The sequence below is a fragment of the Saccopteryx bilineata genome, chromosome 6, assembly GCF_036850765.1.
Source record: "Saccopteryx bilineata isolate mSacBil1 chromosome 6, mSacBil1_pri_phased_curated, whole genome shotgun sequence".
NCBI classification, from domain to species: Eukaryota; Metazoa; Chordata; class Mammalia; order Chiroptera; family Emballonuridae; genus Saccopteryx; species Saccopteryx bilineata.
This window is the reverse complement of record NC_089495.1, coordinates 184,518,034-184,623,211: the sequence shown is the minus strand read 5'-3', so window position 1 is coordinate 184,623,211 and position 105,178 is coordinate 184,518,034. Positions and strand designations below refer to the sequence as shown.

Genomic DNA, 105,178 nt, shown 5'->3' with positions numbered 1-105,178 from the left:
ATTTTGTTTGACCATACACGAGGAAAACAATGAATGATTTAGAAAATAATTTTATGGTATTTATCCAAATGACATTTCATAGTATAATAAAGTTGAAAATGCTATTAAAGCAAACTAAATGTGTACTTATTTTTATAAAGTAATCTTGCAAATTACTACAATGAATAGAAGCTTGACAAGTACTTGTCAAAACAGCCTGCTATTAATTAAGAAGTCTACCTAGAATTAAAATATAGACAACATAGTAACTGTTTCAGGCTATTTAGTACCTTCTAATACATTGGAGCTATAATTCACTATATATACCCTCCTACAGTGTGCTAAAAGTACCAATTCACACTTGACATATTTAAAATCAAAGACTTCTCAGAGTGGCTTAATTTTTATTACTTATAAACTGAACTAGTAAACATATTTTAATAGTATTTTGTGGTTCAGTACAAACTATTCATTTAAAATACTTTTTGTATAATGAATTAGTTTATTAAACTAGCTTTTATAAATATAATTTAGTTAACTGCCTAATATTTGTCTAATGTAAATACTACTATAAAAACAAACCAATTCCTTTTTGGTTCACCAAAACTTTCTCTCTAAAAACAACTGGTATTATATAGAGAAGTTCTGGGGGCTTAGCGTCATATTATAATGGTCTTTTCGTCTATAATACATTTCCTTGAATTCAGAAGTCAAAGGTACTCTTGCCTGGGTGAGGTGTATTTTTTCTTTGTAGAGGCTACTCTAGTACTTCCTCAGTTACATACAAAAAGGAATTGAGTAAAACAACTAGATATCCACATTAACATCTGTTTCATGAGCCATGAATAATGACAGCAGTCCTCTGCGTACATTAAGAAGTTCTTCTTTATGCTGTGGTCGAGAAAAAGAAAATTACATTTTAAATTATCATTGTCAAACTATCACGTAAAATAGAAAAAAAATCAAGCTATTATTTGGGAGTCATTTAAAAACAACACCTTTCATAAAGCTGTAGTGCTCATTTATCTAATCCCCCAGGGTCTGTTCCTAGATATCTAAACTCTATGATCATCTAGAACAGTGGTAGTCAACCTGGTCCCTACCGCCCACTAGTGGGCATTCCAGCTTTCATGGTGGGCGGTAGTAAAGCAATCAAAGTATAAATAAAAAGATTTAACTATAGTAAGTTATTTTGTAAAGATTTATTCTGCCAAACTTAGCAAAAATCTGACATAAAGTACTTGGTGAGTAATTATTATTATATGCTTTAACTTGCTGTAACTCTGCTTTATAAATTTTATAAAGTAAAGTTACTTCCCTACTTTATAACTCACCATTACTGAGGAACCAGTGGGCAGTTAGAAAATTTTACTACTAACAGATACAAAAGTGGGCGATAGGTATAAAAAGGTTGACTACCCCTGATCTAGAAGAGACCTTCAGTCTTTTCAATCCCAAACCAATGAAATTTAGATTTAATATTTAAAGGAAGAGAATAAACTAAGTAGGTCCAGGAAACAATTTCAACAAGGATCAATCTAGTTAGCTTGTCTGCTTCAAGCAAAACATCCTGATCTTCAACTATTTTAGCATGCCGAGCTATTAAAATTAAGTACATTAATATACCCTGTATACATAAAAATTCCCACCCTCTTTGAGAAAACACCAAAGACACATTCACTTGGAGCAGGGCCTCTAGACCCCACACAAATGTACTTTTCCCCCCAGAACCAGCTGCTGGTCTGCTAGGCCTTTGGAAAAGTCAACTAATTTTATTCCCAAATCTATCAAGTCTTGTTGTCCAAGTGGACAGTAACTCTTCTTGGATGTCCTGACCTCCTTCTTGAGAAGGAAGAGTTCTGTCCTGCACAGTGCTCAGACACAGAACAAAGACATCATTCTTATAGAGAATTGTTCTATCAGCAAATTGATGTTTTTTTTCTTTAGGAGGGACTCTAAATCATGCCTATTATTTTATTATAAATTAATAACAAAGTCACTGAGTTAAAACCATCTCCTCTCAATTCAAAAAGAAAACCTGTGAAAGAATTTCCATTAAAAGAAAGAAAGCACCAATGATTATTCCATGTTAAAAACCCAAACTAAGACAGCTGTCTTACCATTTCCTTAAGAAACCTGTCTTGCAGCATTTTCATGCTTTCTTTCATGAAACACATCTGTAAAATAAACTTTATTTACTATAAAAAATTCACAGCAAAAAGACCAGCCAATACTGAAATTTTAAAAATATGAAATTTATACCTCAGATGTACAAATAGTTTCTTCCTGATCAGTGTTGTAGAAGACATTTTTGGTCAGCGAAGTTTTCAAAAGGCGAAGCCTTTATTAAGTAAATTAATGAAAAGTTACCTTTGTATTTATCAAGAATTCAAATTAAATTGCTATAGTACAGTATATATATATATATATAAGTAATAAAAAGTTACTAACTTAAAACCTAATATTATAGATTCCAGTCATAAAAAAATGTCATACTAACCTCTCCTGTTCACTTTTTTGATAGGCACTAAACTTCTGAATTGTCTTTTCCCAGAAGTCCTAAATTATAATACAAAAACTAGTTATACTTTAATATGATTAAAAATTCAAACTTGACAGAATTTACTGTATTTCTAATTTAAATAAGTCGGCTATATGCTAATAATCCAGATGTTATAAACTTTCAGATAAAAAAAAATCTTTCATAATTTCTCCCTTATTGTAATAATACATATTCATCAAACTTTCAATGTGTAATTTAAGTGTGTTTATATGAAACTGACTAAAAATCTTTATGGTGGCTCTTAAAGCAAAAGGTCAATAGAGGTTTTAAATTTTAAAATTCTTAAAAACACAAACCGCAAATTCCTTTTCCAAATCTTTTAAAGACTGTGAATCTTTTTCAAAATTCTCCAACTCTTCTATGATGTTGAACTGGAATTTATCAAGCTTTTTTATTCTATTAAAGGAACAAAATATTATTTTAAAAAACTATAGCATTCAAAACATAAGTGTTTAGAAGAGATTTTTTACTACACACCTATATTCCTGAATATGATGGTTCATTGTTTTCAGATGTTGCTGAGCTGTTTTCCAAGACTGCTTAGTAAAATAATCCATCAATTTGGAGTGGATCTGAAAAATATTCAGTTTACAAAATAATAATCAAAACTACATTAAGAACAAAACCTTTCCCATGAAATGTAAATGACTAAGAACTTAGATGTGAAAATTTTAAAATTCAGTGATTTCAACTGAAGAGTTAATAAGTAAATAAATAACATCAGTAAGCAGTGTCTGGTTCCATTAGAAAGATTTTGACTAAGGGCTGAATTGGTAACTAATTATTTTCATAAAAGAACTAAATTTTTTTTTAAATGCTAGTGGTTACAATTCTCTTTAGGAACACAGCCTCAAAGTCATAGTCAGAATTATTAATTACCATTTTTCACAAAAACATATTCACATCTAGCCACAGATGTATTAATAATACAGGGTGGGGCAAAAGTAGGTTTACAGTTGTTCCTATAGAAAATAATACAAGAATAAACTGTGTTTCGCACTCACAACTGTAAGCCTACTTTTTCCCCACCATGTATATAAATCAGGGCTTCTCTCTGTTTAGACTAGGTCAACCTTAAATAAATCAAAACAGACCACACTGCAGCCTCAATAATTACGGATACTAGGTACAGAGCAGGTCAAACAAAGTACAGTGGGATTTCTCTAGCTGAGGCTGCTCATCCTTTAGTACCCTCATTAGCAGTCAGCTTTATGAGATAAAGAAAAATTACAGAAGAGTCAAAATGTTAAAGTAAAAAGGGAAATAGGACAAAGACAGAAAGGATAGAGATAATGCACAGATTTTAGATTTTCACCTAGGAATCGTTCCAATTTTTCACCAGTACATGAGGAAAGCTGAGTTCATGAACGGGTGTATTGTTGCCAAAAGATCAAACAAGTAGATAGTCTAGAAAGGGTGGCATATTATCACATTATTAGATATAATTTAAATAACTCACATTAAATTTTCTCTTAAATTCTGTATTGAACTGCTGACACATCATAAATTTTGTATTGAACTGCTTACACATCATGCTTCCATCTCTTTCATCTGAAATTTCAGTTCCCCAGTCCTTCCCAGGATTGGAAAAGTAATTTGCTGATAACATAGATGTACTTTCAGACACTGAAAAATGAATATAATCAGCCAAAGTTAAAATATGCATTTTTACAAATTTAGCCTTGTCATAAGGCTGAGAACAAAATCTTATTTTCAAATTCTATGTATAAATTTAAGGATTATGACATAAAAGGCAGACATTGTTATATTTATATTTTTTAATTTAAAAATAGTTGATTTAGAAAAAACCTTTTGGCATGGGTGTTAAAGCAGTACATTAAAATGGAACAGTTTTAATTTTTTTTTACTGTGTTTAGCTATTTCCATGTTATTAACCAAAGCATTTAGTAAGTTCAAACTGTACTACAACTTGTATGAGGTAATCAGTGAAAGAGGAATATTTATGAGTAAAAAAGACCCTTACTACATTATTCTCATCAAGTAAACTTTGTGATTAAAGCATCATCATTCTTGGATTTGTTTTGTCGAGATCTAAGATACTACCTTCCCAAATAACTGGATTTTGACACATGTATTTGATCTACCTACTTTTGTGAACGTGATGATCTGCATCTTCGATTTTAGACAGTTTTTGGGGAAGGAAGTTTGCTCTCTCTTCCTCTTCCAATCCTATTTCTTCGGAATTAATTAGATTATCTTCTATGTACATTCGTTTGCGACTAAGAGGGTGTGTAGGGCCTTAGGAACAGTTAAATAATTAATAGAGCTACAATCGTGATTAAAATAACTAATATGTTCTTGATAAAAGCATTTTTTCCAGTTCATTATTTACAGTATATCATTTTAGGCAACTGTGCATTCTGACATTAACAAATAATTTAGCATGACTTAAAATATATTAATTCCTTTAGATAAAATTTCACAGCATTTCAGTAATTAATGTAAAAAATAAAAAGCAAGGCTATGAGTACAAACCTGATACATGAGTAGAGTCACAAGGCACACTGCATCCTTTTTTCTCTGCTCCTTCACTAGACATGGATAATGAAGATGCTAAATGACTCTCCTAAAATATATAGCAAAGATTGAAAAGAAAAAAACTTTAAGTACTCTTGGACTCACCTTTGACCATCTTTCTCAAACCCTAAAGCCAGTAAATTGCAGATTTTTTTTCTCTCTCCCTTTTCATCTTTGACATCTATGTATTAACCTAAATTCTTCAGTGAACCTTAATCTTAAATTATATGTAGTAATAATTTTGAGCTGGCTTTTGTGACTACACGTGATTTTCAATTCTTTCTTATCAGGATTTCTGACTCAAATGTCAGAAAATAACTATAAAACATGAAAGTCTACACTTTTCTTTCAAGCTATATCTTTAAGACATCTTTTTCATCTAACCTTATGTTTTACTGTTTCAAAAACAAGTTTCTTTCTTCCCATCAAATTAGTTTTTTCCTATTTCATGAAAGTGTGTGTCCACATCTAGTTCCCTTCCTTTATTTAGATCACTGTTCTTTCTCCACTTAGCCTATAAGTACCCACCCTTCCACTTAGGTCTAGGTCTAGGTCAAATGCAAGCCCTCTCTCCGCTGTAAATTCTGTCTTAACTTTCTGTATTTTACACATTATTAAAATATTTTTGTTGATGGATCAATGGACTTCTATAGTGACAAAAACTCAACTAAATTCCTGAAGCCAGAAAGTCCTACTTATAAATACATGATGGGCCCTGGCCGGTTGGCTCAGCGGTAGAGCGTCAGCCTGGCGTGCGGGGGACCCAGGTTCAATTCCCAGCCAGGGCACATAGGAGAAGCGCCCATTTGCTTCTCCACCCCCACCCCCTCCTTCCTCTCTGTCTCTCTCTTCCCCTCCTGCAGCCAAGGCTCCATTGGAGCAAAGATGGCCCGGGCGCTGGGGATGGCTCCTTGGCCTCTGCCCCAGGTGCTAGAGTGGCTCTGGTCGCAGTAGAGCGACGCCCCGGAGGGGCAGAGCATCGCCCCTGGTGGGCGTGCCGGGTGGATCCCAGTTGGGCGCATGCGGGAGTCTGTCTGACTGTCTCTCCCCGTTTCCAGCTTCAGAAAAATACAAAAAATAAATAAATATATGATGAGTCAGTGGTTCAGCAGCTATATTCTCACTACTTCTCATTTTATAAATTTCAATCTTCTATGATCAAACTGTCCTACATGTAATATTTTAATCATATTTACAAATGACAGTTGAAAATATTAAAATATTATAATTATTAAAAGCCAGTATCTAATCAGATTCTTATCAGACCACCTTAGTTTAAGTAAAGTTTGATAGCTATAATACCATATATAATTCCCTTCTGCTTTGTATATGTTTTTCATTGATATTTGGAGGCTCAATTTCCATAAGCTGTTTTTTTCTGGATTCTTAATTCCCTTCATCTGAATAGCTATTGTAATTTTGTGCTTCTTGCTTAAGTACCATGGAAGTGACATGATTTTCTCTCCACAGTAGTAGTAGTCTTAATAGGAGTATGCCTGGGCTATGAATGAAGACATATAGAAACCCAAAGAAAGTAAAAAAGTATTTAAAGCCAAAGTAAGTTAAACTAGTGAAGTTTTGAGGGAATAATTCATTTGCTACTAAAATTCAACACCCATTCAAAATTAAAAGGAAAAGGAAAAGCCCTTAAACAACTAGAACATTATTTTGTTAACAAGTGTCTAACAAAAACTATGGATAAGCATGCCTGCTGGTATGGTATCAATTTAACATTGCTCCAGAGGTCATAGTCACCTGAACAACAAAAAGACAAGAAGTATAAAGAGTGGAACAGAATGCAAAATTATCATGAATAACTATATTCAAAATCCAAGAGAATTTAGGCAGGCAATTCTCATAGACCTATGAGAGCTAGAAAATATCAATAGTGTTTCTATATATACAAAAGCAAAATCAATAGTGTTTCTATATATACAAAAGCAAAAAGTTAAACCAGAAAACTTTTTTAAAGTTTTTTTTTTCAATACAGTAGAAAGGAAACCCATTAAACATTTTGGAATTAATCTAACAAGTAGTATAATTTTCTCTGTAGAAGAATTGGTACAACTTTGTTGGAAAGAAGACCCAAAAGTAGAGGAAAAAATGAAATATGTGGATGAGAAAGCTCAATATCAATATTGGGAAATGGGAATTAATCCCTTAAAGCAAACTAAATCTAAAATTTATATGGACAGGTAAAAGACAGAGAATTTAAAGTAAAAGGGTAAGACCAGATGGGATGGGGAGACACTGTGTAAGTGTAAAACTACATTAATTAAAGTGATGTGGTAGTATTAGTGCAGAAATAAGACTGGCCAGTAAAACAGAATAGTGCCTAACAGCTGACCCAGTAGTTGCCAAGGCTATGACCAAATTAGCATTACAAATGATGGAGAAAGGAGGGTATCCCAAGCCAGATGTTGCACTAATTCACTAACTACATGCAAAGAGAAAGCCCAGAAAGTTTGAAAACATATATGTTAAAATCAAAACTAACATTTTTACACGAAAACAAAAATATTTGGGGGACAATAGCTGAAGGATTTTATAATATGAAAGACTGATAACTTTCATTACATCATATTATCATACTGATATTTTCATTTAATTGAAAAGACAAGATAAATATTGGGAAAAGAATGTTTGCATTGAATATAACCAATAAAGAATTAATGTCCAGAATATATTAAGAACTACAAATTTGTAAGAAAAATCAAACAATGCAATTTAAAAATTAGGGAAAAATAGGCAATCACAAAGTGGCCAAAAACATGAAAATACTTCATGCTGAATTAAAGTGAAACATCTCAACACTCTTTACGTTGGTAAAAACAGAAACACCTGTTAACACTCAGTTAATGAAAACTGAGAAATGGGCACTGATGTGAAGGTAGTGTAAGCTGGTACAACTAATTGACAGCAAATTTCCAATACCTAATTAAAAGTACACAGTCAATGGGAAACAAAATGTCTCATGTGAATGTCAAGCCAATAAATAGGTAACAATTAAAATTCTATCTAGCACAGAGTAGCACCAAAGAACGTAGGTGGTAATTACCTAGGTTTTAGGATTTGAAGGATGGGGTACGGAAAGGATACAGGATTCAGGGAAAGTAAGGCTGATAGAACAATACTGACAAAAGACCATAGGATGATAGTCTAGGCCAGGGGTCCCCAAACTTTTTACACAGGGGGCCAGTTCACTGTCCCTCAGACCATTGGAGGGCCAGACTATAAAAAAAAAAACTATGAACAAATCCCTTTGCACACTGCACATATCTTATTTTAAAGTAAAAAAAACAGGAACAAATACAATATTTAAAGTAAAGAACAAGTAAATTTAAATCAATAAACTGACCAGTATTTCAATGGGAACTACGGGCCTGCTTTTGGCTAATGAGATGGTCAATGTCTGGTTCCATATTTGTCTCTGCCAGATGTAACAAGTGATGTGACATACTTCCGGAACCATGAGGCGTGCATCCCACGTCACTGGAAGTAGTACAGTATGTGAGCGATGCCATGCTTTGCGTCTCTCACTGACCACCAATGAAAGAGGTACCCCTTCTGGAAGTGCAGCGGGGCCGGATAAATGGCCTCAGGGGGCCACATGTGGCCCGTGGGCCGTAGTTTGGAGGCCCCTGGTCTAGGCAGTGGTCAGCAAACTCATTAGTCAACAGAGCCAAATATAAACAGTACAACGATTGAAATTTCTTTTGAGAGCCAAATTTTTTAAACTTAAATTATATAGGTAGGTACATTCCTTATCAAAGTAGTGCCCACACGTGGTATTTGGTGGAAGAGCCGCACTCAAGGGGCCAGAAAGCTACATGTGACTCACAAGCCGCAGTTCGCCAACCAGGGATCTAGTGGGAAACTTTTTCATGGCCTGCAGAAATTGAGAGCCCTGCAAAGGTCCTGTGGGGTTATGGGAGGCGAGCTGAGGAGGCTAGGATTTAGATTATCTATCTGCTCTAAACAGTATAGTTCCATTTTTATCTGCTTGGGACATTGGAGGTTTCATGTAAAATGTAGTTTGAAAAATATGGTGCGTCAAAACTACTAGTTAAACAGAATAAAAGAATATAAATAGAAACCTTCAGGAATAAAAACATTCAGTTTAAAGTAGTAGGACAGAAGGTTGTTATTAGAGGTTTTAGATCTTGGCTATATAGATGTTCTGAACTGTCAATTCCCTCTTTGTATATAGAGGTTAATACATATCAGAATAACTTACTATGTAAATATTTGAGTTTTACAATGTATCAGGTATTATGCTTATATAATCAGCCTATTTAATGTTCACAGCCCCATTTTACAGATGAGAAAACTGAAGTGCAGAAGGAATCACCAACTTGTAAAATGTTACATAGGCAACATATAGTGGAGCCAGGATTTAAAGGCAATTCTGACTCAAAACACTCAACTGTACCGAGTTATAGTGAACTACATTATCTTGGCTATCAGTTCTATAACTTTTCTACTTCAAAATTCTCCAAATTAAGCCATCAATACAACCCAAGCTAAAATGTAGGTTGGGGAGTTATAAACTGGTACCAAAGTATCCACAACTTAAAAAAAAAAAAAGCATAACTCAAAATACAAATCTACTCCTCGTAAACATTGCATTTTTAACTATCTCACTTTAACCTATAATTGATTCCTATTTGTAATGTCTTTTTAAAAGACTTTAGAGCATACTTACATAACACAAGAGGAATTTTTCAATATATTATTTGTTATTATCATTTACCTACTAGTTTTAAAGTTCCTTTCAAAACTCTAAAGCAAATGCTGTAGTCATACTGTTTTCAACTACAATTCTCATCTATTTGCTTTGTGAACTTGTGACTTAGTAACTAAAGGTTACAGACTTTGAGTTAGGGTAAGATTTGAGTTAGGGTAAGATATGAAAGAAGTGTCAGTATTACAGGATTAAGCCCATTCAAATCTAGAAAATAAATTATGTAGTTTTGATGTGTAGACAAATAGGCATGCAGCACATCTTTGGAAATGAACACTCTTTATCACATTACTCTCCCAGTACTCTGTACTTCTCATACCACCACCTTCCTCCTGTACAGCAGTTATAATCAGCCTATTAGGTTCACGGAAGCTATTTTACTTATCACTAGGTTCCTCATTTTCCCCAGACAAGAAACAAAACCTTAAGCTAAGTAGATAAGCAAAGCATTATTTGATTAGAAGAAAATGATCTACCCACTTCTGATTAAGGAAAAATATTATATATATAATCTTACCAAAGAAAATGATTTTGGAAGTGGTGAGCAACTTTCTCTTGCACATAATACATTTTTCTTACTGATTTTTGGTGACTTTTTTGGACCTCCAACTCCACATACACTGTTTAAGGATTCAGATGATGAAGTTTTTGCATTGGGTGATTTGGATTTTGTTATACAGTCATGATCCTTAGTAAAATCCCATTCTGTTCTTTTCTCTGTACCTATATTGCCTCACAAAACACAAACAAAAACAGATGGTAGGTGTTACTGATGTCTGCTTTAGAAATAGTATGATTACTTTAAACTCTAAGAGTACAGTAATTCATCAAATCCTTAAGTCTTAGCTGTAGTTAACCCATTTATGCCTTGTGTTCTATTACTGGAAAGGTATTGGCAGTTACTTATATCCTACTGCTCAAGGTCATCACCAGACTTGATTTTTCACACGTCTGCCTACTGAAGGTACATGTTATCACATGGTGCACAGAGTTAGTCCTGCTGCAGATACTGACACACTGGGAGCTTGTCAAAAACTGATGTGAGGCCCTGGCCGGCTGGCTCAGTGGTACAGCGTCGGCCTGGCGTGCAAAAGTCCCGGGTTCGATTCCCGGCCAGGGCACACAGAAGAAGCGCCCAATTGCTTCTCTACCCCTCCCCCTCTCCTTCCTCTCTGTCTCTCTCTTCCCCTCCCACAGCCGAGGCTCCATTGGAGTAAAGATGACCCGGGCGCTGGGGATGGCTCCTTGGCCTCTGCCCCAGGCGCTGGAATGGCTCTGGTCGCAACAGAGCGACGCCCTGGAGGGGCAGAGCGTCGCACCTGGTGGGCGTGCGGGGTGGATCCCGGTCGGGCGCATGCGGGAGTCTGTCTGTCTCTCCCCATTTCCAGCTTCAGAAAAATACAAAAAAAAAAAAAAAAAACTGATGTGAATTTTTGGGAAATTTTTGAAGAACTGAATTTCAAAAATTTCAACCTCAAGCATAAATGAGTTAAAAAGGATAAGCTTTCACTAAGACCAAATTATGTTTAAAATGTAAGACTGAAAAAAATGGCTGCATTTAAAATGTAATCATAAGAACATTCAAAACATTTTCCAAACAAAATTATCTATAGTATGGCCTCACTTTAATGAGCAACCTGAGTGTTTTGACATCATAGCCAATACTGTTACATAATAAAGTCACAGAATTTTATGGTTGGAAGAGCTAGGGAAATTATTTGGCCTCAATCCTACATATGAGGAAATTGATGACTTAAATAAATCTTAATATATATGAATTCTCAGTTTTCAGAATAAATCTTGGCATGTGCATCTGTCTTCCAAGGATGTGCTTATCTGAAATGAGTGTGGTCCCAAGCATAATGAAAATATTCTAAAAAAGAACAATACTCTGGCCAGTTGGCTCAATGATATAGCATCAGCCCAGTGTGTGGGTGTCCCGGGTTCAATTTCCGGTCAGGGCACAGAGAAGTGACCATCTGCTTTTCCACCTCTCCTATTTCTCTTTCTTTTCCTCCTGCAGCCATGGCTCTATTAGTTCAAGTACATCAGCAATAGGCACTGAGGAGAGCTCTGTAGAGTCTCAGGTGCTAAAAATAGTTTGGTTGCAAGCATGGCTCCAGATGGGGGTCGCCAGGTGGATCCTGGTTGGGGCACATGAGGGAGAGGGAGTCTTTCTATCTCCCCTCCTCCCACTTGGGAAAAAAAGTCTAACATTTAACTGAAGTTATGGACACTGAGAAATGCTTTAAAACAGTGTTTTTCAACTGTCAGTCCCCAAACTGGTTCTGGTTCATGAAAGAGGTAACCAACCACCTGGCTGTTATATGAAGATTATACACCCAATGATCTTAGTCGAATCTGCTCGTGCTCAGGGTAATTTCTGCCTTAGCAGTCCCCCAAATAATTCTATTTTCACTGGTCCCCAACTGTAAAAAAGTTGAAAACCACTGTTTTAAAACAGAATTTAAAGGAACTGAAAGCTATAAAAAGTACAAACATGAACAACTTGAGTGTCATAGTAGAATTGTCCCTAAGTCTACTTAGCAAAGACAAGTTCTGAGCATTAATTAGTTTAAAAAAAAAAAATCTGACTACCTATAACTTAATATACCCCTCAAAATTACTCTTCAAATTATGTTTCCATATAATTAGAGTTATAATAAAAGTTATTAAATATTAGCCTGACCAGGCAGTGGCAGTGTCGGACTGGGACGCAGAGGACCCAGGTTTGAAAGCCCAAGGTCACTGGCTTGAGCGTGGGATCATAAACATGACCCCATGGTCACTGCCTTGAGCAAGGGGTCACTCGCTCTGCTGTAGCCCCCTGGTCAAGGCACATATGAGAAAGCAATCAATGAACAACTAAGGTGCCACAATAAAGAACTGATGCTTCTCATCTCTCTCCCTTCCCGTCTATCTGTCCCTCTGTCTCTCTCATACACACAAAAGAAGTATTAAATATTTAACTAAAAAAAAGATACTGACCTCTCATTACTTTTATAGATGATGAACTCCCAGATAAAGATACAGGAGATGAGTCAAGGCTATTATCTCTTATTGTATTTTTTAGCAGAGATGAGTTTGCCCATTCTTTTGATAGATCCTTTTGTGTCTTGGCAGAGAAGGAATTCTGTGCTTTCTTTGGCAGCTTCACGGTTTTACTTTTGGACTGTATATTCTCCTCCTAAATATATTGATAACTTTCAAATTATACTAGAATACAAGTAATTTATACTATTTGGGCACATGAGACTAAATTACATTGGCATATTTATTAAATATCTTGTATTACTACAAATGAACATAGCAGGAGTCATAATGTAAGCGGTAAAAGACTAATACTAGAAGACATGACAAATTCACAAGAAAATATAATACATACACTATAATAAATATCATAAGAAATACAAATAAGCCTGACCAGGCGGTGATGCAGTGGATAGAGCATCGGACTGGGATGCAGAGGACCCAGGTTCGAGACCCCGATATCGCCAGCTGGAGTGTGGGCTTATCTGGTTTGAACAAAAGCTCACCAGCTTGGACTCAAGGTCGCTGACTCGAGCAAGGGGTTACTTGGTCTGCTGAAGGCCCTCAGTCAAGGCACATATGAGAAAGCAATCAATGAACAACTAAGGTGTTGCAACTCGCAATGAAAAACTAATGATTGATACTTCTCATCTCTCGGTTCCTGTCTGTCTGTCCCTATCTATCCCTCTCTCTGACTCTGTCTCTGTAAAAAATAAAAAAATAAAATAAAATAAAACACCCTAAGGGTTCAAAGGAGATTATATTCAGTTTAGGGAAAGCAGAGAGAGTTCCTGGATTCCACAGCTCAGGAATCTGTACAGGAAGATACCAAGAGAGGCACACTGAGAGGACAAGGACTGCTGACACCGTAGGGAAGCACAAGGTTATTCTGATTGTTACAGCACTGGGGAGGAAGGGAAATAGTTTAGAAAGGTATTTTGATGCTTGGAATGTCTGACAACATGGTGATAGATATTCAGGGTTTTTCTTTAAAGACGGTGAGAGGGTGAGCTGGAAAGACTTACCTGACTGTATGTATAGTAAATTAAAGTAGGAAGTGATAGAAAATATCAAGATAAACTATACATACAAAAGTCATTAATGTTTTCCTGGTAAGAGATAACAAGGTTATCAACAAGGGGATATGGTGGTTTAAGGACTTAAAATCAGAACAGCAGGATGGCAAGAGAACTACCTCTAATGACAGACTCTAAATTCAAATCTTTGTTTTACTACTTCCTGCTGTGCTGGTGCTAGGCAAGTTCCTTCATCTCTTTGAGCCTCAATTTTCTCATTTGTAAAATGAGACAATAATAGTACTTACTAGTCACCTACAGTACTTATGAAATTTTTTTCTTCTTTTCCAAGTGAGAAGAGGGGAGATACAGACTCCCACATGCACCCCGACTGGGCTCCACCCAGCAACTCCTGTCTGGGGCCATGCTCACAACAGATCTATTTTTTAGCACCTGAGGCAGAGGCTCGATGGAGCCATCCTCAGTACCTGGGGCTAATGCACTTAAACCAATCCTGCCATGGCTGTGGGAGGGGAAGAGAGAGAGAAAAGGAGGAGGGGAAGGGGTAGAAAAGCAGCTGGTCACTTCTCCTGTGTGCCCTGACCTGGAATCAAACCCAGGACATCCACACACTGGGTCAACACTCTACCATGGAGCCAAACAGCCAGGGAAAGTACTTACAAGATTTTAAGAAGTCAAATCTATAAAGTACAGATGCTTCTCAATTTACAATGGAGCATGCCCCAATAAACCCATTGTAAGCAGAAAATATGGTTAAGTCAAAAGTGCATTTACTACATCTAACTTGCAGAACTGCATTAGTCTAGTCCAGGGGTCGGGAACCTATGCTCGCAAGCCAGATGTGGCTCTTTTGATGGCTGCATCTCGCTCGCAGACAAATCTTTAATTAAAAAAATAACATTAAAAATATAAAACATTCTCGGCCCTGGCCTGTTGGCTCAGTGGTAGAGCGTCGGCCTGGCGTGCGGGAGTCCCGGGTTCAATTCCCGGCCAGGGCACACAGGAGAAGCGCCCATCTGCTTCTCCACCCCTCCCCCTCTCCTTCCTCTCTGTCTCTCTCTTGGCCCCTCCCGCAGCCAAGGTTCCACTGGAGCAGTTTGCCCGGGCACTGAGGAAGACTCTGTGGCCTCTGCCTCAGGTGCTAGAATGGCTCTGATTGTGGCAGAGCGACGCCCCAAGATGGGCAGAGCATCGCCCCCTGGTGGGTGTGCCAGGTGGATCCCGGTCAGGTGCATGCGGGAGTCTGACTGCCTCCCTGTTTCCAACTTCAGAAAAGGAAAAAAAAATAAAATAAAATATATATATATATATATATATATATATATATATATATATATATATATATATATATATAAAACATTCTCATGTATTACAATCCATTTCCTACCACTCATGTTCATGGTTGCGGGTAGCTGGAGCCAATCACAGCTGTCCTCCGGGACACCACCAAATTTTTATTGGATAATGCATAATGTACATGGGTCATTGTATGGCTCTCATGGAATTACATTTTAAAATATGTGGCATTCATGGCTTTTCCAGCCAAAAAGATTCCCGACCCCTGGTCTAGTCTAACTTAACTGTGCTCAGAACACAATATCCAAAAAATGCTGGCGCAACAGTGCACTCAGAGTGTTGGTTGCTGACCCTGGTGATTCTCATACAGGGCTGAATCTTAGAGTGAACAGATAACTTTGACATTTTTACAAAAATGTCATTTTACCAAAATATATTCTATATTTAGTATCTAAGAGGCTTTTAGAAATTAGTAATCTGAATTTTTTCTATTTACCTTTACTAGAAATTTCTCTTTCAGGAATTGTGAAACTTCTTGTTCACATTCTGATTCTGAATTTGAGAGATCTTTATAATTTTTTTTAGTGTTTGCTGCTCTTCGTGGAAGTCTGGTTCTTCCATCTGGAATGGTTTCATCTACCTTTTTGGTGATGTTTTTCTTGGGTGTCTTTGGGAGAAAAATTCCTAAATATTATATCAATATTTGAGTTATAAGAAATATAAGTTATTTGCTATAAAATTAAAAATGTGATACACCTACATAAAATATCTCTAGAAATAGATTCCTGATTAACATTTTTACATGACTAGAGAGAATTAAAAAAAGACTAGAATACACTAGAATATTACTTAGCCATAAAAAACAAAAGAACTCAAATCTTGCTATTTGCAACAACATGAGTGAACCTAGAGAGTATTAAGTGAAATAAATTGGACAAGGAAAAACAAACACCATATGATTTCAATTATCCATGTAATCTCAAAAACAAAACAGAATGAAACAGAAACCAACTCATACAGAGAATAAACTGATGGTTGCGAAAGGGGCAAGGGTGGGAGGTAGGACAAAGGGAATGGGAATTAAGAAGCACAAACTTCCAGTTAAACATATTTAAAAAGACTGGACTTTACATTTCCATTCCAAGTATCTTCTCTACCACTTTTTTTATCCCTGTCATTAAAGTGTTGAGAAGCCTGATTTATATTACCTAACTTAAATAAAAAAGAGAAAGAAAAAGCTATCAAAAAATATCACATAATAAAATAGAACTAAAATACGATAACATGATTCAAAAAGGCAGAAGATAGGAGTAAGGGTGCAAAGACAAACTATAGAAAACAAGTAACAACAAGGATAAAATCATGAGATGGCAAGTGAACATTTTTCATGACAAGGAGAAAAATGATTTTAAAGGGTTGAACACAAACTTGAGTTTTACCATTTTAGAAGTTGGTAGTTCTCTTTCCAAAGATGATCCTGCAATTCAAGAAAATAAGATTAAAATTTTCAAATGGATAAAAACTGGCATTAAAGCTTGTTAGAGTATTTCTGCATATAAGTTAAATATACATCTTTAAACTCAAACTTTAAATTTTAAGGTGATTTAAGGCTAAATTAACATTGGTAACTTTATAGTATTAATATGATAGGAATTACAAACTTCTTTTATATTATAAAACTTTTTAAATATACAAGAGAATATGTAACATAAATTATGAAGTTAATATCCAGGAGAGTCTACCATTAAGTTTAAGAACTAGATTGTGAAAAATGTTGAATCTATTTGTGTGTACTTGCTTATGTGATCCTCCATATCCCCTCTGCTGAAAGTAATCACTATCCTGAAATGGTTCTCATGCACTTGATCTCAAAAAAATTTTTCATTCACAGATATATATCCCTAAATAATATAATGAACTTTTATAAAACAGAGCCATGTCATATGTAAAAATCTATGACTTACTTTATTTGTCTAAAATTAATCCATAGTCTTGAGAGTAGCTTTAAGTCCCTATTTACCCTTTTATGCCTTTCAAGCACAATTTCAACTTCCTAAATATTCCCTGAAGCCTAAGAAATAGAATTGTCTAAGCAAAGAAAGCAATGAAATTCTGGAAGAAAGATTCTTCCCAATCTTGGCAATAAGACAGCTCAGACCTATAGATTTGTTGTCATTCAGCCACTTAACCAAAACAGTTCACTCAGAAGTTCAACTTTAAAAGTATTTACTGGAGATGACGTCAGAGTAATGGCGGGGTAGGAAGCGATACCGATAAATCTCCCCCAAAACTCAACAAGATCTTCAACCAGAAACAGAAAAACCTATACTTGGAGCCTCCAGATGCTTCGCAATACACCCGAAGGTATGGTCGAGTGAAAAATTGGCTAAATAGCCTGACCAGGCGGTGGCGCAGTGGATAGAGCGTCGGACTGGGATGCGGAAGTACCCAGGTTCGAGACTCCGAGGTCGCGCGTGGGCTCATCTGGCTTGAGCAAAGAGCTCGCCAGCTTGGACCCAAGGTCGCTGGCTCCAGCAAGGGGTTACTCGGTCTGCTGAAGGCCCACGGTCAAGGCACATGTGAGAAAGCAATCAATGAACAACTAAGAAGTCGCAACGCGCAACGAGAAACTGATGATTGATGCTTCTCATCTCTCTCTGTTCCTGTCTGTCTGTCCCTGTCTATCTCTGCCTCTGTAAAAAAAAATAAATAAAAAAAAATAAAATAAAAAATAAAAATAAAAAAAAATTGGCTAAATATATAACCAAACCCCGAAGGAAATAGGGAGTAAGAAATGCTCCGCCTTCCTCACTAACCTAAACAGGGCGGCTTTCTCTGGTAACTGTGAATATAGAAACTGAGGTGGGCAAAGGGGGTGAATAGATCCAGGCCGCGGCACAAACGGCCAAACCAGGCTGTGGCATGGAGATCCAAGCCGAGGAAAAACTGATCCTGTGGCAACCCGGGCAATACAAGCTAACACTCGCACCAAACCCAAACAAAGAAAGACAAGCGGGGCAGCCATTTTACCCGATCTCCTGGTCGGTGCGCAGTTAGTGGGCAAGAGATTTCTTCCTAAGCCCCGGGAGTGGGTGCCCATGTTACCCCACAGAGAGGCAGAGTCAGAGGCCTTTCTGTGGGCCGAAAGCAGAATCTCTAGACAGCCCCAGTGCCCTGGGAAAGCCGCGCACAGGAGGGAGCGAGAACTAATTCCAACGGTGGAAATTTTCCATGCTGGTGGGGGTTTCACTCAGAGGGAAACGCGGCCAGCCTCATATCCTGGTCTGCGCGCGCAGATAGGGAGTGAGAGATTCCTCCGAGTGCCTCGGCAGTGCGCACCCGTGTTATCGCACAAAGGGGCAGAGTCAGGGGCCTTTGTGTGGGCCAAAGCAGAATCTCGGGCTGCCCCAGCACCTTGCAAAAGTCGCGCACGGGGACGGAGCGAGAGCCAATTCCAACGCTGCAACTTTTCCATGCGGTTGGGGGTTTCACTCAGAGCGTGAGACTGCTGGCCGGATATCCTGGTCTGCGCGCGCAGACAGTGAGTGAGAGTTTCCTCCAAGAGCCCGGAAGTGGGCGCCCGCCTGTGTTACCAGACAGAGTGGCAGAGCCAGAGGTCTTTGAGTGGGCGGAAACCCTGCCTAATTATGCTAGCAGCTCTAGAAGAGAGTAGACCGCAATATTTAAAGTCCTGAAAGAGAGGAACTTTCAGCCACGAATACTATACCCATCAAAGCTATCCTTCAAATATGAAGGAGAAATAAAAACATTCACAGATACAGTAAAGATGAGGGAATTTATCATCAGAAAACCCCCACTCCAGGAATTACTAAAGGGGGTTCTCCAATCAGATACAAAGAACAAAAAAAAACAGAGCCACAAGTAAAAGCTCCAAGAAGAACACAATAAAACCAAATTTAAACTGTGACGACAACAAAAACAAAGGGGGGGAGAAGATGGAGATTAACAGTAGCAAAGGACAATGGAGTGCAAAAGTACTCACAAAATAGTTCGCTACAATGAACAGGGTAGGGACCCTTTTCATTACTCAAAGATAACCACCATTGAAAAAACCACCACAGAGGCACATGAGATAAAAGAGATAGCAACAGAGGAAAGGTGTATGGAATACAACCAAATAAAAACAAAAGATAGAAAAATGAAAGAAGGATCAAACAAGACACAAAACTAACAGAAAGCAAGATATAAAATGGCAATAGGGAACTCACAAGTGTCAATAATTACACTAAATGTAAACAGATTAAACTCACCAATAAAAAGGCACAGAGTAGCAGAATGGATTAAAAAAGAAAATCCAACTGTATGCTGCCTACAGGAAACTCATCTAAGTAACAAGGATAAAAACAAATTCAAAGTGAAAGGCTGGAAAACAATACTCCAAGCAAATAACATCCAAAAAAAAGCAGGTGTAGCAATACTCATATCGGATAATGCTGACTACAAGACAGGAAAAGTACTCAGAGACAAAAATGGCCATTTCATAATGGCTAAGGGGACACTGAAGAAGACATAACAATTCTTAATATATATGCACCAAACCAAGGAGCACCAAAATATATAAGACAGCTACTTATTGATCTTAAAACAAAAACTGACAAAAATACAATCATACTTGGAGACCTCAATACACTGCTGACGGCTCTAGATCGGTCATCCAAACAGAGAATCAACAAAGACATAGTGGCCTTAAACAAAACACTAGAGGCACCTGGATATGATAGACATCTACAGGATATTTCATCGCAAAGTGACTGAGTATACATTTTTCTCCAGTGAACATGGATCATTCTCAAGAATTGACCATATGTTGGGCCACAAAAAGAACATCAGCAAATTCAGAAAAACTGAAGTTGTACCAAGCATATTTTCTGATCATAAAGCCTTGAAATTAGAATTCAACTGCAAAAAAGAGGAAAAAAATCCCACAAAAATGTGGAAACTAAACAACATACTTTTAAAAAATGAATGGGTCAAAGAAGAAATAAGTGCAGAGATCAAAAGATATATACAGACTAATGAAAATGACAATACGACATATCAGAATCTATGGGATGCAGCAAAAGCAGTGATAAGAGGGAAGTTCATATCACTTCAGGCATATATGAACAAACAAGAGAGAGCCCAAGTGAACCACTTAACTTCCCACCTTAAGGAACTAGAAAAAGAAGAACAAAGACAACCCAAAACCAGCCGAAGAAAGGAGATAATAAAAATCAGAGCAGAAATAAATGAATTAGAGAACAGAAAAACTATAGAAAAAATTAATAGAACAAGGAGCTGGTTCTTTGAAAAGATCAACAAAATTGACAAACCCTTGGCAAGACTTACCAAGGAAAAAAGAGAAAGAACTCATATAAACAAAATCCAAAATGAAAGAGGAGAAATCACCACGGACACCGTAGATATACAAAGAATTATTGTAGAATACTATGAAAAACTTTATGCCACTAAATTCAACAACCTAGAAGAAATGGATAAATTCCTAGAAAAATACAACCTTCCTAGACTGAGTCAAGAAGAAGCAGAAAGCCTAAACAGACCTATCAGTAGGGAAGAAATAGAAAAAACCATTAAAAACCTCCCCAAAAATAAAAGTCCAGGCCCTGACGGCTATACCAGCGAATTTTATCAAACATTCAAAGAAGACTTGGTTCCTACTCTACTCAAAGTCTTCCAAAAAATTGAAGAAGAAGCAATACTTCCGAACACATTTTATGAGGCCAACATAACCCTCATACCAAAACCAGGCAAGGATGGCACAAAAAAAGAAAACTACAGACCAATATCTCTAATGAATACAGATGCTAAAATACTAAACAAAATACTAGCAAATCGAATACAACAACATATTAAAAAAAATACATCATGATCAAGTGGGATTCATCCCAGAATCTCAAGGATGGTTCAACATACGTAAAACGGTTAACGTAATACACCATATCAACAAAACAAAGAACAAAAACCACATGATCTTATCAATAGACGCAGAAAAGGCTTTTGATAAAATACAACACAATTTTATGTTTAAGACTCTCAACAAAATGGGTATAGAAGGAAAATATCTCAACATGATAAAGGCCATATATGATAAACCATCAGCTAACATCATATTAAATGGCACTACACTGAAGGCTTTCCCCCTTAAATCGGGAACAAGACAGGGTTGTCCACTCTCTCCACTCTTATTTAATGTGGTACTAGAGGTTCTAGCCAGAGCAATCAGACAAGACAAAGAAATAAAAGGCATCCATATCGGAAAAGAAGAAGTAAAGGTATCACTTTTTGCAGATGATATGATCCTATACATCGAAAACCCCAAAGAATCCACAAAAAGACTACTAGAAACAATAAGCCAATACAGTAAGGTCGCAGGATACAAAATTAACATACAGAAGTCAATAGCCTTTCTATATGCCAACAATGAAACAATTGAGAACGAACTCAAAAGAATAATCCCCTTCACGATTGCAACAAAAAAAATAAAATACTTAGGAATAAACATAACAAAGAATGTAAAGGACTTATATAATGAAAACTATAAACCATTGTTAAGGGAAATCGAAAAAGATATAATGAGATGGAAGAATATACCTTGTTCTTGGCTAGGAAGAATAAATATAATCAAGATGGCTATATTACCCAAAGCAATATACAAATTTAATGCAATTCCCATCAAACTTCCAATGACGTTTTTTAAAGAAATAGAGCAAAAAATCATCAGATTTATATGGAACTATAAAAAACCCCGAATAGCCAAAGCAATCCTAAAGAAAAAGAATGAAGCTGGGGGCATTACAATACCTGACTTCAAACTATATTATAGGGCCACGACAATCAAAACAGCATGGTATTGGCAGAAAAATAGACACTCAGACCAATGGAACAGAATAGAAAGTCCAGAAATAAAACCACATATATATAGTCAAATAATTTTTGATAAAGGGGCCAACAACACACAATGGAGAAAAGAAAGCCTCTTCAATAAATGGTGCTGGGAAAACTGGAAAGCCACATGCAAAAGAATGAAACTGGACTACAGTCTCTCCCCCTGTACAAAAATTAACTCAAAATGGATCAAAGATCTAAACATAAGACCTGAAACAATTAAGTACATAGAAGAAGACATAGGTACTCAACTCATGGACCTGGGTTTTAAAGAGCATTTTATGAATTTGACTCCACAGGCAAGAGAAGTGAAGGCAAAAATTAATGAATGGGACTACATCAGACTAAGAAGTTTTTGCTCAGCAAGAGAAACTGATAGCAAAATAAACAAAGCCAACTAAATGGGAAATGATATTTTCAAACAACAGCTCAGATAAGGGCCTAATATCCAAAATATACAAAGAACTCATAAAACTCAACAACAAACAAACAAACAATCCAATAAAAAAATGGGAAGAGGATATGAACAGACACTTCTCCCAGGAAGAAATACAAATGGCCAACAGATATATGAAAAGATGCTCATCTTCTTTAGCTATTAGAGAAATGCAAATCAAAACGGCAATGAGATACCACCTCACACCTGTTCGATTAGCTATTATTAGCAAGACAGGTAATAGCAAATGTTGGAGAGGCTGTGGAGAAAAAGGAACCCTCATACACTGTTGGTGGGAATGTAAAGTAGTACAACCATTATGGAAGAAAGTATGGTGGTTCCTCAAAAAACTGAAAATAGAACTACCTTATGACCCAGCAATCCCTCTACTGGGTATATATCCCAAAAAACTCAGAAACATTGATACGTAAAGACACATGCAGCCCCATGTTTATTGCAGCATTGTTCACAGTGGCCAGGACATGGAAACAACCAAAAAGCCCATCAATAGATGACTGGATAAAGAAGATGTGGCACATATACACTATGGAATACTACTCAGCCATAAGAAATGATGACATCGGAACATTTACAGCAAAATGGTGGGATCTTGATAACATGATACGAAGCGAAATAAGTAAATCAGAAAAAAACAGGAACTGCATTATTCCATACGTAGGTGGGACATAAAAGTGAAACTAAGAGACATTGATAAGAGTGTGGTGGTTACGGGGAGGGAGGGGGGAATGGGAGAGGGAAAGGGGGAGGGGGAGGGGCACAAAGAAAACAAGATAGAAGGTGACAGAGGACAATCTGACTTTGGGTGATGGGTATGTAACATAATTGAACGACAAGATAACCTGGACTTGTTATCTTTGAATATATGTATCCTGATTTATTGATGTCACTCCATTAAAAAAAATTAAAAAAAAACAGAAAATAAAATAAAAGTATTTACTAATTATATAATATTCTAACTTTTCTTGTCTCTCCAAGATGTCTAATCTTCTACTTTGTTATAAATGTCTTTATTTATACATTTTCCCACTAAACTGTAAGCTCCCTGAAAGCATGTGAATCTTATGTTTATCCAGTGTGTCAAAGTCCACTCACTATATGACTAGATCTAGGTGCATCTTTGAACATTTTCCCACAAGTTTGATCAACATTTAATTACTGCTATACTGTGTTCTGTGAGCACACTATGCTATTTCATACTTCTCTTTTATTTATGATAATCTTGCTGCTTCTTTTCCATATACATATTGATTGACCTCATCTGTTTTCAAGATTCAGCATCATTTCTAAACACATGCCAAAATTCATTTCCATATCTCTATTTTTACTTCTTCTTTTTATTTATTTATTTATTTATTTTTCATTTTTCTGAAGCTGGAAACGGGGAGAGGCAGTCAGACAGACTCCCGCATGCGCCCGACCGGGATCCACCCGGCACACCCACCATGGGGCTACGCTCTGCCCACCAGGGGGCGATGCTCTGCCCATCCTGGGCGTCGCCATGTTGCGACCAGAGCCACTCTAGCGCCTGAGGCAGAGGCCACAGAGCCATCCCCAGCGCCCAGGCCATCTTTGCTCCAATGGAGCCTTGGCTGCGGGAGGGGAAGAGAGAGACAGAAAGGAAAGCAAGGCGGAGGGGTGGAGAAGCAAATGGGCACTTCTCCTGTGTGCCCTGGCCAGGAATCAAACCCAGGATTTTTTTACTTCTTCTTAAAGTTTTACCCACCCTCCCCTACCTTCACAGGTTGCCACTGGTTATTTTTATCCTGAAATAAAAGCAATTTTCAGATAAAAGAATTTAAAAAATAAAGATAGTGTAAGGAGCCTCTGGGACAACTTTAAGATTACCAACATTTGCATCATGGGGGGTGATGTAAGAAGAAGAGAGAGAGCAAGAAATTGAAAACGTATTTGAAAAAATAATTACAAAAACTTCCCTAACCTGGTAAAAGAAATAGACATACAAGTCCAGGAAGCATAGAGAATCCCAAACAAAATGAACCCAAAGTAGCCTACAGTAAGACACATCGTAATTAAAGTGTCAAAGGTTAAAGGTAAGCTTAAAAGCAACAAAAACAAAGTTTAGTTACCTACAAGGGAGCTTCCATAAGACTGTCAGCTGATTTCTCAACAGAAATTTTGCAAGCCAGAAGGGACTGGCATGAAATATTCATAGTGATATAAAGCAAGGACCTACAACCAAGATTATCCAGCAAAACTATCATTTAGAATTGAAGGACATATCATGAGCTTCCCAGACCAGACAAGTAAAAGCTAAAGGATTTCATCATCACCAAACCAGTTTTACATAAAATTTTAAGGGGTCTTCTTTAAGAAAATAAGATTTAAAATATTAATAAAATGGCAATAAATATATATATATCAATAAATGAATCTAAAAAAGCAACAAACAAGGAAGCAGAACAGAAACAGACTGACACAGGGAACATTTTGATGGTTGCCAGATTGAGGGGGGAGGAAATGGGTGAAAAAGGTAAAGGGATTAAGACATACAAATTTATTGTTACAGAATAGTCATGGGACGTAAAGTACAACATAGGGAATATGGTCAATAATTTCTAATAACTATGTATGGTGTCAGATGGGTACAAGATTTATCAGGATGATCACTCAGTTATATAATTTCTAATCGGTGGAGTGTACACCTAAAACTAATATATCAACAAATTTAAAAATACAAAATGATTTAAATTTTTAAAAAACCTGATTCCCTGAAAACAAATTGTTTTAGTAAACATTGAAATTGATGTTAACTGATGTAAAAATGGTCATTAATTCTACTCCAAAAAACCCATACCTCAAACTCATATCCAACTACTTAAAGAGATTTGCTAGATAAAGCAGAAGCTATATGCTAGAAAAAACATTTTGTGAAAGATTTAGGCAAAAATATTTCTGCAAGAAAATTATTTTCCTTTCAATACATTTTTATTGCATCTATATGAATTTCTAAAAAGTATGTGTGTTGAGTATGGCGGGGAAGGAGAATGTTATCCAAGCTTTGATTTTGTTTATGGTGTTGGATTCATGAGTACTTAATACATTATTCACAATAAATACCTAATATCTGAATAATAGGCCATGAATAGAAAAATGATGAAAGTATGTCATGAACCAAAGATTAAAATAAATTATTTTGTGTACCTGAGATCCCACTTTTAAAAAACAATTTAAATATAACCACATTACCAACCTTAGCCAGTCTGCTCAGTGGATAGAGTGTCGGTCTGACATGTGGATGTCTCAGGTTCAATCCCCAATCAGAGCACACATGAGATGCAACCATCTGTTTCTCTTCCCCTCCCTCTCTCTCTTCCCCTCTCATAACCAATGGCTCGATTGGTTCAAGCATCAGCCCTGGGCGCTTAGGATAGCTCAGTTGATCTAAGCATTGGCCTCAGGCATTGATAAGTTCCATTGATTCTAACATTGGCCCCAGACAGAAGTTCCTGGGTGGATCTTGGTCTGAGTGCATGATGGAATCTGTCTCACTATCTCCCCTCCTTTCACTTAAAATTTTTTTTTCATATATATATATATATATATATATATATATATATATATGACCATATTACCAAAAATAATAAAACAAAAAGCAAAAATGCTATAGTGTTTGTATATTGCTTTCACTCTTTTTCTATTCATAAGGCTATATGATAAAAATACTATCAACATACAAAAATATACTTATCAACCAGCAAAGCATTTTATATATAGTTTAGTTGAAATAGTAAAATCATTTGCAACATTTTTTTATAAAGTGATTTCTTACTTGATTTCCCACTTTTCTGTTTCTTCTTCACACTTTTATTTCTGCTATATTTTATGAGCTGTGGTTTTGATTTTGATTCTCTTAGCCAGCTAATATCGGTCTTGACATCATCATCACATCTGTATTCTGTGTCAGTATCACTAAAGAGGTTTTTATTTTTATGACTTGTTATAATCTATTTAAAAAGAGAGAGAATCCTTGAAATAAATGAAGAAATGTGTCTTTTACGTTATGCAAAGTAAGTTAAACCAAACAAAAAAACCCACAAAAAACAGGAAGATTAATTTCTTCATCTTATTATTAGCAATACTAATCTACCTGGTATTAAAACCTGTCCACGAAAGTCACTTGGAAATCCACATCAGAGATCAAGATTTGTATTTTGTTGTCAATGTTAATTAAAAGTTAAAACAGCAAAACAGCTTACTTCCATAGAGACATAACCTATCACAATCAAAGGAAAGTAAAGTCACATCTATTACTAGATGATTACAATAGCTCAGAAGACATTAAGAAGAGTCAATAATGGGAGCATGGATAATCTCTGAGGAAACAAATTATTCAGTTATTTCTGTTTTCTTGTTCTGTATAATCTTTATTGAAAAATTATTAAAAAGAAATACTGGGTTTTTTTTGTTTTGTTTTGTTTGTTTGTTTTTTTCATTTTTCTGAAGCTGGAAACAGGGAGAGACAGACAGACTCCCCGCACGCGCCCGACCGGGATCCACCCGGCACGCCCACCAGGGGGGACGCTCTGCCCACCAGGAGGCGATGCTCTGCCCATCCTGGGCGTCGCCATGTTGCGACCAGAGCCACTCTAGCGCCTGAGGCAGAGGCCACAGAGCCATCCCCAGCGCCCAGGCCATCTTTGCTCCAATGGAGCCCTGGCTGCAGGAGGGGAAGAGAGAGACAGAGAGGAAAGCGCGGCGGAGGGGTGGAGAAGCAAATGGGCGCTTCTCCTGTGTGCCCTGGCCGGGAATCGAACCTGGGTCCTCCGCATGCTAGGCCGACGCTCTACCGCTGAGCCAACCGGCCAGGACCTAAAAAGAAATACTGGTTTTAATAGACATACTGGGATATTATAACTTACTCTTTTATCTTTTGTTTTGAAAGATGGTTCAAGTTCATCATGATTCCTTAAACAAAAAATATGCATTAATTTTAATTACTTGTTTTCTTAAGGCAGCATGCACTGAGCAGTTAGACCTGGATTTAGCCTTTCTCTTTACTAATGCACTATATAATTCTGGCCAAGGACTTGTCCTCTCTGACTTCAGTTAATTATACAATTACAAGGTTAGATGAAAGTACTACTAAGTCCTTTCAGCATTATCATGTAAGATATACAACTAATATTAAAAGTGCACAGAATCTACATTATTAATTTTAGAAGTACAATTGATCGTTAAACAGGTTTTAACTGTGCAGGTTCACTTAAACAGATTATTTTCAATAAATACTGCAAATGTATTTTCTCTTCCTTATGATTTTCTTAACATTTTCTTTTCTCTAGCTAACTTTACTGTAAGAATACAGCATATTGTACATATACAAAATATGTGTTTATTAAATGTTTGTTACTGGTAAGACTTCTGGGTCAACAGTAGGGTATTATAATGTGTTTAACTTTTGGAGGAGTAAAAAGTTATACACAATTTTTTTTTTTACAGAGACAGAGAGAGAGTCAGAGTGAGGGATAGACAGGGACAGACAGACAGGAATGGAGAGATGAGAAGCATCAATCATTCGTTTTTTGTTGCACATTGTGACACCTTAGTTGTTCATTGATTGCTTTCTCATATGTGCCTTGAACACAGGCCTTCAGCAGACTGAGTAACCCCTTGCTTGAGCCAGCGACCTTGGGTCCAAGCTGGTGAGCTTTTTGCTCAAATTAGATGACCCCACGCTCAAGCTGGCGACCTCAGGGTCTCGAACCTGGGTCCTCAGCATCCCAGTCCGATGCTCTATCCACTGCATGACCGCCTGGTCAGGCTATAGACAAACTTTTAATTGCACAGGGAGTCAGTAACCCTAATCCTCGTGTTATTCAAATGTCAACTATAAATGCTGAAATAATAGAATAATGGGAATAATCATAACAGTAGCATTTTTATTCATACTTTTCATACATAGAAAACTCTCAGATAAACTGGGGAAAATATTTAAGGAAAAGAACAATTGAAACAAGTATATTTTGGAGCAAGGCATTGCTGAGTCACTTGAAGGAGCCAGGTCAAAAAGCTAATTAAAGGGTGAACCTTAAGAGTAGTTTTGGGAGCGGCAAGATGGCGATGGAGTAGGTGGATGTTCTAACTTCCACTTCCCAGAACCAAAGTGGTTTACAACTTAATTTTAAGAACAATCATCTGGAAAAACCAACTTTGGGCTAAACCAAGAGGAATCTATAACCAAAGATCACCAAAGAAGCCACACAGACTGGTAGGAAAAGCGGAAACGCAGAGAGGGCTGCCCAGCTCCTGGGAATGAGTAGCAGCCTGGAGGGACTTGTGTGGCAGGAGGGGAGTTTTCTGAACAGGGGAGGGTCCTGGGCCCCAGGACCGGAGCCCTAGCCTGAAGCCCAGGAGCCTAGAAGAGGTATACAAACAGTATTTAGCTGCGAAACAAGTGAGGATACTGTTTGCAAGAAAGAGACAGATTCCTCAGACCCAGGATTCGTCTTAAAAGGACCGTGCAGAAAACCTCTTTCACAACCACTCACCCGGGACTCTGGGGGATGGGGAGAGCTGAGAAGACCAGAGTAGCAGGAAGAGAGTGTAATCTAGGAGACACAGGGAGAAACACTTTGAGGGACAGCCACTCTAATCCCTGGGATGAATCACTACCCAAATCTAAAGTATTTTTCCTGGAACCAGCAGTACCAACAAAGAGAAGCAGGTCACCAGCCAAACAAGCTCTCTTGCTACAATCAGAGCAGAGTTGCTTAGAAGCAGAGAGCCTGTCGGGGATAGAGTATTGAGTGCTGAGGTCTGAGCTACAACACCACACCCACACTGCTGAATGCTCACCGACGGGCTGTTGGCGGCGGGAGGCAGGAGCATGTCCCCATGTCCCATCAGCGGGGGCATAAGGCGGAAGCCAGCAGTGGCTGTGGCCCAAGTACGTGAATGCAGTCCTGCCCCCATGGGGCCAAGGCTTGCAGACCAGGAACACAAATGCAGTCCCACCCATGGAGGCAAGGCGGAAGCTGTAGCAACTGCAGCAGTGGGCCGGCACTGGCAACACCCATGCCTGAATGCCCAAGGCAGCAGCAGCAGTGGTAGCGGGCCTGCAGATAGAGCATACCTCAGGAACACAAAGGCCACACCCTTCTGAGGGCTGAAAATAAAGAAAAATATAAAATAAAATAATAAAATAGGTTGGATAGAATGACACCTGAGGCTAAGGGGCAAGCCACATCCAATACCTTACCTAACTCCTGACTTATAGTACTAAGCCCAACAAGTAGCCACCAATAAGAGGCGGCAGAAAGCAGATCTCAGGGGAACCTGAACATTTAAATGAACATCCTCCAGGCCAAAAGTAGATAAAAGCCAGCCTAAGTAGATATTAACAATGACACCTGGGCTCAGCAGAGACAGCCACAGGATATGGATTGCCTATTGCTCTAAAAAGGTATATAAGGGCCAGTCATAGGCAGTGACACCCTCTGTTCTGAGCCAGGTTTCGGCCAAGAAGATACAGGGAGGGCATATCCAGAGGCCAGATACCAAGAGTATCACTTCAGGACCTAACAACCCTTGTTTGAGTGACCTTTTAAGGAAAGGCTCCTCACACATGACCCAATTAAGATATAGAAAACAGAAAAGCAGCTCTACTAATTAAGGAGACCACAACTCGAACAAGCCTACAAACCACTAACAGAAACAATGGGAAGACAGAGGAACGTAAGCCATATGAATGAATCAACAGGTAAAATCTCCAGAAAAAGATCTAGATGAAATTGAAGTAATCAAATTACCAGATGCAGAGTTTAAAATAATGATTGTTAGGATGCTTAAGGATCTCAAAACTACAATGGATGGACTTAATGAGCACCTAAATAAGGAAACTGTAAGCATCGAAAAGGACACTGAAATCATAAAAAAAAAACCAGACAGAAATGACAAACACAATATCAGAAATAAAAACTACACCAGCCTGACCAGGTGGTGGCGCAGTGGATAGAACGTCAGACTGGGATGCAGAGGACCCAAGTTCGAGACCCCGAGGCCACCAGCTTGACCGTGGGCTCACTGGCTTGAGCAAAAAGCTCACCAGCTTGGACCCAAAGTCACTAGCTTGAGCAAGGGGTTACTCGGTCTGCTGAGGGCCCACAGTCAAAGACACATATGAGAAAGCAATCAATGAACAACTAAGGTGTCGCAACAAAAAACTGATGATTGATGCTTCTCATCTCTCTCCGTTCCTGACTGTCTGTCCCTATCTATTCCTCTCTCTGACTCTCTCTCTCTGTCCCTGTAAAAACAAAAAACAAACAAAAAGAAAAAAAACTACACCAGAAGGAATGAAAAGCAGGCAGGAAAAAGCAGAGGATCGAATCAGCGACTTAGAAGACAAGATAAGTGAAAGCACAGAAGCAGAACAGCAGAAAGAAAACAGGATCAAAAAGTCTGAGGAAACTTTAAGAGAGCTCTGTGACAACATGAAGAGAAACAATATCCGCATAATAGGGGTTCCTGAAGGAGAAGAGAAAGAACAAGGGTTAGAGAACCCGACTGAAAATATTATAGCTGAAAATTTCCCTAAATTGAATGCAGGAAAGACTCATACAGGTTCAAGAAGCAGAGAACCGCATTAAAAAAGAACCAAAAGATACCTACACCAAGACAAATCATAATCAAAATACCAAAGCTAAGAGATAAAGAATATTAAAAGCTGCAAGAGAAAAACAGTCAATCACCTACAAATGAGCCCCCATAAGGATGACATCGACTTTTCAACAGAAACACTTGAAACTAGAAAAAAATGGCAAGAAATATTCAAAGTAATGCAGAACAAGAACCTACAACCAAGACTTCTTTATCCAGCAAGGCTATCATTTAAAATTGAAGAAAAAATAAAAAACTTCCCAGACCAAAACAAAAGAAAAAATTCAAGGAATTAATTCATCACAACCAAACCAATGCTGCAAGAAATGTTAAGGGGCCTGGTATAGATAGAACAAAGCAGGAAAAAAATCTAGCAAAAGAGGAATGTAGATTTAAAGAATAAAATGGCAATAAACAACTATATATCAATAATGACCTTAAATGTAAGTGGATTAAATGCTCCAATCAAAAGACATAGGATAGTTGCATGGATAAGAAAACAGGACCCATACAATATGCTGTCTACAAGAGACCCATCTCAAAACAAAAGATACACATCGACTAAAAGTAAGGAGATGAAAAAAAATATTTCGTGCAAATGGAAATGAAAAAAAAGCTGGGGTATCAATAGTTATATCTGACAAAATAGACTTTAAAACAAATACTATACAGTAAGGGATAAAGAAGGCCACTACATAATGATAAAGGGAGCAATCCAACAGGAAGAGATAACCATTATAAATATCTATGCACCTAATATGACAGCACCTATATATATAAAGCAGATTTTGATGGACGTAAAGGTCAAGATCAACAGCAATAGTATAATAGTAGGGGATTTCAATACCCCACTAACATCACTGGATAGATCCTTTAGAAAGAAAATTAATAAAGAAACAGCAGACTTAAAAGACACACTAGATCAACTGGATTTAATAGATATCTTCAGAACCTTTCACCCTAAAGCAGCAGAATATATATTCTTTTCAAGTGCTCATGGTACATTCTCTAGGATAGACCATATGTTAGGACATGAAACGAGTCTCGATAAATTTAAGACGATTGAAATCATATCAAGCATCTTCTCAGATCACAATGGCATGAAACTAGAAATCAACTACAATAGAAAAACTGAAAAACACTCAAACACTTGGACACTAAATAGCATGTTATTAAATAATGAATGGGTCAACATGAAATCAAGAGAGAAATAAAATATTTCCTTGAAACAAGTGAAAATCAGCATACAACAGCTCAAAATTTATGGGACACAGCAAAAGCAGTCCTAAAAGGGAAGTTCATAGCATTACAGGTATACCTTAAGAAGCTAGAAAAAGCCTGACCAGGTGGTGGCGCAGTGGATAGAGCGTCGGACTGGGATGCGGAGGGACCCAGGTTCGAGACCCCGAGGTCGCCAGCTTGAGCGCGGGCTCATCTGGATTGAGAAAAGAGCCCACCAGTTTGGACCCAAGGTCGCTGGCTCCAGCGGGGGGTTACTCGGTCTGCTGAATGCCCACGGTCAAGGCACATGTGAGAGAGCAATCAATGAACAACTAGGAAGTCGCAATGCGCAACGAGAAACTGATGATTGATGCTTCTCATCTCTCTCCTTTCCTGTCTGTCTGTCCCTGTCTATCTCTGCCTCTGTTAAAAATAAATAAATAAATAAAGTTTAAAAAAAAAAAAAAAAAAAGAAGCTAGAAAAAGCTCAAATAAACAACTTAACCCTGCATCTAAAAGAACTAGAAAAAGAACAGCAAGTAAAGCCCAGAAGAAGTAGAAGGAAGGAAATAATAAAGATCAGAGTGGAAATAAATGACATAGAGGCTAAAAAATAAATACAGAGAATCAATGAAGCCAAGAGCTGGTTCTTTGAAAAGGTAAACAAGATAGATGAACCTTTAACCAGACTCACCAAGAAAAAAAGAGAGATTTGCCCTGGCCGATTGGTAGAGCAATGGTAGAGCATGGTAGAGCGTCGACCTGGCGTTTTGGAGTCCCGGGTTCGATTCCCGGCCAGGGCACACAGGAGAAGCGTCCATCTGCTTTTCCACCCCTCCCCCTCTCCTTCCTCTCTCTCTCTTCCCCTCCCGCAGCCGAGGCTCCACTGGAGCAAAGTTGGCCCGGGCGCTGGGGACGGCTCCGTGGCCTCTGCCTCAGGCGCTAGAATGGCTCTGGTTACAACAGAGTGATGCCCCAGATGGGCAGAGCGTCACCCCCTGGTGGGCATGCCGGGTGGATCCCGGTCGGGCGCAGGCGGGTGTCTGTCTGACTGCCTCCCCGTTTCCAACTACAGAAAAATACAAAAAAAAAAAAAAAAGAGAGGACTCAAATAAAATTAGAAATGAAAGTGGAGAAGTAACAACTGACACAGCAGAAATACAAAGGATTATAAGAAAATACTATGAAGAACTGTATGCCAAAAAATTAGACAACCGCCCTGGCCGGTTGGCTCAGTGGTAGAGCGTCGGCCTGGTGTGCGGGGGACCCGGGTTCGATTCCTGGCCAGGGCACATAGGAGAAGCACCCATTTGCTTCTCCACCCCCCCCCTCCTTTCTGTCTCTCTTTTCCCCTCCCGCAGCCAAGGCTCCATTGGAGAAAAGATGGCCCGGGCGCTGGGGATAGCTCCTTGGCCTCTGCCCCAGGCGCTAGAGTGGCTCTGGTCGCGGCAGAGCGACGCCCCGGAGGGGCAGAGCATCGCCCCCTGGTGGGCAGAGCTTCGACCCTGGTGGGCGTGCCAGGTGGATCCTAAGCAGGCGCATGTGGGAGTCTGTCTGACTCTCTCTCCCCGTTTCCAGCTTCAGAAAAATACACACACAAAAAAAATTAGACAACCTAGGTGAAATAGACAAATTCCTTGAAAAATATAATTTCTCAATATTCTATATGGAAGAATCAGAAAACCTAAATTGACCAATTACAACAAATGAGATCAAAACAGTTATCAAAAAACTCCCAACAAACAAAAGCCCTGGGCCAGGTGGCTTCACTGGCAAATTCTACAAAACATTCAAAGAATTAACTCCTATTCTTCTGAAGCCATTTCAAAAAATCCAAGAGGATGGAAGACTTCCAAGCTCCTTTTATGAGGCAAGCATAATTCTGATTCCAAAACCAGGCAAATACAACACAAAGAAAGAAAACTATAGGCCAATTTCTTTGATGAATTTAGATGCTAAAATTCTCAACAAAATATTAGCAAACCAGATCCAGCAATACATGAAAAAAATCATACATCATGATCAAGTGGGGTTTACTCTGGGAAGGCAAGGCTGGTATAATATTTGCAAATCAAATCAATGTGATTCATCACATAAACAAAAGGACAAAAACCACATGATAATATCAGTAGATGCAGAAAAACCATTTGATAAAATCCAGCACCCATTTATGATCAAAACTCTCAGCAAAGTGGGAATACAGGGAACATACCACAACATACTAAAGGCCATCTATGACAGACCCACAGCAACATCATACTCAATGGACAAAAGTTAAAAGCAATCCCCTTAAGACCAGGAACAAGGCAAGGGTGCCCCCTTTAACCACTCTTATTCAACATAGTTCTGGAAGTCCTAGCCACAGCAATCAGACAAGAAGAAGAAATAAAAGGCATCCAAACTAGAAAAGAAGTAAAACTATCATTATTTGCTGATGATATGATACAGTACATAGAAAACCCTAAAGGTGCAGTCAAAAAACTACTAAAGACCTAATAAATGAATTCAGCAAGGTGTCAGGATATAAAATTAACACTCAGAAATCAGAGGCATTTTTATACACCAACAATGATCTGTCTGAAAGAGAAATTAAGAAAACAATCCCCTTCACTACTGCAACAAAAAAAAATAAAGTACCTAGAAGTAAATTTAACCAAGGAGTTTAAAGATTTGTACTCAGAAAATTATAAAACATTGATAAAAGAAATCAAGGACGACACAAACAAGTGGAAGCATATACTGTGTTCATGGTTAGGAAGAATAAACATCATTAAAATGTCTATATTACCCAAAGCATTTATAAATTCAATGCGATTTCTATTAAAATACCAATGACGAGTGGTGACGTCACGGAAATGGCGCCGTGAGCAGCGCGTCCAACAGATCTCACCAAAATCTCAACAAATTTATCAACTAGAAACAGAAAAATTTATCCTCGGAGCATTCCGGAGTTCCACACACACACTGAAAGCGAAAGGACTATTGCCGAGGAGGGAGTACGCCTGTGGTGAGTCAACCCACGTGTGCAACTGCCCGCCCACACTCGGGGAGTGGCAGCCTGGGCACTGGCGGCCTCCGGCGTGCCCTGAGAAACCGCACGCGCACCCCATGCCACGATCCGGAGAGTCCCCGGCCACAGGCGTACCCCGAGAAACCGCGCGCACACCCCGTGCCGCAGTCCGGAGAGTCCCCGGCTACCGGCGTGCCCCGAGAAACCGCGTGCGTGCCCCGTGCCGCGGTCCGGAGAGTCCCCGGCCACCGGCGTGCCCCAAGAAACCGCGTGCACACCCCGTGCCGTGGTCCGGAGAGCCCTTGGCCACCGGTGTGCACTGAGAAACCGCGCACACGCCCCGTGCCGTGGTGGGGGGGGGGGGCGCCAAGCCTCTCTTTCCTAGTCGGGAGATTCTCTCCGTGGGCGGGGCACCTCACCCAGCCATTCAAGCTAACAATCAAGCGTTGGGGGAGGGGCAGGGGCACGCAGGCAGCCTGAAATACTTTCTGGAGCACAGCTGCGGATCCAATCACTGAAATTAGCTTAACCCACGAAATCTGCGCACCCACGGGGCTCTAATTGATAAGATCTCTCCCAGTTCAGCATCCAAGACAAGAGGCGTGATATTTTTCAGTGCCTTTCGCTAAAGGGGCGGGGGCAACTTCTGATTGACAGAGCCTCCATATTCAGGGATATACCTAACAAGAGGGACTTGGCAGATATTAAGATCTATACAGCAAGCAGCGACTAGTGCCTCTTCTTCCCAGCCAAAACAGGCTACAAAGTGTGGAAAGCCTGGGTTGAGTGGTCCAACTGAATGGTAGGCGCTGAACAGTCACCTTGACAACAATTGACTCCCAGCCCCACCTGATTACGCTGGAGGCTCTGACTGCCAGAGCCTTACCCAGAGCCTTGCGCTGAGTGAGGATAGAGTGGGGATTTCCCAGCTCTTTGAGCCTCTTACTCCCCAGACAGAAGCAGTGGCAGCCTCATAGCTGGATCACCAGGCTGCTAATTCAGGAAGGGGAGACTAGGAGAGAGACTCCAGGAAAGCAAACTCTCTCATTGTTGGACTCTGCAAACGCCAACAAGCCTTGACTACCAGCAAGACTAAAGCCAATTATATGACATTGCCATAGAATCCCATCAACTGCAAATCCCTACCTAAGTGTGACACAGGGGCAGAACCTGGGGTACAGAGTCACCGACCAGGAAGAGGGAGAGAAAAGAAAAAGGAAGAAGTTAACCTCTCAAAATCAAGAAAAATCCACAGACTTTATAACTTGTTCCACTAATTCTTTGTTGTTGTTGTTTCTTTCTTCTTTCTTATTGCCTTTATTATTATTTGTATTTCCTCCACCTCGGTCCTTTTATTCTCTGCCCATCTTATGCTAACCTTTTTTTGAACTACACTATCCATGAGTGTTACATTTTATTTCTTTTCTTCATCCTTACTCTCCTTTAGGGTTACACTCCAAAACCCTTAACTCTCACTCTCTCCTCTTTTGTTTTTTTTGTTTTTTTTTTTCCTTTCCTTTTTTTTCTTCCTTCGTTTCTTTTTCTTATTTTTTCCTTTCTATTCATTTCTTCTTTTCTCCTTTTACATTTCCTCCCATTCAATCCTCAATCATGAACAAATTATTTATTTTGGGACTCAAGTTTTTTTGGGTTTTTTTTTTGTTTTTTTTTTCTGCTTTTGTTCTTGGTTTCCCTTTATTTGTTTGTTTTTGTGGCATTTTGGGTACTTTTTACATTGCTTTTTAACTCACTAGCATTCCTCCCAACCCAAAGTCTCCATTGTATTTAGTCTTCGCTCCACTTAATGCAACAGACTTTTACTTATTATTTTTATTTTTATTTTTTTCTTCTTTAAATATTATTTTTTCTCTCCTTTTTTCTGTTTCCCTCTTATCCCTCTCATTATATCTCTTAGTCAACCATCACTTACAAGCAAATCATTTTATGCTTGTCTAAGATTTTTTTTTTTTTTTTGCATTTAGTAGGTCCCTACTCCCTTTTTTGCCCCTTGAACTCTTCACCCCAAATCAGGCCCTCCATTATAGGCAGTTTTTGTTCCATTTAGCATAATATAATTCACAGGTCATCACGATATTTCCCTAAGGAGGTGAGAGGAGGGGAAGAGAAGAAGGAAAAAAGGGGGAAATAATAAATTATTACTTTTTTTTTGTGGAGTGTTTCCTTTTTTTTTCTTTTTATTCTTTATTAATTCTAATTAACACTATCAACAAGACCACCTTCAGATGCCAATAAGAAAAAGGAAATAGAATATTATGGATACAAAAGATAGAGAGGTAACACAAATAGATGTGGAAAAATCTATGGAGAAAAGATTTAACATATTGGAAGCCTTGGAGCCAAATGACAGAGAATTTAAAATAGAAATCTTAAAAATACTCAGAGATATACAAGAAAACACAGAAAGGCAATTTAGGGAAATCAGAAAACAACTCAACGATCACAAAGAATATATTACCAAGGAAATTGAAACTATAAAAACAAATCAAACAGAAATGAAAACCTCAATTCACGAGCTGAAAAACGAGGTAACAAGCTTAGCTAATAGAACAGCCCAGATAGAAGATAGGATTAGTGAAATAGAAGACAAGCAACTTGAGGCACAACAGAGAGAAGAAGAAAGAGACTCAAAAATAATAAAAAACGAGAAAGCCCTACAGGAATTGTCTGACTCCATCAGAAAGAATAACATAAGAATAATAGGTATATCAGAGGGAGAAGAGAAAGAAAATGGAATGGAGAATATACTCAAACAAATAATAGATGAAAACTTCCCAAGCCTGTGGAAAGAACTAAAGCATCAAATTCAAGAAGCAAACAGAACACCGAGTTTTCTTAACCCCAACAAACCCACTCCAAGGCACATCATAATGAAGATGACACAAACCAATGACAAAGAAAAAATTCTCAAGGCAGCCAGGGAAAAGAAGAATACAACATATAAAGGAAGGCCTATTAGATTATCATCAGATTTCTCAGCAGAAACTCTACAAGCTAGAAGAGAGTGGACCCCAATATTTAAAGCCCTGAAAGAGAGGAACTTTCAGCCAAGAATACTATACCCATCAAAGCTATCCTTCAAGTACAAAGGAGATATAAAAACATTCACAAATACAGAAAAGATGAGAGAATTTATCATCAGAAAGCCCCCACTCCAGGAAATACTAAAGGGGGTTTTCCAACCAGATTCAAAGAACAAAAAAAAACAAAACCACAAGTAACAGCTCCACCAAGAAAACAATAAAACCAAACTTAAACTGTGACAACAAAAGAAAAAAAAGGGGAGAAAGGATGAAGATTAACAGTAGCAAAGGACGATGAAACGCAGAAATACTCATAAGAAAGGGTACTACAATGAATATGGTAGGTACCCTTTTCATTACTTAATGGTAACCACCCTTGAAAAAACCACCACAAAAACACTTGACTTAAAAAAGGTAGCAACAGAGGAAAGAAGTATGAAATACAAACAAACAAAAACAAACAATAGAAAAACAAAAGAGAAGAATCAAACAAGATACAAAACTAACAGAAAGCAATTTATAAAATGGCAAAAGGGAACCCACAAGTGTCAATAATTACACTAAATGTAAATGGATTAAACTTACCAATAAAAAGACACAGAGTAGCAGAATGGATTAAAAAAGAAAATCCAACTGTATGCTGCCTACAAGAAACTCATCTAAGCAACAAGGATAAAAACAAATTCAAAGTGAAAGGCTGGAAAACAATACTCCAAGCAAACAACACCCAAAAAAAAGCAGGTGTTGCAATACTCATATCTGATAATGCTGACTACAAGACAGAAAAAGTACTCAGAGACAAAAATGGTCATTTCATAATGATTAAGGGAACACTGAATCAAGAAGACATAACAATCCTTAATATATGTGCACCAAACCAAGGAGCACCAAAATATATAAGACAGCTACTTATTGGCCTTAAAACAAAAACTGACAAAAATACAATCATACTTGGAGACCTCAATACACCACTGATGGCTCTAGATTGGTCATCCAAACAGAGAATCAATAAAGATATAGTGGCCTTAAACGAAATACTAGAACACCTGGATATGATAGACATCTACAGGACACTTCATCCCAAAGCGACAGAGTATACATTTTTCTCTAGTGTACATGGAACATTCTCAAGAATTGACCATATGTTGGGCCACAAAGACAATATCAGCAAATTTAGAAAAATTGAAATTGTACCAAGCATATTCTCTGATCATAAAGCCTTGAAACCAGAATTCAACTGTAAAAAAGAGGGGGAAAACCCCACAAAATTGTGGAAACTAAACAACATACTTCTAAAAAATGAATGGGTCAAAGAAGAAATAAGCGCAGAGATCAAAAGATATATACAGACTAATGAAAATGAAAATACGACATATCAGAATCTCTGGGATGCAGCAAAAGCAGTAATAAGAGGAAAGTTCATATCACTTCAGGCCTATATGAACAAACAAGAGAGAGCCGAAATAAACCACTTAACTTCACACCTTAAGGAACTAGAAAAAGAAGAACAAAGACAACCCAAAACCAGCTGAAGAAAGGAGATAATAAAAATCAGAGCAGAAATAAACGAAATAGAGAACAGAAAAACTATAGAAAAAATCAATAAAACAAGGAGCTGGTTCTTTGAAAAAGATCAACAAAATCGACAAACCCTTGGCAAGACTCACCAAGGAAAAAAGACACAGGACTCAAATAAATAAAATCCAAAATGAAAGAGGAGAGATCACCACAGACATCATAGATATACAAAGAATTATTGTAGAATACTATGAAAAACTATATGCCACCAAATACAACAATCTAGAAGAAATGGATAAATTCCTAGAACAATACAACCTTCCTAAACTGAGTCATGAAGAAGCAGAAAGCCTAAACAGACCAATCAGCAGGGAGGAAATAGAAAAAACTATTAAAAACCTCCCCAAAAATAAAAGTCCAGGCCCAGACGGTTATACTAGTGAATTCTATCAAACATTCAAAGAAGACTTGGTTCCTATTCTACTCAAAGTCTTCCAAAAAATTGAAGAAGAAGCAATACTTCCAAACACATTTTATGAGGCCAACATAACCCTCATACCAAAACCTGGCAAGGATGGCACAAAGAAAGAAAACTACAGACCAATATCTCTAATAAATACAGATGCTAAAATACTAAACAAAATACTGGCAAATCGAATACAACAACATATTAAAAAAATAATACATCATGATCAAGTGGGATTCATCCCAGAATCTCAAGGATGGTTCAACATACGTAAAATGGTTAACGTAATACACCATTATCAACAAAACAAAGAACAAAAACCACATGATCTTATCAATAGACGCAGAAAAGGCTTTTGATAAAATACAACACAATTTTATGTTTAAGACTCTCAACAAAATGGGTATAGAAGGAAAATATCTCAACATGATAAAGGCCATATATGATAAACCATCAGCCAACATCATATTAAATGGCGTAAAACTGAGGACTTTCCACCTTAAATCAGGAACACGACAGGGTTGTCCACTCTCTCTACTCTTATTTAACGTGGTGCTAGAAGTTCTGGCCAGAGCAATCAGAGAAGACAAAGAAATAAAAGGCATCCATATCAGAAAAGAAGAAGTAAAGGTATCACTTTTTGCTAATGATATGATCCTATACATCAAAAACCCAAAGGACTATACAAAATGATTACTAGAAACAATAAACCAATACAGTAAGGTCGCAGGATACAAAATTAACATACAAAAGTCCATAGCCTTTCTATATGCCAACAATGAAATATTAGAAAACGAACTCAAAAAAATAATCCCCTTCACGATTGCGACAAAAAAAATAAAATACCTAGGAATAAACATAACAAAGAATGTAAAGGACCTATATAAAGAAAACTACAAGGCATTGCTAAGAGAAATAGAAAAAGACACAATGAGATGGAAAAATATTCCTTGTTCTTGGATAGGAAGAATAAATATAATTAAAATGGCCATATTACCCAAAGTAATATATAAATTTAATGCAATTCCCATCAAAATTCCTATGACATTTTTTAAAGAAATGGAACAAAAAATCATAAGATTTATATGGAACTATAAAAAACCCCAAATAGCCAAAGCAATCCTAAGGAAAAAGAATGAAGCTGGGGGCATTACAATACCTGACTTTAAACTATATTATAGGGCCACAATAATCAAAACTGCATGGTATTGGCAGAAAAATAGACACTCAGACCAATGGAACAGAATAGAAAGCCCAGAAATAAAATCACATATATATGGTCAAATAATCTTTGATAAAGGGGCCAACAACACACAATGGAGAAAAGAAAGCCTCTTCAACAAATGGTGTTGGGAAAACTGGAAAGCCACATGTAAAACAATGAAACTTGACTATAGCCTGTCCCCGTGTACTAAAATTAATTCAAAATGGATCAAAGACCTAAATATAAGATCTGAAACAATAAAGTACATAGAAGAAGACATAGGTACTAAACTCAGGGACCTGGGTTTTAAAGAACATTTTATGAACTTGACTCCACTGGCAAGAGAAGTGAAGGCAAAGATAAATGTATGGGACTACATCAGAATAAAAAGTTTTTGCTCAGCAAGAGAAACTGATATCAAAATAAACAGACAGCCAACTAAATGGGAACTGATATTTTCAAACAACAGCTCAGATAAGGGCCTAATATCCAAAATTTACAAAGAACTCATAAAACTCAACAACAAACAAACAAACAATCCAATAAAAAAATGGGAAGAGGACATGAACAGACACTTCTCCCAGGAAGAAATACAAATGGCCAACAGATATATGAAAAGATGCTCAGCTTCATTAGTTATTAGAGAAATGCAAATCAAAACTGCAATGAGATACCACCTCGCCCCTGTTAGATTAGCTATTATCAACAAGACAGGTAATAGCAAATGTTGGAGAGGCTGTGGAGAAAAAGGAACCCTCATACACTGTTGGTGGGAATGTAAAGTAGTACAACCATTATGGAAGAAAGTATGGTGGTTCCTCAAAAAACTGAAAATAGAACTATCTTAGGACCCAGCAATTCCTCTACTGTGTATATACCCCAAAAACTAAAAAACATTGATACGTAAAGACACATGTAGCCCCATGTTCATTGCAGCACTGTTCACAGTGGCCAAGACATGGAAACAACCAAAAAGCCCTTCAATAGAAGACTGGATAAAGAAGATGTGGCACATATACACTATGGAATACTACTCAGCCATAAGAAATTATTACACCAATCATTTACAGCAAAATGGTGGGATCTTTTTTTTTTTTTTTTTTTTTTTTTTTTTTTTCTGAAGCTGGAAACAGGGAGAGACAGTCAGACAGACTCCCGCATGCGCCCGACCGGGATCCACCCGGCACGCCCACCAGGGGCGACGCTCTGCCCACCAGGGGGCGATGCTCTGCCCATCCTGGGCGTCGCCATGTTGCGACCAGAGCCACTCTAGCGCCTGAGGCAGAGGCCACAGAGCCATCCCCAGCGCCCGGGCCATCTTTGCTCCAATGGAGCCTTGGCTGCGGGAGGGGAAGAGAGAGACAGAGAGGAAAGCGCGGCGGAGGGGTGGAGAAGCAAATGGGCGCTTCTCCTGTGTGCCCTGGCCGGGAATCGAACCCGGGTCCTCCGCACGCTAGGCCGACGCTCTACCGCTGAGCCAACTGGCCAGGGCAAAACGGTGGGATCTTGATAACATTATACGGAGTGAAATAAGTAAATCAGAAAAAAACAAGAACTACGTGATTCCATACATTGGTGGAACATAAAAACGAGACTAAGAGACATGGACAAGAGTGTGGTGGTTACCAGGGGTGGGGGGAGGGAGGACCCAGGAGGGAGGGAGGGAGTGAGTGGGAGAGGGAGGGGCACAGAGAAAACTAGATAGAGGGTGACGGAGGACAATCTGACTCTGGGCAAGGGGTATGCAACATAATTTAATGACAAGATAACCTAGACATGTTTTCTTTGAATATATGTACCCTGAATTATTAATGTCATCCCATTAACATTAATAAAAATTTATAAAAAAGAAAAAAAAATACCAATGACATACTTCAAAGATATAGAATATTCCAAAAAATCATATGGAACCAAAAAAGAACATGAACAGCCTCAGCAGTCTTGAAAAAGAATAATAAAGTGGGTGGTATCACACTTCCTGATATCAAGTTATACACTACAGTGCCACTGTACTCAAAACAGCTTGGTACTGGCATAAGAACAAGCATATAGATCAATGGACCAGAACTGAGAACCCAGAAATAAACCTGTACCTTTATGGAAAATTGATATTTGACAAAGGACGTAATAGCATACAATGGAGTAAAGACAGTCTCTTTAACAAATATTGGGAAAATTGGACAGGTACTTGCAAAAAAATGAAACTAGACCACCAACTTACACCAAGTCACAAAAATAAACTCAAAATGGATGAAAGACTTAAATGTTAAGTTGTGAAACCATAAGCATCCTAGAAGAAAACATAGGCAATAAGCTCTCCAACATCACTCGTAGCAATGTATTTGCTGATTTATCTCCACAGGCAAGGGAAATAAACAACAGAATAAACTAATGGAACTATATCAAACTAAAAAGCTTTTGCACATCTAAAGACAATATGAACAAAATAAAAAGACAAACTACACAATGGGAGAACATATTCGACAATACGTCTGATAAGGGGTTAATAACCAAAATTAATAAAGAACCTGTAAAACTCAACACCAGGAAGATAAACAAGCCAACCAAAAAATGGCAAAAGAAATGAATAGACACTTCTCCAAAGAGGACATACAGATGGCCAAGAGGCAGATAAAAAAAATGTTCAACATCACTCATCCTTAGAGAAATGCAAATTAAAACCACAATGAGATATCACCTCACACCAGTCAGAATGGCGCTCATCAACAAAACAACACAGAATAAGTGCTGGCGAGGATGTGGAAAAAAGGGAACCCTCCTGCACTGCTGGTGGGAATGCAGACTGGTGCAGCCACTGTGGAAAACAGTATGGAGATTCCTCAAAAAATTAAAAATGGAACTGCCTTTTGACCCAGCCATCCCACTTTTAGGAATATATACCAAGAACACCACATCAATGATTCTAAAGAAATGCACCCCCATATTTATGGCAGCATTGTTTACAATAGCCAAGATATGGAAACCGCCCAAGTGCCCATCAGTGGACGAGTGGATTAAAAAGCTATGATACATGTACACAATGGAATACTATGGGGCCATGAAAAAGAAGGAAATCTTACCTTTTGCAACAACATGGATGGACCTGGAAACTATTGTATTATGTTAAGTGAAATAAGCCAGGCAGAGAAAGAAAAATAACATATGACCTCACTCATTTGAGGAATCCCATGAACAATATGAACTGAGGAATGGAATATAGACAGAGGCAGGATCAATGAGTCCAGAGGGAAAGCAGACAGAGGAAAAGGTGATGATAGGATGGTACATTATACACACATAACACAACGTTAAAGAGAGCAGAAAAGCTAATCCTGGAGGGAAAGGGGGAGGGTGTTGTGGGGAGGCAGGAAAGGGGGATGTTGTGGGGAATACGGGGGAGGGGGATGCATTTGGGGGGATACTAGAATCTATGTAAACACAATTAATTAAAAATTTTAAAAATAAGTAGCCTGACCAGGCAGTGGCGCAGTGGATGGAGCGTAGGACTGGGATGCGGAAGGACCCAGATTCGAGACCCCGGGGTCGCCAGCTTGAGCGCGGGCTCATCTGGCTTGAGCAAAAAGCTCACCAGCTTGGACCCAAGGTCGCTGGCTCCAGCAAGGAGTTACTTGGTCTGCTGAAGGCCCCCCATCAAGGCACATATGAGAAAGCAATCAATAAACAACTAGGGTGTCACAACGAAAAACTGATGATTGATGCTTCTCATCTCTCTCCATTCCTGTCTGTCTGTCCCTGTCTATCTCTCTCTCTGATTCTCTCTCTGTCCCTGTAAAAAAAAAAAAAAAAAAAAAGTATATTTTAATGTGATCCAAGTAATTATAATAAAGCACTTACAATTTTTTTGGATTATCTATACAGGCTTCTCTAGTTGTAGCTGGAAATTCCTGGATCTATATTGTAAACAAATATTAAAATTTTTCTCTTAGTGTCAAAATAAGGTAAACAAAAACTAAAAGAAATAAACTATTTTAATCACTTCCTATAGTTATGTGAAAATAAAATTAAACTTACTAAAATGGTTTCATATTTAAGAAATGTACTGTAAAACATACTAAAAATAAAGAGTATTTTTTTTAATTTTTAAACAGTTTTTAAAATTATAAATTGTATCTATAAGAAAAGTGATTTTTATTTTCAAAATTTATTTTTACATATGATTATAGAACTATATACCTGAAATGAATAATTTTATTAATGAATGTTACCCCAATAAGTCCAACTAAAATAAAAAGTGATTTTCTTGATGAAGCAGTCTGGAATTACATGTCCCAATTACTCATTTTTCTCTACTTCAGTCCAAGAATTTGAAAGGAAATAATACCTAGCTTGGTACTATATTTGAACATATTTTAAAATGTATGAAAGGGTGGTGAGCACACAATGGCATATACAGATGTATTACAAAGTTGTACACCTGAAATTCATGTTATTTACCGATGTTACTCCAATAAGTTAATAAAAATTAGTATATTTTAATATATTTTAAAGTATATCTATAATAGGATGGAAATATACATGCTAATAACTGCATGATAAATACAAAGTAAACTCCAAATAACTAAATACAAAACACAGATTTCTAGCTTACTCCAAGTTTTATAATAGGCTCATCAGCTCCATTCAAATTAAAATTGTAAACATCATCCCTGTAAAAATGAAGAGAAATATTAACTCATTATACAATATACAATACATTATCTTCAAATATGAAGAAAAGTATAAAATTTATAAAATATTACTTACAATGGGTATTCAGAAGTAACATTAACAAAAGTAGTCTTCAGTTGCCTGTAACTTTTTTTCTGTGCCTTTTCCTAAATACAAAAGAAGTTTTACATATAACCATTCAAACTTGTATATTACCACACTTGGCAAATATAACATATACAATTAAACTTTCATATACTTTCTAGTGTGTTTCCACTAATATAAGTTTTATATTTGTAACAGTTTCCTTAATGGGAATTAAAGTATTTATATTAAACATCCACACTTAAAAATATTAAAGACTTCAATATTAACTAAAAACAAAGTATTATAAATGAAATATAAAATATAAGATCCTTATATCTTTAACATTTACTAAATTATTGTACATAGCTACAATAACCTCACTGGTATTCTACAAGATGAATTTTATTGATTCTAGAATCATACAGGAAAAAAAACTTTTTTCATATTAATTTGCTTTACATTCTTAAATAGAAAAGCTTTGGGCCAGATTAAGGTTTATTAAAGTCTCATGTGAAAGACTCAAAATTGTATCAAGCAACTAGGACTCTTAGGGAAAAATATGTGTAAGATTATTCCTAGAGCCTGCTGCTCAAAATATATCCAAACTCATCAGAAAGTAGTGAGGGCAAAGAAGTTGTTAAATAAAAATTTAATAACTGTTTTATTAATATATAAGTACATAAATAGTCCTTAAATGATTACTAATCTGAATTAGAAGTCTAATTTAATATCTAGTAAGTTAGAAATATTAAAACTAAAATATTCTAGATGTGATTCATCTTTAATTTTATTATTACTTTTGGCTACTTATATAGATTTGTATTATTCTAAAACATTTATCTCTCAGTATATTATTTCTCTGGTCACTTTATCTCATCCTTTCCAATGATTTTAACCAGTGTTCATACATTTGTTCATCCTTTACAATGCCAGTGTGTGCTAGGTATTACAGAAGATATAAAAATGAGGAAAGATAATAAAGAGGACACAAAAATGAGCAAAAGTGTTATACAGGATACAAAGAAGATTCTAAATAGTTAAAGTCTGGTAAAAGACAGAAGTGTTTTTTTTAAAAAAACTGAAATAGTGAAGAAAATATCAAAAAAGATACAAAGAAATTATTGTGCAGATTCAGAATCTTGCCCATTTGGATTCTGAATTGGAGCACCTTGGAAAGTTTTCATAACGAAGGTAGACTCTGAAGTAAGTCTTAAAAGGAGAAATAAAGTTATGACAACCAAAAAAAGGTGAGAGCCTGACCAAGAAGTGGCTCAGTGGATAGAGCAGTTGACCTGGGACACTGAGGACCCAGGTTCAAAACCCTGAGGTCGCTGGCTTGAGCATAGGCTCACCAGCTTGAATACAGGGTTGCTGGCTTGAGCATGGGATCATAGACATGACTCCATGGTCACTGGCTTGAGCAAGGGGGTCACTGGCTCAGCTGGAGACCCCACCACCACCAGGTCAAGGCGTGTATGAAAAAGCAATCGATGAACAACTAAAGTGCCACAACTACGAGTTGATGCTTCTCATCTTTCCCTTACTGTCTCTGTCTTTCTCTCAAAAAAAAAAAAAAAAAAAGAAAAAGAAAAATAGGTTGAGAGCCTGCTGAGTCAGTTCCAAGTTCTTTCCAAAAGTAGAAAAAGAAAAGAATAAATACTTTAGGGAATCTCAAGTTATGTTTCAGCTTCACAAAATATGCCTAGGACCATAGGAAACAAGACTGATATTAAAGGGACTAGGGGCCTCTTGGCTCAGTGGTAGACTGTTGGCCCCACATGTGGATGTCCCTAGTACGATTCCCAGTCAGGGCACACAGGAGAAGTGACCATCTGCTTCTCCATCCCTCCCCCTCTCACTTCTCTCTTCCTCTCCCCCAACGCCATGGCTTGATTGGAGCACATTGGCCCTGGGCGCTGAGGATGGCTCCATGGAGCCTCTGCCTCATGTGCTAAAATAAAATAGCTCATCTGTAAGCATGGCCCCAGATGGGCAGAGCATCCACCCAAGATGGAGGTTGCCAGGTGGATCCTAGTTGGGGTGCATGTGGGAGTCTGTCTCTCTCTCTCCCCTCCTCTCACTTGGAAAATAAAAAGGACTAAGGAACCAAACTCAGTCTCCACACTTCATTCAATAAGCAATAGATATCAAAGAAAGGTTCTGAACAAGAGAATGACAGGAGTGAAGCAATGAGATTTAGAAAGAATAGCTGGAATAGGCAGGAGACGAAATATTCAAGAGAATTTACAAAAGGTAAACCTCAAAACTTGAAATTAAGTGAAGAGAGAAAGTAATTGTGAGGAATAAACCAAAGATAATTAATACTTTAAGCCTGGATGAATAATAAATGTTTTTAACAAAAACAGGGAAATAAGAAGGATCTAATTGTCAGAAGATGTAGTATTAGCTAGAGAAAAAATGGAGATGAATCATGAGCAAAAAAGTAAAAATATCAAACTCATATATGTAAAAGAAGAATTTCCTTGGAAAAGCAGATTAGGGAACTTCTTTGAATACTTGCCACTAAATGTGTCAGTTGTTTAATCCATTTATCAAAATGCTGAAAACACTAAACTAATTCCATCCTACCAGTATTCTATTTTAGTGTTTACAGTCAAATATCATAGAGTTTGACTATATTTATACTTGGTGTAGTTAAATAAATAAAACCTACCTTACTGAGCTGTAGATCAGATTTGTTTGAAAAACCACTATAAAAAAAGTTTTGTCAAAATTTAAAAAGCAATTAAGTATCATCAGATTGTTTTTCATAAAAGGTATTTTATATAAGGTAAAACATATTTGGATCACAGTCTACATTTAATATATTATTAATAACTGAAATGTGATAGCCCTAGTCTAATATTTTTGAAAGTTCATAGTAAATAACAATAATAGTATTTAATTCTGAATCATTTACTTATATTTAAATAATATTTAAGCTAAATCATTCATGCAGCAGGAGGTGCCAGGCAATTTACATCAAATGGCTCTGCCATCAGTAATTTTTTTCATGCCATATAAGACAAGAATTATGTTAAATGTGATTAATCAATTGGCAGCTTATAAAAAGACATTTTATAATTAAAAAAACTAACCTTCAGAAAGATTATAAACAATGCATATTTACTATTTGAAAGTAACTCATTTCAGTTCATTTAAATTTCATAGTTCATTAAGCAATATAGGTAAATACACTTCATTTTACTCATCATTAGGCTCAGTAAAAATTCCTATAATGTCTATATCCTAAAGACTTATTTCTGAAATGGTATGCTATATAGATATAGTGTTTTTGATACTTTAGAACAAGGGTAGTCAACCTTTTTATACCTATCGACCACTTCTGTATCTCTGTTAGTAGTAAAATTTTCTAACCACCCACCGGTTCCACAGTAATGGTGATTTATAAAGTAGGGAAGTAACTTTACTTTATAAAATTTATAAAGCAGAGTTACAGCAAGTTGAAGCATATAATAATAATTACTTATCAAGTACTTTATGTCAGATTTTTGTTAAGTTTGGCAGAATAAACCTTTATAACACAACTTACTATAGTTAAATCTCTCTTTTTATTTATACTTTGGTTGCTCCGCTACTGCCCACCATGAAAGCTGGAATGCCCACTAGTGGGCAGTAGGAACCAGGTTGACTACCACTGCTTTAGAATATTTAATTTCAAATTTAGTTCTAATTTAAACTATTATTTATAAAAGTGAATAACTAACAGTGTTTTCTATTGGAAAAGCACATTATCTTTTAATACATTGAAAACACCTTAAAACAATGCAATTTAGTTGTATCTGTCAGAAAAATATTCATGTCTAATTTTTAAGAACATACCTGTTCATCAAAGACTCCTTTAATTTTCTTGTAGATTGTATATCATCCTTTGGTTTGTATTTCTTATTAATTTGGCTTATCAAGGATTCTGCTGCATCAGTAAGTGCTTTCCCTTTTGTGTTTTCTCTCTGAAACAATTTATAAGTTACTTAAAAACTCTTCAAGTTAACCTTCAAATGAAAATAAAGACTGAAAAGATATGGTTCTATGTATGACCACAAAGAAATAAAGAGGGCCAGAAATTATTTGATAAGTTTGAGCTTTATAGTCATTAAAACAAGTCAGGATAAATCTTTTAACATATAGAAAGAACTGTACAGAGTACTCTGTAGATATTACTTTTTAAAAGTTTCTATCCATGGGGAAAAAAGTCATAAAAAACGACAGGAAACTCAAAGCCGGTTCTTTGGAAAGATCAAAACTGGTAAGCTTCTAGTCAGGTTAACTAAGAAAAAAAATACATAAAAGACAAATTACTAATATAAAAAATGAAAGATTACTGAGTACATGGACATTTAAAGGATAATAAAGAAATACTATGAGCAACTCTATGCCCACAAATTTGATAACCTAAATTAAATAGACTGATTCCTTAAAATTCTACCAAAACTCACAGAGGAATTACCTGAATAGGCCTATATCTATTAAAGAAATTGAATCAATAGTTAATACCTTCCAAAGCAGAAAGCACCAGCCCCAGGTATGTGGTGAGTTCTATCAAACATTTAAGAAAAAATTATACCAATTTTACACAATCTTCCAGCAAAGAGAGCATAGCAAAATGTCCTAACTCATTCCATGAAGCCAGTATCACCTCATAAACATAGGTGCAAAAATCCTCAACAAAATATTAGCAAATCCAATAATATATGAAAATAATTACTACTACAACCTAGTGGAAATTTTAGGTAAGCAAGCTGATTCAACTTTTGAAAATAAATTCATTAATCCATCATATTAATAGGCTAAAGAAGAAAGTCATGATCATACTAAGAGATGCACAAAAAACATTTGACTAAATCCGATCTCCATGATACTCTCAGAAAACTAGGAACACAAGAGAGCATCCTCTACTTGATAAAGATCACCTACAAAGAAAATACAGTAAACATAACACTTAATGGAGAAAAACTAGATGCTTTTCAACTAAGGTCAGAACAAAAAAAGGATATCTGCTCTCATCACTCCTACTCAACATCATACTGGAAGCCCTAGCTAATGTAATAAGACAAGCAAAGGAAATAAATGTTATACAGATTGGGAAGGAAGGAATAAAACTGTCTTTGTTCACAAATGATATCACTGTCTATAGAATAAGTCTCAAAGAATGAACAAAAATATTCCAGGAACTAAAAAGCAATTATAGCATGGTAAAAGGATACAGGGGTAATAATAAAAGCCAATCACTTTCTTAAACATCAGTAACAAACAATTGAAATTTGATATTACATTCTATTTACATTACCATCCCCAAAATAGAATTAACTATAAATATAACTTAACACATACAAGATCTGTATGAGGAAAACTACATGACTGATGAAAAATCAAAAACCATCTAAATAAATGGAGAGGCTCAATATTGTCAAGATGTCAGTTCTTTCCTATTGAATTTAGTCAATATAATCCAGAAAGTTATTTTTTCTGTATCAATAATATGATTCTGAAGTTTACATGGAGAAGCAAGAGACCCAGACTAGCCCACATGTTATTGAAGAAGAATAAAGTTGGAGATCTGACGTTACCCTACTTTAAGACTTACTAAAAAGACAGAGTTATCATTATCAGTATAGTGTAGTATTGGTGAAAGCATAAACAATAGAATAATGAAACAAAACAGAGAGCTCAGAAATAGGCCCACCTGAATATAGCCAATAGATCTTTGACAAGAAGCAAAGTCAATTCATTGGGAAAAGCACAATCTTTTTAACAAATGGTGTTCAAACAACTGGATGTCCACATGCTAAGAAAATTAATCTAGACATAGAACCTTTCTATACTTCACAAAATTAACTCAAAATGGATCACAGACCTAAATGTAAAATGCAAACTATAAAATTTCTAGAAGACAACAGGAAAAAATCAAGGTGACCTTCAATCTGGCAGTGACTTTATTTTTTACTTTTTTTAAACTTTTAATTTATTGTTTACATAGATTCTAGTGTCCCCTCGAATGCATTCCCCCCATATTCCCCACAACATCCCCCTTGCCTTCCTCCCCACAACGTCCTACCCCCTTCCCTCCAGGATTTGCTTTTCTGTTCTCATCCCATCCCATCCTTTCATCCCCTTTCCCTCTGTCCGCTTTCCCTCTGGACCCTTTGATCCCGCCTGTCTCTATTCTGTTCCTCAGTTCATATTGTTCATTGGATTCCTCAAATGAGTGAGGTCATATGAGATTTTTCTTTCTCTGCCTGACTTATTTTAATACAACACCAAAGGCATGATCCATGAAAGAGAAAATAGATAAGTAGGACTTCTTTAAAATACAATAATTCTGCTCTGCAAAAAGACACCATTTAGAGCAGGGGTCCCCAAACTACGGCCCCGCGGGCCACATGCGGCCCCCTGAGGCCATTTATCCGGCCCCCGCTGCACTTCCGGAAGGGGCACCTCTTTCATTGGTGGTCAGTGAGAGGAGCACATTGACCATCTCATTAGCCAAAAGCAGGCCCATAGTTCCCATTGAAATACTGGTCAGACTTCTCCCAGGAAGAAATACAAATGGCCAACAGATATATGAAAAGATGCTCATCTTCTTTAGCTATTAGAGAAATGCAAATCAAAACGGCAATGAGATACCACCTCACACCTGTTCGATTAGCTGTTATTAGCAAGACAGGTAATAGCAAATGTTGGAGAGGCTGTGGAGAAAAAGGAACCCTCATACACTGTTGGTGGGAATGTAAAGTAGTACAACCATTATGGAAGAAAGTATGGTGGTTCCTCAAAAAACTGAAAATAGAACTACTTTATGACCCAGCAATCCCTCTACTGGGTATATATCCCCAAAACTCAGAAACATTGATACGTAAAGACACATGCAGCCCCATGTTTATTGCAGCATTGTTCACAGTGGCCAGGACATGGAAACAACCAAAAAGCCCATCAATAGATGACTGGATAAAGAAGATGTGGCACATATACACTATGGAATACTACTCAGCCATAAGAAATGATGACATCGGAACATTTACAGCAAAATGGTGGGATCTTGATAACATGATACGAAGCGAAATAAGTAAATCAGAAAAAACCAGGAACTGCATTATTCCATACGTAGGTGGGACATAAAAGTGAAACTAAGAGACATTGATAAGAGTGTGGTGGTTATGGGGGGGGAGGGGGGAATGGGAGAGGGAAAGGGGGTGGGGAGGGGCACAAAGAAAACAAGATAGAAGGTGACAGAGGACAATCTGACTTTGGGTGGTGGGTATGCAACATAATTGAACGACAAGATAACCTGGACTTGTTATCTTTGAATATATGTATCCTGATTTATTGATGTCACCCCATTAAAAAAATAAAATTATTAAAAAAAAAAAAAGAAATACTGGTCAGTTTATTGACTTAAATTTACTTGTTCTTTATTTTAAATATTGTATTTGTTCCCGTTTTGTTTTTTTACTTTAAAATAAGATATGTGCAGTGTGCAAGGGATTTGTTCATAGTTTTTTTTTTATAGTCCGGCCCTCCAACGGTCTGAGGGACAGTGAACTGGCCCCCTGTGTAAAAAGTTTGGGGACCCCTGATTTAGAGGATGAAAAAGACAAGACACAGACTGAGAAAAAACTAAAATACATAACTAATAAAAGACATGTATCTAAATTATACAAAAAAAAAACCCTGTTACCTAAGCATCTGTAACAATGGCTAAAATCCCAAACACTGACAACACAAAATAGCAGCAAGGATTTAGTTCAACAGGAACTCTCATTCATTGCTACTGGAATGCAAAATGGCACAGCCACTTTTTCCACTCTTGGAAGACAGTTTCTTACAAAACTAAACACTCTTACTCTAATATCTTTGGTATTCTCCCAAATGAGTTGAGAGATATGCCCACACAAAATGCACACATGAATGTTTACAGAACCTTTATTCATAATTGTCAAAATGTAGAAGCAACCAACATGCCCTTCATTAGGTGAATGGATAAACAAATCTTGTTATGTTCATATAAATGGAATAGTATTCAGCAATAAAAAGATGAACTGTCAAGCCATGGAAAGAATGGAATAAGACACTTGCTCATGCATACTGTGAGGTAAAAGAAGCCAATATGAAAGACCACATACTGTATGACTCAACTATATGGCATTCTGGAAAAGAAAAAACTATGGAGCTAGTAAAAAGATGAGTGATTAGGCCCTGGCTGGTTGGCTCAGCAGTAAAGCGTTGGCCCCGTGTATTAAAGTCCTGGGTTCAATTCCCAGCCAGGGCACACAGGAGAAGCACCCATCTGCTTCTCCACCCTTCCCCCTATCCTTCCTCTCTATCTCTCTCTTCCCCTTCCACAGCCAAGGCTCCATTGGAGCAAAGTTGGTCCAGGCGCTGACGATGGCTTCTTGGCCTCTGCCTCAGGCGCTGGAATGGCTCTGGCCACAAGATCCCCTGGTGGGCATGCAAGGTGGACCCTGGTTGGGAGCATTAGGGAATCTGTCTGACTGCCTCCCCACTTCTAACTTCGGAAAAATAAAAAAAAAAAAAAAAAAGAAGAAGAAAAGATGAGTGATTGCCAGGAGTTTGGGGAGAAGAAAGAAGGGAGGGATAGAAAACAAGGGAATTTTAGAGCAGTGGAGCTATTATATATGATGCTGTAATGGTGGGTTCATGTTGCTCTACATATGTGAAAACACACAGAACAATACAGAGTGAATTTTTATGGAAAATATTGACATTTTCATTAATCATAATGTATCAATATTGGCTCATCATTTCTAACAAATGTACTATATTAATGTAAGATGTTAATGATAGGGGAAACTGTACACCTAAAACTTCTCTAAGGAAATCGTATTAATATTTTAAAAACTGGAGTGACTATGAACAATTATGATCTGCATAATTTTAGATAATTTGGTTAAAACTATAACAATATTCTTAAAGATACAAGTTTTTCTGATTTTATTTTCACTTTTCTGAATCAGGCATATGGGTTTTATTTTATTTTATTTTATTTTTTTTTCCATTTTTCTGAAGCTGGAAACAGGGAGAGACAGTCAGACAGACTCCCGCATGCGCCCGACCGGGATCCACCCGGCATGCCCACCAGGGGCGACGCTCTGCCCACCAGGGGGCGATGCTCTGCCCATCCTGGGCGTCGCCATATTGCGACCAGAGCCACTCTAGCGCCTGAGGCAGAGGCCACAGAGCCATCCCCAGCGCCCGGGCCATCTCTGCTCCAATGGAGCCTTGGCTGCGGGAGGGGAAGAGAGAGACAGAGAGGAAAGCGCGGCGGAGGGGTGGAGAAGCAAATGGGCGCTTCTCCTGTGTGCCCTGGCTGGGAATCGAACCCAGGTCCTCCGCACGCTAGGCCGACGCTCTACCGCTGAGCCAACCGGCCAGGGCCTGCATATGGGTTTTAAAAATTAATACAGCATAGCCTGACCTGTGGTGGCGCAGTGGATAAAGCGTCGACCTGGAAATGCTGAGGTCGCCGGTTCGAAACTCTGGGCTTGCCTGGTCAAGGCACATATGGGAGTTGATGCTTCCAGCTCCTCCCCCCCTTCTCTCTGTCTCTCTCTCCTCTCTCTCTCCTTCTCTCTCTCTCTTCCTTTCTCTCTCGTCTCTAAAATGAATAAATAAAATAAAAAGAGAAGAATTAAAAAAAAATTAATACAGCATAAACATAATTATAACAAAGTTTACTATCTTAACCATTTTTAAGTTGATATATTTTTATGTATAATAGATAAGTTTTACTAGATATTCTTAAGATTGGCGTAATGAAGACAAGGTTTACTTGGCTTGATAAAAATGTAGCAAAAATGAACCTCCCCTAAAACAGTGTACAATTTTTTAAAAAATGTTTATTTATTGATTTTAGCAAGAGAGGAAGGGTGAGGAAGAGAGAGACAGTAACATCAATTCACTAGTGCATATGCTCCAACCAGGGATCAAACCAGCAAACTCTGTAGTTCAGGACAACATTCCAAACAACCAAGCTATTCGGCCAGGGTAAAATAGTATACAATTTAAGCACACCTGGTATAATTGGAGCCAACTTGGGAAATCTGTACCATTGAAATGAGGTTCTATATCTCTAGGTTTACTCAATGAACAGAAAGACAGAATCAAGACAGACCTTAGAGGAGAATAATCTATGCATGGACGTAATAGGATGTCATGCTTAACAAAGAAAGGAGTTGACTGAAGAAACTTTCTGAAAACAGAAGTTGATTTTTAAAGAGCAGAGCACAGCTTAGATCAGTGGTTCTCAAAGTGTGCGGCCTAGAAGATTTCCAGGTGCGCCCTGTGGTATTTATTCCAGAGAAATATGTACCTGTCAGGGACCAAAAAACCAACAGGGTTTTTGGAGTTTAGATTTTTGGGGGACAGGGGTGTGGGGAATTGGCTGTAAGCTGACAGCCTGCCCAACCCCTCACCTCACTTGCCTGATTAGGTTGCAAAAGGCTGTTAAGCTGTGGTGCTGGATTGTTTACACTACCCCCCCCATGTTCCCCAGAAAGACTGGAGGCAAGTTTCTTCTATCCTTTGTTTAGTGTAAAGTTAAGATGATATGTATCGTGGTGGTTTTCTGCACGTGGTAAAATTCTTGGGTTGCCTTGAAAACGTGATCAGAGATCTCATTGATTTGCTAATGGCCTCACTTTGCCCTATAAATAAAGCAAGATGCGGTTTTTGGGCACGCCTTGTTCTTGCCAGTTGCAATTACAGGGCCCTCCTGACCCCATATTTTCTTAATTCCGCACCGTTCCCACTTGGGACCTGGAATTACTAGCTGCGCTGATTTGTGGATTGTGCCCAAATATAAAAATAAATATAGGCCCTGGCCTTGTTGGCTCAGTGGTAAAGCATCGGCCTGGTGTTTGGGAGTCCCGGGTTCGATTCCCGGCCAGGGCACACAGGAGGGGCGCCCATCTGCTTCTCCACCCCTCCCCCTCTCCTTCCTCTCTCTCTCTTCCCCTCCTGCAGCTAAGGCTCCATTGGAGCAAAGTTGGCCTGGGTGCTAAGGATGGCTCTGTGGCCTCTGCCTCAGGCGCTAGAATGGCTCTGGTTGCAACAGAGCGATGCCCCAGATGGGCAGAGTATCGCCCCCTGGTGGGCATGCCAAGTGGATCCGGTCGGGTGCATGCAGGAGTCTATCTGACTGCCTCCCTGTTTCCAACTTCAGAAAAATACAAAAAATAAAAATAAAAAATAAATATAGTTACTCTATTATACCATTTCATTACAGAAATACCACTCTTTTTGTTAACACATCATTATTATACTTATTATTAACACATTATATTATTTTCAGGTAAATGCACCCAAATAAAATGGATAGATTTCTTGAGACTTGTTTGGAGGTTCTAGCAGGGGAGCGCAGCTACTCGTATACCCTTGACCAAAGAACGGTCCTCTCCTCTAGCGGGGAAGGTCGTCCTCTTCGACCGAGCGCGCAGCTTCGGGAGGGACGCACATGGAGCGGTGAGGGAGGAAGGGGACACCCGCCTAGCCAGCCAGATCAGCCGAATCAACCCTGGCGATCAATGGGTGACAGATGTCGCAGCCAGATCGCCCTCACATCCAAAATGGATTTCTCAAAAAGAAACGTGATATTGAAGAATCTGGTTCTGAGGTGAGCAAAAGTTAAGTGTAAATAAAATAGAACTTGAAGGCTGATGGGCAGAATTTAATTTATAGCATTTTTTATCAATTAACACTGAACAATACGATTGGATTAGAAACCCATTCATGGAAGCTTCAAGTGATTTTGGTCTAACATTAACAGAAGAAGAACTGGCAGCTATATCCACTGATGGTGGATTGATGATTAAACATAAGGAATTGTCTCTTGAAGCCTTTTGGATTTCTATAAAAGAATATGTGGCAATATCTTTAAAAGCTTTGAATATTTTACTACAATTTTTAACATCCTATTTATGTGAATTAGGATTTTCTACCCTCGACACAATTAAGAGTAAAAAGAGAGGAATTCTTCAATGTATTGATGAGGAAATGAGAGTTTGCCTTTCAAATATATGCCCAAACATTGAAGTAATCACTAGGACACATCAGGCTCATGTTTCTCATAAACACAAGAATGAAAAAACTTAACACATTTGTGCCAGGACCTGCCTGGCTAAAATTTACTAAATCTAAGAATGTATCTATATATATAAAAAATAACTTTTTTGTCTCTTTTTATTAACCCCTCTTTTTTACAAATTCTAAAAAGCATAACAAAAAAAGTAACATAAAAATGTTTTTTAATGTCAGAATAAATTTAATTTTGTCGTATTTATTTTGTTTAATTACCATAAAAGCACGCTTGGACTTTATATTTTTTTCTTTAATATTTGACTTAATTATTATAACATAGTTCTCAGAAATTTGTATATAGTGCACCTACAATTATCTGTAGAATTTTAAATGTGCCTCTACTTCAAAAAGTTTGAGAATCTGGCTTAGATGATCAAGTTTCTGTGCTTCCAGGAAAAAAGGAATGCCTACCTCAGAAAAATTCTGTGAAATGATTCTAAATTCCAAAGAAAAATGTTTAAAATTAGAACTAGAGAACCAGATCAGCATTCAGACAAAAAAGGAGGAAGAAGAAAAAAGAAAGAAAAACAAAAGAAACTCTTACTCTTCTTCATCTAAAGGAACTAAATAGCAACTAAAACTAGAAAGAAGAAAGAATAGTGTACTAAGCACCAAAAATAAAGTAACCCAAAAGGATTTGGTTAAAAAAGTAGCCAAATTAGTTTCAAATAGTGAGTTTTAGATTAAAAACAAAATAATAAAGAGTCTGGTCAAAACAAATAAAATAATATATATAATTATACATGATAATTGCAAATTATCTATTAAATATTTCATTTGTATACTGAGATGTTCTAACATATGAACATTTTACAATTTAGAAATTCAGAAATTGGAAATTTGGCTCCCAGGTATTAATACTCTGGAAGAAAAAAAATAACAGCCTATATAACCTTGGTCCTATAAGAAATAGCAAAAAATAAATTGCATTATTGGCAATTTCTTAGAAATTTATTATGATTTAAAACTTTCCTTAATCTGCATCTTGGTAGAGGTGACCCCCCCAAAAAAAATAAGTCATGGTAACTGCTACAAAAAGTAAACTTTCAGTTTCAAAGTATGATACAAAATAGCTAAAACTGTCCTGGAGATGTTCTACAGATGATTAATCTGAAGTGGAGGCTTCAATAGAGATGAGCAACAGTTAAGGTAAAAGACAACATCCTCCACCCCACTTAAATCCTTTCTTGAAAAATCTTGTAAAACTTTAAAGCAGTAATTCAAGAAATACTTCAGGTGTTACTATGTGCAAAGCTGTGCTGGTGTACGAAAAAGAAATGTTGAATAAAATTGTCTTTACACTAATAGTTTAAAACTAACAGACACAAAAATAGCCATTTATTAAAAAGAAAGGTAAGCACCACTTGAGAGGCAAAGGCAAACAGTTCTGTATGCATGTTCAAAAGAATTGGAAGAAGAGTGGGAAAGACCCAACAAGAGGAGACAAAGCAGAAATTAATATAATATTGAATGTAAATTGTAACTGAAAAATAAAAATATATATTACTAAAATTAATTTCACATTTTTCAAATGTATATTAGAAAATTTAATGTAGCTAGAATATTAAAAATTATATATATGACTCAAAAAAAGTCAAGAAAGGATTCACTCATGCTGTATCTAGTCACCTATGTCCATGTCTACTACATACCAGCAGGTACCTGTGCTTTACCAGAGTTAGGAGTAGGAGAGATGCAGGAGCTCAGGAGCACTCGTTCAGAGTTTATGTTAAAGAACAAGGCATTATAAATGTTAAATTTGCAGCAATCAAGCTTCTTTTACTTTCTTATGTTATTAAGCAAGCACATTACAGGTATACAGAAATAAAACATGCTGAGAGCTCACCATTTTTCTCTGTTGCAAATTCCAGCTATTAAGTTCAGAAGTTAGTCTTTTCTTTGGTTTTCTATGACTCTTTGTACTTTTGCTAGGAGAAGGGCTTTTATCACAAATATCAGTATTCACATCTTCTAACAATATATATTTCTTCCTATAGATGACAGATTCTTCAACTGTCTTATTTAGGAGAACTGATTTAAAAGTAGTTTGAGATTCAACATGCCAATCACTCTGCTTGGTATTTTCACTGTTTTTCTGCTCTAAATGTTGATTTAGTTGTTGATTGTTTCTTCTGCAAACATCTACTTCTGCTTTATCTATTTTGTTATTCTGCATTCTTTCTTTCTTATGTTCTACCTTTCCTGTTTCTTCAAAATTATCATCAGATGCTGAAGAGGATGATTTTTGTTTAGAAACTTTTTTGTTGGTAGCAATATCTAATGGGAGAAAGAAATGAATTCTTACTAAATTAATAAAGTGATCATGTATAAAATTTGTTAAAACCAAAGATATTTGTCAGACATTTCAAGAAATGAATATTTTCCTGAACTACTATTATGTACCGAGAAAACTAGTTGACCCTTGAACAATATGGGGTTAGCGGTGCCAATCCCTATGCAGTCAAATCCACGTATACCTCAACTCCCAAAACTTAATGACTAATAGCCTACTGCTGACCAGAAGCCTTGCCAATAACATAAACAGTTAACACATATTTTGTATGTCATGTGTATTATATACTGTATTCTCTATTAAGCTAGAGAAAAGAAAACGTTATGAGAAAATCATATAGAAGAAAAAATACATTTACAAAATTTATTGAAAAACATGTGTATAAGTGGACCCATTCAGTTCAAACCCATGTTAAGATCAACTGTATGTTTTACCTTGATTAATTGTGTCTCCTTGTAAAGTACTTGCTCTTTGGTTATTACATAGCTTAATATTTGTTACAGGTGTCCAACACGCCCATTTAGAGGGCATTTTATTTCCACGAATATTGTCTGTAACACCAGGTAACCTGGAAAATAAATTTGCTTACTATATCACAAAACATTAGTTATGACTCTGACCTAAGACCTTGAGTTTAATTTAGTCAATTTTTATTGATAGCAATATTTTAACAGTCAAATATGAAAATGTCTTCATGAGTCACAATGAATGTTAAAATATACTGTATATTTGGTTCAAGTTTTATGAGTTCCATTATTGCTACTATATTTATATCTGCCTAAATACATCTCACTTATCTTACATGTTCCACTGTATCTTTACACTAAGTAAAATTTCTTTGCAGTCATACTTTATTATTTTTAAAATCTCGTTCATGTTAAGTCTCTCAATTTGAAAGGAGTTATGTTGGTTGATGTGGACAGGACATAGACTGTTTCCCATTGTGCTATCATAGTACTTGAGAGATTATTAATGCTATAACCAAAAATACATTCTAAGACTATAAAGGCCTTCCTTTAAATATGTTACATTCATCTAAAAGTAACAATATATGCTAAAAGATTTAATGGGTTTTCTCATACTTACACAGGTTTATCTATTTTTCGCACTGCCTGCGAATCAGGAACAATATACTGAGGTCCATCTAAATAAAACAAAAAGTATAGTATTTTTATTTTTTCATACAGTTGGTAGGGTGAAATTGGTATAGATCTTTTTTTTTTTTTTTTTGTATTTTTCCAAAGGCGGGTAAAGGCAGACAGACTCCTGGCATGTGCGCAACCAGGATCCACCTGGCATGCCCACCAGGGGGCGATGCTTGGCCCATCTGGAGCATTGCTCCATTGCAACCGGAGCCATTCTAGCACCTGAGGCGGAGGCCATGGAGCCATCCTCAGCGCTGGGCCAACTTTGCTGCAGTGGAGCCTTGGCTGCAGGAGGGGAAGAGAGAGATAGAGAGAAAGGATAGGGGGAAGGTTGGAAAAGCAGATGAGCACTTCTCCTGTGCCTTGGGCAGGAATCAAACTCAGGACTTGCACACACGGGCCGATGCTCTACTGCTGAGCTAACTGGCCAGGGCCAGTATAGATCTTGATCAAGGTTTACATATTGGAATAAAGAGATTGATTGATTGTGTTCCCCCCCCCAAACCCAAAATCTGTGGTAAGAGACTATATTAAATATCTTTGTAACTTCTAATTCCTTGAATAAAGCTGAACACATTTATTATGTCTTTCTTCTTCAAATCAATACAAACCAGTGTAGCAAAAGGCAAGTATAGAAAGAAATATAGATATTTTAAAAGAGTGACTGAGATTAAACCAAAAAGTACTTACTAAAATTTTCGTTTAGCAATTCAGTGTCCTTAATTTCTGTCTTTTCTACAATGTTGGCAGTTTTGGTATGCTATAAACACAAGAGACATATTAATGTAAATTTGAATTAAGATATTATATGAAAACTTTTAAATACCAGAGTATTTAAGATTAAAACTTTCAAAATAAATTGGCCTTGCTATTAAAAGCTGGATAGCATTACTATTTACAGTTGACTCTAGAACAACTTGGGGATTAAGGGTATTGATAGACCCCTCACTCTGTCAAATTTGAATATAACTTTTGATTACCTCCAAAACTTAACTATTAATATAGCCTACTGTTGACTGGAAGCCTCACCGATAACAAACAGTTGATTAATATGTACTATATTTTATATGTTATATGTATATATTATACATTGTTCTTGCAATAATGCTAAAGAAAATGTTTAAAAAATCTTAAAATACATTTATAGTATTCATTGAAAAAAATCTATGTATAAGTAGACCCATGAAGTTCAAAGTTGTGTTGTTCAAGTGTCAACTGTATTTCATAAAGGTTATACCCATTTTAGAATATTATCTATCCTAAAACAAGAAAATAATGGTCATTACAAATAAAGAGGCAGAATATCCTACAAAATTCCTGATTTCTCTATAACTAGTAAAATAATCAATCTTCACCTGTAACTATTTCTAGGATCTTCATGGCACATTTTCTATTGTTTTGATCTCATAACCCGCATCTATTCTGTCTTTTCACTATTATCTATATAAGAGTTGGAAATTATGAAACATTGAATGTTGTAAAGTTTCAACCATTGCACAGGTAACTTCTTACCTACAACAAACTTCCTGTCTTTCCATAGCCAAAGATACAACACTTTCCCATATCAAATACAAATCTGATGTCACTGTCAGAAAAATACACCCTCTAGTCTAGGCTAAGATATTTTGCCTTACTATGGCTTTCTTTCTGCTTAATCTAGCCAATGGTTCTCTACACTGGGAGAGGAGCAGTATGAAAATGCACAGGTGTGGTTTTGGTTGTCATAATGACAGAAGAGTTCCTCTGACAATAAGCAAGCACAAGCCTAGGATGCTTATCATGCTACAACATTCCGTACCATGCCACAAAACTGAATTGAATGATCACTTTGAGTATTTTTTCTAATATCAACTCTTGTACCCTTTATCTTTCTGCCACATAACCATTTTTTTATTTTAATCATCACCTATTTTTTAATTCAAATACCAAGGCTACTAAGCTTTGAGAACATATTACGTGTTTCTGAACTGATGCTGTAATAAAATTGAATCTAATTTAAACTGTGTCCTCCACACTAACACTTATACTCATTCTTAGCCCTCTCTATTATCTCAGTAGCTACTCCAAATCTTGACTTGTCCCTGAACCCTATATGTCAACCCCAAGAGAAATTCACCATCCTTGCACTTCAGAGGAAACAAAAGCTACTAGGTGTTCTTCATTTACACTCTTATCTGTATCTCCGATTACCTATTATTCTTAAAAACAATTTCCTCTTATCCATTCCCAGCTCTGTCCCTTCAATTATCTGGCATAAATGCCCTTGTCCACATTGTCCATTTGAATAACATTTACTCTTCAGAAATCAACTCATTCTCCATCTCCTCATAGAGCCTCTCCTGATCTTCACCCTCCCCCTCCAGCTCTGGCATAAGGCACCCGCCCCTCCACTAGGTTCCTACTTCATCCTATAGGTACATCTGAGAATATTATGATTTTATTAATTTGTCTTATTCCCACACTAGACTTGGAGACAGACACTTAAGGACAGAGTACACTTGTATCTTATATTTCTATACCAGAACCATCTCCATAGCAGACACTAATTTGTGTAACTAAAGAATGAGGGTGAACCCTTTCTCTAAACAAATGCATAAATCAGTTATAGTGAATAAATATTCCTAGATTTTATTGTCAGCACAGTAAAGGAGTTATGAGAATGACCTTATTTATGTTCAAGGACAATAAATGATACCTAAAAAGAAAAAGCAATGCCTTAAAGTGAGACACTCACTGCCTGTAAAAGAGGTTAGCTAAATATGTATTTCTACAATAACTTGACAAAATTTTATTTTAAAAAGTGCTTTCAAAGTGAAGTTACTTTGTCTGTATCATCTCCCCTATTTCTTCTTGCAGGTGATTTAGATCGATGTGATAAAGCATCATCCACTTCATTTTCCGATGTTTTAGAAATACCAGTTTTTTCTGCAGAACTCATCACTTGAAGTGGTGGTTTAATTTTTCCTCTTCGTGGTGTTGCTAAAAAGGACAAAGAACTGGTATATTTGTGAAGTTTTAAATTACATATTGCTATTACTGAGGTATTCTTTAGATGAAGAAGGTAAAAAAGGGAGATTCTAGGATGAGTCCCAGGTTTCTGGTTAGACAATTAAATGGGTTATGGATACCATGTACCAAAGAAGAAATGGGGGAAAAACTGACAGGGAGGTGGAGGGACATGAAAAGAAAATTTATTTTTGGACCTGTTAAGTGTGAAGAGCCTGTTGGCATTAGCTGCCTACCTAATAGGCAATTGTATTTTGGGAACAGGAGGTCACTATTAAATTCTTATAATAAAGGTTAAATAAGATGGTATTTATAACTAGTATACGGTATCAGATTATTTTTATTTAGCTCTTAGTATGTACCAAATACTGGTCAAATGTTTCACAATATTTCTTTTCTTTTTTTTTTTTTTTTTTACAGAGAGACAGAGAGAGTCAGAGAGAGGGATAGATGGGGACAGACAGACAGGAACGAAGAGAGATGAGAAGCATCAATCATCAGTTTTTCATTGCGACACCTTAGTTGTTCATTGATTGCTTTCTCATATGTGCCTTGACCGTGGGCCTTCAGCAGACCGAGTAACCCCTTGCTCAAGCCAGCAATCTTGAGTCCAAGCTGGTGAGCTTTGCTCAAACCAGATGAGCCTGCGCTCAAGCTGGCGGCCTCGGGGTCTTGAACCTGGGTCCTCTGCATCCCAGTCGACGTTCTATCCACTGTGCCACCGCCTGGTCAGGCTTCACAATATTTCTTATCATATAAATGAATGATTATTCTTAAACCTATAACTTGATGGGGCAGACACACTTCAGTCCTACGTTATAGAAAGAAAACTGGTTCTAAACTTTACCAGAGGATAAGCTGTACCAAATACACATTTGGGAGCGAGGAAACAAGCCAAAGTGGCCTAATTCAGTGTTTGATCCATGTTATGTTGCTCCCACTTAAATTATAAATTAGTAACGCTGGATATTAATATTTTAAATGTTTATATGTCAATATCTATTAAACCTTTTTTTAAACATTTGAAATTTCTTGACAATTAGAAAGCATTTATGATTCATAGTTTTCAATTTTTATATCCCCAACTTATCCTCTAGGTAAATTATGTCCAGAATAGCCCTGAATTTTTTTCTGCTTTAAAATATAATAGCAGCCCTGGCCGGTTGGCTCAGCGGTAGAGCGTCAGCCTAGCTTGCGGAGGACCCGGGTTCGATTCCCGGCCAGGGCACACAGGAGAAGCACCCATTTGCTTCTCCACCCCTCCGCCACACCTTCCTCTCTGTCTCTCTCTTCCCCTCCCGCAGCCAAGGCTCCATTGGAGCAAAGATGGCCCGGGCGCTGCGGATGGCTCCTTGGCCTCTGCCCCAGGCACTAGAGTGGCTCTGGTCGCAACATGGCGATGCCCAGGATGGGCAGAGCATCGCCCCCTGGTGGGCATGCCGGGTGGATCCCGGTCGGGCGCATGCGGGAGTCTGTCTGACTGTCTCTCCCCGTTTCCAGCTTCAGAAAAATGCAAATATATATATATATATATATAATGGCAGTTGTTAGAAATCTTTTAAGACAGTAAAACTCACATGTGTCAATTAAAAGTAATGGTCTTCTCTCAGTGGAACTTTCTGCACTGGTAACAATTACTGAGGCTTCAGACATTTTTCTTCTGCTGGGTATAATTATCTTAAACCATAAGAAACAACCACAGTAAACACATAGTACCTTTAAAAATTAAATATCCTACAATTTTATTCAATAACATTTTACCTTGACTTTATGCAAAAGATATGTGACATTTTATGAACATGATACCCAGAAATTTCTTTGTTTTAGGCTGACTTTGCACTAAGGATTTTATCCTAATGTTTGGTATTGAACAGATAGCCAAAACAAGAAAGGAATATAGTTTTAAAGAATGTTGACACGACATCTAGACATGTAAAAAAATTTTCCATCAATACTGAGTTTATCTAGTTAACCAATGGTTCACAGTTTCCTATCCTATTTCATGTAGATGATGTTTGGATATATATTTATATAAATGTGTTATGAATGCTTTTATAACATTAAGCATTGTCCAAAACTTCCTCACATTAAAAAATATATCAATATTCTGTGAAGACTAAACTGCTTTGGAGTCAGAGTTATAAGTAGCTATAGAAATTCGGAAACTTAGTGATACACAAATCAGTGGTTCCAATGAAGATATGCTTTTTTAACTTCATCCTGGAATGACCGGTAAGAGCCACAGAAGTAGAAAAGCAAAGGCGGGGACAACATGGGACAGGAGTGTCAGAAGGAACCATATGAAGGAGTAGGTGGTAACAAATTGTAGAGGCAGAGGAGAGCTATTTTTAAAAGTACCTCTACCCATGGACAAAGAAAAAAAAAGTATAGATGGAGTGTAACATGGGTTTGTATATGGGACATGGAGGAAAGGTGAGGGATGACAGGAGGAAAGGTGAGGGATGACAGGAGGGAAGGTGATGGGTGACAGGAGGAAAGGTGAGGGATGACAGGAGGAAAGGAAATTCTAAGTTTAAGCAGAAAACAAGCTACTGAACCAATAGACTCTTCCTAAAAAAGACAGTTCCTAGTGGTATAGCAAATGGGACCTGAGCACTTATTCACACAAATGCTTCAATAATGAGTCCTTGATGAGACTTCAGAAATTTTTCTTCTGCTAGGAGTAGTTATCTTAAACCATGAGGAACAACCACAGTAAATGCACAGTATCTTTTGAAATTATTGAAAACATAATGGTTATTTCACAATAGTGCAATGTTTTCAAACTTTACAGTGCTTAAGCTTTCTCAGAATTTATGATTCAGTAAGTATAAGGTGTGGGAAGGGTCAAAGAATCTGCATTTTTAATAACTACTCAAGTTATGATTCTGATAGAAAGACACAGAAATGCCTTTTATAATCTAATCATGTAAGGGAAATATAAGATGGCATTTTTAATTTAATGATGGACACAAGACTAAAGGGAAAAAATCATAACAAACATGCCAAATTGTACAGAAAAGCCTGTAAAATTTATAGTTGCCTTAAAAGGTGAGAGATTAGTAAACTTCAATAAAGCTCTGGAAAGAAGGTGAAAATGAACCAAGACTTGTAAATGTAAGTACATGTTAAATGAGTAAAGATAAAACAGAAACTACATAAATAAAGGTATCAAGGCAAGAATGAACATAAAGCAAAAAAGATACAGTAAAGCAACTGACTTTCCTAAAGTGAAGAGAGTTCTGATAGAGTAAAACTGTAGTCTCAGAACAAAGTCCAAGTTTATAGACTGAGTGAAATAAACACAGAGAACATAAAGCTTTCTGAGCTGAAAAATGCTAGTATTAAGAAAAATCAGTGGTCTACTATATTGGGTAACTCACAGGATGAAAAAATGTCATAGACCAAATAAGAGATGACTGTGTTGATCTAAATATGCTAAAGTGAGTATGGAAAGGGAGCAAGAAGGAAAGGATGTGGGGGACACTATGGGAAAAATCACCAGTGCCTTAGGTGTAGGTATGGTGGGAAAAAGTGGCTGGAATCAAGGACATCATCAATGGTACATCATGGAAGTATGAAGGAAGATACAAATTTGAGGCAAAAGATAAGTTTTCTGGCCAGGCCAGTTTGCTCAGTGGATAGAGCTCTGGCCCAGCATATGGATGTCCTGGGTTCAATTCCCAGTCAGGGCACACAGGAGAAGCAACCATCTGCTTCTCTCCCCTTCCCCCTCCCCCTTCTCTCCCTCTTCCCTTCATGCAACCAGTGGCTCAATTGGCTTGAGCATCAGCTTCAGGCACTGAGGATGGCTTGGTCAGTCCTAGCACAGCAGCCTCAGGAGCTAAAAATAGCTCGGTTGATTCAAGCATTGGTCCCAAACAGGTGTTGCTGGGTGGATCCCAGTGGGGATGCATGAGGGAGTCTGTCTTACTATCTCCCTTCCTCTTACTTAAAAAGTTTTCTGTTAGATTTTTCATAAAACGGCTTGAAGAGACATAAGGAAGGAAATACTATTCAAACAGTAAGTGGAGAAGTAGCTATAGAATATTAAGCTTAAATTATGCACAGGAAGGAAGCTCACTCAGGGAGAAGGCATGGAGATGTTGGTTAAGAAGCTTTGAGAACAAACCTACTTTCGGGGAGTGGGGAGAGAAACTATTTCTGATATAGTAATAGAAGTAAGGTAGTGAATTAAAATGTCAACATAGAAGTCAAACAAGAGGAGGGCATTAAGAAAGAGAAGGCTGTTAACAATGTCAAGTGTCACAAGCTATGACGAAGAAGGCTGAAAAGTGGTTCTGCGGGACTTGGCCTAGAGGAGATCATCAATGGAGCAGGTGTGGAGGAAAAACAGAACAGAAGGGTTATGTGAGAACGTGGTAATTACTTTTCTATATATCCCTAATGTAGAATTTCCCATGTAGAGTATACCTTGTCTTAACCCTTACACATAAACACAATTTACTAAAACACTGTTTTTGTTTGTATTTGTAAAAGCTAGGGCAAGTGCTTTGAAATGTAGATGCTTTTTTCTGTAATTATATATAGCAATGATTTGATTTTATTTATTTATTTTTGGGGGGGGGTATTTTTCCAAAGTTAGAAGCGGGGAGGCAGACAGACACCCGCATACACCCGACCAGGATCTACCCAGCATGCCCACTAGAGAGCGATGCTCTGGGGCAATTGCTCTGTTGCAACCTGAGCCATTCTAGTGCCTGAGGTGGAGGCCATGGAGCCATCCTCAGCACCTAGGCCAACTCTGCTCCAGTGGAGCTTTGGCTGCAGGAGGGGAAGAGAGAGATAGAGAGGAAGAAGAGGGGGAAGGGTGGCAAGCAAATGTGCACTTCTCCTATGTGCCCTGACCAGGAATTGAACCCAGGACCTCTACACACTGGGCTGACACTCTACCACTGAGTCAACCTGCCAGGGTGATCTACTTTTTTTTAAAATGACTACTTTGACATCATATTTACCTCAGGCTGACTATTTTTTCTGTCTCCTTGAATACTACTTTTGATGCGGTTTGGAGGTTTAGCAAATTCCTTTTGGGAGTTAGGTTTTTCTTTCAAACTAACGAGTTCTTCTGCATCTGGTGAGATCTGACTTTCCGGCACTAGAATCTGTTGGGAGAATGTAGAAAAAATACTTAAAACTGGAAACTATAGGAGGTCCTCAAAAACCACCAGATGGCTTAGTAAAGTGCCCATTCACTTCACATTTTCCAAGGTCAATTCTTCCAATATGCTATGTACTGTTTTAATTTTTAGCCTACAAAGTAACCCAACTAAAAACATTCCACTTTTTTTATTGATTTTAATTTATTATGTTTACATAGATTCTAGTGTTGCCCCAAATGTATCCCCCCACCCCCGTATTCCCCTCAAGCATCCACTTTTTCAAATGTTAACAGACCTAACACAAGTTTTTGCATTAGTGGAAGGACATATACTTCTAATTTTTAGTTACCCAAACTGATACTTATTAATAACTAAATATCTTTTGTACTAAAATAAATTATTATTAACGTTTTAAAAATCACACTTTATTGAAGCACTACCCAAGTTGAAACATTTTTTAGATATTCACTCTCCAATATGAACTTTATTATTGTACTATTATTTAGGTTAAACTTAGCCCAACGATTAAAAACAAGTAAGTTAGACACATACCTGTGATCCACTTGCATCAAAAAGTATATGCACAGATGTTTTGGCAACTGAAATACCCTGTTTTCTGGTAAATTCCTAAAATTAAATCAATTCAAGCTGATGTCACTTTCTTCTAAATCTTTCCATTTTAATGCAATTATTTCCTACTCGTTTCCTTTCAAACTTGCCATATTATATCGTAATTATTTTGTATATATAAATACCTTTCTCTGAACACTTGAATGACTCCCCATTAACCACAGTCATTTTGGTAAGGGCTTCTCACAAACATACTCGCTACCCTGCATAAGTCTTTTGCATTGTTGTATCCCCCAGACTGAATGTATCCCTGACCCAAATTCATGTTGAAACTTAACCCCCAATATGATGGTATAAGGAAGCAAGGCCTATTGGGAGGTGATTAAGTTAAAAGCACAGAGCCCTCATGAATGGGATTAGTTTCCTCATAAAAAAAACCCAGCAGAGCTCCCTCACCCCTTTCACCCACCATGTGATGACCAAGTGAAAAAAAGACTTGGTCCTCACCTACCAGACACCAAATCTGCTGGAACACTGATCTTGGATTTCTCAGCCTCCAGAACTATGAGATGTAAATGTTTGTTGTCTAAGCCACCTAGTCTGTGGTACTTTTGTTATAGCAGCTTGAATAGAGATATGCACTATCAAAACTTGTCCCCCAAACATAACATGAATTTTCACATTAGATTCCCAAACAACATCCAACTTATAATGTCTTCCACAGTTGTGGAAAGAATCTTACCTATATTTATCCATCAACTTCAAAGGCTATTATTCAAATCCCATCTCTACAGCCTTTCCTTCAAATCTGACTCCTAGCAAGCATTATCTTTCCTCAACTCCTATACATTTTCCTGATGCCACTTTTCTGAGGTATATTCTATAATTCTCACAAACTATGTTTACTATCTTGAAAACAGGGCTTCATCTCATTTCTCTTTTAAAACACCTGGTAAGAATTCATTAAATGTTTTAAGTAGTTGCTGGTAATTTGTCATCTGAAATATTTCCTAATAGGTATCTCAAAAGGTATGGCTATTCCACAATACAAATTTAAAGAACTAAGTATCTACATATCATTTTAAAAATTCTAGGGAAAAAATTCAATCAAACTTACAACACCAAGTAACTACAAGTTTCCAGAATGTAAAAATAATGAATTTTTATTAAAAACAGTTTACACACTTACCCTATGTTTATTTGCACCAAAAATCTTGTATATCACATTAATAATTTCTAATGATGCATCAAAATACAAAAGCAATTCTTTCCCTTCTCTTTTACTTATTTTTAATGTATTTTTCAGAATTACAGTCAGTAGCTTCTTTGATTCTCTCTCTGTACACAAACAAATCACACTGATTACTTTCTATTCATTTCTATGATACCACTCTATAAGTATATTGTAAATTAAAAAAACATACAGTAAATCAATCAAAATCTAGTAAAGTTAACTTTTAGGATTTAACAGTATTTAAATTAATTCTAGTAGTATCTATGTAAACAAATCAATTTTAAAAAATTTAAGTCGCCTGACCAGGCGGTGGCGCAGTGGATAGGGCGTCAGACTGGGATGCTGAGAACCTAGGTTCAAAACCCCGAGGTCGCCAGTTTGAGCAAAAAAAAGCTCACCAGTCTGACCAGGCGGTGGCGCAGTGGACAGAGCATTAGACTGGGATGTGGAGGACTCAGGTTCAAGACCCCGAGGTCGCCAGCTTGAGCGCAAGTTCATCTGGTTTGAGCAAAGCTCACCAGCTTGGACCCAAGGTCGCTGGCTTGAGCAAGGGGTCACTCGGTCTGCTAAAGGCTCACAGTCAAGGCACATATGAGAAAGTAATAAATGAACAACTAAGGTGCCGCAATGAAAAACTGATGATTGATGCTTCTCATCTCTCTGTTTCTGTCTGTCTGTCCCTATCTATCCCTCTATCTGACTCTCTCTGTCCCTGTAAAAAAAATTTAAAAAAAATATTTAAGTCAATTTATTTTTCAGAGTCTCAGTTTCCTGATCTATAAATGATAGGATAATACAATAACTAATGAGCTAAAGTTCTGAATACATTCTGGACACAAACAGGTTCTTAATAAATATTTCTTAAACACATTTTTTAATTTAATATTTTCTTAAAAAGAAGCAAACAGGCCCTGGCTGGTTGGCTCAGCGGTAGAGCGTTGGCCTGGTGTGCGGGGGACCCGGGTTCGATTCCTGGCCAGGGCACAAAGGAGAAGCGCCCATTTGCTTCTCCACCCCCCCTCCTTCCTCTCTGTCTCTCTCTTCCCCTCCCGCAGCCAAGGCTCCATTGGAGCAAAGATGGCCCGGGCGCTGGGGATGGCTCCTTGGCCTCTGCCCCAGGCGCTGGAGTGGCTCTGGTCACGGCAGAGTGACGCCCCGGAGGGGCAGAGCATTGCCCCCTGGTGGGCAGAGCTGTCGCCCCTGGTGGGCGTGCCAGGTGGATCCCGGTCGGGCGCATGCGGGAGTCTGTCTGACTGTCTCTCCTCGTTTCCAGCTTCAGAAAAATACAAAAAAAAAAAAAAAGAAGAAGCAAAGAAAATAGCTAATTCCATAAATAAACTATATTTCTGTGCATAAGCATCTGTTCAAACATTTCTATTAAATCCAACAGTTGTTACAAACATGTTGACAGTAAACAAACAATACCTTGTAAGTCATGAGTGCTACCTAGCAAATGGTAAGGTAAGTGTACAGGGTTAACCTTCAATGAATTTATCAATGCAGTGAGAAAATTCCATAAGCACCAGTTTATAAGAGGTATTCACTTCCCTTCCTCCACGAAGTCATCAAAAGATTACCTGGCACACAATGAATGTGCCTGTATTTTGGACTAATGGCCACTACAGCCCTGTCTAACCTATAGTGGTGCTCTCTTGTTGACCGAGAAGACTCCAAAACTGTCCCTGTGTATGCTTTTGGGCATGACAAAAAACATCTTGAGGGACAAGGACCCACCAACTAGAAAAATTTGTCTCTATATCAGGAAAAGCTTTGCTGGCCACTTGGTGACCTACCCTAAAGGACAAATGTCCCTACTAGCTATAATACTCCATTTTTAGATGGCTTACCCAAGCAGAAAATGTCTTACTTGCTTTTGCAACTATACGGTCATGAAACTTTCACAGTAATTTTCTTTGATGGGACTAAGAATTATTAATTGCTTGAAGACAGTGGTGACACTTTCTAACTCAAACAGTACCAATGGTTATTTTTGGGGGGAAAAGAAGTCTTGAGTTTCAACATTAACAAGTTTTCAGGCTTTAGAGATGAAGATTGAGTCCACTTAAAATAGTCAAATTCATATAAACAAAAAGTATAATGTTGGTTAGCAGGGGCTGGGTGGAGAGGTGAAAGGGGAGTTTGTTTAATGGATATAGATTTTCAATTTTGCAAGATGACAAATGTTCTGGAGATGTTTCATAACAATGTAAATATAATTAACATTACTGAACTATACACTTTAAAATGATTAACATCCCTGGCCAGTTGGCTCAGCGGTAGAGCATCAGCTGGCATGTGAAAGTCCTGGGTTCAATTCCCTGTCAAAGCACACAAGAGAAGGAACAATCTGCTTTTCCACCCCTCCCCCTCTCTTTCTCTTTCTCTCTCTCTCTCTCTCTCTCTCTCTCCCCCCCCCTCCCCTGCAGCCATCACTCAAATGGTTAGAGTGAGTTGGCCCCAGGTACTGAGGATGGCTCCATGGCCTCACCTCAGATGCTAAAAATACCTCAGTTGACAAGCAATGGAGCAGCAGTCCCAGATGGGCAGAGCATTGCCAAGTAGAGGGCTTGCTGGATAGATCATGGTTGGGGCACATGCAGGAGTCTGTCTTTCTATCTCCCCACCTCTCACTTAGTAATAAAAATTTTAAAAAAGAAAAAGAAAAAATGATTAAGATGGTAAGTCTCAGTATGCATTTTACCACAATAAAAAAAGAGAAATTGGGTGAGAAAACATTCTATACTATTTTGGAAGTATACTGTTACAAAGCTCTTATACCAGGGGTGGCAAGATGGAGATGGAGTAGGCAAATGTTCCAACTTCTACCTCCCAGAACCAAAGTGGATTACAACTTAATTTTAAGAACATTCATCTGGAAAAACCAACTTTGGGCTAAACCAAGAGGAATCTATAACCAAAAATCACCGAAGAAGCCACACTGAGACTAGTAGGAAAAGCAGAAATGCAGAGAGGGCTGCCTGGCTCCTGGGAGCGAGCAGTAGCCCAGAGGGACTAGCATGGCAGGAGGGGAGTTTCCCAGATAGGGGAGCGTCCTGGGCCCCAGGACCGAAGCCCTAGCCTGCAGCCCCAGAGCCTAGAAGAGGCATATGGACAGAATTTAGCTGTGAAACAAGCCAGGATACTGTTTGCGAGAAAGAGACAGATTTCTCAGACAAAGGATTCGTCTTAAAGGAACCATGCAGAAAACCTCTTTCACAATCACTCACCCGGGGTTCCAGGGGATGGGGAGAGCTCAGAGGACCAAAGTAGCAGGAAGAGAGTGTAATCTAGGAGGCACGGGGAGAAACATTTTGAGAAAGTTGCCCTAACCCCTGGGCTGAGAGTCACTCCCCAAATCTAAAGTGAATTATTTTTCCTGGAACCAGCAATACAAGCAAAGGGAACCAGGTCATCAGCCAAACAGAAGCTCCCCTGCTGCAACCAGAGCAAGAAGCACTTAGAAGGAGGAAGCCATCAGGGATACAGTATTGAGGGCTGAAGTCTGAGCTACATCACCACCCCCACACTGCTGAGTGCTCACTGGAGGGTGGGCAGCAACAGGACACAGGAGCACAGTCCCGTTGGCAGGAGCGGGAGCCAGGGGCTGGCCATGGCTGCTGTCCAGGTGCAAGCACAGTTCAGCCCATGGGGGCAGAAGCTGGGGGTCCATCATGGCTGTGGATGGGGCCCATCAGTCCTGCCTGCAGTCCCATCTGCAGGGACAAGGCGGAAGCCAGGGAACAGGTGAGGCTTGCGGCTGGGTGCATGAGCATAGTCCTGCCTGCAGGGGCGGGGTGGAGGCTTGGGACTGGCCAAGGCTTGCAGCCCAGACACAGGAGCGCAGTCCAGCCCACAGGGTCCAGGCAGAGGCTGAGGACCAGCCAAGGCTTGCAGCCTAAGCACGCAAATGCAGTCCTGCTGGTGGAGGCAAGGTGGAAGCCGCAGCAAATAATGCGGAGGGTCGGGCCAGCAACGACCCTGCCCGAACACCCAAGGTGGTGGCAGAAGGGGTGGCGGGCCTGCAGACATACCACACCTAGGGAACACAGAGGTCACACCCATTGGACTCCTGTGGCCACAAACTTCTTATACACAGACAAAATGAGAAGGCAGAGAAATGCAACCCAAATGAATCAACAAAAGAAATCCCCAGAAAAAGATCTGAATAAAATGGAAATAACCAAATTACCAGATGCAGAATTTAAAATAATGATTGTTAGGATGCTCAAAGATCTTAGAGCAACAATGGATGGACATAACAAGCACTTAGATAAAGAGATAGCAAGTATCAAAAAGGACATTGAAATAATAAAAAAGAACCAGTCAGAAATGACAAATACAATATCAGAAATGAAGACCACACTAGAAGGAATTAAAAGCAGGATGGATGAAGCTGAGGATTGAATCAGAGATTTAGAGGACAAGATAAATGAAATCAAGGAAGCAGAGCAGCAAAAAGAGGCTCAAGAAGTCTGAGAAAACTCTAAGAGAGCTCTGTGACAACATGAAGAGAAACAATATCTGCATCATAGTGGTTCCTGAAGGAGAAGAGTAAGATTAAGGGATAGAGAATCTGATTGAAAAAATCAAGCTGAAAACTTCCTTAAATTGATGAAGGAAAAAGTCACACAAGTTCAAGAAGCACAGAGAGTCCCATTAACAATGAACCCAAAGAGGCCTACTCCAAGACACATCATAATTAAAATATAAAAATTGAGAGAGAAAAAAAGAATATTTTTTCTCTGTAAGAGAAAAAAGCTGTAAGATAAAAGCAGTCAATTACCTACAGAGGAGCCCCCAATAAGGATGACATATGACTTCTCAACAGAAAAATTAGAGGCCAGAAGAGAATGGCAAAAAATATTCAAAATAATGCAAAACAAGAGCCTACAACCAAGATGTCTCTATCCAGCAAGGTTATCATTTAAAATAGGAGAAATAAAAAGCTTCCTAGACAAAAAAAAAAACAAAAAAAAACTCAAGGAATTCATTACAACCAAATCAATGCTACAAGAAATGTTAAGGGGCCTGCTGTAAACCAAACAAAGAGGGGAAAATATCTAGTAAAAGAGGAATGTATTGTAGATTTAAAGAATAAAATGGCAATAAACAACTATATATCAATAATAACCTTAAATGTAAATGGATTAAATCCTCCAATCAAAAGGCATAAAGTAGCTGTGTAGATAAGAAAACAGGACCTGTACATATGCTGTCTACAAGAGACCCACCTCAAAACAAAAGATACACATACACTCAAAGTAAGGGGATGGAAAAAATATTTCATGCAAATGGAAATGAAAAAAAAGCTGGGGTAGCAATACTTATATCTGATAAAATAGACTTTAAAACAAAGACTATAATAGTAAGTGATAAAGAAGATCTCTACATAATGATAAAGGAAGCAATCCAACAGGAAGAGATAACCGTTATAAATATCTATGCACCTTAGGAGAACCTAAATATATAAAGCAGATTTTGATGGACATAAAAGGTGAGATCAACAACAATACTATAATAGTAGGGGATTTTAATACCCCACTAACATCACTGGACAGATCCTCAAGAAAAAAAATTAATAAACAGCAGACTTAAAGGACACACTAGATCAACTGGATTTAATAGATATCTTCAGAACCTTTCACCCTAAAGCAGCAGAAAATACATTCTTTTCAAGTGCTCATAGTACATTCTCTAGGATAGACCATATGTTAGGACATGAAACGAGTCTCAATAAATTTAAGACGATTGAAATCATATCCAGCATCTTCTCAGATCACAATGGCATGAAACTAGAAATCAACTACAATAGAAAAACTGAAAAACACTCAAACACTTGGAAACTAAATAGCATGTTATTAAATAACTAATAGGTCAACAATAAGATCAAGAAAGAAATAAAAAATTTCCTTGAAACAAGTGAAAATGAACATACAACTCAAAACTATGGGACACAGCAAAAGCAGTCCTGAGAGGGAAGTTCATAGCATTACAGGCATACCTTAAGGAGCTAGGAAAAGCTCAAATAAACAATTTAACCCTGCATCTAAAAGAACTACAAAATAACAGCAAGTAAAGCCCAGAGCTAGTAGAAGAATAATAAAGATCAGAGCAGAAATAAATGACATAGAGGTTAAAAAATCAATACAGAGGATCAGTGAAACCAAGAGCTGTTCTTTGAAAAGGTAAACGAGATAGATGAACCTTTAACCAGACTCACCAAGAAAAAAAGTGAGAGGACTCAAATGAAATTAGAAATGAGAGAGGAAAAGTAACAACTGACACAGCAGAAATACAAAGGATTGTAAGAAAATATTATAAATAACTGTATCCCATAAAATTAAACAACCTAGGTGAAAAGGACAAATTCCTCAAAACATAATTTTTCAAAAATCAATATAGAAGATCAGAAAACCTAAACAGACTGATTACAACAAATGAGATCAAAACAGTTATCAAAAAAAATCTCAACAAACAAAAGTCCTGGGCCAGATGGCTTCACAGGCGAATTTTACGAAATATTCTAAGAAGAGCTAACTCCTATCCTTCTCAAACTATTTCAAAAAATTCAAGAGGAGGGAAGACTTCCAAACTCCTTTTATGAGGCAAGCATAATTCTGATTCCAAAACCAGGCAAAGACAACACAAAGAAAGAAAACTATAGACCTATATCCCTGATGAACTTGGATGCTAAAATTCTCAACAAAATATTAGCAAACTGGATCCAGCAATACATGAAAAAAATCATACATCATGATCAGGTGAGAATTATTCTGAGGAGACAAGGCTGGTACAACATTCACAAATCAATCAATGTGATTCAACACATAAACAAAGAAAGGATAAAAATCACATAATATCAATAGATGCAGAAATAGCATTTGATAAAATCCAGCACCCATTTATCAAAACTCTCAGCAAAGTGGGGATACAGAGAACATACCTCAACATGATAAAGGCCATCTATGACAAACCCAAAGCCAACATCATAATCAATGGGCAAAAATTTTTTTAAATCCCCTTAAGATCAGGAACAAGGCAGTGGTGCCCCCTTTCACCACTCTTATTCAACATAGTTCTAGAAGTCCTAGCCATAGCAATCAGACAAGAAGAGAGATAAAAGGCATCCAAATTAGAAAAGAAGAAGTAAAACTATCATTACTTGCTGATAATATGATACTGTACATAGAAAACCCTAAAGTCTCAGTCAAAAAACTACTGGACCTGATAAATGAATTCAGCAAGGTGGAAGGATATAAAATCAATATTCAAAAATCAGTGGCATTTTTATATACCAACAATGAACTGTCTGAAAGAGAAATTAAGAGAACAATCTCCTTCACTATTGCAACAAAAGAAATAAAGTATCTAGGAGTAAATTTAACCAAAGATGTTAAAGACGTGTACTTGAAAAATTATAAAACATTGGTATAAGAAATCAAGGAAGATACAAACAAGTGGAAGCATATACCGTGTTCATGGATAGGAAGAATAAACATTATTAAAATGTCTATATTACCCAAAGTAATCTATAAATTCAATGCAATTCCCATTAAAGTACCAATGACATACTTCAAAGATATAGAACAAGTATTCTAAAAATTTATTTGGAACCAAAAAAAGAACACAAATAGCCACAGCAATCCTGAAAAAGAAGAATAAATGGGGGGCATCACACTTTCTGATATCAAGTTATACTACAAGGCCATAGTACTCAAAACAGCTTGGTACTGGCATAAGAACAGGCATACACATCAATGGAACAGAACAGAGAACCCAGAAATAAACCCACACCTTTATGGACAATTGATATTTGACAAAGGACGTAATAGCATACAATGGAGTAAAGACAATCTCTTTAACAAATGGTGTTGGGAAAATTGGACAGGTACTTGCAAAAAAATGAAACTGGATCACCAACTTACACCATTCACAAAAACAAACTCAAAATGGATAAAAGACTTAAATATAAGTCGTGAAACCATAAACATCTTGGAGGAAAACATAGGCAGTAAATTCTCCGATATCTCTTGTAGCAATATTTTTGCTGATTTATCTCCACAGGCAAGCGAAATAAAGTGCAGGATGAACGAATGGGACTAAATGAAACTAAAAGGCTTTTGCACAGCAAAAAACACCATTAACAAAATAAAAAGACAACCCACACAATAGGAGAATATATTCGCCAATACATCTGATAAAGGGTTAATAACCAAAATTTGTAAAGAACTTGTATAACTGAGCATCAGGAAGGTAAACAATCCAATCAAAAAATGGGCAAAAGAAATGAATAGATAATTCTCCAAAGAGGACATACAGATGACCAATAAGCATATGAAAAAATGTTCAACATCACTAATCATTAGAGAAATGCAAATTAAAACCACAATGAGATACCACCTCATACCTGTCAGAATGGCACTCATTAACAAAACAACACATAGTAAGTTCTGGAGAGGGTGTAGAGAAAAAGGCACCCTCTTGTACTGCTGGTGGGAATGTAGACTGGTGCAGCCACTGTGGAAAACAGTATGGAGATTCCTCAAAAAATTAAAAATGGAACTGCCCTTTGACCCAGCTATCCCACTTCCAGGAATATATCCTATTAATACTAAATCACTGATTCAAAAGAAGAAATGTACCCCCATTTTTATTGGAGCATTGTTTACAATAGCCAAGATCTGGAAACAGCCCAAGTGTCAGTCAGTGGACGAGTGGATTAAAAAGCAGTGGTACATATACACAATGGAATACTGCACGGCCATGAAGAAGAAGAAAATCTCACCTTTTGTGACAACATGGATGGACCTGGAAACTATCATACTAAGTGAAATAAGCCAGGCAGAGACAGAAAAATATCATATGACCTCACTCATTTGTAGAATCCAATGAACAATATGAATTAAGGAACACAACAGAGGCAGAGGTGGGATCAAAGGGACCAGAGGGAAAGCAGTCAGAGGGAAAGTGGAAGAGAAGATGGGATCAGAGAAGGGAAAGAGATTAGTGAAATTTCTATATACATAACAGCATTATAGAGAACAGAACAGCAAATCCTGGAGGGAAGGGGGGAGGACATTGGGGGGAAGAGGCAAAGGGGGGGCGCGATGGGAACACAGGGTTGGGAGGAGATATATTTGGTGGGACACTTGAATCTATGTAAACACAATAAATTAAAATCATAAACAAACACTAAAAAAATGAAGTTCTTATACAAAAATAAAGGGTTGTTATATTACTTGAATATATACACTATTAAAGATGTATCAAATAAACTATGAACAGCCTCTAGAAAAAGGAGTATAAAGCCAATGAAAGAAATACAATGAAATCATTTTATTTTATTAATTTTTTTCCCCAGAGACAGAGAGAGAGTCAGAGAGAGGGATAGATAGGGACAGACAGGAATGGAGAGAGATGAGAAGCATCAATCATCAGTTTTTCATTGCGACACCTTAGTTGTTCATTGATTGCTTTCTCATATGTGCTTTGACTGCGGGCCTTCAGTAGACCGAGTAACCCCTTGCTCGAGCCAGCGACCTTGGGTTGGGTCCAAGCCAGATGAGCCTGCGCTCAAGCTGGTAACCTCAAGGTCTCGAACCTGGGTCCTCCGCATCCCAGTCCGACGCTCTACCCACTGTGCCACCTCCTGGTCAGGCCAATGAAATCATTTTAAAAAATCAATATGAAGGAAGAAAAAAAGAAAAGAAAATATGGCAGGTGGAATGGCAGGTAATAAAAACAAGAGCAAGATGGTAAATTTAAAGTATATCAATAATTACATTTAAAAATTACAAGTTACATTTTTAAAAAACAAGACCCAGTATATGACGTCTATAAGAAACCCACTCTATATGTACAAAAGATCCTTAAATACACACACAAACATACAAATAAATTAAAAACATAAGAAAATATATACTATGCCATAACTAACCAACACAAAGCAGGAAGGGTTTATTAATATTACATAAAGTAGATTACAGAGCAAAGAATTTTATCATAGGCAAAATATGATCACTTTATAATAACCATTAAGAAAATAAAAAAGCAAGAGACAGGCTGGGAGAAAAATACTCATGGAACATATATATATCTGTCAAAGAATTGGTATTCGGTATATGTACAAACTCAAAAACTTAATAAAAGAAGACAGTCTAGTAAAAAGGGACAAAATATTTAAACAAATATTTTACAAAGGAAGATACATGAATGGCCACTAAACACATGAAAAAGTGCTCAACAGCACTGGTCATAAGAAAATACAAATAACAACTATCATCATACACCACTACATGCCCATTGAAATGACTAACATGTCCTGAAACCTGAATTTGTAGTGATACCAGTCTGCCAAGTTGTATGATTTTTGTCCAGATAGTGTTACACAATTCTAGTTGTATGAGTGCATAAATTAGATGTTTGGACCTAATCAAGCTAATAGGCTGGAGGGGTAAGAGCCTTCAACATATTGACAAGGAAGTGATTGTTCATGGGTTTTAGGCTAGACAGGGAGGGAAATAAATACAGGAGTGATCTGGGAGATTATAGGACGGGAAAATGTAACTATCAAATTTATTAAAATCAACATAATAAAATTGATGACTTTGCTTTCATTAGCCTGTTTTGTTTTCCCAGAGAGCATATGTCTACACTGTATGACAAGAATCAAGCACAGAATTATAGAAAATAAGATTAATACCTTCAATGCTGTATATCTGTACTTCTTCCTCAGGCACAGTGACTGCTTCCCACTGATGATCCTTAACATTTAAAAACAGATTTTGATCATAATATAATTTATTCCTGTTTTTAAGCTTCTTTAGACACCATTTTTCAGTGATACAAACAATAAAGGTTACCTATTACCAAGTAAGCAGTTGATATAACACATTTCTTGCCCCATCAGTTGACTGCATAATACATTATTCATGTCACATTTACTTTATTTGTTCACTCTTGATTTTAGAGGAAAAGCCTTCAGTTTTTCACCATTTAGGATGATATTGGCTGATGGTTTGTCATATATGGTCTTTATTATGTTGAGGAACTTTCTTTCTATACCCATTTTATTGAGTATTTTAACCATAAATGGATGTTGTATCTTACCGAATGCCTTTCCTGCATCTATTAATAGAATCAATAAGATACAACATCCATTTATGTTTAAAACATTCAGGAAATGTATATTTGTTCACTCTTAAAAGGAAATAATATTAATTTTGTAGTTTCTTATTCTTAACAAAAAATGAATGTCCATTATTTATCTGAAGATACCCTTTTTAAACTTTTTTACCAAATCCTGTCATTTCTTCCTTTGAAATGTTTTGTGAAATCATATACATTCAATTCCCACATATTGCTTGCCTTAGATTCAAACATAGAATGTACATTAATAATAAATCTAAAATGTTTTTTCTCTTCCAACTATTTTCATTGAAAACTTGTATAACTAAATATTGAATTCACAAAAAAATCATAGTAAACATTAGATACCATTCCTAAAAGAGAGGATCCTAAAAACTTCCAGCAATCTTGTGAGAAAAATAGATCCAATCATTTAGTTATTTAAGGACAACTCATTCTCATTCTATAGACTTTCCCCTTAATTGAAACCAGTCTATCCTCTGATAGCAACACTACCATTATAGCCCTCTTCAGTTAAGGGGCTAACTCTCTCATATCTCAAAAGCTCAGGATCAAGAGGAAAGAGTTAGACTCATCCCTTCCCAATGCTTTGAGCATCTTTCTATTTTCATGCTCCCTCGAGGCCAACGCCAGGTGATCTACTCTGTACACCAGTACCTACTGGTTGTTATCATCTCCTAACTTCAAATAAGTCTTCCTTATGTATAAGGCTCCTGGTTCACTGCCTTCCTTAAATTTTTCTTCATTATGTAAATTTTCAAACAGATTTTTTTAAAGTAGAAATCATAACAAACCAAAATATGTGTTACCTAGCTTTAATAGTTACCAATATATTGTGCCCATTTATTTCACCTTCACCCCTATTCTCCCTCCATTACACTCTCTTCCTCTCGGCATCAATTTTTTATTCAAACTATCATCCAGTCATCAATTTTAAAAAGCTCTTATCCTTAAAATAAAGTACCTAACAAAAACCTTTCCTTTAAATCCACATCACACTTTAGCTATTACTGTGTTCTTTCCGTTAACTTGATGTTTTACTTGCTCTATATATTCCAGCTTTCCTGGATTGCATAAATCCTTGTCTCTTAAATGAAACTGTTTTTTCATTGATCACCAGTCTTTATTTTAGTTAACATTTTTTGAGTGTCAATCCTTTCCTCTCATGTAAACACTGTGCCCTTGCTTTGCATAAACATGATAGCCTTTTAATTTGGTCTCTTTTGGCTGATTCTTCAAGTATCCTTCAGGCCAGAGTCTCTTCTACCTAACCTGTATAAATTTGTTTTGTTCACAGTTCTGTCATCTAGGCATTCATTAAATCTCATTTTATTTATCATGTATATAAAGATAGCTTTTAAATCTCTACTATGTCTCAGTTCTCTTACCTGAACTTAGACCTGTATATCCAACTGCCTACCAAATATCCCCAAGTAAATATCCCATGAGTATCTCCAAATCAAAATACTCAAAGAGGATCTCATCATCTTTCCCCTACAAAATGTATTCTGTGACAACATTGTCAACCATCCAGTTACCCAAGTTTTATTAGTCCTTCCTCTTTTTACTACAAACAAATCACCAAATCTGCTTCTATCTCCTCTCAAGTTTTTCTGGAATCCATCCATCCTCACTGAAACTTTCCAAAACCATGTTACCATGATTTCTCACCTGGATGATTGCCAAGTCTAACTGCTTCTGGTCTTGTCCCACTTTAACCTATTGTCCCTACTAGGAGACTCTTCACATGAATATGGTCCTTGGTGCTTAGCCTTTATCTAGATCTAGCATAGTTCTTAATATTCACTGAATTGAGGTTACCTCCTACTTATAATCTTTCTTTGGCTTCACACTGTCTTATTTCTTTCCACTCTCCTTTGCACTATTTATTCACTCTTATAATAAATATGGATAGGTCTAAATGAGAAAGATAGCTCCCTGATTTTATAAATCTTACATTCAATGGGTGAAAATAAACAACAAACAATAAATAAACAGAATGATTGTAAGTAGAAATAACTACTGTAAGAAAATAGAAAAGGACAATATGTTAAGATGTGACTGGGCAGCTACTTTAAATTGAGTTACCAGAGAACAACCCTGTGCTGAGATCTAAATGGGAAAGGACTAAGTTACAAAGATCTGGAGGAAGGTTTCTAAGCAGAAGTAGCAGCAAGAAGAAAGACCAGAAATGGGCATGGTCTGAGGTGTCAGAAAAGAACATAAAAACCCTCATATTATACCATGATGAAGAGACAAAAGAAGGGTTTTTTAAAATTTATTTTTAATTTATTGGGATGACATGGTCTGCCAAATCATACACATTTCAAGTGTACAACTCAATATAACACCATGTACACACTGCATCCTGCACCCTCGGCCCCAAGCAAAGTCTCTTTTTGCCCCCATTCCCCCCCCACTTTGCCCTCCTCACTTTAACTCCACCCCCACTTGTCCCTGTGGCTATTGCCACCCTGTTTATCTATGTACCCTGACCAGGGATCAAACCCACAACCTCAGCATACTGGGATGGTGCTCTAACCAAGGAGATACCCAGCCAGGGCCAAGAAACATTTGATTAATGTTCATCTCTAAGAGCTAAACTGGAACAAAAAGCAGGGTTTTACAAGAAATCAATCAGAAGGACTGAACTTCATTATATCAGGTACTACAATTAGATGAGTAAATGCAGATCAACTCTTACTCAGATTTGGGCAAAGCGATTATACAGTTTGAGCTAGAAGTATCCCAATGTATCAAGTACTAAGTGGTAGCTATTTGGAAACAAAGGCTCAAGAATATTCCTCAGGTTAAAAAGAGGTCAGTAGAAAACATACCACCTGATTGAAGGGTTTAATCATAGCTACACTATAGCACAGAAGGTAAAAATCTAAAATTTACTTTCAAATACTACCATATAAAAACCAACTCTTCGGGGGAAAAAGATGACAGCGGAGTAGGTGGACGCACAGACGCCCAGCTCTCCCCACCAAACTGGAATACAAATCAATTTAGGAAAAATCAGCATGAAAAACCAACTCTGAACTGCAAGAACAGCGCTCAAAAACCAAGGAGCAAAGAAAAAGCCAGAACAATCCTGGTAGGGAGCGCCTGAATCTCCTCTGCTTACAGGAATGGAGGGGGGGGTGAGGCTGAGAGCCCAGAGGGGATCTCACACAGGGAAAAGAGCAGAAACTACTGCTCACAGCCACTTGCCTGGTGACCAGGGAGCGAGGTGTGTTGAAAAGACCAGCTTATCTCCCAAGTGGAAAGGACAGGGAGAAGGACAGACTGTGAGGGGCTAAGGAATGCAGGAAACGAACTAAAAAAGCTGACTCATCTGTGCTGGAGGCGGCCATAGCTGGGGGAGGGACTGAACCTTTCACAAAACAGAGCTGAAGTGCTTCCGGATCAGAGATCTCCAGACATCTATCCAGCTCCAATCAGCGCAACAAGACACAGCTGAAAACAAGAAGTGGGGAGGAGGGGCAGTAACTCAGGTCTCCATGGAGATCTGAGATACACCTCCCCCTACTGAAGTTAAGAAAACACCCTGCCCCCAGTGATGTTAGCTGGCTAAAGAGGCCTTCAGAGTCTCAGGTTACACCCATCCCATTCCTGGATACAGTTTCAAGAAAGCCCCCTGCTGAGATCAGTAAACAAGACTATCACCTGTTAAGAAAACAAACAAATCAAGACTTCAAAGCTGCCCAAGTCCAAAAGTGGATTACAGATCAGCTGATACCAACCCAAGAAGACCTAGAAATAACACAACTGAAAACTAGAGGCAGACAACACCAAGCCTAGACTCAACCAACTCTACAAATAAAACACCCAAAAACAGGTGATGAGAAGACAAAGAAGTGCAATCCAAATGAAACCACAAGAGACACCTTCAAGAGATGAACTGAGTGATATGGAAATAATCAAACTTCCAGATGCGGAGTTCAAAATAATGATTGTAAGGATGCTTAGGGATCTTAGAACAACAATGGATGGTCATTATGATTACCTAAATAAAGAAATAGCAAGTATAAAAAAGAATCAGTCGGAGATGACAAATACAATATCAGAAATAAAGACCACAATGGAAGAAATTAAAAACAGGATAGATAGAGCAGAGGATCGAATCAGCGAGTTAGAGGACAACTGGAATGAAGGCATGAAAGGAGAGAAGAAAAAAGAGACAAAAAAAGTCAGAGGAAACTCTGAGAGAGCTCTGTGACAACATGAAGAGAAATAACATCCTCATCATAGGGGTTCCTGAAGAAGAAGAAAAAGAACAAAGGATAGAGACTTTGTTCAATCATATCATAGCTGAAAACTTCCCTAAATTAATGCAAAAGAAACTCTCACAAGTCCAAGAAGCACAGAGGACTCCATTAAAGAGAAACCCAAAGAAACCTACACCAAGACACATCATAATTAAAATACCAAAGTTAAGCGATAAAGAGAAAATATTAAAAGCTGCAAGAGAAAAAAAAGTTATCACCTACAAAGAAGCCCCCATAAGGATGACATCCGACTTCTCAACAGAAACACTTGAGGCCAGAGGGAATGGCAAGAAATATTCAAAGTAATGCAGAACAAGAACCTACAACCAAGACTACTTTATCCAGCAAGGCTATCGTTTAAAATCGAAGGAGAAATAAAAAGCTTCCCAGACAAAAAACAACTCAAGGAATTCATTACAACCAAACCAATGCTGCAGGAAATGTTAAGGGGCCTGTTGTAAACAGATCAAAGTGGGAAAAGAATATAGCAAAAAAGGAATACACCATTAAAGAAGAAAATGGCAATAAACAACTACATATCAATAATAACCTTAAATGTAAATGGATTAAATGATCCAATCAAAAGACATAGGGTAGCTGCATGGATAAGAAAACAGGACCCATACATATGCTATCTATAAGAGACACACCTTAGAACAAAAGACACATATAGATTGAAGGTAAAAGGATGGAAAAAAACATTTCATGCAAACAGAAATGAAAAAAAAGCTGGGGTAGCAATACTTACATCAGACAAATTGGACTTTAAAACAAAGGATATAGTAAGAGATAAAGAAGGCCACTACATAATGATAAAGGGAGTAATCCAACAGGAAGATATAACTATTATAAATATCTATGCACCTAATATAGGAGCACCCAAATATATAAAGCAGACTTTGATGGATTTAAAGGGTGAGATCAACAGCAATATTATAATAGTAGGGGATTTCAATACCCCACTAACATCACTAGATAGATCCTCAAGAAAGAAAATTAACAAAGAAACAGCAGACTTATTGGAAACACTAGATCAACTCGATTTAATAGATATCTTCAGAACCTTTCACCCTAAAGCAGCAGAATATACATTCTTTTCAAGTGCTCATGGTACATTCTCTAGGATAGACCACATGTTAGGGCACAAAAGTGCTCTCAACAAATTTAAGAAGACTGAAATCATATCAAGCACTTTCTCCAATCACAATGGCATGAAACTAGAAATGAATCACAAGAAAAAAGCTCAAAAATTCTCAAACACATGGAAACTAAATAGCAGGTTGTTAAAATAACGAATGGATTAAGAATGAGATCAAAGAAGAAATAAAAAATTTCCTAGAAACGAATGACAATGAGCATAAAACAACTCAAAATTTATGGAACACAGCGAAAGCAGTGCTGAGAGGGAAGTGCATAGCACTACAAGCACACTTTCAGAAGCTAGAAAAAGCTCAAATAAACAACTTAACCCTGCATCTAAAAGAATTAGAAAAATAACAGCAAGTAAGCCCAAATGTAGTAGAAGGAAGGAAATAATAAAGGTCAGAGCAGAAATAAATGACATAGAGGCTAAAGAAACAATACAGAGGATCCATGAAACTAGGAGCTGGTTCTTTGAAAAGGTAAACAAGATTGATGAACCTTTAACTAGACTCACCAAGAAAAAGAGAGAGAGGACTCAAATAAATAAAATTAGAAATGAGAGAGGAGAAATAACAACTGACACAACAGAAATACAAAATATTGTAAGAAAATACTATGAAGAATTGTATGCCAAAAAACTAGACAACCTAGATAAAATGGACAAATTCCTTGAAACATACAATCTTCCAAAAATCAATCTGGAAGAATCAAAAAACCTAAACAGACCGATTACAACAAATGGGATCGAAACAGTTATCAAAACACTCCCAACAAAGAAAAGTCCGGGGCCTGATGGCTTCACAAAAGAATTCTACCAAATATTCAAAGAAGAACTAACTCCTATCCTTCTCAAACTATTTCAAAAAATTCAAGAGGAAGAAAGACTTCCAAGCTCCTTTTATGAGGCGAGCATAATTCTGATTCCAAAACCAGGCAAAGACAACACAAAGAAAGAAAATCATAGGCCAATATCTCTGATAAATATAGATGCTAAAATCCTCAACAAAATATTAGCAAACCGGATCCAACAATATATGGAAAAAATCATACACCATGATCAAGTGGGATTTATTCTGAGGAGGCAAGGCTGGTACAGTATTCATAAATCAATCAATGTGATTCATCACATAAACAAAAAGAAGGAGAAAAACCATATGATAATTTCAATAGATGCAGAAAAAGCATTTGATAAAATCCAGCACCCATTCATGATCAAAACTCTCAGCAAAGTGGGAATACAGGGAACATACCTCAACATGATAAAAGCCATCTATGAGAAACCCACAGCCAACATCATACTCAATGGGCAAAAATTAAAAGCAATACCCTTAAGATCAGGAACAAGGCAGGGGTGCCCCCTTTCACCACTCTTATTTAACATGGTCCTGGAAGTCCTAGCCACAGCAATCAGACAAGAAGAAGAAATAAAAGGCATTCAAGTTGGAAAGAAGAAGTAAAACTATCATTATTTGCAGATGATATGATATTGTATATAGAAAACCCTAAAGTCTCAGTCAAAAAGCTACTGGACCTGATAAATGAATTCAGCAAAGTGGCGGGATATAAAATCAATACTCAGAAATCAGAGGCATTTTTATACACCAACAATGAACAGTCAGAAAGAGAAATTAAGGAAACAATCCCCTTCACAATTACAACCAAAAAAATAAAGTACCTAGGAATAAACTTAACCAAGGAGACTAAAGACTTGTACTCGGAAAATTACAAAGCATTGATAAAAGAAATCAAGGAAGATACAAACAAGTGGAAGCATATACCGTGCTCATGGTTAGGAAGAATAAACATCATTAAAATGTCTATATTACCCAAAGCAATCTATAAACTCAATGCAATACCAATTAAAATACCAATGACATACTTCAAAGATATGAACCACATATTCCAAAAATTTATATGGAACCAAAAGAGAACACGAATAGCCTCAGCAATCTTAAAAAAGAAGAATAAAGTGGGAGGTATCACACTTCCTGATATCAAGTTATACTACAAGGCCATTGTACTCAAAACAGCCTGGTACTGGCATAAGAACAGGCATATAGATCAATGGAACAGAACAGAGAACCCAGAAATAAACCCACAGTTCTATGGACAACTGATATTTGACAAAGGAGGTAAGGAAATACAATGGAGTAAAGACAGCCTCTTTAACAAATGGTGTTGGGAAAATTGGACAGCTACCTGCAAAAAAATGAAACTAGATCACCAGCTTACACCACTCACAAAAATAAACTCAAAATGGATAAAAGACTTAAATGTAGGCCTTGAAACCATAAGCATCTTAGAAGAAAACATAGGCAATAAGCTCTCGGACATCTCTCGGAGCAATATATTTGCTGACTTATCTCCACAGGGAAGTGAAATAAAAGACAGGATAAACAAATGGGACTATATCAAACTAAAAAGCTTTTGCACAGCTAAAGACAACAAGAACAGAATAAAAAGACAAACTACACAAAGGGAGAACATATTTGACAATACGTCTGATAAGGGGTTATAACCAAAATTTATAAAGAACTTGTAAATCTCAACACCAAGAAGACAAACAATCCAATCCCAAAATGGGCAAAAGAGATGAATAGACACTTCTCCAAAGAGGACATACAGATGGCCAATAGGCATATGAAAAAATGCTCAACATCACTAATCATTAGAGAAATGCAAATTAAAACCTCAATGAGATATCACCTCACACCAGTCAGAATGGCGCTCATCAACAAAACAACACAGAATAAGTGCTGGCGAGGATGGGGAAAAAAGGGAACCCTCCTGCACTGCTGGTGGGAATGCAGACTGGTGCAGCCACTGTGGAAAACAGTATGGAGATTCCTCAAAAATCTGAAAATCGAACTGCCTTTTGACCTAGCTATCCCACTTTTAGGAATATACCCCAAGGACACCATAGAACGGCTCCAAAAGGAGAAATGCAACCCCATGTTTATGGCAGCATTGTTCATAATAGCGAAGATCTGGAAACAGCCCAAGTGTCCGTCAGAGGACGAGTGGATTAAAAAGCTTTGGTACATATATACTATGGAATACTACTCAGCCATTAGAAATGATGATATCGGATCACTTACAATAACATGGATGTACCTTGATAACATTATGCGGAGTGAAATAAGTAAATCAGAAAAAAACTAAGAACTATATGACTCCATACATAGAAGGGACATAAAAATGAGACTCAGAGACATGAACAAGAATGTGATGGCAACAGGGGTGGGGGGTGGGGGAGGGGGGATGGGGTGAAGAAGGAGAGAGGGGTTGGGGGAGGGGAGGGGCACAAAGAAAACCAGATAGAAGGTGACAGAAGACAATTTAGCTTTGGGGGAAGGGTATACAGCACAATCAAATGTCAACATAATCTAGAGATGTTTTCTCTCAACATATGTACCCTGATTTATCAATGTCACTGCATTAAATTTAATAAATAAATTTTAAAAAAAACCAACTCCTCAATATTTTCAAACAGAAGATTATATGAATGAAGGAGACCACTTGTCAGTATGTATTGATGTTATTTCTGGCGCCTCTGTATTTCAGTAACTTTTTTCTAGGTTCATTTCACTTTATTCATATGAATGTTAAATTTTATCTGATATCAACATATAACTTCTATCTGATAAATGTGTTACAAAACTAGTATTAAATTTTAACATTAATTTTTCTGATGCAATAAAACATCAGAAAATTTTCATGTCTAATTAGTTTGATACATTAACATGCTAATCAAAATTACAGATATCTTAAAATAGCTAGAAAAATATACAAAACCTACATTCTTGAATTGATAGTTTATATACACATATACATACATATAAAATAGTACACAGGGAGTAACACTTACATCATTATCTCCAGCAATGTAGAATGATAGAGTCTGGCTTCCAAGATTAAAATCTATCCAAAATTCCTCAAGTTTTTCATCTGATGGTATTTGCAGCTAATAAAATAAACATATAAAACTAATATATCCTATGCTTTTAAAAGTGACAACAGAGAATTATGATCATGTAATATTCATGGTTGAGTTTTCTTTTCTTTTGAAAAGATTATAGCAGGAAGGTGAGTAGAGACGATAACTATTGCATTTAAATCAATTTGGGAATAAAAAAAGAGCTTAGCATTATACACAGAAATTAGCTAGTTCCAAGCAATCACAAATATTACAAGTGAAAATAAAGGTTGAAAGTATTAGTTTTAATATTATATCCATGGATGATAAATCAATAATGGATTTGATTAAGGAAACAGAAGAATATTTGAAATACAGCCTTTATATTTCATATATCTTTGGTTACAAATATGTCATGCTATAAAATATCTCTTAGTTATAGACTACCAGACCAGTTGTATTTTTGATCTAATATAACTATTTTGATTGTTCTCGTCAATTTGTAATCTGTAATTCACTTGACCCTTGCATCAAAATTCATCCAATAACTAAAACATATGTTAAATTTAAAACTTACCTTATATTTATCAAGAAATGCTGATAAACAAGGAAATGTAAAGACCCTGAAATAAAAAGTTTGAGGTGGAAAAAAAAGAAGTTAATAAACCTTCACAGCATAAGCTTGACCAGTCATAGAAATCATGTCTAGGGTCAAAAAAAAAATCAGGCAATGGCCATACAATTTTAATAAAATCATATATCTTTCTTTATTACTTTTTTTAAAAGTTTAATGGAAATTTGTTTCTATATAAAAAGCATATTACTTTGAGGATACTACTCAACCTACCATTCTGACTACAGTGATTGCACCATATTATATTTCATACTGTCAACTCTAGCAGAGATTCCTACTTTACCTACACTATTAATATAATGAAAGTTCCCAGAGGACTTAAATGGGAAAAGAAGTGAATAATACTTCTAATAAAAGTGGCTAAATTCAGTGAATACTTCCTTAGTCAAATAAAATTATAAGTACTATTGTATACTTATTTAATCTTCACAACAAACATACTAAGTAGGCATCATCAGTATTCTTATTTTACATATGAGAAAGCAGAGGAAAGTACGGTTATATATAATCTGTCCAATGTTAGAACAGGGAGAGAGAAATTTATGATTCAAATCCAAACAGTATGACTCCTTGCACTTAACAACCCCTCACTCTTTCTTTCCATAGTAAATAAAGTAAATGTAAACTCACTCAGTGATCCAATGTGTCCTGAGCATCTATAAGGTGCCAGGCACTGCAAATACTGTTCTGTCGTTATCAAAGTGATAAAAATTTATATCACCTATCCTTACATGTTCATTTCTGAGATTAAATAATCTGCATTAAATTGTACCTTCTCTTGTCTCCAAGCATGCCATTTACAAGGTTGAGAAACATCCTGCAATCCTAATTTAAAAAAAGAGACCTTTTAAAAGTATAGTAATTTTCAAAAAATAGTGTTAATTTGTTACTTTTATACTACTTACTGTTTCAAATTCCGAGTCTTTAATTCCTTTAAATGCATTAGCAATAAAATCCATTGAAAACCAGTGACACACCAGTTCTCGTCTTTGTCTTTCTGTCGTCATTCTACATAAAGCTTCTACAATACCTACTTGTAAGTCATAATCTTGAAAAAAATTAATGTGTTATTTAGAATTATGAAAATTAAAATTGTATAAAAATCAATATAAGGTATCAGAATAAGGAATATCAAAAAATATTAGTGTAATTTACTCATCTTCTGCCATTTTTCTTCATATGAATTAGAACTAGCTCATCATTATAGGAATGAATACAGCCCAAATAACACAACAAATTTATTAAAGAAGGAGTGAAAAGGTTTTAAAAAGGATATTTAAAAGAAACTCCTAAATATTTCAACAACTATGCCTTTCATTATTAGAGTTGTAAATTGTAAAATAACTCATACAATATAGTCTATAAATCACAGAATCTGTATTCCTTTATGTAATATGATGTTTCAAGTTATTCCAAAGTACTATAAACCAGGGGTTTATTTTATATGCAAATCACTACATCAAAAGTTTCTAACATAAAACTTAGGAAAGAAAATTTGAGTTGTTAATAAATACATTGTTTAAGAATAAATATATCAATCCCAAAAATATTTTACCTCTTAACTTACTGAAATACCATTTGAGGAATTCTTAGCATAAGTAATTAAAATCTATTGGCAAATTTAATTATTTATAATAATTTAATTATTACTCATAATAATGAAATGATATTAAAACTATTGTCATGCTGAATTATTTCAGTCCCACAAATATTACCATTTAATTACTTATTAAAGTAATTACTTATTGAATTAAAGTTATTTGACTGTACAGTCAGTCTATAATTCCCTCACATAATCTCACTAAATTAAAATATTAATATATTATGACTAAAAAGATACTTTCTACTAATATATTTATAATAATTTCAAATATAAACATTTTGGAAAAAAAAACCTACCTCCAGCATTTAAAATCCTTTCTCCCATACTATTCCTGTGAATCAAAATAACAAATTATATACTAGGCTAGTATCAATTAAACAGAAAACCCATATATTTGGAAAGGAGAACTTCAATAAAATTTATAATTGGTATCACACACTGTTGCAGAAAATATAACCATAAATTGTATTAGAAAACTACAATTTTATCAGTTTTAATTGTTAATGTAACTCATGGTTGCTTTTTTTTTTTTTTTCATTTTTCTGAAGCTGGAAACAGGGAGAGACAGTCAGACAGACTCCCGCATGCGCCCGACCGGGATCCACCCAGCACGCCCACCAGGGGCGATGCTCTGCCCACCAGGGGGCGATGCTCTGCCCATCCTGGGCGTCGCCATGTTGCGACCAGAGCCACTCTAGCGCCTGGGGCAGAGGCCACAGAGCCATCCCCAGCGCCCGGGCCATCTTTGCTCCAATGGAGCCTTGGCTGCGGGAGGGGAAGAGAGAGACAGAGAGGAAAGGGCGGTGGAGGGGTGGAGAAGCAAATGGGCGCTTCTCCTGTGTGCCCTGGCCGGGAATCGAACCCGGGTCGTCCGCATGCTAGGCCGACACTCTACTCGTGGTTGCTTTAATGCCTTATAAAACATCCTTTAAATTCTTGACTTGAATCACTAATTAAAGCAGTATAAATTATTACATGAGAATTAACATTTCTTGGTTAAAAAGTATTTTCCTGGCATCTTGAGGCATTTTGTCAAGCATAGCATTCATTTTTTTTAGAATCTAGAAAAGAAAAAAATAAAAGACAATCCATTAATATTTGTATTCAGTGAAACAAAAATATTCTAGGTACATAAACTTGGAAGCCTATTTTTTCTTAATCATAGTATTTTATGCAGGGAATGGAGAACAGTAGAAGAAAGACTATAAAGTATAAAATAGTAACTACAAAAAAACATAAAACATTGAATATCAAAAAAAAGAATATACCATGATTTCTGTATTTAAAGCAGTAATACTCTTTGCAATATGAAATATGTTTATCATTTTAAGAACTAGGAAAGTAAAAATATTTCCTTATTAATATTTGCTCTTATGGTTATATAAATGTATATACATCCACACACTACTACAGGTTATTTTTAGCATTTAAATACTTATAAACTTCTAATATGTATGTGGTATAATTTCTTTTCATATGAGTTATACGTATATACATAAACCCATATGCTTATACATTTTCAATAAATATTTAGATAACATATTCATGTCAGGCAATGAATTAAGACATTAGATCTATACTACATGATAAATAACTTAGTGCCAAGATAAAATGATTATTCAGTTTCATAAATTACTACCAAATATTCTTTACTTTCTCATTTTTAAGTTTCAAAGGAAAATCTAACAAATGACTTTACCTCCTGCTGAATACAAATATTCACTCTTGAGTCAATAACCAGGGCACAAATTTGAGGTACAAAACTTGCCACTATTTGCCTTTTACCTGAATAAAAGTATTAAATTATTGATAAATATGTATTTTGAATTCTTTTAAATGACAATCTTTACTTATATAAGTTAATGTAAAGGAAGTACTAGTTCAGTTTAGAAGAAGGCCCACTTGACTGGCCTGAAGCATAAAATTCAGTCCTCGTTCTGCTTCTAACTAGCCATGGTGACTTTGAAAAAACTATTCAACAGATGTGATTGATCTTAATTCTGGCAAAGGAATCCAAATCCAGCTTCTCCTTTCAGGTACATAAGGCACTTTTTTGAAAGAAATAAATAGTATAATTCAAAAGTGGAAACTTCTCTATTGAGGTTTTTAGAAACTGGCCTCATTAATAGTCATACTAAATTACATAACTGTCATTAATACCTGTCAACCTCATGAAGATCTAAATATCTTGAGCTATTTCTAAAAAGTCAACCCTATTCTCAAAAGACTAGGCTTTATCAATACTAAATATATTCAAAGGAATTTTCCACATGCTATATCATAATGCAAATTTTGAAAATAATTTTAAATAATGGCAAAACTGCAGAACCTTCCAAAGCAACCCCATTGAAAAGAAAAATCACTCAATAAGGGGAAAAGGTATAATAATTTACTTTAAAAAAATCATGTTGGATCACTGTATAATCACCGGTGAGTTAAGACTGTTTTCTCTCATAAAAATGTAAGAATTCAAACTAGATTCTTATGCTAATTGCAAAAAAATCAATGAAAAAGTAGCATTAACTACTACTGAAATAAATGGCAATTGATCTTTAACCTTCTGGATTTGAAGGCTGCAAATAGCAGCTGTTCTTTTATTTACAAATAATTCATCAGCCTCAATTACCAATCCTAGGAAATTCTTCCTCAAGCAACATAAAGGTAAAATAACTTGGACTGACTGCCTGGCACAAGACACCGACTAACCATATGGAAAATAAAGAGTTGTAACATGCTCTACATTCTCAGTGAACTATTAAAAATTTTGTTACATTAATTCAAGGGCTGGCAACCCACAACCCATTCCTGTATGGCTATATTATTCATTAACAAGTACTCTGTGGAAATATTTAAATCTATCATGTAATATTGAACCAGCATCATCAAGGTAAATGTCATTTAATATCATGAATTTAGCCATCATCAGTTACCAGTGAATGACTTTGGTGAATAGTTTGGGCTGTAGAATTTATAATGTTTCTTAATGAATTCAACCCAAAATTACAAGGCAAATCATGCTGTTTAAGAAACTTATACTTCAGTAAAGTCATTTCAATGAAACTAAAGTTATCTTAATCACAAGTAATGACAAACTGCTTTCTGTATTTCCTGGGTTGCCAAAAGTTAAAACAAGTGACATCGCCATACCTACACAAATTTATAGGGGGTATTTTTTTTTCAAGTTCTAACTACAGGTCCAGCAGCATTTATGGACATTGATGTAAGTGCAAGAGAAAATTACCATGTCAAAATTCATTTAATTGTGCAATTTAGGAGCTTCAACCTACTCTTCAATTGAAAATGATCAATTTACAATGTAGTGACATTCTAAAAGACAAATATTAAAAAAAGAACCCAATATAATTCTAAAAATGCTTTCCAAGTGATAAATATGCTCAATTAAAAATCATGCTTATAAATTGATATCAGTATTTGTCATTATCTGCATGAAAAGACATTTTCTAATGCAATATACATAAAATCTTGTTACAGATAAGCACTAACAAATGAACATTTGTAATCAATTTTGACAACAGCAAAAGCTAACTTTGAACCTAAGTGAAATGTCATCTCCACGAAAAAAGTGCTATTCTCATTAGTGTACTTGTATTACAAAAAACACTGTACTCAATTATGTTTTGAATTTTTGAATTGCATCAATAAAACACTTGTGAAAAATTGTTTTCTTTCTTGTTACCTAAGTACCTACATATTATCCTCAATTTTTTTCCTTCACCCACAAAACCTAAAATATTTACTATCTAGCCTTTTACAAAAAAAGTTTGTTGATCATTGAATTAGATAATGAATTCCTATTAGGAAAATACTATGAGAACTACAAAATTATACTGAAACTCTTAACTGCAAATTATTGTTCCATAGAAATAAAATCTTTATTATACCTTCATCATTGACGTCATATATGACCTGAAAAGTAAATGATAATATTTATAATTTAAACCACCATAAATAGTAATAAAGTATCAGATTACATTTGAACTCACCACACTATTTAACTTTTATGTATTAACTACTTATTTTATTATATTACTCAAGATAAATGTTTTATACAATCCTAAAAGGTTAATCCAACCAAGACACTAATCAATCTATTAGTTACTTTTAGGCACAGGGTATATAGAACACAATTTTTTTTAAATAAGCACATGCTTTATAACATCAGTTAATCAATGTGGTTTTACCATCAAAAGATCAAATAAGTCTTCTATCATATTTGTAACAGCTTCATCTTTTGAATGTCCTCGACTCAGAATTATCTCCTTGGATTTTTCAAACCAGGCAACCATGTAAAGGAAAATGTATATACTAGTTAATTTGAATTAAATTTTGAGAATGTACTTATAATTTAATATATATAGTAATTTAGCATTTGTATAAATAGTAATCCTAGGAACAGTCAATAAAAATAAAAATTCTAGTATTATATAAATATAAATTTATGCTTTCACACATTGTGTGTTTTTAATTTTTGGTAACTCACTTTATTTTCACCACTTTGAAAGGCAACGGATGAAGTTAAACCCTAATTCCAGGCAAAAGACCTTTATTTCACCCTGCAAATTCCTAGTTCAAGTACTTTCATATAATAAATGAAAATAAATTAATCACATTTAGATTATTTTGGCATTGTTACTATTTGAAATTTTTTGGTATTTTTAATTTTTATTAATTCAGATACTTGAATGTAAACTACATCTCAGACACTCTTGTTGGCACTGGGTATACAGTAATGAACAAAACAAAAATATCCTACATTCTAGCATGGCTGGCTGACAATACATTTGAAAAATTATAGTCTGGCCCTGGCCAGTTGGCTCAGCAGTAAGGGGTCAGACCTGCATGTGGAAGTCCTGGGTTTGATTCCTAGTCAGGGTACACAGGAGAAGCAACCATCTGCTTCTCCACCCCTCCTCCTTCTCTCTTTCTTTCTCTCTCTCTTCATCTCCTGCAGCCATGGCTCGAATGGTTTGAGCAAGCTGGCCTCAGGCACTGAGGATGGCTCCATGGCCTTGCTTCAGGTGCTAAAATAGCTCGGTTGCCAGACAACAGAGCAGCAGCCCCAGATGGGCAGAGCCCCTGGTAGGGGGTTTGCTGGGTGGATCCTGGTGGGGTCACATGCGGGAATCTGTCTCTCTGCCTCCCCACCTCTCACTTAATTTAAAAAAAAGTATAGTCTGATAGTAATTAAGATGAGCTTAAGAGAAAATAAAGCAAGTAAAGGTTCTAGGGATTCTGGTAATCATGTGAATTTAAGGTTACAAAAGAGCCTGTGTATAGTTCCCTTGTGATCTTTATCTTTGTAACATATACTATGGGTTATAAAAATATTTCAAAGTTTTATATAAAGTCCCAAATTTGTTTTTCAATAGTTTAAATCATTTTTTTTGTTAGAAAGCATACCTTTTCATCATATTTCCCTAATATAAATATTACATATTCTATACTTATCTTTTGAACTAGTCCTTGTTTTATCAAAGTTAGAAGTCCAGCTTGCCCCAATATTCTGATATTTCTGCCACATCTTCCAAAAGAAACCAGAACGAGTGAAACAGTTTGGATATCTTTTTTATTAAGTTCCTGAAATGAAAAGTATACATTTAAACATCTGTTAACACAAAACAGTATGGAATTGGCATTATGCTTTGTAATCCTCACAAATCCTGAAAGTTAGCCATTATGATAATCTCCCAGGACAAAGAACAAAAATGTGGTTTTGAAAAAGCAACTTGCCTAAAGCCAGGGATGACAAACTCAGTACAAAAATGCAGATCTGTATAAATTCAAGAGACTTTTTAACTATGATGCAATGAATCAGTTACCTTCCATTCTAAAAAGCTCCATGTATCTAAGATACAAGAAATTTTTACTCAATCTTTTAGAGCCAATGAAAATATCAAATACCAGCAAAGATTGTCAATAATCACATTTTCTCACATATAAAACTGCCTTACAGCCTGACCAGGCAGAGGTGCAGTGGATAGAGCGTCAGACTAGGATGCGGAGGACCCAGGTTCGAGACCCCAAGGTTGCCAGCTTGAACGCGGGCTCATCTGGTTTGAGCAAAGCTCACCAGCTTGGACCCAAGGTCACTGGCTTGAGCAAGGGGTTACTCGACGATCTGCTGTAGCCCCACGGTCAAGGCACATATGAGAAAGCAATCAATGAACAACTAAAGTGCTACAACAAAAAACTGATGATTGATGCTTCTCATCTCTCTCCGTTCCTGTCTGTCTGTCCCTATCTATCCCTCTCTCTGACTCTCTCTCTCTGTCTCTGTAAAAAAAAAATGAAAAAAGAAACAAAAAAAACTGCCTTACATATAATAAATCAAGTCCATGGTTTTGGATAATTATTTTTTATTTGGAAGCAACAAGCATCGTCCATATAACATGAAGAATATGCTGATAGGTTTCTTAAAAATAGATCAAGTGACTTGAGGCAGTGAACACACAATGCAATATATAGATGATATATTGTAAAACTGGGCACCTGAAACCTATATAATTGTATTCACTGTGTCACCCCAATAAAGTCAATATAACTCTTTAAAAATAGATTAAGTTATTCAAACAGGTACACTATTTTTCCCCAATGGTAACTCTGTAAAACAGCTATTTTTATATTTTATTTAGAAAATGCTCCAAAATGTTATTTGGAGCTCGTCAAATAAAAAAAAGAGTTGTGAAGTAAGGATTTATTTAGATAAGCATAAGCAAGCTTACCAAAGCCTTTTTATTCATTTCTTCCAATGGAATGCTTCTTCCTGGAAAGTAGATTGCTATCTAATAATTTCAACAATCATTTCAACAAAATAAATATTTACCCTGCATATAAGATTATCCAATTTGTGGAAAAACTGTTTGCTGCATTTAATCTTCACATCTTCACAAATATCAATTTGTAAAAGTGTTTTCAAAGGTTTGAAATCATTTTTTCTTAAAGCATCATCAATGCATTTTTCCAACTGCTAGAGAAGTACAGTGAATGGCACATATATTGAATCAAAACCAAAATTAATCACCTTATGCAAGCTAGAAATTTGAGAACTATTTTTACATGAAAATTCAAGATTTTATACAATATCAATTCACTTTTTAAAAAAACTGCCCACTCTTAAATTGAGTAATGTACTTAGATAAAATTTCTTTGGTCAGATTCTACATAGGAAAAAACATATTGCACTAATTTTCCACTTCATGCCTTAATTTGGAAAGTCATAACCAAATACCTGTTAATGAAAGTAGTACAATAAACTTTATAATAAATAATCCATAATACCGTGGCTAAAACCTTAACATAACTATCAACTTCTTAAAGAGATTTAAATAGTAAAAAAAAAAAAGCACTATTTAGAAACTATACCAACTAATATGACTTAAGCATTACATACATACATCTAACTTATTATATTACATATGTATAATTATGTGCCACATAATGAGGTTTGGGTCAACCACAGACCACATACATGATGGTGGTCCTATAAGGTTATAATGGAGCTAAAATGTTCCTATTGCCTATTGACATCATAGCCTTTGTAACTTCAATCACAACCCATTATTCACATGTTTGGGGCAATGCTGGTGTAAACAAATCTACTACCACTGTCAGTCATATAAAAGTATAGCACATAAAATTATGTACAGTACATAGTACTTGATAATGATAATAAATGACTGTTACTAGTTTATGTATTTACAACACTATAATTTTTATCATTATTTTAAAGTGTACTCTTTCTACTTATAGACGTCTGCTATAAAACAGTATGCCATTAGGCTTGCAGCAGCCTCATACATCTTCTATTTACTGTTTCTCAACACATCATTTTCTCTTGTGTTTGATTTAATCTTATGTTGTTTTACAAGTTTAGATTAGCCTAAGTGTACAGTGTTTAAAAAGTATACATTAGTGTGTACAGTGATGTCGTAGGTCTTCACATTCACTCACTCCTTACTCATTTACTCATTGCAACTTCAATTCCTTCATGCTCCATTCATAGTAACTGCCTTATAGAGCTATAACATTTTCCATCTTTTATACCATATTTTTACTCTATATTTTCTATGTTTAGATATACAAATACTATTGTGTTATAATTGCCTACTATTGTGTTATAATTGCCTTAAGTATTCAGCACAGTAGCATGCTGTACAGGTTTGCAGCCAAGGAGGAACAGGCTATATATCATACAGCCTAAGTGTATAATAGGCTGTTTCATCTATATTTGTTTAAGTGTACTACAATGTTCACACAATGATAGAATTGCCTAATAACACATTTCTCAGAAAGCATCCATATCATCAAGCAACACATGACTGTATAACCTTTATAAAATCTGTCATCCCTAGTAGTAATGTAAACATCATTAATAAGGACTTTTCATACTACAATCAGATCACCAGACTTGGGGATGAACTGCATAGAAGTTAAATAAAATGTAGTCTACCCAGATGCATCTTACAACTTAAACCTTCATATAATATGTCCAGGCATAAGTTTTATACATGAATCAGTGCATGATTTTTTCAATGTAAAAGATATATATATACATAAATAATTAGCATCTATACTTTAAATATTTTTAATATAATTTTGAAAACAAATCTATTGAAAAAAATGAAATAAAATTTTAATTTAAATTATTCTACCTTTGACCATGTCATAAACAAAGAAAACTTGTCTTTCCTAAAACTATAGCACTTAAAACCTATAAATAAACAAAAAGTAATTTTAGGAAATAAAATAAAATACATTTCTTTGATCCAGGAATACATACATACCTGGAGATCAGGTCTTATTGGCATTTTGACTTAATTTTAAAATGGCAGGTCAAAACAAACACCTATAAAAGAAAACATATACTTTCTGTATCTTACAATCTGTTCTACATATTTACAGTTTAAAAACCCCAGCTCTGGCCAGATAGCTCAGTTGGTTAGAGCATTGCCCTGAAGCACAGAGGATGCAGGTTCGATTCCCAGTCAGGGCACATAAAGGGAAAGATTGATATGGCTGTCTGTCTCTGCCTTCCTCTATCACTAAACTCAATAAACATTAAAAAAATAAAAAAGGCCTTAGCCGGTTGGCTCAATTGGATAGAGTGTCAGCCCAATGTGCAGACATCCCAGGTTCGATCCCAAGTTAGGACACACATGAAAAGTGACCATCTGCTTCTCTTCCCCTCTCTCTGCCCCTTCTCTCTCTTCCCCTCTAGCAGCCAGTCGCTTGACTGGTTCAAGCATCCACTAGGGCACTGAGATTAGCTCAGCTGGACCAAGCGTCAGCTTCAGATGTTGAGGATAGCTCAGTTGATTCAAGCATTGACACTACACAGGGGTTGCTGGGTGGATCTCTGTCCGGGCGCATGCAGGAATCTAATCTCCCCATCTCTCACTTAAAAAATTTTAGAATCAGCTACAAAAGTAGCCTCAGATTTCCTATATATCATAGTTAGAAACTAAAATATATCCATTTAAATAGTCCATAAGCTACAAAAAGGTGGAAATGACAAAGTATTTAAATGCCTAAGAACTTGTGTACATGTTAAAACCTACAGTATGCAACCAAAGCAATACACACTTACATGCAATTCAAAGACTTGAATGAACTTATTAAGTGGTAATAAAACAGACTCACAGGATCTCCAGATGGGACAGTTATTAGACAAATATTTTAAACTAAGTGTAAGTACTGTGTACATAAAGATTATTAAACAAACTAAAAATTTTTGCAGAGAACTGGAAACTGAGTAGGGGTAGTGATAAAAGGGGGGGAAAAGAAATATTGAAAAATAACCAAATAATTCTAGAAACAAAAATAGTCAATAACAAAATTAAGTCAAGAACAAAGTGGATGGATTTAAATTGCAGATTAGACACAGATGAAATAAAAATTGGTTAATCAGAAAAAAAAATACCCAGAAGAAAGCAGACACAAAAATATGTTAGGGTATTAAAAGAGCAATAACATAAAGGATAAATTATAAAGCCCTATATATGTGTAACTGGAATCCCATGATAGGAGATAGTGAATGGGCAAAAGCAATACCTAAGAAATAACTGAAAATTTCCCAAAACCATAAAGGACATCAAACTATATATTCAAAAAGCCCTATGAACCCCAGCAGGAAAAAGAAAAAAATACCCAAGTACACCACAGAAAACTGCTGAAAATCAAAGACAAAAATATTAAAAGATGCCAGAAAGTAAAAAGCAAAGATTACTTTTAAGTACCATCAATAAAACTGATAGCAAACAATAGAAACTATGAAAAGTATAGAATAACATTTGCTGAAAGACTTAAACTACACATTATTATACAACATAATCAACAGTTCAAATGCTATAGAAGTGTTTATCTGAAACCTATGTACTCTTTTTGACTAATGTCACCCCATTAAATTTAATTTTCTAAATAAAATTAAAGTATAAATACACATTAGACCAGATGGACCTAACAGACATATGTAGACCATTTTATCCAACAGGAGCAGAGTACATACTGTACTAAAATTCATAAACTGTAAAACATTCTCCAGGATATGCCATAAAACAAGTTTTAATACATT

The 105,178-nt window shown here is 36.7% G+C and overlaps 1 protein-coding gene across 1 annotated transcript; it reads right to left on the bottom strand.

The window, feature by feature from the left end:
* Nucleotides 1-667: 667 nt before the first annotated feature.
* On the bottom strand, nt 668-103,415 carry SYCP2 (synaptonemal complex protein 2). Its single transcript, XM_066235658.1, is given in 45 exon segments — nt 668-870; nt 2,100-2,156; nt 2,242-2,320; nt 2,480-2,538; nt 2,839-2,938; nt 3,020-3,114; nt 4,002-4,168; nt 4,652-4,801; nt 5,039-5,129; nt 6,383-6,532; nt 6,534-6,581; nt 10,342-10,547; nt 12,813-13,011; nt 15,684-15,854; nt 16,627-16,664; nt 26,341-26,515; nt 27,431-27,476; nt 36,743-36,757; nt 45,485-45,540; nt 46,239-46,296; nt 46,394-46,464; nt 49,059-49,095; nt 50,228-50,355; nt 60,345-60,775; nt 61,226-61,359; nt 61,878-61,935; nt 62,627-62,696; nt 64,758-64,915; nt 66,520-66,619; nt 69,922-70,068; nt 70,618-70,692; nt 71,825-71,973; nt 82,572-82,632; nt 92,303-92,398; nt 92,928-92,973; nt 93,757-93,809; nt 93,890-94,032; nt 94,884-94,918; nt 95,563-95,648; nt 96,287-96,372; nt 98,490-98,514; nt 98,790-98,894; nt 100,057-100,185; nt 101,432-101,575; nt 103,392-103,415. Coding segments are annotated over 45 exon segments (4,635 nt in total). The 3' UTR covers nt 668-786.
* Between the last annotated feature and the right edge of the window lie 1,763 nt (nt 103,416-105,178).